This window comes from Somniosus microcephalus, chromosome 16 (genome assembly GCF_052327205.1).
Source record: "Somniosus microcephalus isolate GS21.2 chromosome 16, FLI_Smic_1.0, whole genome shotgun sequence".
NCBI lineage: Eukaryota > Metazoa > Chordata > Chondrichthyes > Squaliformes > Somniosidae > Somniosus > Somniosus microcephalus.
In genome coordinates, this window is record NC_141002.1 from 49,598,381 (window position 1) to 49,742,559 (window position 144,179).

At 47.0% G+C, this 144,179-nt stretch overlaps 2 protein-coding genes across 2 annotated transcripts; one reads left to right on the forward strand and one right to left on the reverse strand.

Moving 5' to 3' along the window:
• Window positions 1–6,004: 6,004 nt before the first annotated feature.
• On the reverse strand, window positions 6,005–81,587 carry nrip2 (nuclear receptor interacting protein 2). The gene is made up of 6 exons (XM_086008991.1): window positions 81,247–81,587; window positions 56,458–56,634; window positions 49,531–49,613; window positions 28,992–29,131; window positions 20,850–20,902; window positions 6,005–11,269 (listed from the first exon to the last, which is right to left on the reverse strand). Exons 1-6 carry the CDS (start codon window positions 81,400–81,402, stop codon window positions 11,150–11,152), a joined length of 729 nt encoding a protein of 242 aa, XP_085865117.1. The 5' UTR covers window positions 81,403–81,587; the 3' UTR covers window positions 6,005–11,149.
• Window positions 81,588–127,353: 45,766 nt separating this feature from the next.
• On the forward strand, window positions 127,354–135,309 carry LOC147106152 (uncharacterized). The gene is given in 3 exon segments (XM_086008992.1): window positions 127,354–127,467; window positions 132,094–134,026; window positions 134,029–135,309. Coding segments are annotated over 2 exon segments (1,812 nt in total). The 5' UTR covers window positions 127,354–127,467; window positions 132,094–132,300; the 3' UTR covers window positions 134,115–135,309.
• The last annotated feature ends 8,870 nt before the right edge of the window (window positions 135,310–144,179 follow it).

Below are 144,179 nucleotides of genomic sequence, written 5' to 3' on the forward strand. Positions count from 1 at the left end.
AGCATATGCCATAATTTTCAGATGTTTCACTGACCCATTTTAAAGCCAGTCTTCTAATATAGCCCTTACATGTATTAATATTGTGACTTTATTTTATAATGAATCAATGAATCCTCTGGCACACACTGATTTGGAATATAATTACTTCAAAGTATGACATTTAGCAACAGAACTGTGCAGAAGTTTATTGTGACAAATATTGATCAGCATAGAAATATTTGTATCTATTAGAGGGTGATCAAAAAACATCAACAACAATTTGTATTTATGTATCGGGACCCAAAGTGATTCTAGAGAATTGTACAAGGATTGAAACTGTGTGTTCGTGGACTCATGATGCCCTGGGGTGAAAGGGATGCTGTTTCTAGAAAACTCCATGACTGAGTAAACAGCTCCTTCCCTCAGGCTACACACAGCTCAATGCTTGTTCATCTGGCCATGAATGAACACAGATGATCAGAACAGAGACTGAGAATACAATGTGATCCCACCACCAAAGGCATCGTCCCCTCACCTCCCCTTTCAGCATTCCGTAGGGACCGCTCCCTCTGAGACACCCTAGTCCACTCCTCTATCACCCCCAGCACCCCTTCCCCTTCGCCTGGCACCTTCCCGTGCAAGTGCAGGAGATGCAACACCTGCCCTTATCCCTCCCCCCTTCCCACTGTCCAGGGCCCCAAACACCCCTTCCAGGTGAAACAGCGATTTACTTGTACTTCTTGCAATCTAGTATACTGTATTCGCTGCTCACGATGTGGTCTCCTCTGCATTGGGGAGACCAAATGCAGATTGGGTGACCGTTTTGCGGAACACCTCCGTTCAGTCCGTAAGGGTGATCCCGAGCTTCCGGTCGCCTGTCATTTAAATTCACCGCCCCATTCCCACTCAGACCTCACCGTCCTTGGGCTCTTGCATTGTTCCACGGAAACCCAGCGTAAGCTCGAGGAACAGCACCTCATCTTCCGATTAGGCACTTTACAGCCTTCCGGACTCGATATCAAGTTCTCAATTTCAGATCATAACCTCGGCTCCTATTACATTTTAATATATTTTTTATCCACACCTTTGTTTTGTGCCCTACCCCCTTTTTTTCTCTCCCACATGGCAGCTGTCTCCCATTCTGCCAGCGCATTTCACACCTAATCTAGAGCCGTTTTTTGTCTCCACTAGTCCTATCACCATCTCTTCTCATTTTGAATACCTCTTAATGTCTCTTCACTTCTCTTTTGTTCTTTCATCCCCATTTCCCAGCCCCCAAACTGGCCTTTTAATCTGTTTAATTTCCTGTTTTCTCAGTCCTGACGAAGGGTTTCAACCTGAAACGTTGACTCTATTTCTCTCTCCACGGATGTTGCCTGGCCTGCTGAGATTTTCCAGCATTTTCTGTTGTTATTTCGGATTTCCAGCATCCGCAGTATTTTGCTATCGTACTGAGAATACAATGTTTGCTTCCTCCTATCTTTTTCAGGAACCAAACAAAAACACTACTGTCTCTGAGGAGATCTCTTATCAACTTCTTTCCAAATTTTTTCAGACCCATCCCCCATTTCCACACCCTGACCTTGTGAATAATGTGCACACTTTGTATCAGTGTAGCCTCTTGTCATTAGCAATGCTACATTAGATACCACATTGGTATGTAAAAAACTACTTATAAGAAGTGACTGTTTTATCAGGATGAGTAAGATTATAGTTATTGCTGTAATCAGCAATTCCTTGTGGCAGTCAATTTAAACCTCTATAGTGAGGAATAGGCAGATCAAAAATATTTAGGCTATGATGTTTAGTTGTGCGTGTAGGACCCTCGGCCTCAGCCATTACAAATGCCACTGCACACAAGAAAATGAAAGCTGGGGTGGCAAACCTGTCTGAAAATATTTCTCATCATCTGTAAAAAAAAAAAAAAAAAATCTTGAGAGGTTCAGATGATTTTTTTTTTCTAAATTATACATTTTGACAATGGGAAACCAGGCTGGTTGCAGTAGAATCATGTGCTTACTGCATTTGAAACTATCATTCAGTGGACATATGAAGGAACTGTGGGGGATCCTTGTCTACAATGGAACAATTTCAGAAAGCGGTCAGTTTCACTAGAGCTGTCAATGCTGAAGGCTACGATGCTGACTTCATTCAGAGTTTGTAGATGTAGTTGAACAAAAAGACATAAGTCAGCTTCTATTAGTTTAATAGAGGTCGATCGGCATTATCTTCAGCAGGATCCTGCAAATCTACAGATCTCATTTAATATTCATTTATGAGTTTAAAGAACAGTAACTCAGCAAGACTCCTAATCTTCAGACAAGGTTAAGGAAAAAGAGAAACATTTTAAAATTATCTTTCATTTTCTTCCACAAGTACGTGATCCTTTTCCATCCAATTTTCTTCCTTCCCTCCTGAAAGCACTGACTCATACTAGGACCTAGTTCTGGGTACTCTCCAGTATTTTGCCAAAGTAGGTGTCTACATTTGTGAGTCTAGACAGTGAGTAGTGGCAGGCCATCAACTATGGGGAACATCACGGCTGAGTTCAATCCTGTCTTGACCTGACATCCAAATATGTATTTTACTTAGGGTGACCATGTTTTCTAAACCGAATCCGGGGACACACAGGGTGGGAGCACAGCAAAGTAACCAGGATGCATTTCAAAAAAACCGGCATGACGACTTTATTGCTTCTGCTAGTGGAATACGGGTAGAGACAACTCCATTTTCACTTTACACAAATCTCGAATCTTGCGTGATCTGGCAATAGTGTTGTACCATCTATACTTGTCCCCAAATATCCTAACTTTTAATTTCTCAATTTTAAATCTGTTCCAAACAGACTGAGATTTTCATATAAGGTGTGAAACACCCTCTGTCTCTGAAGGTTTCAGAAACCTCTTCCCTGTGGGAGAATTTAGAGCTTGCCTTATTCAATAAAAAAACACAATGCACCATACTAATCTGAGGTAAAGTAAATCCACTCACCCACCAACTCTCTCAGGCATTTTAAAGGTTCCGCTCTCCGGCCAGTCACTATTGGCAGAAACATGGGCTAAGGTGACTCAATCCCCCCAGAGTGCGGCCTGAGCTATTGATGGGGCCTTTTCTCCGCCGCGCTGCATTCTGGAAAGGTGGGGTCGCCTTCATTCAACCGGCTTCTGGAATCCGTTCCTGAGCTCAAAATGGGTGGGAACGGGCCAAGAATCTCCCCCCCCCCATTCGCGTTTAAAAAAACTTGGGTGAAGAGATGCATTATAGCCCCGCTTGGGGCACTGACTTTTAAAAGTTGAGAAAATTAGCGCCAGGCGCTAATGTTTCTAAACTTTTGAAAAATTCGCCTTTGCACTCCCAAGAAGGAAGTGGAGCACTAAATCAAGCGCTCCGCTTCCTTCTTGGAGCACAATCAGCAGCAGGTGGGGCAGAGACTTCAGCAGCGCTGTACACTGAGAGTGCAGTGCTGCCGAGTTCAAAAGCTCCTTCCCTTCCTTAAAGGGAAGGGCCATCACTGCAGGCCCTGTAATATAAAAAGTACCTACCTGGACCACCAAGGCAGCCGCGATCCTGCGCGATCAGCCTGGCACTCAAGCCCCCCAAAGCGGCTGGCCGCCCGATGCACGCCTCCTGCAGCTGTCGGTGTTTTCAACCGGCGCTGCTGCAGGGGGCAGAAGTCAATTTCGGGTCTGGGGCGCTACCAGGGTGATGAGCATGGTGATGACGTCACGCTCTCTGGGTAGAGATCGGGGTGCAACGCTGTAATGCCACTGCAAAACTCCCGCTGAATATGGCGGGAGTCGATGTCAGCACCATGTCCTGTCGCAAAGCTATTTGCGCCACATTAGCGGGGGCGCTAACGTGAGACGCAAAGGCACCCAATTTTGCCCCCAAAGACTATATGGGGATGAATTTTCTGAACCGGGGACTCTTCTGGGGACATTATTTGCCCAGGGACACAGTGCCTAATCCGGGGACTGTCCCCAGAAAACGGGGACGTATGGCCAGCCTAATTTTACTACAAAGGTGACTATAGTGATCAGGAGTGACAATGTTAGCTGATTTTCTCCACCCTAGCCCAGGGACATTGAGGCCAATTGTAGCGCTCATAGTCCTGCCTCAGCTGAAATCAACTAACTCAGCACAGACTGGAAATGGAACATGAGACATTAATGGTCAGTATGACTCAGTCCCACACTGGACAGTGCTTTTATCAATTGAGCCATTGCACAGTAGAACGATCCTTTTAACAGGTAATGTTATAGTGAAATGATTGCTTGTTCATACGGTGGCAGATTTGTCCATTGGACTGAAAATGTTACTGAAACATAAGGATCAATTAACTGATTCTGCACTTCCAGGAGCAAGCCACCATAGTGTAAATGCACTTTTTGAATTAGTATTGAATATGCAGTGGTTTTGCTGAAATTGAACTTGCAATTTTCTATGATTTATCAGGCAGCCAATTAACAATCATACAGCCAGCTCTTGGTGCAGAGCAGTTCCTGATTTGAGAATCCAATTGCCCTCAAAGCCCTGGGAATTCAGTGCTCTAATGCCAGAGTTAACAGGTTTCTTCCAGTTGATCTTTACTCTTTTCCCTGCTTACTTTCCTTTATTTGTTTTCCTCCATTTCATATTAATTTGATCACATCTATCCCTCCCTACAGCTGGCAGTCATTAATCCCTGTATATTACCCATGCTTATTGTCTCAATCTGTTCAAAAGTGTTATTGCTGCTGGTTCTGGCTCTGACATTCTTACAGTGCCTGATTGCACTCTGTGCTGTTAACATGTTGTATTTTCCAAACATAAACAAACAAGTGGAAGATTTTCCTGTTCCTGCGCCTGGGACTATTGGATCATCTGGGCGAATGCAGGAAAATCAGGAAGGGAGGAGCACCACCCCAATTGCGCCCACCATTCTTTAAATGAATGGATAAATCAAGCAGGTTCCCTTATGGACACGTGCTCCTCCCCACTCAATTTTCCTGTATTAACTGCCACAGATGATCCAATAGCCCCATGCACAAGAACAGGAAAATCTGCCCCCAATAAAGGAGGACTCAGTAGTATGACACAGGGTGATGAGACATGGGTCTGTGCCTGTGATTTGCTCCATACTGAGTTCTCAGTCTGAGCAAGTCACTTCCTCAGACAGGCAGAGAGAAAGTATGAGCGAGTCAATCTGTGCCACTCTCCTGAGCAGCTGGTTGCTGAGCAATATTGGCAGAGGTTCAGCAGCAGCTTGCTGGGAAGAAAAATAATTAAAAAACAAATTTAAGTTTAATGGAAATGAAAGTCGTAACTGGAAAATTAGCTATACTTTGTACTGTCATGTGCAGCATTTTCAGTAAACTGGACAAAACTTTCTCAAAAGATTAATTATAGACAATGAAAAACACAGTGCAATGTTCTCACTCGAATATGGCAGTAAAGGGACAACAGTTAGCTTATTGAAGCCTGAAAGGACTACCTAGTGAGTTAACGCTTCTGTTCATTTATTGCTGCATGCTTGTAGATGTTGCCAAGAATCACTGGACCCAGTCAGATCCCACACTTTTGCTATCTGCATTTGGATATTACATATTACTGTACATAGTTAGGGGTGTAGTTAGCAATTGAAGTTTCTACAGACGCTACCTGATCCGATCCCCTTTCCCATAGTTCTGGGACTCGAGCACAAACACCAACTTTGCAGATATCACCATACATGCTGCTTATTTTCGGGATCGATGTAAAAAAAAACTGATGTCACCAGTATGAGACTGAGCTATGCTGTGAATCCCTCCAATTGATTTGCCCATTGCTGTCAAGACAATGCTGAACAAATTTTAATGCAATTTTCTGCCTATCTGCCCAATATTGCTGGTACTGATTGGACCCTACCTTTCTGATTTTTGTGCGCCACCATACAGTCTGCCCAGTGTTATTGGATCCCAAAATAACAATATCTGGTGTAAATTAATTTCTATGTATACCGGTGGGTTTTTTTCAGTTGAAAAACAGAAGCCCAGTTACACTCTGCTGTTTGACAACGCCAGTTTATTCTGAATGATACAGTGAACACCAGAATAACAAGGTAACATACAATACTGTTGGGAAGACACTGGTCAACAAACATAATTAGCTGATGAGTGCATAATGCTGAAAAGTCTACCCTGGAAGAATGCAATGTGCAGTGAAGCATTCAGGAGCGAGTAACACTGATCCTGTATAGTATTGCAAAATAAAACAAACCACCGGAGCCAGAACCAAATACCATGCAGTGCCTCCAAAGTCAAGTGGCAAGAATGTTGACGTTACACAATCCGAATGGTTTTGATTTTTCCAATCTCAATACTTGCTATTATAGATCCAATCAATTTACTAAGTAGCAAATAGTTTGGACTTCATTTTCCCCCACAAGTCAAATCCATCAATATACTCTTTTGATTCTAGTTTTTTCCTTTGCTTTCCAATGTTTATTATACAAAAGAAACAGAGACTATGGCGGATGTGGGAAGTGCTTTTTTAAATATATTTTTGCAGCAAAATGGTTGGCTATTTAAATGTTTTAGACAGAGAAGCTCTGAGGGAGTTATTGATGGATTTTGATAATGTTTAGAGTGGCAGTTCACTGAGATTCAGCTGCATGTAATACATGAATTGGGGTGGCACTTTGAAAACACATGGAGACACTGCCCCATTTATAGGGAGCATGACAAACTTGAACATTTGCCCTCTTCTCCAGATTAATGGTTTATAAGTAATGTATATAAAATAATGTTCAGGCTAACAATGTACATAGCTATTAGTCTACATTACTAACATGTATATTTTCCTTTAAGTGTTTCAAGTTCCACATGCTGTTTGCGTCAATGCTAATAATAATCTTTAAAGTTCTGGTTCCCACGATGGGAACTCTAGTTGCCACCAAAGCACGATGCTACAAGATGATGGGACACAGGTCTGTGTCTGTAACATACCCACCTCTCCCACTTTAACTTCTTACACATGACATCAAAGGGTAGACCTCAAGTCAAGGCCAGACACTTTATCCAGAGGGAGGGAGGTAAATCACCCAGAAGTCAAGCAGTTGCACAGCTCCTAACAGCTGAATTAACCGTGCCAGGCTTGAACATCATGTTGTCCAGGGAGACTTAAGTAGCAGCGGCAAAACGAAATACAAGAACAAAAATATAGAATTTTTAAAAAACATTCTGTATTCTGTGGCCAGTAGCTCTAGCATGAGAAGGAATATCCCTGTCCTCATTTTTTAATGGTTGCCACCTTCTGAAATGGTGAAAAAATGGACAAAGATCAGCAGATTTTGCACTGTTTTTCTTTTGGATAAAGTGAGGCACATAGTAGGGTTTAACTTGGAGGCAGGTAGGGAGAGGGGGTGCTGGATTGCAGTTGGGAAACCCGGGAGAACGTGTTTCCCTAGCAAATGTAACGACAAGGCCAGATTAAACATTTTTTTTCTCTGTTTCCCCCCCACAGCCAGCCAGATTGAGAGGCTGGGTAGGCCATCACAGTCGGGGAGCAGAGAGGAGGGGGAGAGGGATCGGAGGCCGGGATCGGGGGCGGGGGGAGCGGTCAGAAGGCCAGGATCAGGGGGGTGGATCAGAAAGATGGTATCAAGTGAGGGTCAGAAGGCTGGGATCGGGAATCAGGGAGGTAGGTCGGGAAGCCAGGATCGGAGATGGTCGGAGATCGGTGGGGGGGGGGGGGGGTGGTTGGAAGGCTGGGATCTGGGGTTGGAGAACGTGGGGGAGATCGGGGTCCAGGGATAGGAGGCCGAAGGGGGTGAGGTTCAGGGTCTGGGGATCGGAGGCCGGAGGAGGATTCGGGAGCCAGTGATCGGGAGGCCGGAGGGGTGGGTCGGGGGCCGGAGATTGAAGGCCGGAGGGCAGGAGGGGAGGTCGGGGCCTGAGGATCAGTGGCTGGAGAGGGGGTCGGGGGCCAGGGATTGGAGGCCAGAGAGGGGTTCGGGAGCTCGGGGCTGGGAACGGGAGGCCGGGGGGGGGGGGGGTCGGAGATTGGAAGCCTCGTGGGGGCTGGCGGTTGGAGGCCTCATGGGGGAGGTCAGGGGAGATCAGAAGGATCGGAGGTGTCCAATCACGAGGCAGGAACGCTGGATCCAGTAGGTAAGTGGAAAGGCACTTACCTCCTGAATCCAGCAGTTCTCACCTTCCTTTAGTTGCCGGTATCCCCGAGGCCCAGGAAACCCGGCCTCCCAGATTTAAATTTAAAATGGAGATTCAAAATGAGGCACGCAGCCTCATTATAATATTTAATGTGCCAACCCGCCTCCTGGGAGCCGGTATCCCCCCATCCCCGTTAAAACCGGAAGTGGGCGGGTTGGGGTCGGGATTCAGATTTCTACCTATTTAACCTCCCACCCAACCTAAACCCACCCATTTTTGGGGGTTAAAATTCCCCCCACTATGTTGCACTGAAATGTTTGTTGAAATGTGGAAAAAGTTTCACCTCAGTGACATGGGAAAATGCCAAGTGCATTCGGTATATTTAGGGATGCTTTTTGTTGCCTTCTCTCTTCATCTGTGCAGATTAAAGACAGTAAAATTCTGCCTAAAACTTACTGGAACAATAATAACAAATTGATTTCATCCTTCAGCAGCACTGGGGAAATTCTGCTGCTTTCCAGGCTTTTTCTCTGCTCGGTAGAAGTGATTTTGAGAGGCAAGGCTGATTGTTAGGAGGAGTTTGAAAGAGAAAGTGCAAATATGATGAACTAGATATTAGCTAAGTGCTCGAAAAATTATGGCTTTCAACTTTAGTCATTATTTTTAATCAGCTAGTGCTCACATGTGCTGCTCTTGGGTATGCGCAGGTGTTAGGGCACTGTGTGCATTTCTCAGCAGGATATAGCAGTAGCACTCACACTGTTGCAGAGGGAGAAGAGGAGCTTGGTGTGGCACAGTGTGTTTATTTACACCTCCCCTCTAACTGGTTTAATTAATGAAAATTTGACTTAGATCAGTATTTTATTTGCCCATTAGATTGATTTTACAAAATGGCCAATTTATTTAAAACGTTCAACCGGTAACTAACCTAATTTTGAACTCCCCAACTCTGCTAATGAAAAAAAAGAGGCAGTGGGCAACCCTGCGCTTTTTCCACACTGGCATGGTACGGAAATATTGTGCGGCATTTGATAGGAGAAGCAGAGTAAGGTATAGCTTTAGTGTGCTACTGTTAGCCATAACACTGTGCCAGTATTACAGCTTAATGGTGACGTACCACTAATACAATGTTATCCTGCAGTTTAAAGCACTCCCAATTAGTTTGTGGGAAAGCCTAGTGTCTACAAAGGAGACATTTTACTGATACTCAGTTTAGGTGAGAACTCAATGCACATTGAGGACATTAGGTGAATCTTTTTGTTTTATACTGCCCCATCAAACACTTCTAGATCAGGTACAGCACACATTTAATGCAAGAAAAGTCTCAGGGCTAGAAATTTGTCTTGGGCAGTGGTGCAAACTGGGCGGTATCGGATCTGGCGCCCGTTATACGCAGTGGAGCTGAATATCAGGCACTGCGTATAATGGGCGGCCAATCCGCTACCGCCCATTTACCCCGAGACGAATTTCTAGACCTCACTATCCAATCAAACACTCCCAGGTCATGGTCAACAATGGTTAAATGCAGAGTAAAGTTCCTTCTGCACTGCTGATGTTGTGTGCCCAATGCTTACCTGAAGAATTCAGGACTTCTAAGGCTGCTTATCAACAATTGCTTCTTTGTAAAATATGAACCACTATCCATTGAACCATTTACAATGTTCTTGTATCTAAATTCAAATACTTCATTATAAAATCCATTAGCTTGCATGAAAGATTGTTCATGTGTGAGAGATGACTGATAAATGCTAAGCACAATGACTGCTGAACTTAGGAAAAGTGAATAAAAATTCCAATTAATTAAAATAGAAAACAATAGGGCTGAGAGTGCGCACTTTTGCAAGATGTGCTCATGGCTGGGATTCTTTTACCCCATGTTGTTCTGGAATCAGAATGATGGATGTAAGGGTGTGCACATGGATGATATTTTCTTTATAATGGGAGAAGATTGGCTCTGTTGGAATGCTATGCAATAGGGTTTATTGGCAAAGGATTTGGACACTGGAATTCTAAAAAGAGAATGAATGGGGCCAGGTTTGCTCCACCAGAATTCTAAACAATGTGAATGAATTGAAAAGGATTCAGTTCACTGGAATTCCATACAGTGGTAGTGAATGGGAAAGCCTTTATTTGTTGAAGCTCTATTTATGTCAAACTGACTGCAGTTTAAGGTGATAGAAACTGAAAATGTCCATCTGTCTGTCGATCATTGATCTGAGGCAAAAATGTCTTGACTATTGGCCTTATGTTGAACTGGATAATGCTGTGAGGCTGGTAACTAATACAGCATCTCTCAAGTTTTTGACAGGCCACAGCTGTTGCAATGCCTACTTAAGAAATGATGTTGCAGCTGAGCATTGGAAGTTTCTTTTGTTTTAAATAGAAAATTTTACAGGAATATTTTTCTGTATACATTTTTAATTAAAGCAAATCTGTGTAGGATAGAAATATCAGCTTCAGTTCAAAAATATATTCAGATTTTCCATTGACTATTTCTGTTACAGGAAGTGCTTCTGTCAGGAACTTTCGCTGTTACATCAACACCTTTCAACAAGATCAGATAGTAGTAATGGTTTATTCTTCAAAAACCCAGGTAGCCATTGTAATTTTTGGTACCAATAGCACCACTAGACTGGGCAACCTAAAACAGCCATAAGAGGACGTAATCTTTCAGATGACCTACTGTTGAGTTTAATTTTAGTTGCCCATTGCTGAAACTATTTTATAAAAAGCAAATGTGTTTTTTTCATGCCACAGTACACAAGACCAGGAGCTGCAATAAAGACAACAGAATGAAAAGGTCTAGTATTCTCAACACCAGTTAGAAACTTGGCGTGGAACAGTCTTTTGGCGATTTGGGAGAGTGGTGGTAGGAGAGGAGAGGCGGTTACATAACTGTCCTCCTCATTCTGCAGTAAGACAAGCCAAAGATTACAGCACAGTCACAAAGGGTCAGAAAAAGAAAGAGACCCAATAACCTTATGGTGTCAATCTGTCATGTGAGCTTTTTTGTTCAAAACACCAGATTCTAGAGCCCTTTTTCACTCTTTCTCTTCCTCGTTATCATTCTCTTTCTCCTCTTCTTCTGGCTCACTTAGGAATGGTAGTTGTGTTTCTGACTTTCCCAGCAGCAGTGCTCCCCTTTCCAAGTCAATCACACACTGTGGGTAACAAATAACAATATTTTTTTCCGTGGAAAGTGGTAAATATAGTGAAAATGTCTACAACTGAGCTATTGATTTTCCACTGGTAATGGTGAACATAAGAACATAAGAAATAAGAGCAGGAGTAGGCCATACGCCCCCTTGAGCCTGCTCCGCCATTCAATAAGATCATGGCTGATCATCGATCTCAACTCCACTTTCCCGCCCGATCTCCATACCCCTTGATTCCCCTAGAGTCCTAAAATCTATCTATCTCAGCCTTGAATATATTCAAAGACTCAACATGCACAGCCCTCTGGGGCAGAGAATTCCAAAGATTCACAACCCTCTGAGTGAAGAAATTCCTCCTCATCTGTCTTAAATGGCCTACTCCTTATCCTGAGACTATGCCCCCTAGTTTTAGACACACCAGCCAGGGGAAACAACCTCTCAGCATCTACCCTGTCAATCCACTTCAAAATCTTTTATGTTTCAATGAGATCACCTCTCATTCTTCTAAACTCCAGCGAGTATAGGCCCATTCTACACAATCTCTCCTCATAGGACAGCCCTTTCATCCCAGGAATCAATCTAGTGAACCTTCGTTGCACCGCCTCCAAGGCAAGTATATCCTTCCTTAGATAAGGAGACCAAAACTGTGCACAGTACTCCAGGTGTGGTCTCACCAAGGCCCTGTACAATTGTAGCAAGACTTCCTTACTCTTATACTCCAACCCCCTTGCAATAAAGGCCAACATGCCATTTGCCTTCCTTATTGCTTGCCGTACCTGCATGCTAGCTTTCTGTGTTTCTTGCATGGGGACACCTAAATCTCTCTGAACACCAACATTTGAAAGTTTTTCACCATTTAAAAAATATTTTGTTTTTCTATTCTTCCTACCAAAGTGAATAACCTCACATTTCCCTACATTATACTCCATCTGCCACGTTACTGCCCACTCACTTAGTCTATCTATATCCCTTTGCAGACTCTTTGGGGTGATTTTGCCAATGGGGAGCTTTTGGAGGCGGGACTCCCACTTGTCGGGTTTCAGTCCCGCCTCCATTAACTTCTGGCCAACCCACACTATTTTCCCTTGATTGACCTTGTTAAGCCCGCCCAGTGGGCTTAGCAGGCCAATTAAGGGAAAGCCGGTTGCAGAGAATGTCAACGTATGACGTTTCATCTGTCAAAAAATTTTGACAGATGAATTGTCATCGTTTGACAGCTCTGTGAAGCTGTCAAATGCTGACATTCTCTGTAGTTTGATGAGTTCTTAAATTCAAGGCCTCATCAAACCTCTTTCTTTTGCAGAAATGAGATGGTTGTTGCATTGGAGAATGCAACAGCCATCTGTCATCTCTGCCGCGGAGGTGCGAGACTCTCCGCATCCCCACCAATTAAAGCCTGCAGGAAGAAACAAAGTTAAGTACACTTTTTCTAACACTTTCCACTTACCTCAGATACTCACCTCTCCACACTTGCACCCATCACTTTTGGACCCTGCAGACCCACTACTCGCCTCGGTGACCCTGGCGGGTTTCAGAGCCTTCGGGAAGCCCACATTTCAGGGCTCAAAATGGGGATAATCCTCTTATCTGCCTGTTAACCACCTGTTAACAGGCTGTTAAGTGGCACGAATCCCCTTCCCGCCTCCAAGGAGATGGTACCCGACGTGGGATGGCTACCCTCTCCTGGCAAGATGGCACGGAGACGGGTTGGGGCCGGGTTGGGCACCCGCCCCCAAATTCTGCCATTTTTCCGGCAGCCCTGCCTCCATACCCGCCTCCACAGGGCTGGCAAGATCGTGCCCTTTGTGTTCTCCTCACAGCTTACTGTCCCACCTAGCTTTGTATCATCAGCAAACTTGGATACATTACACTCGGTCCCGTCATCTAGGTCATTAATATAGATTGTAAATAACTGAGGCCCCAACACTGAACGTTGCGGCACCCCACTAGTTACAGCCTGCCAAACTGAAAAAGATCCGTTTATCCCTACTCTCTGTTTTCTGTCTGTTAACTAATCCTCTATCCATGCTACTATATTACCCCAACCCAGCAAACCCTAATCTTGTGTAATAACCTTTTATGTGGCATCTTATCGAATGCCTTTTGGAAATCCAAATATACTATATCCACTGGTTCCCCTTTATCTACCCTGTTAGTTACATCCTCAAAAAACTCTAATAAATTTGTCAAATACAATTTCCCTTTCATAAAACCTTGTTGACTCTGCCTAATCATGTTATGATTTTCTAAGTGCCCTGATACCACTTCCTTAACAATGGTTTCCAGCATTTTCCCGACGACTGATGTCAGGCTAACTGGCCTGTAGTTCCCTGTTTTTTTTCTCCCTTCTTTCTTGAATAGTGGTGTTACATTTGCGACCTTCCAATCCGCTGGAACCACTCTAGAATCTAGGGATTTTGGAATATCAAAACCAATGCATCCACTATCTCTTCAGCCACCTCTTTTAGAACCCTAGGATGTAGGCCGTTAGGTCCAGGGGATTTGTCGGCTTTTAGTCCCATTCGTTTCTCTAGTACTTTTTCTCTGCTTCTATTAATTACATTTAAGTTCCTCACCCTCATTCGACCCTTGGTACCCCACCATTTTTGGTATGCTTTTTGTGTCTTCTACCGTGAAGACAGATACAAAATATTTGTTTGACGTTTCTGCCATTTCCTTATTAGAAACATAGAAACATAGAAGATAGGAGCAGGAGTAGGCTATTCGGCCCCTCGAGCCTGCTCCGCCATTCAATGCGATCATGGCTGATCATCCAAAATCAGTACCCGGTCCCTGCTTTCTCCCCATACCCCTTGATCCCTTTAGCCTTAAGAAATATATCCAACTCCTTCTTGAATATATTTAATGTATTGGCCTCTACTGCCTTCTGTGGTAGAGAATTCCACAGGTTCACCACTCTCTGGGTGAAGAAATTCCTCCTCATTTCTGTCGTAAATGGCCTACCCCTTATTCTTAGACTGTGACCCCTGGTTCTGGACTCCCCGACCGTCGGGAACATCCTTCCTGCATCTAGTCTGTCCAGTCCTGTCAGAATTTTATAAGTTTCAATGAGATCCCCTCTCATTCTTCTAAACTCCAGCGAGTACAAGCCCAATCGACCCAATCTCTCCTCATACGTCATTCCTGCCATCCCAGGTATCAGCCTGGTGAATCGTCGCTGAACTCCCTCCATGGCAAGAACATCTTTCCTCAGATAAGGCGACCAAAACTGCACACAATACTCAAGATGTGGTCTCACCAAGGCCCTGTATAACTGCAGCAAGACAACCTTGTTCCTGTACTCAAACCCTCTCGCTACGAAGGCCAACATGCCATTTGCCTTCTTAACCGCCTGCTGCACCTGCATGCTTACCTTCAGCAACTGGTGCACAAGGACACCCAGGTCTCGTTGCACTTCCCCTTCTCCCAATCTATTGCCATTCAGATAATAATCTGCCTTCCTGTTTTTGACACCAAAGTGGATAACCTCGCATTTATCCACGTTATATTGTATCTGCCATGCTTTTGCCCAATCACCCAACCTGTCCAAATCATCCTGGAGTTTCTCAGCATCCTCCTCACAGCACACACGCCCACCCAGCTTTGTGTCATCTGCAAATTTGGAGATATTACATCTAGTTCCCTTGTCTAGATCATTAATATATATTGTGAATAGCTGGGGCCCAAGGACCGATCCCTGCAGTACCCCACTAGTCACTGCCTGCCACTCGAAAAAAGACCTGTTTATTCCAACTCTTTGCTTTCTGTCTGCCAACCAGTTCTCTATCCAAGTCAATACCTTGCCCCCAATCCCATGTGCCTTAACTTTACACGCTAATCTCTTATGCGGGACCTTATCGAAAGCCTTCTGAAAGTCCAAATACACCACATCCACTGGTTCTCCCTTATCTATTTTACCAGTTACATCCTCAAAAAATTCTAGTAGATTAGTCAAGCACGATTTACCTTTTGTAAATCCATGTTGACTTTGTCCGATCCTGTCACTGTTTTCCAAGTGCTCTGCTATTACATCTTTTATAATGGACTCTAGCATTTTCCCCACTACCGATGTCAGGCTTACCGGTCTGTAATTCCCCGTTTCCTCTCTACCACCTTTTTTGAATAGTGGGGTAACATTAGCTACCCTCCAATCCATGGGTACTGTTCCAGATTCCATCGAATGCTGGAAGATGATCAGCAAAGCATCAACTATTTCCAGGGCCACTTCCTTAAGTACCCTAGGATGTAGATTATCAGGCCCTGGGGATTTATCGGCCTTCAATCCCATCAATTTCCCTAACACCATTTCCCTACAAATACTAATTTCTTTCAGTTCCTCCCTTTCATCAGACCCTATGTTCCCCGACATCTCTGGGAGGTTATTTGTGTCCTCCTTTGTGAAGACAGAACCAAAATATGTATTTAATTGGTCAACCATTTCTTTGTTCCCCATTATAAATTCCCCTGATTCTGACTGCAAGGGACCTACGCTTGACTTCACCAATCTTTTTCTCTTCACATATCTATAAAAGCTTTTACAGTCAGTTTTTATGTTCCCTGCAAGCTTACTCTCATATTCTATTTTCCCTTTCTTAATTAGTTCCCCATAATAATTTCTCCTGTCTCAGCCTCTGAGGGACCAATGTTTACTTTTGCTACTCTCTTCCTTTTTACATACTTGTAGAAGCTCTTACAATCTGCTTTTATATTTCTTGCTAGTTTTTTCTCATTCTATTTTTTCCCTTTTAATCAATTTTTTGGTCAACCTTTGCTGGTTTCTGAAACTCTCCCAATCCTCAGGCTTACTATTATTCTTGGCAACATTATAAGCTTCTTCTTTCAATCTAATGCTATCCTTAACTTCTTTAGTTAGCGCATGGTTGGATCACTTTTCCCATGGAATTTTTGTTTCTCAATAGAATGTATTTTTGTTGAGAATTATGAAATATTTCTTTAAATGCTAGCCGCTGCTTATCTACCGCCATACCTTTCAATCTATTTTTCCAATTTACCTTAGCCAACTCGCCCCCCCTATGCAACTGGCTTTATTTAAGTTTAAGACTCTAGTTTCAGACTTCGACAAGTCACTCTCAAAATTAATGTGAAATTCTATCATATTATGATCACTCTGCCCCAGAGGATCCTTTACTATGAGATTGCTAATTAACCCTGTCTCATTACACAGTACATGATTTAAAATAGCCTGTTCTCTGGTTGGTTCTATGACATATTGTTCTAGGAAACTGTCCCGAATGCATTCCATGAACTCGTCTTCCAGACTACCTTTGCCAATTTGATTTGTCCAGTCTATATGAAGATTATTGCATTACCTTTGTTGCAAGCTCCTACTATTTCTTGATTAATATTCTGTCCAACGGTACAGCTACTGTTAGGGGGCTTATATACTACTCCTACCAGTGTTTTCTGCCCCTTGTTATTCCTTATCTCCACCCATACTGATTCTACTTCCTGATCTTCCGAGCCGAGATCTTTTCTTGCTACTGTCCTTATGGCATCCTTTATTATCAGGGCTACTTCCCCCTCTTTTCCATTCTGCCTGTCTTTTCAAAACGTCAAGTGCCCTGGAACATTTAGTTCCTAACCTTGGCCACCTTGCAACCATGTCTCTGTAATGGCTATTAGATCAAACCCATTTATCTCTATTTGTGCCACGAGTTCATCTATCTTGTTACGAATGCTTTGTGCATTTAGATAAAGAGCCTTTAATTTACATTTTTTACCATTATTCCCTGCTTTGACCTTATTCTTTGTTGTACTGCTACCGTTAAACTCTCTGTCCCTTCCTGTCACACTCTGCTTATTTTTACCCAAATCGCTACACTGCTCTATTGCCTTGACCTTTCTCTTTAAATTTCTAAATTTACCCTCACCTTACCCCTCCCCCCCTTTTTCAGAGAGCAACTTGCATTAAGTACCAACTGTAACATAGTAAAATACCCTAAGGTACTTCACAGAGGTGAAAATGGACAATGAGCAATGGTAGGAGAACAATTAGAAAAGGCAACTGAAGGCTTGGTGAGAGATTAATTTTGAGGAGGATTTTGAAGAAGGGGAAAGATGGATGGATTTATGGAGACCATTCCAGAGCATGGGCTAAGATGGCTACAAGTTCACCCATCGAAGCTGGAGAAAGAAAAATCCTAAACTGGCTGAGTGGCAGGAGGCAGAGGGTGATGGTCGAAGGTTGCTTTTGTGACTGGAGGCCTGTGTCCAGTGGGGTACCTCAGGGATCGGTGCTGGGTCCCTTGCTGTTTGTGATCTACATAAATGATTTGGAGGAGAATGTAAAAGGTATGATCAGTAAGTTCGCAGATGACACGAATATTGGTGGGGTGGTAAATTGCGAGGAGGAAAGCCTCAGGCTACAGGACGATATAAATGGGTTGGTCAGATGGGCGGAAAAGTGGCAAATGGAATTTAACCCTGAAAAGTGCGAGGTGATGCATTTTGGACGGACAAATAAGGCAAGGGAATACACAATGAGTGGTAGGACCCTAGGAAGTACAGAGGGTCAGAGGGACCTTGGTGTATATGTACATAGATCCCTGAAGGCAGCGGAATAGGTAGATAAGGTGGTTAAAAAGGAATATGGGATACTTGCCTTCATTAGCCGAGGCATAGAGTATAAGAGCAGGGAGGTTATGATGGAGCTGTACAAAACGCTGGTGAGGCCACAGCTGGAGTACTGTGTGCAGTTCTGGTCGCCTCAATATAGGAAGGATGTGATTGCTTTGGAGGGGGTGCAGAGGAGATTCACCAGGATGTTACCTGGGATGGAGCGTCTCAGCTATGAAGAAAGACTAAACAGGCTGGGGTTGTTTTCCTTGGAGCAAAGAAGGCTGAGGGGGGACCTGATTGAGGTGTACAAAATGATGAGGGGCATAGATAGGGTAGATAAAGAGGAACTTTCCCCCTTAGTTGGGGGGTCAATAACAAGGGGGCATAGATTCAAGGTAAGGGGCAGGAGGTTTAGAGGGGATTTGAGGAGGAACTTTTTCACCCAGAGGGTGGTTGGAGTCTGTAACTCGCTGCCTGAAAGGGTGGTAGAGGAAGGAACCCTCACAACATTCAAGAAGCATTTGGATGAGCACTTGAAATGCCATTGCATACAAGGCTATGGACCAAATGCTGGAAAATGGGATTAGATTGGACAGGGTTGGTTGAAGGCGCAGACACGATGGGCCGAAGGGCCTCTTTCTGTGCTGTATAACTCTATGACTGTATGACTCTAAAGCTGAAGCAAAAAAGGCCGGAATTGCAAAAGTGAAGGGTACATGCTGGCTGGGTGAGGATGCTGTGGTAAGGAGGAACAGAAACATGGCAGAATCTGTAAACAAAGACAATTATTACAAATTTAATTTTGGGGGCGAACAAGAGATCATTGTAGGTTAGCGAGGATGGTGATAGGGGAGCAGAACTTAATGCAGGATAGGTTGCAGATGGCAGGGTTTTAAACATGGAGATTATGTTGTCAGCTTAGCTCAGTTGGTAGGATTTTTGCCTCAACTCCCACACTATTACTGAGACAGTGCTGCAATGTTGGAAGTGCTTTCTTTCACATGAAATGTCAAATCAAGGCCCCATCTGTCTGTCCAGGTGGACATAAAAGATCCCATGGCACTATGAAAAGTAGAGCAAGGAGTGTTCCCATGTCCTAGCCAACAGTTCTCCCTCAATTAACACCAGCAAAAACACATGAACTGGTCATTCATCTTATTTGCTAGTCACTGGATCTTGCTGTATGCAAATTGGCTGTTGTGTTTGTCCAAATAACAACAGTGATTCAGTAATTCATTGTGAAATGCTTTGGGATGTCCTGAGAATGTAAAGCATTATATAATTTTTCTTTCTATCTTAGGACAGCATTGGCGATGTTGATCCTTAAGGTGATGAAAGCATGGATGAGGCTTTTAGCCGTGTTTTAGGGATGAGGTAAGGGTAATGAAGGGGGGAATAGGTAGAAAAGAGAGGAAATTGATAGGATTGAAAGGAGGGTAATGGATGGTAATGAAGGGGAAAGGGAAGGGGCAAAATTTTAGTGTGCTTTGGGGAGAAGCTGGGAATGCGCTTTGGAGTGGTGACAGAAAAGAGAGTGCCAGCATTACCTGAGAGAGAGTGGGGAAGGAGAGTACCAGCATGAACTGGTGGCGGGGGGAGGGGAGAACAATGCCAGTGTGAACTGGGAAATTGGAAGAAAAGTACCAGCTTAATTGAGGAAAAACAAGTATCGGCGGGGGTAATTGTGAGCTTGGGTGACAGATATCGAATAAGCCGCCCATTATACACCGCCCACGATTTTCATTTCCATTGACTTCAATGTTAATGAAAATCAGGAGAAAAGTGTAACGGGCAGCAGATTCGATATCGCCCATTTTAAGGGCAGCTGATTCGATATCGCCCATCGCCCAAAATCAAAATTACTCACAGCATTTTTTGAAGCGGTTGGTCAGCTTTTGCCAATTTTCTAGGTTGGGATGTATGTGGGCGATTCTCCTCTTTGGAGTTGAGTTCTGGCGGGGCACAACTTCCACATCGTCCTCCCCACCTCCCATCTGCCCCAACCATGACCCATTTTTCTGGGTTGAGGCTCATTCCATATGCATGATGGGCTACTGGCAGGATACCCACCAGCAAGAGGAAGCTCACCAATACAACTGAGGAAAATTTGGCAGTGTTGCGGTCAGGGTGGTGTGTCGGTGGTCAGCTGCACAGTCTGAATATCTGTCATTCTCTGCAACCCTGCCCAATTTCGGCAGGATGGCAGGGGGGAATTTTCCTATGGTGTCATCAGCTTATGTATGGGAGCTCATGACATGCATACAGATGCTTTTATTGACAGTTATCATGTAGATAAGGAAAAGGAAGAGGCCAAAGATAAAACCATGAAACATTGCCAAAGTAACTGGAGTGGGAGGAGAAGCCATTGCAGAAGATGTGTTGACTACAGTGGGACAGGTAGTAATGAAACCAAATGAGGATGGTGCCACAGAGGAGGAGCACAGAATAGAGATGGTTTAGGAGGTTGAGGTGGTCGACTGTACTGAATACCATAGAGAAACTGAGAAGGCCAAGAAGGGACAATATGCTAAGGTTGCAGTCACAAATGACATTGATCAGAGCGATCTTGATGCTGTGGGCTGAAAACAGACTGAAGAGATTTGAACAGGGAATTATGTGAGGAGTGGGTGGTGATGACATGTTAGATGACATCAGAGAGCAAAGAGGTTTGAGATAGGGTAGTATCTCAGTAACAAAAATCATCAGACCCAATTTTAGACGTATTTCAGGCACAGGACATTGGTCCCAAAAATTGGCCCTTGTTGTGCCCCTTTTACACCCATAAAATTGGCACAATGGGGTTCAATGTCTACCCCAATAATTCTACACCAGCTGTGGGTCTGATAGCTGCAAAAGAAGACAGAAGGAGAGATGGAAACAAGAGTCAGACAGATAGATGACAGAAATGGAGAACAAGAGACATACAGAAAGACAGAAATTGAAAAAGATTGAAAGAAAGAGAGACTGTTGGAAACAAAAAAGAGATAGTCCGAGACATATTACTTACTTTGAGAGACAGCAGTGTTTGAAGACCAAGGGACAGCTCACATGTATCGTTATCTATAAAACAAAATGTACAACAGCGTTACATTTCCCAACAGCAGGACAGAACAACTTCAGATCATTTAACCAATGCTTTTCCAGGTTGTGATTGAGCAGAGAAGCACAAAAAAGTTGAGATGGAACATTCTTCCATCTTTTAACCTGTAACAATGGCCTTCAAATCCATCACTAATTGTCATGAATCTGAAACATGTGCTCTGGAAGACCAGAAATTGAGTAAAATGGGCCTATACTGTCCGGAGTTTAGAAAAATAAAAAGGTGATCTTATTGAAACATATAAGATTCTGAGAGGGCTTGACAGGGTAGATGCTGAGAGGCTGTTTCCCCTGGCTGGAGAGTCTAGAACTAGGGGGCATAGTCTCAGGATAAGGGGTGGCCCTTTTAGGACTGAGATGAGGAGAAATTTCTTCACTGAGGGTTGTGAATCTTTGGAACTCTCTGCCCCAGAGGGCTGTAGATCCTCAGTCATTGAGTATATTCAAGGCTGAGATAGATAGATTTTTGGACTCTAAGGGAATCAAGGGATATAGGGATCGGGCGGGAAAGTGGAGTTGAGGTCGAAGATCAGCCAGGATCTTATTGAATGGCGTAGCAGGTTCAAGGGACCATGTGGCCTACTCCTGCTCCTGTTTCTTATGTTCTTACCATGGGGATTGAAAGGTTGAGAATATATTTTTCTCATTACAGGACTGGATTTGTACAGAGCTATAGGGGAGCTCAGTGCTAATCAGGTCCTTGCCCCAGTGGTGATATGAGTTTGTGATGCTCTATTCTGGTACACTGAATGCCCATTCTCTCCCAACACCACAACTATGATGGAGAAAATCTGAACATAATCCACCCCTGAGGCTGCCCTTGTGTACTTCCTAGTGGCCAGTTACAGTTTGGCAGATGCGTAGGATTATCTCACCACCCATCTTCTTACCTAGCATGTCATAAGGAGACCTAAAAGACATGAAAGGGATAAAACTGAAAAAAAATCTTTCATCTCTGCCATAAGTGAAGTTGAAAATTATACACTTCAGAAGGACTTTCATCAACAGTGAAGAACAAACAGTCTTATAACACTTTGTCTGTCTACTTACTATTCAGTCATCTCAATTTAAATTACAGTCCATGGCTCCTTCCCATTAAATAAGGAGTGCTTTGTGCGTCAATGCTGACATGCAAGCAGTTGCTTTTGAAGATTTTCTGACCCGATTTTCTACCTATTCATGGAAGGTAGTGAGTCACCTTGTGTTATACTTCTATGGGCATCAGTAGCATTTTTATATCTGAGCCTAGAAAATATCATCCTCCAACCATTAAAATTGGGTGCATGATGAGTTCCGCAGAGGACATGGTTTGCTCAAGTAGGCTTCTTAAAAATGGTTTCTGTTGCAGGTTTTTTTTTCCATTTTCAATTACCTCTTTTTCTCCATGCATTACTTTGATTTGCTGCCGAGTTCTCCATGTTTGCATTTTTGCTTTTTTCCCCTCACAAGCTATTTCATGCAATGGGCCAGCACAACCCAGTTTTTGTCAGCCTTGCAAAAGCAGGGGTAGCAACAATGTCTTTTCCACAAAGTGTCAAACTTAGAACACTGTCTGAGAAATTAATCAGATCAATTTTGAGCTGATAAGGGACTGTTTACAGACAAAGACATGATTAACAGTGGGATGTCCCCTTTGAATATCCAAGTCCACGCCATACCATCAGACATGGATTACATTACACTCAGGTGCTCACATCAAGACAAAGGATTTCTTAATAGACATAGCTTCCATTTAAAAAATGACTTTAGGCCTAGCTACAAATTCATCTAAAAATATATAATGTAGAATGTCTTATAACTAGGAACTAGTTTGGATCTTAGGGCTAGAAATTTGTTATAGCCAAGAAATGGGCGGTGTTTAGACTAAAATGGTTAAGTAGAGCCAGTTGAAAATTGTCTAGGCTGCACGCAAAATTCATCCTCACTCCTCATTAAAATGATTGCAGTCATGATTCTCATCTAAAAACCAAAGCTCTTGGCATTACACTGAAAAGCTGGACCAATATTGGAGGCAGTCGAATTGCAAATCATGATTGCCACAGACATTTTTCACTACTTAAAGGGGAGGTTCATTGATGCTGCAGTGTCTCATTCTTAGCATTGTTGGGTGTGCAGCTGCCCCAACAATCATAAGAAGAAGGACAAGGAGAAGGATCAGCTACTAACAAATCCTGATGGCAAATCACCGCCCCAGGGAGAGAGCCCGAAGGTTTACCAATGAAGCTTTGGAGGCATTGCTTTTAGCAGTGGAGAGCAGGCAGGCGGTCCTATACCTGCCAACTGGCAGGAGGCCCTTGCCATAAGTCTGCCGGACTATGTGGAGGGAGGTGGCACACCATGTCACGGGCAGCACTGTGGTCCCCAGGACCCACACACAGTGCAGGAAGAAGTTTAATGAGCTCACACGGGTGGTCAGGGTGAGTGAAGGCTTCAATAAATGCTACATAGCACCACTGCTCAATGCACCACACCCCAGCACTCACCCACCAACAATCTCTACCTAGCAACACTCACACCCACATCTTGCACCTTGCACACAATGACAGCTCTTCAACTATGGCAGGCACAAGGGTCATTAGCTATTAGAATTCATGTGATATGTGTGATATGTTTATAAAGTTATTAATTGTGTTTGGAATATTTTGTGGTCTCTCTCATTTCACCTTTGCACCCAGGAGGACCCGGTGATATGGCGTGAGACAGGGATGGTATGATGGGGATATGGTGAGCTACGGGGATCTGGGGTTTCATTCATGTGAATCAGAGTCTGATGAGCCAGTCACAGACAGCCCGTCCGGAAGGCCGATTGTCTGCTGCCTCCGCCGTAGATCCTGGAGGGCGAGGTTCACTGCCAGTACTGCCCCCGTGACTTTTAGCAAGTGTTGTAGGTTGGAGCTTTTCAGAACTAATTATGGAGTTTTGTACTTGCCACAACACTCCCTGATACCAAAGAACCTTGAAATGAATAATGAAAACTCTTCCAGTAGTAGGAAGTAGCACACAGCCACTCAAACTTCAAAAACCTGTCAGGTCCGAGTGATTGGTGAGGATCCCTTTAAATAGCGTCGCTGGAGCCGACTTCCTGCTGCTGCATGCCACCTCAATCTGTCATTGCTTTCTCCAGCCGGTAAGTTCAATGACCAAAACGAAGTTGGGAGATCGGGCGTCAAGAGAGCGTTGCACACTCACTGACGTCATGATCTCTGTGACTGCGATGTCCCTGGCAATCAATTTTACTGGCAGCGCTACTGGCAAGACGGATATGTCGTGCGGTGCTGGAGCTGCCATCAGCTGGCAGTAGAGCTCTGAACGGCGTTTTAGTGCCATCTCACGGCGCTAACATGTGGCATTAAACACACAAACTTCTAGCCCATATTGTTTAACAACTGCAAATATAAATGTTGTTGGATGATGATAAAATTACAGGTGGTTGCTGCACCCAATATTCTCACATTTAATTTTTTAATTCCCAACTGTATTTACCTACAGATGTCACCAATTTCCTTGACCTCTTTGGGAATAAGATGATCCCTAAAATTTAAGCCCCAAATTTTCATACAGTGCATTGCGTTAGATTTGCCTGAATGTAAGGTGAGTTGTGCCCACCAATGCATGGCAGAGCTATTTCCACTAGAGTTTCTTGGGTCAGGCATTTGCATATCCATTGGAGGATTCATTGGCGTAAATCCTGTGCAAGTTGGGAGTAACGTGCTGGGGTGCTTTGAAATTAGAGTGTAGCCTTTAAAAAGCCAGCTCTAGCTGACAACTGCAAAAGCAGCCTGGGGGAGCAACAGGTAAGTAACACAGTGCTGTGGGGTAATGTAACTGGATGGCAAGCGTTTTTGTGCCTCTTTTCAAGAATGCTTATCATAGGAGTATTTGGCAAAGGGAGCCATAGAAGTGACAAGGGCATGGCATAGAGGCATAAAAGAAGAACCCACAATTTCAATGAGTCAAGCGGACTGGAAGTTGTGCTCTGCCAGAACTACAAAGCCTGCTCAGTGAAAGAGAGCCAGAGGAGAGACAGACTGCTGGGTCTCTGTGAGAAGAAAGTTCCGGAAACTATCACTTGAGCTGTGTGGAGGGAGGTGCCACTAGCACAGAGTGGCAACAATCTCACCCCCAGGACTGCAGTCCAAACTGTTACAGGCACCTTTTAAACTATTAGGTGCCCCCTCCCCTGTGTTCAGCATGTCAAGTACCACCACCATTTTCTTCATTGTCAGCTGGTTCCTATCTTTATGCTCTTGCCTTAAAATTTGTACAAAGTTTCTACTTGTTAAAATGAATGATTGGAAAATCATAGGTCTGGGGTGTGCAATTTCATGATGTGTACTCTTGGCATGTACCAGGAATGCACTATTAGTTGTTTGCTGATTTAGAACAGGTGATTTTAACTTTCAGTAGTTATATACCCTGACTTCAATGGGAAAGAAAATCATGTGAGGTGTGTAATCGGCGACAATCAGTTACTGGCCATTTTCTGCCACTGACAAAAGTTAAAATCAGCCCTATAATGTCGTTAATAAACATAAATCCAAAAGCAAACATTAAATTAGCCTATAAAATATTCAAAATTCATTATTAATGCAGTTTCAAAAATTTTATATGAAGAAATTTGTTGAAAAAAAATGTTCCGGAGAGATTTTTAAATTTTAAATTCTCCTGAACACATTTCAGAAATTCCTCCCCTTCTCTGCCCTTAACACAATCACTGCCCCATTCAATATTGGGTTAGTTAAAGTCTCCCATTATCACTACTCTATAGTTCTTGCACCTCTCAGTAATTTCTTTGCAAATCTGCTCCTCCCTCTCCTTCCCACTATTTGGTGACCGATAAAATAGACCAAGTAACACAATAGCTCCTCTATTATTTCTCAACTCCAACCAAATAGATTCTGTCCTTGACCCCTCAAGGACATTCTCTCTTTCTAGCACTGTAATATTTTCCTTAATCAAAACTGCTACCCACTTTTTTTCCTTCCCTATCTTTCCTGAATACCCTGTAGCCGGGGATATTAAGCATCATATTCCCATGTGGTGATTTGCACCTACATCTCACCAACCCTATTTGCTCTTACTTCATGTATTTACACACAGGTACTCCAAACCTAACTTAGACCTCTTTGTATTTTCTATAATCCCATCTAATTCTGTATTATTTTTAACTCTAACTGTCATTCCCACTCCTCTGTGCATCTTGTTTCTACTTTTTAATACTACATCTTGGTGCCCAACCCCTACCGAATTAGTTTAAACCCGCCCCCTTGAAATAAAAGCTTTGTAAATTCAATCTCAAATCTCAGTCTCATTTCTTTCAAAATATTTTGGAAGAAGCAAAGAAACTCTGAGATCCTCACAGTATGAGAGGACACATCCTTCTGCTCTTCAATGTCTCTTGATGCATAGATTGCATCCTGGGACATTTTGCAAACTACATATGCTCGGAATGTACTGATGTGATCAAAAGCTCTCTTAACTGTAATGGAGTAAAAATATCCAGTTAAAGCCCAGGCTTTTGGGAGAGGTGGATATTTTAAGTAAAAATATTGGCCCTGAATTTGCGGTCGGAGGCTTCCCGCGGGGAAATGCCTCCGATCCGCAAATAAAATGCCCGCGTACCTGGTGGTCCAGGAGGTACGGAGACTCGCAGTCCTGGGCCACTCCGGGTAGCTGCGGGAAGAGGCCCATGTATCCCGGGGGCGCAGGCAGTTTGCAAGCGCCCCTAGGATAATGTGGGCCGGCCCAACGAATGAAAAAAAAAGACTTTGCATTTATATAACGCCTTTCACGGCCACCGGACATCTCAAAGTGCTTTACAGCCAATGAAGTACTTTTGGAGTGTAGTCACTGTTGTAATGTGGGAAACAGCAAGCTCCCACAAACAGCAATGTGATAATGACCAGTTAAACTGTTTTTGTTATGTTGATTGAGGGATAAACATTGGCCAGGACACCAGGGATAACTCCCTTACTCTTCTTCGAAACAGTGCCATGGGATCCTTTACATCCACCTGAGAGAGCAGACGTCTCGGTTTAACGACTCATCTGAAAGACAGCACTGCACTCCCTCAGCGCTGTACTGGAGTGTCAGCCTAGATTTATGTGCTCAAGTTTAAATGGACTTGAACCCACAACCTTCTGATGCTGAGGCAAGTGTGCTACCAACTGAGCCACTAAAGGGAATCCCCATCAGCATGAATGGAAATATCCCCAAAAATACCTCCACACTTCAAATAATTTTTTTTAAATTACATATTTAAAATTAATTAAAATGCCATTTAATTAAATATTTAAAACAAAAATATAATTTTTTGAAAAATAAATTTAAATGTTTTAAAGGGGCTAAAAATAAACTTATCTTATTGTACAGGTTTTTTAATGTTTAAATGATTGAAAAAAAAAGTATTTTTATGTTCATTTAAACTCTTACGAATTTCACAGGCATTCGCTGGGCAGAAGTTCTCCACCTGCGGATGCCCTTTTCCTGGGGATGCATTGAATCTGTCAAGAAGATTCTTGACAGATCACAAGTTCCGGGTTTTCGCGCATGCACTTCGCACACAAAAACCCGGAACTTGCACGACCCTTACGGGCACGTATGCACCTCGCATGCACCCGTAGGGGCCGCAAAATACAGGCCAATAATTAAGGCATTAAAGACACACAAGACAATTCAAAGGTTAATTATTATTTCAAGCTGGAGATCAGAATCATGGCTTGGTGGGAAGGTCTGCAGACATTGGGGCTCTGGCATTTTGTGGAAAGGTCAACTAAGAGCTCATAGGCTATGTGGCTCTGGTATTATTTTATACATTGCAAATGACTGCCTTTGTTTCTTTTTAAATGTGACACAGAAATTATGAGCAAGTTTGTGATGTCAGAAGTGTGCTGGACAGGAAGTGTGTGCATATTGTAACAGAGTGAGAGAGGGACGATATATGAGCCATAGGCTTGTGAAAGCTCTCTATCCGCTATAGGGGTACAGCTTTAAGAAATTGTATAAATTGCCAGAATGACCAAGACAGGTCTTTAAGAAATCTTCAAAGGCAATTAATAGCTTTAAGAAATCTTTAAAGTCAATTAAGATCAATCAGGAACGACTCCCAGCCTAGAAGGATAAAGGGCAGGGAAATAGTTCAATTACGGAAGGTTGGAGCTGAAGGAGCTAAGAGAGAGAATCTGTATGATGTTACTGTTACTGTTTTGTTCATCTCTGCACTTTATTTGGCAGCACTTTGCAGGGTGTGGGGGTTGATGGCAAGTAGCACAATTTAATAGACACATTCCAATTAGCCATGGGAAGGTCGGGGGCGCTATGATAATGGCTGTGTCAGGCGACCAATGGCAGAAGAGTGGGGGCGGGGCGGTTGGAAGCAGGAGGTCATGTGATGATACCTCCAGGAATATGCCAAACCAGAGTTGGCAACCCTCGGTTCCTAGGCTGCTGGGATAATGGAAATGCTAAAGAAGCTAATTAGCTTAGGTTGTACATTGTAAGAGCAGAACAAAATCTTGGAATTTCACTTGATTTACCTTTGTTGGCAGGGAGAAACTTTCCTCAAGCTAGGAAATGGGCCAATGATAGAGCATAGTCTGTAAAAGGAGTAGGCTTGCTTGATTAAAGTGTCCATTTTGCATTCTATGCTTTCTTATGTACTTATATTAGTGTTTGATGGCCAGCTGAGATTCCTCACGATTTCTCTCTTTAAAATCTTTAGTAACTCTCCAAATTAACCCATCTGCCTGCACATAAATGTGCCTTAAATATTCTGAAGTTAAGGGCTTCACAATATTGATTCATATCTCTAAACACAAACAATTGCACTAAGGAAACCCTTATATGATCACCCTCCAATACAGTTACACTCAGGAATCTCTTAACTATTAACCTGGGTTATCAGTACTTAGGCAGAAGTTTACTCAAACATACGTTAACTGAAAAAACAGTCGCTTGTTACCAGAACAGGCTATGAGCATGTTCTCCCATAACACATAGTTCATTACAGAATCTTCTACAGTTCATGGAAAAGGTGCAGTGAGGTTCTTACCTACTACCAGAGCTGAGCACTCTACTTTCTCTTTCCCCAGCATGATTTCTAACTTCTCCACCTGCTCCGTTGTTTTTGTACTATGTGTGAATCTGTTATGTCCGCAGTCTTCACTCTCTGTTGCAGGCAATTCCTTTAAACTGGAAAAAATGGACAGCAGGTCAAATACATCAGATTATGAACGGCAAGAAATTATATCAAAAGAAATAACTAGGAGATATGCTTCATACTTTCCTGTAACCACATTTACTATACAGCCAATTTACATTTTACCATGACAATGATGCCTTTTAATGGACCGCTAACATCATAAACTATTTGAAGATTAGTCTCTGAACTGTACTAATGTCTCCAGATGAATTTTTCAGGCCTTTATTCTATTGAAATTCTATACATTGGGAGTTTATTGAGATACCTCAGTGAAGGGCCAATGGCCATACAACCATGCATAATGCAGAAACCATGAAGGTTCAAAAGAGTGAAAATCATGAAGTGATGATTAGGTGATGGCAACTTGGACATTAAAGGCTTTTAAATTGTGGGAGGAAGTTAACACTGATGGAGGTAAATAGTTCCACAAATTTTAGATCCTGAAAAAGGATGTGAAAAAAGGAAGCACAAAGGTGGAATCATCAAATGCAAGACAAAGTTACTGCCAGTTGGACTTGTGAGTGATGAAGAACTTGTGTCTTCAAAGAATTAATGCAGCATATCCAATCAGATTACTTTTAGAGTGAAGGCCTATCAGGAGGGAAAGGGCCACCTTTGCAATGACCCTTCAGCTGCAAGATGGGGCCTAGCTCCAATTTATATATTTTTCTGGCCATTAAAGAGCCTAACTGGTGCATAGGCTCCCAGGATCACAGGCACTTGCTGCTCAGATTATAGTGCACAATTAACAGGGACTACTGAACAGCACTTGGTTTTCAATGCTCTATAATGTAAGGAGCTATATGCACAGGAGCACAATGGCACCCAAGATCATATTTTTGGCTCCTACATTATTGACTTTGAAAGCCAATGAGGTAAGCAACAAAACTGATTCTAGGTATGAGGTATTTAACTTTTGAGGAGAGAAGCTTTATTTTGGATAAGAAATTTGAGGTAACCTCATTGCACTTTTCAAGATTATGAAAAGAATTAACAAAGTTCAGTCAGGCATTCGATAAGGTGCCACATAATAGGTTGTTACGCAAGATAAGGGCACATGGGGTTGGGGTAATGTATTAGCATGGATAAAGGATTGGTTAACCAACAGAAAACAGAGAGATGCGATGAACGGATCATTTCCCGGTTGACAGGCTGTAACTAGTGGGGTGCCGCAAGCATCAGTGCATGGCCCTTAGCTATTCACAATCTATATCAATGACTTAGATGAAGGGACCGAGTGCAAAGTATCCAAGTTTGCTGATGATACAAAGCTAGGTGGGAAAGTAAGCTGTGAGGAGGACACACAGAGCCTACAGAGGGATATAGACAAGTTAAGTGAGTGGGCTATAAGGTGGCAGATGGAGTATAATGTGGGGAAATGTGAGGCTATTCACTTTGGCAGGAAGAACAGGAAAACAGAATATGTTTTAAATGGTGAGAAACTTTTAAATATTGGCATTCAGAGAGATTGAGATGTCCTAGTACAAGAAACACAGAGAGTCCCCATGGCCCCCTAAAGCGCAGCAAGCTGCTCTCAAGCCACTTCCAAGCGCTGGCCCCTTCTGGCCTGTGCAGCTTCAGGTGAGTGAGCAGCAGCCTGGTGCTCCTGTTGCTGATCCTGCTGTTCCTGGTTCTGCTGCTGCTGCCTCTGCTGCTGGAGACCCTCTAATGGCAAGAAGGGAAGGAAAAAAAGGTGTCCCATGCTTCTCGTAGATGCCTCCGCTGAGGAAGCGCTGAGTGAGGGTGGCGAGAGGGGCATCCCAGGAGATCGCATTGGAGAAGTTTGTGAGGCTCCAACCTTCCACAGCTGTGCCTAAGCCTTGAAGAAGTAGCCCCAAACCTGCAACAACAAGGTCCTTCAACATACAAGTGCTGTCCCTTTAAATCGCAGCTTCTCCGATTGACCTGCAGCTGACAGCAAGCAAGCTGGCAAGCTTCATGCCAGGTCTCGTCAGCGGGGTTCCCCGCAGGTGTGTTTCACGTGGGGAAAGCCCCAAATTCGCAATGGCCCCGGAAAATCTACTTCAACAAGGTAATAATTGGTCATTAGTGTGCCGACGACCAGTCCCGCCAGCGGCGGCCGGGACTGAAGCGGGTTGCGGAGAAACGGCGGTCCGAAAGTCAGACGGGGCGGGGAATCAGGCTGGGGGGGGGTTGCGACCCGCATTTTCGGCCCCCGGCTGCCTGAAAAGTCACCCGACGGCTGGCAGAAAATCGACCGCATAGTATTCTGAGGGGCATTGACAGGATTGATGCTGAGAGATTGTTTCCCCTGGCTGGAGAGTCTAGAACTGGGGGGCATAGTCTCAGGATAAGGGGTCGGCCTTTTAAGACAGAGAGGAGGAGGAATTTTTTCACTCAGAGGGTTGTGAATCTTTGGAATTCTCTGCCCCAAAGGGCTGTGGATGCTCAGTCATTGAATATATTCAAGGCTGAGTTAGATAGATTTTTGGACTCTAGAGGAATCAAGGGATAAGGGATTAGGGCAGGAAAGTGGAGTTGAGGTCGAAGATCAACCATGATCTTATTTAATGGCGGAGCAGGCTCGAGGGGCCGTATGGCCTACTCCTGCTCCTAATTTTTATGTTCTTATGTTCATTATGGCGAAGAGTTCAATACCAGTGGGCACAAGTTAAAAATGAAGAATAATCTACCAGGGAAAGCCACTGAAGTTGATAGAATAAATACGTCAAGAGACAATTGACTGTTTCTGAAGAGAGAAGGATTGAGGGTTACATAGAAACATAGAAGATAGGTGCAGGAGTAGGCCATTCGGCACTTCGAGCCTGCTCTGCCATTCAATGAGATCATGGCTGATCATCCAAATTCAGTACCCTGTCCCTGCCTTCTCCCCATATCCCTTGATCCCTTTAGCCTTAAGAAATATATCCAACTCCTTCTTGAATATATTTAATGAATTGGCCTCAACTGCCCTGTGTGGCAGAGAATTCCACAGGTTCACCACTCTCTGGGTGAAGAAATTCCTCCTCATTTCAGTCCTAAATGGCTTACCCCTTATCCTTATACTATGCCCCTGGTTCTGGACTCCCCGGCCATCGGAAACATCCTTCCTGCATCTAGTCTGTCCAGGCCTGACAGAATTTTATAGGTTTCAATGAGATCTCCTCTCAATCTTCTAAACTCCAGTGAGTATAAGCCCAATCGACACAATCTCTCCTCATACGTCATCCCTGCCATCCCAGGTATCAGCCTGGTGAATCTTCGCTGCACTCCTTCCAATGCAAGAACGTCCTTCCTCAGATAAGGCGACCAAAACTGCACACAATACTCAAGGTGCGGTCTCACCAAGGCCCTGTACAACTGCAGCAAGACATCCTTGTTCCTGTACTTGAACCCTCTTGCTACAAAGGCCAACATACCATTTGCCTTCTTAACCGCCTGCTGCACCTGCATGCTTACCTTCAGCGACTAGTGCACAAGAACACCCAGGTCTCTCTGCACTTCCCCTTCTCCCAATCTATTGCCATTCAAATAATAATCTGCCTTCCTGTTTTTGCCACCAAAGTGGATAACCTCACATTTATCCACATTATAGTGCATTTGCCATGTTTCTGCCCAATCACCCAACCTGTCCAAATCGTACTGGAGTTTCACGACATCCTCCTCACAGCATACCCTCCCACCCAGCTTTGTGTCGTCTGCAAATTTGGAGATATTACATCCAAATCCCTCGTCCAGATCATTAACGTACAGGAAACTTCGCGATATCTGGCACCGACAGGACCGGCGTGATGCCGATCTATGAAAACTTCCGGACAGACCAGCGCTAATGTTGAAGGATACGGAGGTTTTCATCTCCGTATCTGACAACAAACACTGTTGCTTAGCAACAGCTTGTAAACAGTCGGCCCGTACCTTGGAAGCGTCTCTGTAGCTTAGCAACAGCTTCAGAGAGGCTTTCCAGAGACTGAGGCCTAGAAATTCAGTGCCCTTAGCGCCGATTTTGCGGCGCTAGAGGGCCTAGCGCTGCAATTGGCGCCGGCGCCTAAATTGCCTGGGGCCCTTCCGCCGCGGTAGACCGGTAGCGCTGCGCCGGCACCGATGACGTCATCGGTGTGCGCAGCGTCCCGGTTGCCATGGTAACCCGCCCGAACTGGGAAATTGACTTGCGGCCGCCTCGCCCGTGGCAGCCGCAAGCAATGTTCTGGCAGAGGTGCCTTGCACAAGTTTGCGCCGGCGCATTAAAGGCCCCGCGGCGGCCGGCCGCTTTCCTGCCGCCCGCCTGGCCGCAGCTCCCTCCCCGGACTTCCCCCCCCCCCCCCCCCCCGGAACAGAAGCAAGCCCGGCACTTGTCCGAGGTGCCGGGCTCATTTTTAATAAGATTATCGCGGGCCGCGGCCGGGTGCAGGCAGGTCCTCCTTAAGGGAAGGAGGAGGCCTGCACTTCCCGAACCTGCCGCACCGCAGCGGGCGCCGCAGCGCCTGAATAGCACCGAAATTCAGCGCATAGCGCCAGTTTTCAGGCGCTAACAGCTTTCAGCAGCGCCGGCAGCCGTTTGGGCGCAGAAGTAGTGAATTTTTGGCCTGACCAGCGCGACTTAGCTCCGGCACTAACTTCCGGCGCTAAAGCCGTTGCTGCGCCAAAACCCAATTTCTAGGCCTGAATGTTTAAAAAAAATGCTAGGAGAAGAAAAAAAAAGAAAAAAAACCTAACAAAACGGCTGCTGATTTCTGCCGTTAGATCAAGGTTTCCGGACATACAACCTCCGGATAAACCAAAGTTTCCTGTATATTGTGAACAGCTGGGGTCCTAGGACCGATCCTTGCGGTACCCCACTAGTCACTGCCTGCCACTCGGAAAATGACCCGTTTATTCCAACTCTCTGCTTTATATCCGCCAACCAGTTCTCTACCCAAGTCAATACCTTGCCCCCAATCCCATGTGCCTTAATTTTGCACGCTAATCTCTTATGCGGGACCTTATCGAAAGCCTTCTGAAAGTCCAAATACACCACATCCACTGGTTCTCCCTTATCTATTTTACCAGTTACATCCTCAAAAAATTCCAGTAGATTAGTCAAGCACGATTTACCTTTTGTAAATCCATGTTGACTTTGTCCGATCCTGTCGCTGCTTTCCAAGTGCTCTGCTATTACATTTTTTATAATGGACTCTAGCATTTTCCCCACTACTGATGTCAGGCTTACTGGCCTATAATTCCCCGCTTTTTCTCTACCACCTTTTTTGAATAGTGGGGTAACATTAGCTACCCTCCAATCCATGGGTACTGTTCCAGAGTCTATCGAGTTCTGGAAGATGACCAGCAACGCATCTACTATTTCTAGGGCCACTTCCTTAAGTACCCTGGGATGTAGATTATCAGGCCCTGAGGATTTATCGGCCTTCAGTCCCATCAATTTTCCTAACACCATTTCCCTGCAAATACTGATTTCTTTCAGTTCCACCCTTTCATCAGACCCTATGTTCCCCGGCATCTCTGGGAGGTTATTTGTGTCCTCCTTTGTGAAGACAGAACCAAAATATGTATTTAGTTGGTCTGCCATTTCTTTGTTCCCCATTATAAATTCCTCTGATTCTGACTGCAAAGGACCTACGCTTGACTTCACCAATCTTTTTCTCTTCACATATCTATAAAAGCTTTTACAGTCAGTTTTTATGTTCTCTGCAAGCTTACTCTCATATTCTATTTTCCCCTTCTTAATTAATCCCTTTGTCCTCCTTTGTTGAATCCTAAACTGCTCCCAATCCTTAGGATTATTGCTTTTTCTGGCCAATTTATATGTCCTCTCCTTGGATCTTATGCTGTCCCTAATTTCCCTTGTTAGCCACGGTTGAGTCACCTTTTTTGTTTTATTTTTATGCCAAACTGGGATGAACAAATTCTGTAGTTCATCCATTCGGTCTTTGAATGTTTGCCATTGCCTATCCACCGTCAACCCTTTGAGTGACATTCCCCAATCAATTCTACCCAACTCGCTCCTCAGATCATCGTAGTTTCCTTTATTTAAATTTAGGACCCTAGTCTCTGAGTCAACTACTTCATTCTCCATCTTAATGAAGAATTCGATCATATTATGATCGCTCCGACCCAAGGGGCCTCGTACAACAAGATTGCTAATTAATCCTTTCTCGTTACATAATACCCAGTCTAAGATGACCTGATCTCTGGTTGGTTCCTCGACATGTTGGTCCAGGAAACCATCCCGTAAACACTCCAGGAATTCCTCCTCCACAGTACTGTTACTAATTTGGTTAGCCCAATCTATATATAAATTAAAGTCACCCATGATGACTGCTGTGCCCTTATTGCACGCTTCTTTAATTTCCCTTTTAATGCCATCCCCAACCTCCGCCTTACTGTTTGGAGGTCTATATACCACTCCCACTAACGTTTTCTGCCCATTAGTATTTCTCAATTCTACCCATACAGATTCCAAATCATCAGAGCTAATATCCTTCCTTACAATTGTGTTAATCCCTTCTTTAACCAGTAATGCTACCCCACCTCCCTTTCCTTTTTGCCTATCTTTCCTGAATATCGAATACCCCTGGATGTTGAGTTTCCAGCCTTGGCCATCCTCGAGCCACGTTTCCGTAATCCCAACCAAATCATATTTGTTTACCTCTATTTGCGCAGCCAATTCATCCACCTTATTACGAATGCTCCTCGCATTAAGACACAAAGCCTTCAGGCTTGTTTTTTTAATGCTCTTAGACCTATTAGAATTATTATTTACTGTGGCCACATTTGATTTAAACCGTTGATTTCTCTGACTGCCACTTTTGTTTTTCTCCTTCCTATCTTTTGCTTTTATCCTTGTTTCCCTTTCCTCTGTCTCCCTGCTCAGGTTCCCAACCCCCTGCCATTTTAGTTTAAACCCTCCCCCACAGCACCAGCAAACACTCCCCCTAGGACATCGGTTCCAGCCCTGCCCAGGTGCAAACCGTCCGGTTTGAACTGGTCCCACCTCCCCCAGAACCGGTTCCAATGTCCCAGGAACTTGAATCCCTCCCCCTTGCACCATCCCTCTAGCCACGTATTCACCTGAAATATCCTTCTATTTCTACTCTGACTAGCACGTGGCACTGGTAGCAATCCTGAGATTACTACCTTTGAGGTCCTATTTTTTAATTTACCTCCTAACTCCCTATATTCCGCTTTTAGGACCTCATCCCGCTTTTTACCTATATCGTTGGTGCCTATATGCACCACGACAACTGGCTGTTCACCCTCCCCTTCCAAGATGTTCTGCAGCCGCTCTGAGACATCCTTGACCCTTGCACCAGGGAGGCAACACACCATCCTGGAGTCTCGTTTGCGGCAGCAGAAACGCCTATCTATTCCACTTACAATAGAATCCCCTATTATTATAGCTCTACCCCTCTTTTTCCTCCCATGCTGTGCAGCAGAGCCACCCCTGGTGCCAGGAAGTTGGCTGCTGCTGCTTTCCTCTAATAAGCCATCCCCCCCAACAGCACTCAAAGTGGTGTATCTGTTTGAGAGGGGGATGTCCACAGGGGACCCCTGCACTACCTGCCTGCACCTAGTACTCTGCCTGTTGGTCACCCATTCCCTTTCTTCCTGTCCAACCTCTACCTGCGGTGTGTCCAACTACGTAAACGTGCTATTCACGACGTCCCGAGCATCGCGAACGCTCCAGTTACGATGAGAAGGCAGGTAGATGGAATTGCTCTATCATAATGAAAAACACTTGTTGGGTCTAATGGCCTTATTCTGTTTTCAGAAATTCATATGCAAAGGCAAATTATGACCCCGAAATTTCCTTTTGATTTTGGCATAGTTTCAGTGTATAATCAGGGCAAGTAACATTGTATAGCAGCCAAATTGTGCCTAAGCTGTTTCCACTGGTGTTCTGCCTCAAAATTAATTGCCCTGAATTCTCTCGTGCTGTTTGGACTTCCCTTAGTTTGCCTGCCAAGTCCCAAGGGAGCTCAATATAGATATATTATAATGATGTAGGCCAGTGGCACTTCTTCAAGTTACCTGCTTTTACACTCGCAATGCACTAGGGTAAGTTAGATTGAGAATTATAAAGAGCATCTCTTGCCAGGATCACCTGAAATAGGCAGAAGTGCGAGGTTTGTGAATCTGAAGTGTATGCAACGTTTCAATAGCAATTTCTGCAGCTGGGAACAACTTTTGGCAGTGATCTTTTGGCATTCTGCTCACACTGACCTAGACATGTTGGGAAGGGCTATGCAATACTCTCCAGCTTGGAGGATTGGCAACCAGAAGACACAGATTTAAGATAATTGCCAAAAGATCCAGGGGGGGAGATGAGAATTTATTTTAGGCAGCGAGTTGTAATGATCTGGAATACACTGTCTGAAAGGGTGGTGGAAGCAGATTCAATAGTAATTTTTAAAAGGGAATTGGATGTATACTTTAAAATGAAAAATTTGCAGGGCTACGGGGAAAGAGCAGATGAGTGAGACTAATTGAATAGCTCTTTCAAAGAGCCAGCACAAGCATGATGGGCCAAATGGCTTCCTATTGTGCTGCATGATTCTATAATTGTATGTCACACATAGTTCCAGCCTGCTGTGCCCTGCACAACTTTGCCATACAAAAAGGTCTGGATTTGGACATTGCTGTATAGTCAGCTCTAGCTGCTTTAGAGGCAGAGGTACCTGCAGTAGAGCATCACGAAGACTGTCTCTCAGAGGACTCCTCAGTGACTGCTCTCCCCCACCTTCAATTAAGGATCAATCCTTCAGTCCAATACCCATCCTAGAACATTACAACACATCAACTATCTTTGGCTCTACATGACAGTGCCAATAATCATCACTTGACTGAATAAGTCAGCACTAATTAATTTCACCCTTTCCTGTATGACTGTAATGTGATGAATAATGAAGTATGAGATAAATACACAATCTATTTTAATACTACAAAGTCCAAGTGAACACAACCCAACATACTCTTTCCGAACACTGTGCTTCCTCTGGGTGGTTAAATGGGCTTTTCTTTCATTTATTCTAGTGCATTTCCTAGGGGCTACCCGAGGGCCAGAATCACTGCTCATATTCTACAGAAGGGTCATGGGACTGAGGTGACCCTCCTCTCATAGCAGCCTCCTCCTAGCAGGGAGCCCCTGCTGGCTGCATCTCTGGAGCTTGTTCTGAACAGCTTTGTGTCGTCTCCCATGATGTTCTGAGGGGGAAGGTTAGAGGACTGGCCTGTCTGCTGTCCTGAGACAGCGGTATCAGGCAGGTCAACATTAGCCGTTGCCGTTCCACTGGACTCTGGATCTGTGTCTCTAATGATCAGCTGAATGGCTGACCTAAGGTACCTATCTGAAAGCCCTGAGAAACAGCAGAATACATTAAGGCCACCATGGTCTAGAAGCCAGTATGCAGGTTGCTATGTATTCTCACAGAAATCACAGAAACCTCACAGTACAGATAGAGGCCATTTCGGCCCATCAAGCCTGCACCGACACATATCCCTCCCAATCCCCGTAACCCCTACACCAACACATATCCCACCCTATCCCCGTAACCCCACGTATTTAATCCCCCTAACACTAAGGGTCAATTTTTATCATAGCCAATCAACCTAACCTGCACATCTTTGGACTGTGGGAGGAAACCAGAGCACCCGGAGAAAACCCACGCAAACACGGGGAGAATGTGCAAACTCCACACAGACAGTCACCCGAGGCCGGATTCGAATCCGGGTCCCTGGCGCTGTGAGGCAACAGTGCTAACCACTATGCCACCGTGCTGCCCATTGCCACCCGAGTTGCAATCTGTGAAGGTGGAGGCACTGATTAGTCCCTGGATGCTTCTTAGGTGGGGGTTTGCTGCAGATTCCTATGAAGCTGTCACACGTTCCATCGATGTCTGGAACAAAGAAAAAGATTCCTGGAAATGAGAGTTGCAGGCTCAAGAGTCACACATGTCAGTTGCTGCACATCTTCAGAGACTAACCTCAGTGCCTCCAAATAGATATGATGTTCCTCAAACATCCTTCTTTTCAGGCAAGTTCTGGGTGCACACCTTTGAAGCCACGGGCAGCCTTCTCTTCAGCCTCTGCACACCATCACCCACTTTTCACTCCTCTGGCTCCTTCATGCTCTATGAATCACCCCACCACATCCTCGCAAACATTATTTAGTTCTTCACAGTGATGCCACAGCGATTGTGCAGATGTTCAATCACTATGCCCCGACCTTGCCATTGCACCTGGTAAGAGCAGAATGCCTTGCCATGTGATCCATTACCTGCTGCTCATAGGGCATTCTGCACCATTTTCTCCTGCAAGAAGATGCAGTAAGTTAGGTGAAAGCTAGCATTTGAAGAATGTGTGACACGGTTGAGTAGATTGGGCCTATACTCTCTGGAGTTTAGAAGAATGAGATGTGATCTCATTGAAGATAAGGGGTCGGCCTTTTAAGACAGAGAGGAGGAATTTCTTCACTCAGAGGGTTGTGAATCTTTGGAATTCTCTGCCCCAAAGGGCTGTGGATGCTCAGTCATTGAATATATTCAAGGCTGAGATACATAGATTTTTGGATTCTTGGACAATCAAGGGATATGGGGATCAGGTGGGAAAGTGGAGTTGAGGTCAAAGATCAGCCATGATCTTATTGAATGGTGGAGCAGGCTTGAGGGGCTGTATGGCCTACTCCTGCTCCTAATTCTTATGTTCTTATGTTCCAAGTGGCATTGGAGAGCTGAAGTAAGAGATTTGGGGGTATCACCCTGTTAAAGTGGTGGAAGTGGTTTTAGGGTTGTGCATGTAAGTAATTTATTTTATGGGAGATGGGTAGTCGTACTGTAAGATCCTAAGTTAGTGCCCCCCCTCTTTTAACCAGTGTGCATTGTGAGGGGTTGGTGATATAGCCTTTACAGTACTTTGAGAGGGTGAAGACTGCTGGTACTCAGGGTGCCCAAGCAAGAAAAGGAAGGGTAGCTGGTGTGTTACATTGCCTGAAATAACAACAGAAAATGCTGGAAAAACTCAGCAGGTCAGGCAACATCCGTGGAGAGAAATTTGAGTTGACGTTTCGGGTCGAAACCCTTCTTCAAAACTGGAAAGAAAAGAAAATAGATCGAAGGCAAAGCTGCGATCGAACAAAAGAAGAAAAAGAGACAATAAAAGGTATTCGAAGCCAGACGAGATGGTAATAGGCCCGTGGAGACAAAAGGCAGCTGAGATTAGGTGTGAAGTGTACTGGCAGGTAAGAGACAGCTGCCAGGTGAGAGAGAGAAACAAAAGGAAAGGAGGGGGGAGTGGAAGGAGGACCCATAACGAAGGGGTGGAAAAAATTATAAGTAAAGAAGTAATAGGGGCCGAGGTTATGATCTGAAATTGTTGAACTCGATATTGAGTCCGGAAGGCTGCAAAGTGCCTAATCGGAAGATGAGTTGCTGTTCCTCGAGTTTACGTTGAGCTTCCGTGGAACAATACAAGAGGCCAAGGACGGTGAGGTCTGAGTGGGAATGGAGCGGTGAATTAAAATGACAGGCGACCGGAAGCTCGGTCCTGGTTAGGTCATTGAACCTTTTGTGGCATTGGTCTGCAGTCCTGGGTAAAAGAGACCTTTTTGGCAGATTTCCTGAAAAGGACACCAGCACGTTGTCTTTTTCTATTCTATTTCATACAGCAGGGTTTGCAGGTCAGAAAGAGTTGCCGGATGTCACAGATGGTCCAGGGTATGGTAGCGTACTGGTTATGGTACTAAACTAGCAACCAAGAGATCATGGCCTAGAAATTCAGTATCGCCACGTTTGGGGCGCTACAGCCGGGCATTCGCTAAATTTAGCACACGGCACAACTTAGCGACACCTTCGCCGAAATTGAGTTGCATCGCCCCAAGAGCTTGCTGCTGCGCTAAAGCAGGCGATGCACGACTATCATAAGGCGCTAAGCTGGCAAGCCAAGACACTACCACCAAGGGCGGGCGCAGCGCAGGTGCGGCGAGTTATTGATTGCAGGCAGACACGCTGGCGCCGGTCTGCTCTTAAAGGGGGAGGGTCGATTTGGTTTGCAGCCACGCCCTGCACACTGGAGCCCTGATTCTAGGCCTGGACAGACCTGCTTCGACAACGCTACGCCCACGACCATGGAGAAGGCTAGGGAGCGAGTGCAGCGCTTCAGTGAGGGTGCCCTGAAGGTTCTGGTTGGCGCAGTGGAGCGCAGGCGGCCTATCCTCTTTCCTGACAGTGGCAGGAGGCCACTACCCAGCGAATATAGAAAAGCTTGGAGGGAGGTGGCACACAGAGTGACCTCCAGCAGCATGGTCCCCAGGACACCAACGCAATGTAGAAAGAAGTTCAACGACCTCACTCGGGTTGTCAGGGTGAGTACCCTTCCCAGTATCCTCTTCATCCCAGCATATGCACCTCACTTTATGGGACTCTCATGAGAATCACATGCACAATCACCACTTTACACACTGTCAGGGCTATTCGACCATGGGAGGCAGTGCAGGCAAGATCAGGGCTTGACACTGTCAGGGCTATTCGACCATGGGAGGCAGTGCAGGCAAGATCAGGGCTTGACACTGTCAGGGCTATTCAACCATGGGAGGCAGTGCACACTGTCAGGGCTATTCAACCATGGGAGGCAGTGCAGGCAAGATCAGAGCTTCACACTGTCAGGGCTATTCGACCATGGGAGGCAGTGCAGGCAAGATCAGGGCTTCACACTGTACTCAGAGCCCGTCCTTTCTCTTGCAGGGCAAGCTGGCCCACAATAGGAGGCAGCAGCAACGGACCAGGGGAGGCCGTGCTGAACTTAAAGACCTCAGCGACCTGGAGCAGCGAGTGGAGCGGATCATGGCAGGCCGGCTGATTGGCCCCGTCACCACTGGAGATGCCGACCCCGTTCTGGACAGCAATGGTAAGGTCATCACCTTTTTGATCTCTCTCTTTCCACTTGTGCCTCACACCAGCGTCCTTTGCCACTCTCGAACCAATGCAGTGCATAGCAGCACTCATGCCTCCCTCGCTGCCGCCCTGTCCTCACTCTAAAGCAACTCTTGTGCCTCCCTGCTTTCAGATGCCCTCAAGCTGGCACTGTGAGTGAATCGGAAGACGAGGAGGAGGAAGAGGAAGCCGGACCATCAGTGCCACCCTCAGCCGAGGCAACCCATGGCCATGATGGGGACACGTCTTCCCTGGAGGGGAGCAGGGGGGGAAGGGTCTGAGGAGGGTGAAGCTCTGGGGCCCAGCGGGCTGCAGCAACACGGGAGGGGTAGGGAAGCTCGGCGACCTTCTCCCCGGAGGGCGAGTGCGGCCTCCAGTCCTGCTACAGTGAGCACAGAGGAGGTGTGGTTCCTTGGTGAAATGGGCGCCCAGGCTGAGCGCAGGCACATTGAGCTCATGGCTGCAGTGGCAAGGATGCCTGACTGCATAGAGTCACTGGCAAGGAGTGTACAGGAATTCGGGGCAGCACAGTCCAGGAGTCAGCAGGACGTCGCTGCATCACATGCAGCTTCCAGCCAAGTGCTTAGTCGTGCCATGCAGTCACTGGCTGGTCTGATGCAGACACAGATCAGGGCCACACGAGCACTAACTGCTGCCACCCTCGCTGGATCGGCCAGGAATCGCCGGGGCCCTCGCCGCGCCGCAGCAGCCCAGCAGTCTGTGCTTCAGCAGATTGCTGCGCATGCTTCAGTGCTGGCCCATGCGAGTGCCAGTGTCTTGTCCGACCAGGGAGTGCCTGTGCTCTGTCAGGTTGGCGGCATTCCTGCTGCCAACACTGTCACTCCTCCATTGCAGCTGCCACCACCCATAGGACAGACTGCTGCCGCCCAAACAGAGTTGGAGCAGTCAGCAGCCGGGCCCTCCAGGCCCAGAGCTGGTCCAGGTCGTCCCCCAAGGGCATCTACCGACTCACTATCTGACCCTCAGCAGCCTTCCACCAGCCTTGCTGCAGCCACTGGGGTCCCATTGCGGAGGAGCTGCAGGGCGGGAAGGGGCCAATCTCGTTAGCGAGGCAGATCACCCTCGCAGGCCGAAAAGTAGGAGGTGTGGCAAAATGTTGTGTTTGTTTTTCTGAAGGTCGAGGATGTTGTGTTTGTTTTTCTGAAGGCCGAGGATGTTGTTTTAGTTTTTTATGAAGGCCGAGCATCATGGTAATTTTTGTTTTACTGTTTTGTTCATTGTCTCCAGGTTGTGAGAGCCAGTTATGTGTCTGACTGTTTTTTGGGGGGTTTCTCTGTATTTGTTTGTCATGCGGAAAGGGCCCAGAGTTTGTTAAATAAAAAATTGTCTTTATTCAGATTGTGCATGTTTGCACTTTGAACTATTTGTTGCCTTGACCGCCTCAGGGTTTGTGGAGCGGCTCCATTCATGTTCTTTCAATGGCACAAGCCATTCCCTGAGAGGGGGCCTAGAACCGACTTGCAATAAGCTGCCGACGGACGGCCCTTGCACTTTGTGCCTCCCTCCTGTCTTGGTGCTCCTCCTCCTCCTCCTCCTCTGGTGGTCCTCCAATGTCTGCTGGCAGTGGCTGAGTCCTGAGGATAGCCAAGTTGTGCAGCATGCAGCACACTACAACAAAATGGGAGACTCGGTCAGGCGAGTACTGTAGGGCTCCCCCGGAATGGTCCAGACAGCGAAACCATTGCTTCAGCACGCCGATCGTGTGCTCAATGATGTTCCTGGTTGCTTGATGGCTGTCATTGTATCGTTCTTCAGCAGGGGCGGTGGGCGCACGGAGCGGGGTCATCAGCCAGGTGCACAAAGGATAGCCCTTGTCCCTGAGAAGCCAGCCTCCTGGGTGAGCCGGGGCTTCGAAAATGTCTGCCACTGAAGTCTGGTGCAGGATGAAGGCGTCGTGGCTGCTGCCTGGAAAGCGGGCATTGACAGCTAGTATGAGCTGCCTGTGGTCACACACCAACTGCACGTTCAGCGAATGGTACCCCTTCCGGTTGCGGTAATCCTTGGCATTCTCTAGAGGCGCCCGCAAAGCCACATGCATGCAGTCAATGGCGCCCTGGACCATGGGGAAGCCCGCTATTCTTGCACATCCCATTGGCACGCTCTTGCTGCTTGTCCAGGGTCATGGGGAAGGAAATGTACTGACGTCTCCTTCTGAAGAGGTCATTCGTGACCTGGCGGATGCAGCAATGCACCGTGAACTGGGAGACATTGGCAATGTACCCAGTAGCGGATTGGAAGGAGCCAGTGGCATAGAAGTTGGGAGCCACTGTCACCTTCACTGCCACCGACAAAGACGTCCTGCTCCTCAGCTGAGGCTGCAGATCTCTCTGAAGCAGGTGGCAGATCTCAGTGACCACCTCCCTTCTGAATCGAAGCCTCCGAATGCACTGCTCCTCAGACATGTTGAGGTAGGAGAAGTGCTGGCAGTATACCCTGGGAGAGTAAGGCCTCCTGTGCCGACGCCTGTTGGCCCTTCTCCGTCTGGCCATGATTGGCACTCTCTCTCGGCGTCTCTGAGCCCTTTCAATGCAATGCAGAAACCCAACGTTTCCACCCATTGCAGCCCCCATTATATGTGGCCACTCAAGGCTGTGGCACTGAAAAATCAATCCAACTGCAAAGCTCTGACCTGAAGCCAGAAGTACCTGTGCGAGCGCTGAGTCAAAGCAGAAAGCTCTCTCCCTTTGTCTCTTTCCAAATCTCTCTCTCACACAGAAGGAGTGGTTCAAAATGGCTACCACAAACAATGCAGGAAGAGTTCCCTTTAAATAGTGCCCCCCCAGCCCCACAGCGACTGGGAACCGTTCCACTCAACCAGTCGCTGCAAGCGCCAGGCGGAAAGAAGGGGGGCGCCACTGGAGTTCCGGTTCGGGGCACACCAAGGGCGTTGCACCATGAAATGACGTCAGGATCTGCGCACGCAGCTGAGCAGGCATTGCGGTTTTGCGCCGCCGCTAAATCTTCACTCAAGTTCGCGAGAGACGCAGATCGCGCCGCGCCCGGGCGCTAGCCGCTTTGCGCCCCACTTATCGCCCTCTTAAGGCGCTGGCGGCTGGTGCTACCAACTGAATTTCTAGGCCCATGCGTTCGAATCCCACCATGGTAAGTTAAGAAGCTGAATTCAATAAATCTGATCATTTGTGGGCTGTTACCAGAAGAGTAACCGTAAATGCTACTGTAAAATCCCAACTGGTTCACTAATGTCTTTCAGGAAAAGGAACTTGCCATTCCTATACATGACTCTAATTCCACAGTAAGTGGTTGATTTTAATGCCCTCAGGGTAACACGGGATTGACCGTAAATGCCACCTTGCCAGCATCAGGAACAACTCAGAACAATTGTAGCATTTTCTTCTTTGTGTCATGCCCTGCTGCCTCTTCGCCTGTTTCGGATTCCTCTATGTTTAAACATTCTTGTAAAGGCTGTAAGATTTCACCGTTCACGGTAAACTTGACTGAAGCTAAAGTGACCAAATTTGATGTACCGACAAGCTTTGAGGGCAAGAGACTTCTTGGCTAAACATTTGTAAAATAAATGATGCGCTTGCAAGCTGTTTTTTTCCTCCAAAAGATAAGATATTGAAAAGTTCTGTGAGAATAAGGAGTCAACCCTCAGATGCAAAAACAAGGACTTTTTCCAACCCACGAACGTCTGGCCTTGGTTAACTAAGCGTCAAAACAGATAGCAAAGTGAGAGAGAGGAAACAACGCTATTCACACAGTTCGGGACATGAATGCTGTGGGCGAGTTGCCAAGTTTTGGGGTATTAAGATGCTGTAAATTGACCACTCGCTGCTGCAGTCGAGGACAACCTGGTCAGTTGCCAGTTAAAGTCATTTGTCTAGTCACTGCCGAGCTGACCTCTCACTGGTGTTAGAACATATGTGATTGCTTATGATCACTTGAGCTTAAAGTAAATAATTTAGATTCGTGCGTGCTTACTTGTGATAAGTAAATGATTTGAGTACAGGTTGTATTTTGTGTGCTTACTTGTAACCTCTTGCTGATTTTAAGTAAAGAAGAGTTTACCCTGAAATCTTTGTCTCGAGTTGTCTGGTCCACGGGTCTGAACTCTACAAACTCATACAGAAATTCAAACCAATCTGAACGTCTTACAGATTTTGGTGCCCGAACAGGGACCTGTTCGGAACAAACAATGGCAAAGATGATGGATGAGTTAGTCACGAAGTATGTGACAGAGAAGTTACCCCTCAAAGAGGAATGGGTACGGGTCATTATTGATGGTGATGATCCAGTATTGGAGGCTGAACAGTGGATCCAAGGGTCCACGTGTCGGCCAAGGGTAAGGAAATCCGTTTGTTTATTGGCCTATCAGAGGCAAGTTAAATCTGATGAAAGGGTAAAGATCAAGTTAAGGAAAGAAACAGAGGAAGAAAAGGAACGTAGAAACAGGCTTGAGGAAAAGTTGGAACAGGAGGAGAGGTGGTGTAATGAAAACAATACCTCGAGAGCCAGTGTATTAATAATCAGAATCAGTGCAATGCCTTGTCAAAAGAACTATCCATACAGAGACATCGGGCAGAGCAGGCAGAACAGGTCAATCATCATAGCCTCAGGACATGGTTGCAGGAGTTCCTCAGGGCAGTGTCCTAGGCCCAACCATCTTCAGCTGCTTCATCAATGACCTTCCCTCAACATAAAGTCAGAAGTGGGGATGTTCGCTGATGACTGCACAGTGTTCAGTGCCATTCACAACTCCTCAGATAATGAAGCAGTCCATGCCCGCATGCAACAAGACCTGGACGATGTTCAGGCTTGGGCTGATAAGTGGCAGGTAACATTCGTGCCACAGAAGTGCCAGGCAATGACTATCTCCAACAAGCGAGGGTCGAACCACCTCCCCTTGACATTCAATGGCATTACCATTGCCGAATCCCCCACCATCAACATCCTGGGGGTCACCATTGACCAGAAACTTAACTGGACCAGCCACATAAATACTGGTTGGAGGTTGGGTATTCTGTGACTCACCTCCTGACTCTCCAAAGCCTTTCCACCACCTACAAGTGCAGCTCCAACAACACTCAAGAAGCTCGACACCATCCAGGACAAAGGAGCCCGCTTGACTGGCACCCCATCTACCACCTTAAACATTCACTCCCTCCACCACCGGTGTACCGTGGCTGCAGTGTGTACCATCTACAAGGTGCATTGCAGCAACTTGCCAAGGCTTCTTCGGCAGCACCTCCCAAACCCGCGACCTCTTCCACCTAGAAGGACAAGGGCAGCAGGCGCATGGGAACACCACCACCTCCAAGTTCCCCTCCAAGTCACACACCATCCTGACTTAGAATTATATCGCTGTTCCTTCATCGTCGCTGAGTCAAAATCCTGGAACTCCCTCCCTAACAGCACTGTGGGAGTACCATCACCACAAGGACTGCAGCGGTTCAAGAAGGTGGCTCGTCACCACCTTTTGAAGGGCCATTAGGGATGGGCAATAAATGCTGGCCTTGCCAGCGACACCCACATCCCATAAACAAATTTTTAAAAAGGTCAATGAGGACCTGAAGGTTGCGTTTAGGGTCACCCAGAAACAGACTCTAGAGGAACGGAGTGCTTGTGGGGACCACACTGAATGTAATAAGCGGATTAAGAAACTGGAGGTGAAGCATAAAGATCAGGGGAGGGCGTGGGAGATAAAGAGAGAAAAAGATCTAAGTTGCAGGCTAACCAATCTGAAAACTCAGCAAAGGAAGGAAAAAAACATAGTTTTGGGGAGCCAGGAAAAGCTGCTGAGATGACGATTTAAAAGAAGGGGAAAAAAGGAAACTTAAAGTTTTACAGTGCCGAGATAAATAAAACTCAGGCCATTGGCAGGCGCAACTGATTTCCATGGCACAAATGCAGCACAACTCACCACATGGAATTTCAGGGTTCATATGTCACAGACAGCAGTGATCTGAACCCTTGCATCAATTGTTACAAGTTCTGCCTGCTGTAGGTGTCTCCTCAGGTCCTGTGGCGTCAGGTGCTCCCGTAGGCATTCTGAGTGTAATACTCTTCAGGAACTAACCTCGCATTGCCAGTTATCTTCTTGTATGATAGCATAACCCAGGATGTAACCATAGCATAAATAAATGTTTCTTCAATCTCTACAAAGATGGACTGAGCAAGCACTTGGTGAAACGAGGCCAAATACGAAGAGTTAAGCTGCTTTATTTCATAGGACATGAATATACAGAGAATCAGTTGTAATCAAAACTCACTTATTCCACTCAGCTTCACTTTGCATCCTGTACATAATGAAAATAATGACTTTGCTGTGCTATTCACAGCGGTGGACTACCTTACTCAGAATTACCTTTCTGTAGAACAGCTGCCTATAGGAAACTGAACCTCGGCATTTTGGCCTTTAGCCCAGGGCAGGACCTCCTCTCTCTGCAGTCTCCTATTTTTTTCTCAAATCAGTATCATTCTATTGTCAGCTTTTAGTCAAACTGACTGCCTCCCACCTCACCTCACCCAAAAGCAAAGCCACAAGCCTAACTTGCCAATAACACCTGCTGAGTTTGAATTAGTTCTCGCAGCAGCACTACATATAAACAATCACAGAATCACAGAAACCCCACAGTGCAGATAGAGGCCATTTCGGCCCATCGAGCCTGCACCGACACATATCCCACCCGATCCCCGTAACCCCTACACCAACACATATCCCACCCTATCCCTGTAACCCCACGTATTTAATCCCCCTAACACTAAGGGTTAATTTATCATAGCCAATCAACCTAACCCGCACATCTTTGGACTGTGGGAGGAAACCGGAGCACCCGGAGGAAACCCACGCAAACACGGGGAGAATGTGCAAACTCCACACAGACAGTCACCCGAGGCCGGATTTGAACCCGGGTCCCTGGCGCTGTGAGGCAACAGTGCTAACCACTATGCCACTAGAATGTTAAATTATGTTTCATTGTCAACAGCATATTGGTTCAAACACCCTGACTGAATGCTAATCTACATCTTCAAACCCTGTTGTCCTGTGTATTTAACAACATCAGCAACAACAACTTGTATTTATATAGTGCCTTTAACGTAATAAAACATCCCAAGGTGCTTCACAGGAGTATTATAAGACAAAAAAACCCATGAGAGATAGGTTTAGCTCAACAGTAGGATTTTTAACATATTATACTGTACCAAGGTTTCTCCCCTCCCTCATAAAAGCATAGTCAGAAATCTAAAAACATGACAGGGACAGACAAGTCACAAAAGTCTAGCAGGTTGTGCAATGCAGTCTATAGCATAATGATTAATAGATTAATCATTCATCGAGATTGCAATATATACATTTTAATTTAATCTGATGGCTATTGGCTAAAATGGCTTAATTGTCATCTACCACCTTGTGATTTAAACAGCACCAACTCACTCTATCGGGGTGCAGATCTTCAGGCTATTTGTCTCTGAAAATCCTTTTCTAATTTAAATTAGAGTGGTTCATCTGCTAAATGATTTCTTACCCTATTCTGTTTAAGCAACTGGTGGAGATTGTGTTCTGTTGGCAGCCTGTGTTGATGGTGACTTTGATTTCTTGGTCATGGCACTGAGGACACAAGGGACATGAGTTACTGAAAGAGTAAATGAACAAGGAACATAGTATATATAATAACAACAGAAAATGCTGGAAAAACTCAGCAAGTCAGGCAACATCCGTGGAGAGAAATTTGAGTTGACGTTTCGGGTTTGACCCTTCTTCAAAACTGGAGAGAAAAGGAACTAGATCGAAGGCAGGGCTGCGATCGGACAAAAGAATAAAAGAACCAAAAGAAGTAAAAGAGATTAGAAGCTAGACGAGATGGTAATAGGCTGTGATGAGGTGTAAAGTGTACTGGCAGGGCAAAAGATAGCTGCCAGGTGTGAGAGAGAAACAAAAGGAAAGCGGGGGGGGGGGAAAGGAAAGGAATGGAAAAATATAAGTGAAAATGAAATAGGGGCCGAGGTTATGATCTGAAATTGTTGAACTCGATATTGAGACCGGAAGGCTGCAGAGTGCCTAATCGGAAGATGAGGTGCTGTTCCTCGAGTTTACGTTGAGCTTCCGTGGAACAGTACAAGAGGCCAAGGACGGTGAGGTCCGAGTGGGAATGGAGCGGTGAATTGAAATGACAGGCGACCGGAAGCTCGGGGTCATATATAATATATATAGTATATATATATTATATATAGTATATATAATATCTATCTATATGTATTATTAAAACCTTGTGCATTTCAAGCGCTACCTGTGCTACAATTTTATACTGTAAAATTCTCTGTAAACATTTCTAATGGAAATTCCAGTAATAAAATGTCAATACTTATCTGTAACACCACTGGTGATGCCTGTAGGTGGTTGTTTAATATATCCCCTTTACTATATCTACTTACCCCATCTGATAGTGTATGCCAGTGCATTATTCTTAGGTCCTTCCTCACCCCTTTAAAGTCTGCCTTCCTGAAGTTAAAAATAATGGCCTGTAATTTCCAATGCCTACGGGTGTGTACGAGCTGTGCACACAGCCGTAGGGACCTCGCAAGTGCCGGTTTCAGGCATGTGAAGCGCATGCGCTGAAAACCGGCACTTCCGATGTGTCAAGCATCCTCTTGACAGATCGGACGCCTGCCCTAGAGAGGGGCCTCTGCGGGTGGAGAGTTCCGCTTTCTGCAGAACCTCTGCCCGCTGAAAACCCTTAGAAATCTTACGCCTGGTAAAAGTGTATAAACAGGCGTAAGGCCTGCTTTTACCAGCATAAGAGTTTAAAAAAATTAAAAAATAATTTTTTTCCACTCAATTATAATGTACAAATACTTTTAAAAAAGCTAAGTTTATTTTTAGCCCCGTAAAAAACTTTAATTATTTTTTTCAAAAAATTACATTTTTGTTTAAAATATTTAATTTGATGTAATTTTAACTCATTTAAAAAATGCGATTTTTAAAAATATAAACAGAAAATGCTGGAAATACTCAGCAGGTCAGGCAGCATCTGTGGAGAGAGAAACAGAGTTAACGTTTCAGGTCGATGACCCTTCGTCAGAACTGTTAAAACTATGTTTCATTGTCAAAAGTATGAAGGGGGATTCCCTTCTCCCATTTGCTCGCCTGGCCCATGTGATCCCAGGGACGCTTGTGAACTGCCTGCACCCCTGGAATATCTGGGCCTCTGCGTGCGCGCACTAGGAGAGGCCCAGGAGCGGAAGAGTCCGGACCTCGGGAGCCCTCAGGTAAGGGTGTAGATTTTTTCCCGATCGGAGGCATCCGCACGCAGGATGCCTCCTGTCAGAAATTACGGGCCCATAGGACTACTCACTTTTTTCCTTGCATGTCTAATTTGGAGTGCCATCATATTGAGGTTGTTGTCAACTGCTTTCTGACTTCGGCAGTAACCACCATTCCATGGCCATTACATAATAATAAGTCTAGTGTTACTCCCCCGTCCTGTAGCTTCCATGACCATTTGAGTCATGTAACAAGTCATAATCATATCTCAAAATAGTAATTCACTTTTCTTAATTTTATTTCATCTGCCATTTTTTCCTCAGTAACTGAAATTTCTAATGTTTAAAAAACAGTTTTAAAGAAAATAAAAAATAAAAAAAATGACACATTTCACAATGGCTGATTAAATTTAAGCCTGGCTCCAAACTCTGGAGCTTCCACTGGATATTTTCACTTCACAACAGTTGGACAAAGCTTCCAACCAAACTTAAAAAGTCATTTGGGATCTTTGGTTTTATTACTAGAGACATAAAGCAAGAAGTTATGCTAAACATTTATAAAACACTAGTTAAACCTCAGCTGGAGTATTTTGTTCAATTCTAGGCACCACACTTTAGGAAGGATGTCAAGGCCTTAGAGAGGGTGCAGAAGAGATTTACTAGAATGGTAACAGGGATGAGTTACATGGAGAGACTGGAGAAGCTGGGGCTGTTCCCCTTGGAGCAGAGAAGATTAAGAGGAAATTTGATAGAGGTGTTCAAAATCATGAACGGTTTTAATAGAGTAAATAAGGAGAAACTTCCAGGGGCAGAAGGGTCGGTAACCAGAGATTGGCAAATGAACCAGCGGCGATATGAGGAAACATATTAATTAAATATATTCAAGAAGGAGTTCGATATATTTCTTAAGGCTAAAGGGATCAAGGGATATGGGGAGAAGGCAGGGACAGGGTACTGAGTTTGGATGATCAGCCATGATCTCACTGAATGGCGGAGCAGGCTCGAGGGGCCAAATGGCTTACTCCTGCTCCTATCTTCTATGTTTCTATGTTTCTATATTTTTACGCAATGAGTTATTATGATCTGGAATGCACTGCCTGAAGGAGTGGTGGAAGCAGATTCAATAGTAACTTTCAAAGACAATTGGATAAATATTTGAATGGAAAAAATTTATAGGGCTATGGGGAAAGAGCAGGGGAGTGGGGCTAGTTTGATAGCTCTACCAAAGAGCCAGCACAGGCACGATGGGCCGAATGGCCTCCTTCTATGCTGTGTCATTCTATTATTCTATGAACTACCACTCTCCTGTTCTTACAGTCCTCCTGCCTCTCACCCCCTAGGTAGACCTTGGGTGTATGGTGCCAGTGTTTCCCAGGACTATCCTCCAACAGTCATTGGCCCCGATATTAACTCAGAGGCACGTTGGAGTGTGGGTGGTCCAATATTACGTGGGAAACCTGGAAGTAAGTTCAGCATGTCTGTTGGTGACATTTTAACGCAGCCAGCTCATTATCATTTTACTTCCAGGTTTGGCGTCAATTGCATGGCAGAGGGCATGATGAGGACCCACATGACGCGATCTTAATTCCAGCATTTAAAGGGCCAATCCACAGATGGAATTTGGAGTTGGAAGCTAGACAAGACAAGGTGTGACAATTGATTCAGGATGCTTCAAGGTGTGCTGCACTTCAATGATGCTGCCCTTGATGTACTGCTGGGAGCTGGAAGGAGCCGGAGAGAGATACTCTTCCCCAGTAATGCGGGGAAGAAACCTGCTGCTGCCACAAAGAAGGCTTGGCTGAAGTTGACCCAAGAGGTCAGCAGAAGGATAATTGTGCCACGCTCCTGGATTCAGTGTAGGAAGTGCTTTAATGATTTAACCAGGTCAGGAAAGGTGAGTACAGTTGCACATTCACCTACATTCTGCTGTGCGCATCACCCCAGCCCCTCACTCTGCCTTGTCAAGCCTACTCCATCACATCACTCCTCACACCCACTTACCTTGCAAGCGCGCCCATCCTTCTCTTTTCATGCTTTTCCTCACATCCCCATCTATCCATCCACCACTGGGACTCACCTTCATCCTTATGCAATTTCATGCCTCTCCCTGATAGTCACCCTCACCAAATGTACTGCATCCATCAGGTGAACACATGCCATTACACTCACTCCTAGGTCTGTTCTTTCCCCTATTGCAGGAGGAGAAAGCACAGAACATTAGGAAGAGGGAGAGAACTGGAGGTGGTCGTCCACAGATTTCCCAGCTAACAACTGCAGAGGAGGAAGCGCAAGAGATCAATGATGTTTCACTGTCCCTGGCCATCGGAGATGGGGGCCTCCCAGCTACCTGGTGACACAATTAAATATCAGCAACCCACATGTCATACCATAATCAGTCATGGTGACTTGATTTCAACAGCGAGTGAAATATGATCATCTTCATAATGATAACTTGCAACATTCTTACCTTGCCAGTACTAATTCATATCTCTTCTCTCCGCCAGGGCCTCCACACATGCAACAGGAGTCCATGGACCTCAGATGACGAATCCTCAGAGGAGCTGATTCCTTCTGAGGGTGGACCGTCACTCATGCATACCATACACCAGCTCAGATACTCGCACTTCAGTGGGACCAATTAGATAGATAGTTGGGTTTTCACCTGGTGACTCACTTCACAAGTAAGCAAGAACAGATGGGTGGTGACAGGGACTGCTGTGGAGATTCTGCGTCGGAGAGCACAGCCCTTTCCAAGCTCTGCTCAGCTGGATATAGTTGCTATACCCCAGGGGCAGTTAATGAAAAGGAGAATCATTGAGCAGCAGCAGAGAATGTGCAACGTACCTACAGGCCTACCAAGCACACTGACCACGACTGCAGAGAGAATGGAGCAGTCTGCCACAAGCATGAGTTGGGATGATGTCACAGGGCATTGCGACGATGTCTTCTTGCATGGATAGATGGGCAACCCCATGGAAATCAAATGCGGCAATCAAATGAGTCCATGTACGTGCACACTCTGGATGCCAACATGTCTGCTGCCTTAAATAGGATGGCAGATACCTTAGCCTTGGCCTTACAGCACTGCACTGATCTGCACCAAAGTGCTCTCCAGCTGAGTGGTAGCAGTGAAGTGCGTCTGGGCCATGAGAGGGGTGATGGCGAAAGAGGACATGGAAGTGGGGACTCCATTCAAAGCACTTCCGCTTCTCACCCGTTGATCCCCCCTCAGTCAGTACCCGACATGCTGCCTCGTGTCCCGATGGCCAAGTCTGGCCCTGCACAGGTGCAGGTGGAGCAGTTTTTGGCAGGGCCCTCATGGGCTCCAAGACCTAGAGGTCATCGGCCAAGAGCATCTCAGCAGTCAGGGCAAGGACCTGAGCAGCCTGCCTCTACCTCTGCTGAAGCCACAGGGGTTGCACCATGTAGGATTGGTAGGAAAAGGAAAAGTAAAGCTTTGTAGTTGCAGAAGAGTATGCACATGGGTGTATGAGAAAATGTTATGTTATCTTTAGCAGAATCACATAAATTTTATTAGTTTGCACCACTTTCCCATCTTGCCCATTCTTGGTTGCTGGGTGGCTTTAACTTGTTTGATGATGAATGGGAAGACATGAATTGACAAGGATCAATGGGGAGATGCGCAAGGGGTGGTTGGTTGTTTGCAGGACTGCTTTGTGTCACTGGCATGGGGGGGTGGGGGCGGGAAGAGTGGCCATTGCATGTTGTTCTGAAATCAGCCCACTGGTGCAACCTCAGTGAACCTTGCATTAATAAGGGCATCCCGGGCAGCAATGTGAGCAGCTGGTGCCCCATTGCCCTCATCCCTTCCTCCTCTTCAACTTCCTCGTTTTCCTCCTTCTCCTTGGAATCATCCGCAGACGATCTGTGCTCTGCACCTTGTTCCTCCTGCAGGTCCAAACCTCGCTGCTGCGCAATGTTGTGCAGAACGCAACACACCACAACCGTTCTGGAGACCCTGGCTGATGTGTACTGAAGGATCCCTCCAGACCTATCTAGGCACCTGAAGCACATCTTCAGCATGCTGACAGCTTGTTCGATCACACATCTGGTGGTCATGTGGTATTCATTGTAGCGCTCTTGGGCTTCATTGGTTGGGTTTCTGATGGGTGTCATCAGCCAAGTTTGAAGTGGGTATCCCTTGTCTCCTAGCAGCCACCTCTTAAGAGTGCTTGCGGGTCCAAAGAGGTCGGGAAGCTTGGACTGCCGCAAGATGAAAGCACCATGGCAGCTCCCTGGGAATTTAGTGCAGACCTGCAGAAATATTTTTTTTTGATTGCACACCAGCTGCAGTTGACGTACACTGCCTTATATCTACTTAAATGATAACAGTACCCAGGGGATGTAACACTGCATTCCCCTTGGCGTATGAATTGAATTCCGTGAATTTGTACATGCACTCATCCAATCTTTCGACAGACGAAACTGAAGAACACTGGTAAGACAAGGTCGATGACAAATCAAGAAGCTGGTTTATTTTGAAGAATACAAATGACTGAACAAGTTGTTTTTAAGCTTCTTCTACAATGCTTCCCATTACAACAGTAAAAACAAAAACATGCTATGCTATCCCAAACAGTGGATGTTCTATTTCCTGTTGGGTTAGCTTCTAGCAGGGAAAACCAACCTGCTATATCTTACTTCCCAGCTTAAGCCAAGACCTGCCTTTTTTTGCAGCCGTTGTTAGATCTGACTGACCCTAAATATGGAGTTTTCTCTCCTTTTTGCTAATTCAGACCCCAGGAAGCAGAATCTCACCAGACCTGCCTGGAAAGTACCCCTGCTGAGTTCAAATGAATTGAGTCATCTCAACCAGAATGAACAATCATTGAAATATCCAAACTAACTTTCATTTCCTGAAGAACATTGGTTCTTAATCTGCATTTGTTCAGCACAAAGTATATGTAGCATAGTTCAATCTGAGCTCCCAATAAAATACTTGCAATGAACTGCTTAAAGTTCTTGTTTTGTTTATGTGGAGCACGGTAATCAAGGTGCTGTAGACATTTTCAAGCTATCCTCCATGACCATCATTATCATTTTGTTTTCTTTGAGGTGCTCTAAACAGTGGACAGGAAATTCTGACGTATGCACTTCCTGTAGTGAAAGTGACTGCTGGGTTATTAAATGGGGAAAATTACTGCATCACACTGTAATACAACTGTACATACCTTGCAGAAGACAGTGAGTGTGTCCCATTGCTTTGAACATGCAGTATCCTTGTTCACAGTGGACTTCATCTCCTCAGCAAGTGGTGATCGAGTCATAGACCCTATGTCCCTTGGATCCCCATGTAATTTTGTGATGTTGCTCTCAAGTAACCGTCTTTGAACAATGTTGTGAGGTTGCTGTGTGGACAAACAGAAAGTAAAACAAAACAGCATGTGCATAAAAGAAGCCTGTTGCTGAACTCTCTCCATCATTGCAGTGCCAAACTGCCTCAAACTCAAGATCATTGATAGTTTCACTTATAAGGGACACGAGGAGAGGTTTAGATAGAGGACACATATTTTGGTTCCTTTCTTCACATCCATAACATAAAATATCATAAGATATCAATTGCCCACATGAAACTTTGAATATTGTCCACAAACCACAAGCCATCTGGAGCATGAGTTCATACTGTGACTTATTTGAGTATTTGATAAACACCTCAGTTAAAAAGTAGACAGAAAAATATCATATAAAGGCATTAAGCATCTGTCTGCTATTATCGTCAACAGTAATTTCTAGCCTTGGGTTTAAGATTTATTTTAAATTTAAATTTCTGGTACTGTTAGTAATTCCTCACTTTCTCACTCTGCCATGGCACAAAAACTGTGTGCTAAAGGACAAAGTTATAGAGCATGCAGCAGATGACAGTTATTATGGAAGCCAAGGTGTGGGAGGGGAATGGGGTGCGGTGGGTGGGGGGGGGGGGGTGGTGGGGAGGGGGTTGCACTGCAAAGCTGCTCCCAATTGGCCCAGCTATGTACAACACAGCTTCAAGATCCCAGTGAGCTTTGCTGTACCTGGGCTCTGCTTCTGCCTGTGGTTAGCACATTAAGTGCCATGAGCTATAACTGCACAGAATAGCTTTAGTCCCCTGGAGCCATCCTTTCACCCTTCATTTCTCTTCAGATAAGGATGGCTCAGAGGTTTGGCTTTGCCTTAGAACTTCATGAGAGCTTCCTGGAACTTGCATGATTCTGTGCTGGTGTTCAGACTGAGAGAACAAAATACCCTTGGGTCATATATAGCACAGCATTGTGCAGAGGGGCCCAAATGACAAAATGGGTTCAATTGATGACCCTCTGGACTTTCAAAAAGCCAGCAATACTATAGAGTTGTATTTTCTTTTCATTTTGCTTCTGTTAGTCAGTGGCAAAAATGATGAAGTTGCTGACCATGCTAACATCTTTGATACATCTGTGGAAAGCAAACAGGTTAACAGTGCAGATGTCCTCGGTGCTACCTTGAAGGAACCTGACACAATAAAATTGAAGGTCTTGCTTCCTTTGCCACTGACGGTGCCATACATGTGTAACATGTTATCTGAAGGTCTGCACAATTTTGTCACTGCCTCCTTTTTTCAATTTTAGCCTCCTTAAACACAGTCAATACCAGATAACTGGGTCTGCTATAGCAAGGAACTTGATGTCCTGTGCACCACCTCTCATGCTTTTGCTGGTCCTCCTCTGCCAATGCCAGTGCTAGTCAACCACTGAATGTAGGATGGAAAAAACCTAGAATTACCCTCAAATTGTAACTTCTCTGTTCCATTTGGGCAAGATGAATGCATCAAACAAGCAATGCGTTCGTATGGCAATAAGTCTCTAAGTGCCTAATCCGCCAGTTTAATAGAGCTTTTGCACAAATTGAGCACATTAGTCCTCAACCTAAAAATTCTTCACACAATAATTTAGAAATGGATGTAGGAAAGCACTATACTTAGCAAGCACTCTATCCCACTCCCGATATTAGGGACCATTATTTCACATTTACCGCTGGCATTACACTTAATGGTGACAGCAATCTTGAGGTTTTAGAATAATGTAGCAGATGAAAAGCTTTACTCTGTGTCCAACTTGTCCTGTACCTGATATGGGAGTACTTCATGGGACAGTGTAGAGGAGGTTTACCCTCATCAGATTAACACCCGTTCGCCCCAAATAGACTAGGAAGATAATTGGTCCACTGAATAACCAATTTGGCTTAAGAGTGAACTGTAATACTGTATGGGATATGAAGCTGGAGCACACTGGACAAAAAGCTTCTGCAGAAAAGTTTAAAAATCATCCCAGTTTCATTCCTCCTCTCTGGAAAGCTCTGACTCTTTGTTGGGATATGGTTCCACAGGCACAGGCAGCTTACAGGTACCTCACTCAAGTGGCCATTCTTAGATGTTAAGCCATGATACAAGGACCTCATAGTCTATATGGCATAGTGCTACACCTGTAGGGTCCTTTATCTAATTGGGTATTGAGAAAACAATGATTAAAGATGTCTAATCACAATGCCGTTCAATTAGGAGATTTGTTCAATATGCTGCCTAGAAATACATTATTGCACAAGATATCCAAAAAAGCAGAAGAAATATTTTGTAAAATGAAATCATCTCAAGATTACATTTTCTTTATTTAATGTAATCATGCATGACGCTTGCTGATTGAGTCAGATGGTAATCAATTTATAATATGATAAAGTCAATTTGCATTAATATTAGCCATAAAAACAAATTTTCAGGGAGGGCACCAAGGGCCTGGATTCTTTCTGCCGGCATTGTGTGCCATAATTGTTTCACAAATTTGGATGATTGTTTTCTTCAGAATCTAACATCCAGTTATTCATAATCATGCAGCTCTGAGGCTAATTACTGGCTGAATCCATCTCGTTTTAATCTGGTATCAGTGGGAGCTATTTTCATTAAACGTTTATGATTTCTTACACACTAAACAGGGAGGGTTGCTATCAGGACCCATCATTTAAAAAATCCATTGTAATGAACATCAGTGTCATTTTGTTTTATGTCTGTCTTTCTGTTGATTTTGGAGGGGTTTTTTTAAGACACCATTCTTCCCAGTCAGTTCCTCTGATAATGCTGATTCAACCTGTTGTTGAATGTTGAAGCTGGGATTGTTCTCCTTAGAACAGGGAAGGTTAAAGGGAGAGTTAATAGAGGTGTTCAAAATTTTGAGGGGTTTTGATAGAGTAGATAGGGAGAAACCATTTCCATTGGAGGAGGGTCGGTAACCAGAGGACACAAATTTAATGGCAAAAATTTGGCAAAACATCCAGGGAGGAGATGAGGAGAATTTTTTTTTATATAGCAAGTTGTTATGATCTGGAATGTACTCTCTGAAAGGGTGGTGGACACAGATTCTACAGTAACTTTCAAAAAGGAAATTGGATATATACTTGAAAAGGAGAAATTTGCAGGGCTGTGGGGAAAGAACAGTGGAGTGGAACTAATTGGCTAGCTTTTTCAAAGAGCCGGCACAGGCACAATGGGCCGATGGCCTCCTTTTGTGCTGTATGATTCTACGATTCGAACAACTTCCATTGTCAAACTCATAACTCCTTTGAACATTTTCCCCAATGATGATAATTTGCTTCCTCATGTTGGCCACAGTAAGAAAACGGAGAGTGTCCAGTGTGTTACCTTGGCCTGCTCTGGTCAGGTCACTGAGCTTCTTGATCCACTGGTCTACAATCCTGGGGTGAGAGGAAGGGGAAAATAGAGTATGAGAGTAAGCTTTCAGGGAACATAAAAACTGACTGTAAAAGCTTTTATAGATATGTGAAGAGAAAAAGATTGGTGAAGTCAAGCGTAGGTCCCTTGCAGTCAGAATCAGGTGAATTTATAATGGGGAACAAAGAAATGGCAGACCAATTAAATACATACTTTGGTTCTGTCTTCACAAAGGAGGACACAAATAACCTCCCAGAGATGTCGGGGAACATAGGATCTAACAAGAGGGAGCAACTGAAAGAAATCAGTATTTGTAGGGAAATGGTGTTGGGGAAATTGACGGGATTGAAGGCCGCTAAATCCCCAGAGCCTGATAATCTACATCCTAGGGTACTTAAGGAAGTGGCCCTAGAAATAGTAGATGGATTGCTGGTCATCTTCCAAAATTCAATAGACTCTGGAACAGTACCCATGGATTGGAGGGTAGCTAATGTTACCCCACTATTCAAAAAAGGTGGTAGAGAGAAAACAGGGAATTATAGACCGGTAAGCCTGACATCGGTAGTGGGGAAAATGCTAGAGTCCATTATAAAAGATGTAATAGTAGAGCACTTGGAAAATAGTGACAGGATCGGACAAAGTCAACATGGATTTACAAAAGGTAAATCGTGCTTGACTACTGGAATTTTTTGAGGATGTAACTGGTAAAATAGATAAGGGAGAACCAGTGGATGTTGTGTATTTGGACTTTCAGAAGGCTTTCGATAAGGTCCCGCATAAGAGATTAGCGTGTAAAGTTAAGGCACATGGGATTGGGGGCAAGGTATTGACTTGGATAAAGAACTGGTTGGCAGACAGAAAGCAAAGAGTTGGAATAAATGGGTCTTTTTCCGAGTGGTAGGCAGTGATTAGTGGGGTACCGCAGGGATCGGTCCTTGGACCCCAGCTATTCACAATATATATTAATGATCTAGACGAGGGAACTAGATGTAATATCTCCAAGTTTGCAGATGACACAAAGCTGGGTGGGCGTGTGTGCTGTGAGGAGGATGCCGAGAAACTCCAGTATGATTTGGACAGGTTGGGTGATTGGGCAGAAGCATGGCAGATGCAATATAACGTGGATAAATGCGAGGTTATCCACTTTGGTGTCAAAAACAGGAAGGCAGATTATTATCTGAATGGCAATAGATTGGGAGAAGGGGAATTGCAACGAGACCTGGGCGTCCTTGTGCACCAGTCGCTGAAGGTAATCAGGCAGGTGCAGCAGGCGGTTAAGAAGGCAAATGGTATGTTGGCCTTCGTAGCGAGAGGATTCGAGTACAGGAACAAGGATGTCTTGCTGCAGTTGTACAGGGCCTTGGTGAGACCACACCTTGAGTATTGCGTACAGTTTTGGTCGCCTTATCTGAGGAAGGATGTTCTTGTCATGGAGGGAGTGCAGCGAAGATTCACCAGGCTGATACCTGGGATGGCAGGAATGACGTATGAGGAGAGATTGGGTCGATTGGGCTTATACTCGCTGGAGTTTAGAAGAATGAGAGGGGATCTCATTGAAACTTATAAAATTCTGACAGGACTGTTCCCGATGGCCGGGGTGTCCAGAACCAGGGGTCACAGTCTAAAGATAAGGGGTAAGCCATTTAGGACAGAGATGAGGAGGAATTTCTTCACCCAGAGAGTGGTGAACCTGTGAAATTCTCTGCCACAGAAGGCAGTAGAGGCCAATTCATTAAATATATTCAAGACAGAGTTAGATATATTTCTTAAGGCTAAAGAGATCAAGGGATAGGGTGAGAAAGCAGGGACAGGGTACTGAATTTGGATGATCAGCCATGATCTCATTGAATGGCGGAGCAGGATCGAGGGGCTGAATGGCCTACTCCTGCTCCTATGTTCTATGTATCTAGGAGAGAGCTGGCATTCAGCACCAGTGCCACCTACTTCCACATAGCACAAGAGATATTTTGGAGACCCTGCAGTCAGTCGCTCCTCTGCTCTAATTCATCAAGGAGGGTTTGCAGGTCTAACTCATTAAAATTGTGAGCTCTTCTTTTATGCCTCTGTGCCACGCCCTTGTCCCTTCTTTGGTTGCCTCTGCCAGATGCACCTGTGGCAGACAATCTTGTAAAGTTGCTGAAAAACAATGCAATCTGCTGCTGCAGTCTTCAGCTAGAATATTAAATTGCAGGTGCCAAAAGCACCCGCACCAAGCTGGTGGGGTCCTCGTTAAATATGACATCATCGAGGCCTGATCTGCTATTTTTAAAAGAGGCCTGAGTGGGAGAGCAGTGATGGCTTCCTCGCCAGGTCATGCCTGCTGGGAGCTGGGTTGAGGGCCAGAAGTGGTCCAAAAAAGTTTTAATTTTTTTTTAGTTTCCTTGTGGGCCAGGAGGAACAGGAGTACTCCTCCGGATCCCACAAGGAGACCTTGTGGGGACCCTTTCCCCTAGCTTCCCCCACCCCCGATTGCAATCGCCTCCGGAGCCCTCCTCACCACCTACCTGACTGCCAGGGCCGTTCCCACGGGTCCCTGGCAGCGGCCTCCTGCCTTGCTCCCACCCACTGGCAAGGCAGGGATTTTTGCTGGGTTCAGGTGGAAGTCGGAAGCTGGATATTAAAATGAGGCCCAGGAGAAAAAACCTCTCCAGGCCTCAATGTGCTAAGGAGCATAGGAACAGGAGTAGGTCATTGAGCCCCTCGAGTCTGTTCTGCCATTCAATGAGATCATGGTTCATCTGTGACCTAACTCCATATACCCGCCTTTGCCCCATATCCCTTAATACCTTAGGTTAGCAAAAATCTATCAATCTCAGCTTTAAAATTAACAATTGATTTAGCATCAATTGCCATTTGCGAAACAGAGTTCCAAACTTCTACCACCCTTTATGTGTAGAAGTGTTTCCTAACTTCACTCCTGAAAGGTCTGGCTCTAATTTTTAGACAATGCCCCCTCGTTCTAGACTCTCCAACCAGCGGAAATAGTTTCTCTCTATCTACCCTATCAGTTCCTCATAATATCTTGAAAACTTCAATCAAATCACCCCTTAATCTTCTAAATTCCAGGGAATACAACCTGACGTAATAAAACTCACAACGCACTTGGTTTGAGTATAAAGCAAGGCTTTAATCAACATGGAGGTCTAGTTGTACTTCACTAGTTCCTGTCTTACAAAATGTCCCTGGGCAAGCTGGGCCCATGCCCGAGTATTTATACTCCTTGGACGGTGCCACCAGCTGGCCGTCCAGCGTTATTTCATGAGTAGTTCTTTGTGATGATGAGATTTATAACATTCTTCCTGCTTAAAAGATTTGGAAGTCCGACGACTTCCTCTTAACGGATTAGGCGGACCACGAATAGCCGCAGTCTTTTAGATCTTTGTTTATGGCTAGAAGGCACGTCTCCCCAGACTGTGTCTTGGTCCCTGGGCCGCTTGATCCGTACCGGTGGATCGACAGGGTCCGTGTTGCCCTGATCGACCCGAGGGAGGCTAGGGAGATCGTGACTCCGGGTGCGGGTCCCCACAGGTGCAGAGCTGGCTTCGTCCTGTTTGATAGCCGGGGATTGACCGGCGTCCTGGCCTCGGGTGGCCATCCCACGGGGAGCACTCGGCTCCCTGAGTGGATCCGGTGGGGCAGCCGGCAGATTTCTCGATGTCCCAGGTAGGGCGTCATCTTCGAGGGAGTGCAGAGTGTCGGCATCATCACCGTGGGTCCCTCTATCAGTTGGGTCCGTGGAACCGGCTGGACAGGGAACCAAGTACCGGAGCGAAACGGTGGACTCCCGGCCATCAGGGTACCGCACGTGCGCGTACGTGGGATTGACATCCGTGAGTTCTACCTCGTCGACGAGGGGATTGTTTTTAGAAGATCGGACGAATCTTCGGAGCAGCAGGGAGCCGGGAGCTGCCAACCATGATGGTAGGGACGTCCCATGAGTGGAGCGACGCTGGAAGCTGAAGAATCACTCGTGAGGTGTGACATTGGTGGACATAGAAAGAAGAGACCTGATGGAATGCAGCACGTCAGGGAGCACAGTTTCCCACTGCTGGTCTGGTAGGTTGCGTGACCTTAGTGCAAGACGAACAGCGTTCCAAATGATAGCTTTGTATCTCTCAACCTGTCCGTTACCGATGGGATGGTACGGTGTCGTTTTACTTGTGGCAATTCCCCGATGGGAAAGATAACTTTTGAGTTCGCTTGACATGAAGGAGGGACCCCGATCAGAGTGGATGAAATTGGCCGTACCGCAAAGGGAAAAGACTTGATCAAGGCATTTGATCACGGTGGAAGTAAGCATATTGGGACAGGGGAAAGCAAAGGGAAAGCGTGAATATTCGTCCACCATAGTAAGTAAGTAGGTGTTTCGCGTTGAGGAAGGCAATGGCCCTTTAAAGTCAATGCTGAGTCGCTGCATAGGCTGCATAGCGTGTATGAGCGAGCCATCCGATGGACGGAAGAATTGCGGTTTTAATTCCGCACAAATTCTACAGGAGGAGCATGTTCTTTTCACATCTTCCGTAGAAAATGGGAGATTTTTAGATTGCACAAACATACGGGTAACACCAGGATGGCATAAGTCAGTATGAAGATCCGCAAGAGTCGAAGTTGACATAGAACAGCAGAATGCCCGCGTGAGGGTATCCGGGCCACATTCTCTTTGCCGGGTCGATAGTGTATGGTGTATCCAAAGGCGGCCAATTCCATCCTCCAGAGTTGTATTTTGTTATTCTTGATCTTAGTGCGTTTCCGGTTATCCAGCATAAAGGCCACGGAGCGCTGATCAGTTATAAGTGTGAAATGGTGACAAGCGAGAAAATGACTCCATTTACGTACAGCTTCGATGATGGCCGTAGCCTCCTTCTCGACAGGAGGATAATGGAGCTCGCTACCCTGCAAAGTTCTGGACAGAAATGCAACGGGTCGACCACCTTGATTCAAGGTAGCAGAGATCACCACATCCGATGCATCGCACTCGACCACGAAAGGAAGATTTTCATCAATGGAACAAAGCGAGGCTTTTTCCAGTTGTCGCTTGAGGAGGTTGAAAGCTGAAATAGCCGTTGCCTTCAATGGAAATTACTTTGCGTGAAGCAGGGGCTGGATCTTGTCGGAAAAGTGAGGTATCCATTTCGCATAATAGGCGAACATGCCGAGTGCCCGACGAAGAGAGCCGACATTCGTAGGGGGGAGGGAGCTCCTGAAGCGGACAAAGTCGTTCTGAATCCGGATTGATGACACCGTTGCCCACCCAGTAGCCAAGGATGTTGACTGATGGTACTGATTTCACAGATTTGGACTCATTTAAGGTTAAGTTGCGACAACGGAGAACGTCAAAAAATTTCTGGAGATTGGCATCATGCTCCTGGTCATGACCAGCAATGATGATATTATCCAGATATGGAAAAGTGTCCGTTAAGTTCTCCTGTTTGACTAGGCTATCCATTGCCCATTGAAAGACGGCCACCCCATTGGTGACCCCAAATGGAAGGCGACGAAACTGGTAAAGCCAACCATTGGCCTCAAAGGCCGTATACTTTTTGTCAGAATCCTTTAACGGTACTTGATGATATGCGCTCTTTAAATCAAAAGTTGAAAATACCTTGTAGTTGGCAAGGTTATTGACCATGTCATTGATGCGTGGTAGTGGGTAGGCATCCAGGTCGGTATACTGGTTAATAGTTTGCGAGTAATCGATGCAAAGACGTTTCTTGTGTTGCTTCAGAGGATTTTTAACAACGACGACTTGAGCCCACCAGGAAGATGAACATGGCTCAATGATACCGTCAGCTAGAAGGCGAGAGATTTCTGCCTCGATAAAGGATCGATCATCTTGGCTGAAGCGTCGTGATTTAGTGACTATGGGCTTACATCGGGGAAAAGATTGGCAAACAAGGAGGGCTCGTCGAGTGAAGCCGCCGAAAGCGCACAAAATGGTACTTTGGAAATAGTAAGCTCCGGCTTTGACCCTCCAAACTTGAAAGTGAGTCTTTTGTGTTGTTTCTGGAAATCCTGTCCCAGGAGCAGATCACTGCATAGGTTTTTGAGCACCCTGAGCCGGGTGGAGAAATAAGTGCGGCCATTGAGAATAAGCTCAACAAGACTAAAGCTGGAAGAATTGGTGGTCAGTGTCGTCAGAGCCATTGCAATTTCCCTGTCCGAGGGGTAAATATGCAGTTTTAACTTACTGACAGCCTGCTCACTAATGAAGCTGTCAGAGCTGCATGAGTCGATTAGTGCACTCAAAATGTGTCCATTTACCGAAACCTTCGTGGCTGCATGGGACAGACTTTGGGGAAAAACAGCTGTGATGGGAGGAGGGGCAGTTTTACCCTTGACAGCTGTAACCTTAGTAGTGGTTCTTGGGGGAGGAGCAGTTTCATAGATAGCAGCTGTAACCTTAGTTTTGCAGCTACTATCTATAAAACTGCTCCTCCCCCAAGAGCCACTACTAACAGGAGCTCTCGACCGATTTACCTTAGAAAAGTGGCCTTTCTTACTAACAGCAGCTCTTGATTGGCATACCTTAGAAAAGTGACCTTTCTTGCTGCAATGATTGCAGGTTGCGTTACGAGCAGGACAAAATTTCCTATAATGGAACGTACCTCCACAGAAGAAACACTTCCTTCCAGATTGCCAAGATGCCGCTAGGGCAGGGTCATCATCAGTGAAGGTTTCTAGGTTGGAGTTGTCATTCGTGAGGGCTTCCGCCCGAGGCCTATCGAAGGAGTCACTAAAAGTGATAGCAGCAGCCCGTGCACGTGGTGAAAGATAGGTGTCTGCATTCCTCTTTGCTAAGTCCAGAGAACATGCCTGGTCATAGGCAGCCTGTAACTTGAGGGTTTTATTCTCCAACAGACGCTGACGTATGAAGGGAGACGAAATCCCATTAATAAAGGAATCACGAATTAACTCCTCCTGGTACTGCTCAGCTGTAACAGCTTTAAGATTACAATCCTTGCTGAGCCTGCGAAGTTTCTGAAGGAATTCCTCAAGTGATTCCCCGGGTTGTTGTTGAGTTGTGGCCAGTAGATGCCAAGCAAAAATTTTGTTTGGGGACTTGACATATAGCTGCTGTAGTATTTGGATAGCGGCATCATAGTCTATACAGTCTTCGATATAATCAAACACATGAGGGGATACATAATTAGCAAGCATTCATAACTTATTAGGAACATTCTCACCACACTCCTCAAGGAAGTTGCTAAAGGTACGATACCAGTGTTTCCATACCTTAGCAGCTGTAAGTGAATTCGGGTCCAGGTTGAGACAGGCAGGTCTGAGTAGTTTCTCCACGATGGATCGATTACTTGTCTGAGTTCCCTTCTACGGTTCGAGTCGTAGCTGGCTGTTCCCGAAATCACCCAAAGCGTGGAGTCGATATCAAGTTGATTAAATTGACGTAATAAAACTCACTATGCACTTGGTTTGAGTATAAAGCAAGGCTTTAATCAACTTGTTTCAAAACATGGAGGTCTAGTTGTACTTCACTAGTTCCTGTCTTACAAAATGTCCCTGGGCAAGCTGGACCCACACCCGAGTATTTATACTCCTTGGACGGCATCACCAGCTGGCCGTCCAGTGTTATTTCATGAGTAGTTCTTCGTGATGATGAGATTTATAACACAGCCCAAGTGTGTGTAAGCTTGTGTGAGATTGTTGCTCGCCTAAGCTCCTCACATGGACCAATCCTGCCCAGCGATTGCTTCTGTTTTGCATGAGATTTGCATCAATGAATCCTCCAATGGCTATGCAAATTATCTGATCCATGAAACTCTAGTGCAAACATCTCTACAGACCATTGACAGTCAAACCCATCTCACAATGGTGCAAATGTGGCGCAACTCTCCGGTGAAAATTCAGGGCCAATGTTTTTTAAGCAGGATCTGATGGCGACATTATCTATCTGTCTATTTATCAATCAATCAATCAATCTATCCACAATTGCTACTTTGGACACCAACAAATTCTCAGTTTATTATAACTCTAAAAAGAAAAATGTAACATATAAATGTAATTTTCTTGCTGTCTTTACTGTGCAGAGCTATCTTCTTGTGTCCGAATCGTCTATACTGATCACAAATTACTGAAATGTATTCACTAGAGAATGTTCACAAGGATAACTGCTAATTAGAAGGCTGGTTCCCTTGCATTAGAAGGGAAAGATATGATGGGCCTGTCTCTCTCTTTCTCTCTCTCTCTGATTTACTGAATCTGACTTTCTCTCCTGTCTGTGCCCGGCTATCTGTCTGCCTCACCTATATGTGTCCTTTTCTGACTATCACTCCCCCCACCCTTTCCCTCTAAGTTGTTGGTGGTATCTGGCTGTCTGTCTGTTTCTGTCTCTCTCTTTTTTCTTCCTTTTCTCACTTTTCTTCAGATTTTTGCCTACATATTCTTATTTTCAGAGTTTCTCTTATCATTTCTACTTTCTACAGTCAGCCTTTCTCCCACTAAATTGCCCTCCTGCCCGCCTCACATTTTCTCTGATCTATCAGCCTCCAGTTTCTATTTTCTAGTACTTGCTTGGAGCTTTTTTTCTGATATCACACGTTGACTGCAGCTGTCACACAGAGGAAAGTACAGTACCATCTGAACGTGCTGCGCTCCGGGTATTGTTCATGTGGAGTGAAAGTTCTCTGTTCTTAATGGCCTGAGCTAGCATGTGAGCTGACTTCAAACTCAGGCTCAGGAAGCTCAAGGATCTTAGTAGCAAAATACAGCATAAATTATCACGAAATCAAACCAAGAAGTTTGTGCCACAAGCTGTACTAAAGCTCCATATAGAGAGGCAGTTTAGAATGGTAGTCATAGAGAATAACAACCACCCAGGTGAGATATAATGTATATATGTATAATATATATATGTATAAATAAATAAAGGAGTTGCGGGGGATAACAGCCACCGAAGAGGGAGTTACATGGAGGATAATACACAGATTGCAATATTGAAGATCAAGTGGCTTATCAATTGTCATTTATACTTACTGCCAGATTTTATTTTGCTGAATATTGCAGGAAAATTGCAATCTCTGTATGTATAGAGAGACCAACAGTTATATCAGGGAGACTAACGAATACTCAGGAGACAGTCAGTTAAAGACTAACAAGGACTGATTTTCTTGGCCTTTCTTCCCCAGAACACTCAGTTCCCCCGGATGTAAAGATCAGAAAAAGAAGGGCCAGATTGTCGCATTTTTATCTCTTTAATGCTGCCATGGAATTTCCAGTACTTTCAGAAGAATTGGAGCTTTGGCCTCCTCCAGGACCTCTGTGTGCAGGAATCCTGGGAGCAGGCTGATGATGTCATGGTAGGCCAAGAATCGATTCAGGACCTATTTTCTGACAATCTTCATCAGCAGCCAGAAGGTCCCAATCACCCAGGCCTGCAGAGGCCTGCATCTGCCATTTGCTTTTCTGGTCCTAACACAGCCCCCACCCCTTCCCCAATCATTTAAATAGCTTCTAACAGGAAATCCCAGCCATCCTGAGCTGGACATGAGCAGAGCGCTTTTGGAATTATTAGAGATGTGCTATTTGATTATTTGGAAAGAGCAGCAGTTATTGGGGATTCTCAACATGGATTTTGGAAACAGAGGTCCTGTCTCAACAACTTGATCAAAGGCCACAAAGTTTGTCATTGATGGTAGCCTAGTAGGTATTATGAATATGGATTTCCAAAAAGCCTTTGATAAAGTGCCGCACAATTCTGTAAAGCACATAGAGAACTGAGGGTCTGGAAGTCAAATTTTAAGCTGGATTGTGAATTGGTTATATTTGTGTAGCCAGAAAGTGATTATTAATCCTTCATGCTAAATTTAGGGCATTAGGAAGCAAGCTTAAGGGAAGGACCTCAAGTGCAGTATTTTCTGAAATACTATCTGTGCCACATGCTTGTGAAGAGAGACAAAGGGTAATTAGACAGACCAACGTGTGGCTAGGACTTTGGTGTAGGGAATCAGGGTTTCAGTTCCTCAAGCAATGGGACACCTTTCAGAATAGGGAGAACCTATACAGGCTGGATGGACTCCATTTAAACAAAAGAGGGTAGTGGTGTTGGCAAGCAGGATAGAAAGAATGGTGGGCAGTGTTTAAACTAGATCTAGGGGTGGTTGCAGTAGGTGTAAGAGAGCACCCATACTAATTGGAGCAAACCTTAAGATGTACCAGTGAAAAGTAAGTCTAATTCCAATAGTATGGGAGATAAACAAAGTAAAAATGTTAATAAAGTAAATGGGAAAGGTAAAAAGCAATGGAGCTGTGCTTGCTTTAATGCAAGAAGTTGTCAGGGTTGCTGTCACGGGGCCGTGCAGACACGGGGCCGTGCTGTCAGGGCGAGGCTGGTTCTGGACCCAAGTGCAGACAGACGAGGCGAGAAGCAGATATGCAGTCTTAAATAACAGTACTTTATTAGAATCACACAGGTAAACAGTTACGAAATATAGGAGCTCAAGACAAACTACCACATAGGCAAACGGCTAGTCAAGATAGGAACTCAAGACAAGCTACCATGAGGCAACCGGCTTGTCAAGACTGAGCTCAAGACAAGCTACCACAGGGCAACCGGCTTGTCAAGATAGGAACTCAAGACAAGCTACCATGAGGCAACCAGCTTGTCAAAACTGAGCTCAAGACAAGCTACCACAGGGCAACTGGCTTGTCCAAACTGAGCACCTTGTCAAGACTAAGCAACTTGTCAGCACCTTGTCAAGACCGAGAACAAAGGGAAGAACCACAGAACTTAAATACAAGCAAAAACATAACACAGATAAACAGTTATAGACATAGGAGCACAAGACAAGCAACCACTAAGGCAAACGACTTATCAAGACTTAGCCCAAGACAAGCTACCCCTAGGCAACCGGCTTGTCAAGGTAAGCTACCGCAGGGCAACCGGCTTGTCAAGACTGAGCTCAAGACAAGCTACCACTGGCAACTGGCTTGTCAAAACTGAGCACCTTGTCAAGACTGACTCCCTTGTCAGGACTGAGCCCAGAGGGAAGAAACCACAAAACTTAAATACAAGCAAAAACAGGTGAAACCAATAAACAGGATAAAAGGCAGTTAAATAATAAACAGGAGAAACAAGTAACAATTAACAAAGGGAAACCCACCAGTGAAGGTGCCATCTAGGGGTTAGTGAAGCAACTGACCGGCACCCTCAGAGGAGCTCATTGTGTTGCAGCAGTGAGAGGAGAAGGCTGTGCTGTTCCTGAGCTCCTGCTGCTGTGGGGAGCACCACTACTACTAGCAGCCTACATCATTTACAGAGGTGCCTGGAGAGGACGGAGGAGAGGACAGAGGAGGAGGCCAGCATTCCAACAGGAGGGGCTTTTTTTTCATCACTGCCTCCCAAGTCGGCCTCCAGCCCAGGAGAGGGAGAGAGGAGACCAAACAGCTCCACGTGGAAGGAGGGGAGGAGCTGCAACTCGAAACATCTGCAGGTGGGTGTCTATGTGCATTCCCCCCTAAAGACTTTACATCCTAGGCGGGGGGAGGAAAGAAGACGGGCCGAAAGCCTGGCCTGGGTTGGCTGGAGCCTGCCCAGGTGAAGTTTTGTTTCCTCCATACCAAGAAGACCTGGTGTGGGCTGAGCCTGGGTTTTTTTCCAGCCTACCCAGGTGAAGACATCTTCTCCCCCTGCCCGAAGACCATCGGGAAAGACTTTTTTATTCCATCGGGGGAGTGCACCCAGCCGACGCCCACCCACCGACCAACACCTTAAGTGGGGACCCTGCCTTTGCGGCCCCCCCTCCTTCCCATCCCCCTCTTTCTCCTTGTCCTCTCTCTGCCTCTCCAAAAGGCACCTCTTTTATTTTTTCTAATTACCCATTGAGCAGAGGGAAGGAAGGGCCCCCCTCCCAATTAATACCATCAGGGGGAGAGGCGGGCCAGTTAGTTTACACTCCCTCTGCTCTGGGAAAGACACACTTACTGTGGCCATTAACATCTTGGGGCCTGTGACTTTTGGGGTGTGTGTAGCTCTTCTTTAAAAACCGCCCCATGATGGCGAGCACTTCTTCGGCGGTGACGGGGTCAGCAATGACCTATGCAGCGGCGGCGGCCAAGGCCAGGGCTGCTCCCGCTGCTGCTGCGGCCCCGTCGCCGTTCCGACTAATGACCATGAAGCTCGGGGTGAAGAGCTACACCCACCCCAACATGACTATTGAGGCGTGCGTGAAGGCTATGGCCGGGGTTGTCGGCCCTCCGGCCATAGTCGCCGCCTCAAAAATGTATGGGAAGGCTGTCTTCTTCCTGGAGTCCGAGCGGGCGGTGGCCCTGGCCATCGCCCAGGGGCTCACCGTGGGCGGGACTTTCCTGCCGGTGGACCCGCTGGAGGCCACCGTGCAGAGGGTTGTCCTGTCGAATGTCCCGCCCTATATCGCCGGTGAGCTCCTCCTCCCCCACCTTCGTCAACTTGGGGAGGTGAGGTCGGGGATTTCCCCGATCCCGCTCGGGCTCCGGGAAAGCAGCCTTCGCCATGTCTTCTCCTTCCGGTGCCAGGCCTTTGTCCAGCTGGTGCGGGAGGGGGAGACGGACGGGGCTTTCACGGTCCTCCACGGGGGGACCCCGTACCGCGTCTTTTGGACCACAGACGGCGTGCGGTGCCACGCCTGTAGGGAGGTGGGGCACGTTCGGAAAAACTGCCCCACCTCCAAAGCCGCCAGGGTGACTGGCGCGACCAAGGCTGGCGCCGCCGCCGCTCCTCCCTCCGGGTCTAGCCGCGCCCCCTCCCGAACAAAAGCTAACGGGGCGCGGTCGTCGTCGGAGGCCAACGTCATCCAGGCCTCCGGCAGGGGGGAGGAGGGAGGTCCGGTCGGAAGGAAGGCGCTGGGCAAGAACAAACACCGTAGGGTGGGTCCCCCCGCGGCGGGCGAACCCTTTGATATGGACCCCATGACGCCCGAGAGCATCGCGGCATTGTTCGTGGAGTGCGGAGCTGGGGGGGACCCCGTGCCTGAGCCCGTGGCCGTGACCGCTGAGGCGGGACCACCGGAACCTGCGGCCGGGCTTGGGTCCGGGGGACCCAAAGAACTCGCTCCTCTGGAGGGAGCAGGGGAGGCCCCTGAAGACATGGAGGCCTCCCTCTACCCCTCCGCACTCAAGCGAAGGCGCGACTCCCGGGACGAGGGGGGGGACCGGGAGGTGGAAGGTCCCTCCGGTCAGGGGGAGTCGTCGCCCGCCGCGGGCGCTGCGCCCCACCCCACCGCTATCACCATCGCGAGCGAATGGCAGGGGTCGCCTGTCCCCGGGGAGGCTGAGGCAGAAGCGTCTGCCCAGCTCATGCCTCCCGGGGACGGGGACGAGACCCTGCCCATGGGGGGGGTCGCGGAACAACCCGCGGCGGGGATTGACCCTCTAATGGTGGCATTACCCCTCGATGGGTCGGGCGGCCAGGGGACCGGGCCGGGCGAGTCATCCGATGATGAGCTTGCCCAGAGCGGCCCGGACCTTTCCCAGGTGCTGCTCGACTTCGTCGAGGTCTGCGGGAAGATCACCCCATCTGCTGGGTCGGAGGCCGGTGGCGTAGCAGAGGAGGGCCCTCTGTCTGTGTCTCCGGCGCCGGGCGACTTGGAGGAGATCGGTTGCACGTATTCTCCCGTCTCTCCGGTCTCTCCGGTCGTTCCGGCGCTTGGGGCGGACGGGGTCTCCGAACCGCCGCCGCCTTCTGGCCCGGCCCCCATAGAGGAACCCGGGGGGGAATCCTCCGCTACCGATCCTGGGGGTGGGATCCGGGCGGAGGCGGGGCCGGCTGTCGCGGCCGAGCCGCCCGATGCGCACTGCGTGGCGGACGGTTCGGCCGCCGGTGGTGACCCCCCAGAGGAGGACGGGGACTCGGTGGTGGGGGCGGAGGAAGACTTAGAATCCATCGCCGATGAGGCGATGGATGACCTCGCGCCCCTCGCCGGGACCCCCCTCATTCTTATTCCCATCAGGGAGCTCCGGGAATTTGTGGCCACGAGCCAGGGTCGCCGCAGGACCCGGCAGGCCCTCGACAGATGGTCGGGGCTGGCGCTGCTCATCGGGTCGGCCCGCGTCGCCTATAAGATCATGGGTGCGGACGCGGGCGTGAGCCCGTCCGAGCTGCGTCGGTTCCGGACCTTCTTCACCGGGCTGCTAAGGGAGTGGCGGTTGACTAGCGGCCGCCCTCCCTTCCCCCGTTAGGTTTAAGTAGGGGTTGGTTGTGCTTCTGAAATGAAGATAACCATAGCCAGCCTCAACGTCAACGGCAGCAGGGAAGCTAGCCGCAGATTTAATAACTTTTCAGTCCTTCGGGACGGGAAGTATGCGGTGTGCTTCCTGCAAGAAACCCACACCGTTCCGGGAGACGAGGCCACGTGGCTCCTGGAGTGGCAAGGAGGGGTCAACATGAGTCACCTCTCCAGTGTTTCCATTGGGGTGGCTATCTTGTTGGCCCCGCATTTTCAGCCGGAGATCTTGGGGGTCAAGGAGCTCGTGCCGGGCCGCTTGCTCCAGGTCACTGTTCGCCTGGGGGGCGTGCCGTTCCATCTGGTGAACGTGTACGCCCCCGGGGCCGGTGCGCAGCAAACGCGCTTCTTTGAAGAAGTGTCCACTCTTTTGGGCTCCATCGACGCGGGCGAGTGCGTCATCCTCGGGGGGGATTTTAATTGTACCCTCGAGGCGAGGGACCGCACGGGTACCCAGCCGTGCCCGGCAGTGATGGGGAAGTTGAGGGACCTGGTCGGGTCCCTCGACTTGGTGGACGTCTGGCGTAATCTCCATCCCGACTCCAGCGCCTTCACTTACGTGAGGTCTGGGGGAGGAGCGTCCAGGATCGACCGCCTCTACATTTCGCGGGCATACGTCTCCTGCATTCCGGCGGCTTCCATGCGGCCGGTGCCGTGCACGGACCACCACCTGGTGTGGGCGGAGCTCGTTCCGCTGCGCGCACGGGGGGGTCCGCGTATTGGCATTTTAACAACCGGCTGCTGGAGGACGCGCGGTTCCGGGATTCGTTCGGTCGGTTCTGGGCCGGTTGGAGAAGGAAGCAGGGGGGCTTCCCCTCCTTGAGGCTATGGTGGGATGTGGGCAAGGCTCACATCCGTCTCTTCTGCCAGGAGTACGCAAAGGGGTCGACCAAGAGGCGGGAGGCACGGGTCGGGCAGTTGGAGAAGGAGGTGCTCGACCTGGAGTCCCGTCTCGGTCAAGTCGTCGAGGACCCGGCCCTGCGGCTGGCGTACGAAGAGAAGAAGGGCGCGCTGAAGGACCTGCAGCTCGTCGGGTCCCGAGGCGCGTACGTGAGGTCGCGGATCCAGTTCCTGCGGGACCTGGACCGCAGCTCCCCCTTCTTCTACTCGCTGGAAAAAAGACGGGGGGTCCGTAAGCAGCTTTTGGAGCTGCTGGCCGACGACGGATCTCTGGTCTCGGATCCGGAGGGAATCCGCGCGGAGACCCGCGCCTATTACGGGGCTCTGTTCTCTCCGGATCCGTCCAGCGAGGACGCGCGCAGAGTTTTGTGGGAGGACCTGCCGAAGGTCGGCCTGGAGGGCGCCGATAAATTGGACGCCCCCCTGAGTTTGGAGGAGCTGTCCGGCGCCCTCCACCAGCTCTCTAGGGGGAAGTCCCCGGGGCTGGACGGGCTGACCGTGGAGTTCCACAGGGCGTTCTGGGGCGTCCTGGGGGGCGACTACGTGCGGGTCCTGGGGGAATGTTTGGCGACCGGGGAGATGCCCCTCTCTTGGCGCAGGGCGGTGATCGTCCTGCTGCCTAAGAGGGGTGATCTCCGCCTTCTTAAGAACTGGCGCCCGGTCTCCCTCCTCAGCACGGATTACAAAATCTTTGCCAGGGCCATGTCCGTTCGCCTTGGCGCCGTGCTGGCCCACATGATCCACCCCGACCAGTCCTACACGGTCCCGGGCCGGACCATTCATGATAACATCCATCTGGTCCGGGACCTGGTCCACCATTCCCAGAGGGCTGGTCTGTCGGTCGCCTTCCTTTCCTTGGATCAGGAGAAGGCGTTCGACAGGGTGGATCACGAGTATCTTTTCGGGACTCTGCGCGCATTCGGGTTCGGGACGCATTTTGTCGCCCGGATCCGACTTCTGTACGCTGCCGCGGAGTGTCTGATTAAAGTTAACGGGTCCTTGATGGCGCCCCTTCGCTTCGGGAGGGGGGTGCGTCAGGGATGCCCCATGTCCGGCCAGTTATATGCCATTTGCGTGGAGCCTTTCCTGCGCCTCTTGCGGAAGAGGTTGGCGGGACTGGCTCTGCAAGGGCCGGGCGTGGAGGTGGTCCTCTCGGCTTACGCCGATGACGTGCTCCTCATGGTCACGGATCCCGTTGACCTGCGGAGGATGCGGGAATGCCAGCAGATTTACTCGGACGCATCCTCCGCCAGGATCAACTGGGGGAAATGTTCTGGACTCCTGGTGGGTCAGTGGCAGGTGGACTCCCTGCCGGAGGAGTTCAGGCCCTTCGCCTGGAGCACAACGCACCTCCTCTACTTGGGAGTCTACCTCAGCCCGGCCGAGGACGCCTGGCCGGCGAACTGGCACGAGTTGGAGGCCAAAGTCACCGCTCGCTTAGGACGCTGGACAGGATTGCTCCGAGTGTTGTCCTACAGGGGTCGGGCGTTGGTCATAAACCAACTGGTGGCCGCCATGTTGTGGTACCGGTTGGTTACTCTGATCCCCCCCCCTGCGTTTGTTGCCAAGGTACAGAAGAAGCTCGTCGACTTCTTCTGGAACAACAGGATACACTGGGTCTCTGCCGCGGTTCTGAGTCTCCCGCTTAGGGAGGGCGGTCAGGCGTTGGTGTGCCTTCGCACCCAGGCTGCGACTTTCCGTCTTCAGACGCTGCAGAGATACCTGTACGTTGAGAATCCTCCCAGATGGTGTGCGCTGGCGACGTATTTCTTCCGCCAGCTGCACGGCCTCAATTACGACATGCAGCTCCTGTTTCTGGAAGTGGGCAGCAGGCGTGCCAGCCTGCAGGAGCTGCCTGTCTTTTACCAGGAACTGCTTTGGGTTTGGAACTCCGTCGCCTCCCGGCGGAGCTCTCCCCCGTCAGGAATGGCGGCTGTCCTTCGAGAGCCGCTGTTCAGGAATCCGCACCTCCGCGTCCGTGAGTTCGGGTGGCTGGCGGAGCGGAGGGCTGTGCCTGGCAGGGTGACTAGAGTCGGGGACCTACTCGATGGCGGAGGAGTGGGCTGGATGGCGCCGGAGGAGTTGGTGCGGCGTATGTCGTGGGACAACGTCCGGCTCGCGGTCGATGCCATCGAGGCGGTGAAGGCGAGGTTGCGCCCCGGCGCCACGAGGTGTATCGAGGCGGCTCAGGCGCGTGGGGCGATCCCGCCCGAGCTTACTCCCGTTCGGACGGAATTCCTTATCGGGGTTTGGCGCCTCACAACTTGAGCCGTCTTGAGGAGATGCCCTCCGCGCCTTTTCATTCTGCACGGAGGGGTTTCCTGTATGGACTGCTCTTGCACACCTTCCACTTTGCCATCTTCGCCTGCCGTCCGGACACGCCGTGGCGTGCCGTTTTACCTTCCGGCGGAGGCGGAGGTCCCCAATGGGGGGCTCTCTATGCGGGAGTCTTCCCTTGTTCTATTGGGGACTTGGCCTGGAGGGTGTTGCACAGAGCAGTCCCGTGCAATAGGTTTTTAGGTAGGTTCACGGACTCCCAGGCCGCCTGTTTGTTCTGTGGTCTGGAGGAGTCCGTGTTCCATATTTATGTTGGGTGTGGGAGGTTGCAGCCCCTCTTCCACTATTTGAAGGGGCTGCTCCTCAAATTTTGGTTGCACTTCAGTCCCACGCTCTTGATCTACGGTCACCCGGTGCGGAGGGGAGCGGGCAGGTCGGAGGACCTCCTCGTGGGCCTGCTCCTGGGTCTGGCCAAGAAAGCCATTAATTGGTCCAGGCAGCGGGCGGTCGAGGGGGTCGTCCGGCCGGATTGCCTCCCTCTCTTCCGCGGCCATGTTCGCGGCCGGGTGGCCCTGGAGTTGGAGCACGCGGTGTCCGCCGGCGAGCTCGAGCTCTTTCGTGACCGGTGGGCGCCGCGGGGACTGGAGTGCGTAATTGATTTAAGGGGCCAAATTTTAATTTGATTAATCCGGTTTATTTAAAGGGTTGTCAGACCCTTAGTTATAGTTTATTTGTTTAATGTTTTTTATTTTGGTTTATATAAAAAAGAGGAGAAACTAGTAACAATTAACAAAGGGAAACCAACCAGTGAAGGTGCCATCTAGGGGTTACTGAAGGAACTGACCAGCACCCTCACAGAAGTTTGACAAATAAGATGTGTGATCTGGAAGGTCTTGCAGGAAGTGATAGATTGGAACTCATTAGCATTAACGAGACATGGTGGAATGATTCTAATCAATGGGATACATATCTGGAAGGATATAAATTGTTTAGAAGAGACCATATCTTGGAGAAAAGGATGTGGTGTGGCAGTATATATAAACTCCAGAATTGAAGCACAAGTGAAAGAGGATATAAAAAAGGAAAGGACAGACACAGAATCACATTGGGTAGAATTAGTAGATGCTAACAGAGGTAAACTATTACTGGGGGTATGCTATAGACGCCCTGGTCAGGATGAAAGCCTTCCCTAACAGCACTGTGGGAGTACCTTCACCACACGGACTGCAGCGGTTCAAGGAGGCGGCTCACCACCACCTTCTCAAGGGCAATTAGGGATGGGCAATAAATGCTGGCCTTGGCAGTGATGCCCTATGTCTGAAGAACTAAAAGAAATAAGATTTTCATTACCTCATCAAAGGGCAGCATGAAAACAAGGATGCTGCGATAACACCAATGCACTGTGAGAGGAATGGAGGTTGTGTGCTCGAAAGCCATGCGATCTGAAGGAAGTTGATGAATGCAGAGTGAAATCTTCAGCAAAAGAGGGGATAGGGTTGGACAATGAGTCGAGAAAGTGATTAATATGAAGTTGTAACAGAGTGGATAGAGCCCCGGGAATCTCTGAGTAAATGGAAAATGAATCAGAGCATGAGCCATCAACCACAGCACAAGTTTCTCAATTTTCCATTGTTTTCTATCTGCCCCAATTTATCTCCATTTTTTGTCAATCACCCTCTCTCTCTATTTCAGCTTCCATCCCTTTGTCTCTCCCCCATCTCTGTCTCTAGCCACGATTCTAATAGCCAGAAAAGAGGGGCCGGAAAGCTTGGGAAGAGGAAGCCCAAGGTTTCCTTGTTGGGCCAGGAGGAGCAATCCTGATCCTCCAGACCCAACAAGGAACCGTAATAAAATGTAACACAAAACTTACCTGGGCCTCTTCTGACCTGATGCTGATTGCTGCCAGCCTTTACTGGCAGGTTTGGCGCCATGTGGGCCTTCCGATCCCGAATGTTAAAATTGAGTCACCGATGACATCATCAGGTTGCGATTTTCCCATTTTAATTATGCAATGGCCTGCCTGGGTCAGGCTGCCTCCACACTGCCGGAATCCCACCAGTTAAAATGGTGTGGATGGGAACATGTTGGAAATGTCTTGCGAACTACCCCCTGCCCTGTTCGCGCTGGGGGAGCTGAGTTAAAATCGAGGCTTCTGTTTCTGTCTCCTCTGTCTCCCTCTCCTGTAGGCGTCACTTAACATTTTCCCTTTTTTGTCTATTTGTTTTTCTCTGTTTCTTTCTCCTAGTTCTTGTCTATTCCTCTCTCTTATTTACTCCTATCTCCAAATTCTATCCTTTGCTTCTGAATGTTTTTCTACAACGAAACAGAGGGGAGATGAGGAGAATTATTTTTACGCAGCGAGTTGTTATGATCTGGAATTCACTGCCTGAAAGGATGGTGGCAGCAGATTCAATAGTAACTTTCAAAAGGGAAATGGATATATACTTGAAAAGGAAAAATTTGCACAGCTATGGGGAAAGAGCAGGGGAGTAAGACTAATTGGATAGTTCTTTCAAAGATCTAGCACAGCCATGGTGGACTGAATGGTCTCCTTCTGTGCTGTATGATTCTATCTGACTCTCCAATCTGTTTCATTCACTTTTATTCTCTTTAATATCTTTCTTTCTCCCTCTGAGTTTCTTCCAGCAGTTTTTATCTCTCTGCTTCCAATCTGTGCTCTTTTTCTCTTCTATTTTTGTCTTTTTCCATTCTACTTCTTACTTCCTACCTATATTTTTCTCTTGTTCCTCCTTATATTTCTCCTTCACTCTCTTTGATTTGCTGTATTTGCCTACTTATCGCCACATCTAGTCAGCTGTGGCTCTGTGGGTAGCACTCTCACCTGTGAGTCAAAAGGTTGTGGGTTCAAGTCCCACTTCAGGGACTTGAGCACATAAAGCTAGGCTGACGCTCCAGTGCAGTGCTGAGGGAGTGCTGCACTGTCGGAGGTGCTGTCTTTCGGATGAGATGTTAAACCGAGGCCCCGTCTGCTCTCAGGTGGATGTAAAAGATCCCATGGCACTATTTCAAAGATGAGTAGGGGACTTATCCCCGGTGTCCTGGCCAATATTTCTCCCTCAACCAACATAACAAAACTGCTGTGTGCAAATTGGCTGCTGTGTTTCCCACATTACAACAGTGACTCCATTTCAAAAGTACTTAATTGACTGTAAAGCACTTTGGGATGTCTGGTGGTTGTGAAAGGCGCTATATAAATGCAAGTCTTCCTTTCCTTACCCGTCCATCTGTTGATATATATATATTTTCAGCTATACTAATTAGAATAGATTTGGTTTCATTACTTTTTTCCCACTCTGATAATACTGATTCAGTTTGGTATCATCTTATTTTTATCTGTGAAACCTGAGACTGTAACAGGCTCCAGCATTCTCGGGTTATGTATATTTCCCAGTCACCACATGAACCCTCAATCTTTTATTGCAGCAAGTCAGAATTTTATTTAAATTTTAACTGGACCCTTTTCCTAATGACACATAAAGTCAGTGCTCCTGCCTATGGGTAAATAGCCGGAAAGACATCAACTATTCGTAAGTGGAATCTTATACTAGTACTGATCACGTATTAATCATATATGACGCGCATCACACATATATAATGTGCAGTGGATTTAAGCATATATGCATATAAAATGTGATATGTACAATAATAATATGAGCATACACATATACAAACTCGTATATGGATATGCACGAGCATACATCCACGAACATATATATTCATCCACACATTCCCACGTACAAACACATCTGTACTATGTATTTAACACCAAGAGTTCACATCACACATTATAAGTGTAAACGTCCCTCCGTCTATTCTCACACCGCTACTCACTGCAGACTCCGCTGTCCACGTACATGCTGCCAGCGGAAAGGGCGACTCACCAGATCTTTCGATGTTCCCATCCTCTTCAGCCCATCCAAAGGGAGCAAATCTGCAGAATCTTTATGGATAAACTGTGTGGCTTGCTTTAGACGCCTCTGCTGATGCTGGAGAGCTTTATCCCTGATTTCCATTTCTTTTTTCTTGAGATCGGACATTGCTGCTGCATTTGTTTCCCCCTCGCTTGCTGCTGCCCTGTCCTAATCCTCTCCTCCGGCACTTCGCTCCTCTGCAGCTCGCTGGCTCGAGGGTTTTTTCTAGGGTGCCTGCCTGCAACATACGTCACGACCAACACACCTCCATAAATAACAAGAGAGAAAAAAACTCCAGAAGAAATCTGCAGGAAAATGGAAAGGGGAAAGTGAAAATACTGCGAGAGGGGAAAGGGGGGAGAAGGCTGCCAGCACGTATCGATTAATATGGGGTTTTGACAGGTGTCAGGATTGTTTTCTACACTGAATGAGCAGAATAATTAACTATTGCCGGCAGATCCGTGTCCTTTAAGACCAGGCAGAATGAGTGTTTACAAACCTTAGCGAAAAGACCAGACATGGATAGTAAATCATAATAAATAAACTAGGAGAGAAGTACTTCTCTCTTACTTTACATTCAAATTGTTGTTTATTTGTTTTTAATTGATTTTGACTTTAGTCTGGTTGAATATTTTCCCTTCGCAATTTTACTTGAGAAAAAAAGTCGCAAATAGTAAATTTGATTTTCAGAAAATAACAACTGGTATTATTAAAACATATATTTCACATCATTACTATTAATGTATTAATAGTAAAATATCTAGTATTTAGAGTTGTTCTCTTGTAGGATCAATTTTGGCAAATCTGCTCGCAGTTCCGGTGCTCGTCTGACATGATTTGTTAAAATGTGATTTTGTAACCGAGTCCAAGCCAACGCAAATCCTGAAAATCTATTACATTTTATTCATGAATTTAAATAGTTAAGTTCCATTATGAGAAGACGTTGTTCAGATCCTGCCCTCCCCTTCCAGTCTAATACTTTTCCTTTAATGGACAGTATATATAAATCCAGCTGCCTTTTGCAGTCAGTCTCGGTGCTATTGTTATGCAAATTAAGTCCAATATGTTTCGTTTTATAGAGAGAAAGAGCTGCACCCAGCTCGCTGCTGACTATTAGCAGCACTTTCAGTAAGTAGACTACGTGACACCATCGTGCATCCTACCGATTGCAATGAGATATGATTCCCATAAGGATGGCCTCTCCTAAAGGGAGCTTCACATCAACTACAAGAAATACTTTACATTATGAATTGCCTTCCTTTGAACATATAATCAAGAGGTAAATGAATTTACCTCTTGTAAAACCTTTGCAAAACACTGGTTAGGTCTCAGCTACAGTATTGTGTTCAATTCTGGGCACCACACTTTAGGGAGGATGTCAAGGCCTTAGGGTGCAGAAGAGATTTACTAGCATGGTACCAGGGATGAGGAACTGCAAAAGCTGGGGTTGTTCTCCTTGGAGCAGAGAAGGTTAAGACGAGATTTGATTGAGATGTTCAAAATTGTGAAGGGTTTTGATAGAGTAAATAAGGAGAAACTGTTTCCAGTGGCAGGAGGGTCGGTAACCAGAGGACACAGATTTAAGGAGATTGGCAAAAGAACCAGAGGCGACACGAGGAAACATTTTTTACACAGCAAGTTGTTGTGATCTGGAATGCACTGCCTGAAAGGTGGTGGAAGCAGATTCAATAGTAACATTCACAAGGGAATTGGATAAATACTTGAAGGGAAAACATTTACAGGGCTATGGGGAAAGAGCAGGGGATTGAGACTAATTGGATAGCTCTACCAAAGAGCCAGCACAGGCACAATGGGCCAAATGGCCTCCTTCTGTGCTGTGATTCTATGATAACATAGAATAAGTAGCAATCATATAACAAACTAATACATAAATCAACCATAGAAGTTCACAGCACAGAAAGAGGTCATAGGGTTAGAGCAGTCCAAGACTAATCCCACTCACTCTCCATAGCCCTGTATCTTCCCCTACTGCAAGTACTTACCAACACTCCCTGAAAAGATGTAACTGTCTCTGCCTCAAATACACCCAGTGGCAGAGCTCCAACAACCCTCTGCTTAAATAAATTATTCCTAATCTCTCTCCTCCCTGTTTTAGTGACAATGTTAAATTGATGAGTAACTGACTCCCCAACCAGAAGAAACAGCCTTTCCTTATTCACTGTATCAAAACCCTTCAGAATTTTTAAAACCTTTATTACATTTCCTCTTAGACTTCTCTGCTCCAGTAGAAACAATCTTCTCACATTTATTCCCATTATTATAGTTTCCCATCTCTAGCATCATCCTGGTGAATTTTTGTTGTACACTATGGTTTTAAGTCTTTCTATGATTGGGGTACCCCAAACCACACATAGTACTCAAACTGTGGCTTAACTAATCTGTCATGCAAGTGTATCAGTAATTCTTTGCTCTTGTGTCCTATTTGTAAAACTTAAACTGCCATTAACCTTTTTTATGGCTTTATTGATCTGCACTCACATTTTCAGGGAATTATAAAGGCTTCTTCGACAGCACCTCCCAAACCCACGACCTCTACCACCTAGAAGCACAAAGGCAGCAGGTGCATGGGAAGACCATTACCACCAAGTTCCCTTCTAAGTCACACACCATCCTGACTTGGACATATATCGCTGTTCCTTCATCGTCACTGGGTCAAAATCCTGGAACTCCCTCCCTAACAGCATTATGGGAGTACTTTCACCGCATGGATTACAGCGATTCAAGAAGGCGGCTCACCACCACCTTCTCAAGGGCAATTAGGGATGGGCAAGAAATGCTACCTTGCCAGCGATGCCCACAGCCCATGAACGAATAAAATATATATATATATTTGATCCCTTGGGTCTCTTGGTTCATCCACACCCTGATACTGAGTGTATTCCTCCCAAATACTACCTCACACTTTTCCACATTAAATTGAATCTGCCACCTGTATATATCCTGACATCTTTTACAGTCCTCCTCACTGTGTGCCAAACTTTTGAGTTGTCAGCAAATTTTGAGATTGTGGTCCCTATATCCAAGTTCAAATCATTAATATATGCTGAGAACAAAAGTGGACCCAACACGGACCCCTGGGGTACATCGCTTCCAACTCTCCTTCATTCCATGCAATCTAATACAGACATATGCAATCTATCCAGTCAGTCTCTTCTTCAAAAAAGCTTTGTTAAATTTTTCAAACACAACTTGCCTTTAACAAATCCATGCTGGCTGCCCTTGATTAACCCATGCATCTCTAAATCCTCACTAACTTTATCTCAACTATGGATTCTAAAAGTTTGTCCACAACTGACATTAAATTAACTGGTCTATTGTTACCCAGCTTACCCATCTCTCTTTTCTTGAACAAAGACATTACTACTCACCAGTCCCACGGCACAATTTGCATATTTAAGGAGGATTGAAAAATTGTGATCAGAAACATTGCTAATTCCTCTCTGACTACTTCCAATAGACTAGGGTGCATGCCATAAGGGCCCAGTGATGTATCCATCTTCCATCTTAAGTTTCGCAAATTTGTTTGGAACCATTTTCTTTGCTACAGTTATCTCTAACAATTGTTCCGTATTCTCCACTAGTACACCTACAATCTCACATCGTTTGTAAAAATCAATATATTTATCTAATATCTCTGCCATACCTTTATCCTCCATAATTAGACTCCCCCTTCATCCCTAGTAGTTATACCCTTTTCTTTAACTTTTTATATGCTTATAAAGACTTTACTATTTCCTTTTATATTATCTGCTGGCCTTTTTACATGTTCTCTTTAAGCCCTTCTAATCTCCCTTTTCAACTCACACTACACTTTCTATATTCCTCATGATTTTCTTTAGTATTGTCAGCCCTAACTTTATCATATGCCTCCCTTTTAAGATTCTAATATATATAGTACGTTGGTAATTAATAAGTTGGTACATAATAAACTGGAAATATCATTTGTAATATGTTACATAGGGCCAGTTTTCTATTAGTTACACATTATAAATAGGTTATATAACTAGGTGCTATATAATTTGGTAATATATAATCTTGTAAAATTTGGTAATCCAAACTGGCAATCAAGTAATATATAAAGCATTTAGTAAATGTAATTATTTGGTAATATATAATACATTGATTATATATGTTTAATATATGTACTTGTGAGGAGTATAATAATGGTATTTAATGGAGCAGGTAACAGCAGTGCTGTCATTTGACTTGTCTAGTATACTGGCACCAATATGCAAAATAAGACTAGAAAAAAATGCACTTAGCCTATACACATTTACATTGTGCGAGAGCTTACTTGATGACACAAAGTCCTGGGCTTTCTGATTAGGTTCCATGAGGCCGACTAAAAGTAGGATAAAGCTTGATTCATGCCTACTGGCATGATAAGCACTGACCTTTAAAGTCTTGCAGCAGCTTAAAGGGGCAGGCATCATGATTACCATTTGTGCTTGGGATAGAAGGTCTGAAATTGGAGAATGGCTGGCACATCTGCAGGAAGGCAAAGGGCCCCCAGTTTCCTGATAGGGCAATGAAAATACTGATGCAAGAAGTAAGGCAAAAGAGGGCAATACTCTTTGGCATGGAGGAGTGCAGGGCCCCAAGGAGAGCTGCTTGGGGCAATGGCAGGAGATTGCCATCACCCCACTTGATCAAGCAATGTCAGAAGAAGGTTAATGACCCTACCAGGTCAGCCAGATAAAGAGAAGCGAACTACACCTTCCAAGAGTCCATTGTACTAAGCATGTCTGCCACTTACAATTAATTTCCCTCACATTGTGTTAAAGTGATTCAGTAGATCACCATAAATGTTCCCAAGGCTCCAACATGCCCTTAACAACCCTCCACCCACCCCCTGCCTTCACCTGGAAGTATCCTCTATTCACATCCTTACTTACATTCACCCCACAGAAACCTCACATGGTGCACCTGTCATCAAATCCATTATGGGTTATGCGCTGACACCTGCATGTCATGATAACAAAATCTAATTCTCACTTTTTGCATTCTTTTTCAAGGAAAAGATAGACCATAAAAAGAGGGAGAAGTGGAACAGGTGGTGGTCCCGCAAACCGATGACTTCTCACCTATTTGAGGAACAGGTGCAGCAAATCTTGGAGAAGGAGGCCATAATGGGTGCAGAGATGGTGAAGCAGGAAAACACGTCAGCAACAGTTTCATCGTGAACATGTGCTTCTCTTCTTTCTCATTCTTTTGTGCCTACATTAGTTGTCAACAAACCATATCATGAAAACCTCATACCATTCCTTCCACTGTAAGTTATAACGCAAACTCTTCTTATTCGAAAACCATTGCAACCAGTGACCAAGTCTTTTCCTCCTTTCTCCCTCTAGCAAGAAGACACAATCCTCAGGACATCCAGTCCTGTCAGCACTTCATAGTGTAAGAATTCGCAATAATTTACAGTTCTGAAGATTCATGTTTTTTGATTAAAGTATCCCTGGGCAATGTGCTTTTTAAATTTCCAGGGATAAAATGGCTGTCACACCACATGGCCGAATGACAAAAGAGGTTTGGAATGCAGCTTTCTGTGTCTGGAAGTAAGGTTCAATGAAGACAAAGGACATTGCTTTGTTTATAAAGCAATTGAATGCTATTAGCATTTGTTTGTATATTGAGTGGATACACCTAAACTGCAGAAGAGACTCTTTGTATCTTGAATGGGTTTCCAATCACCCAGTACTGGACTATAGAGCAGATGTATCTCCCTTTTGTTTCAGCAAAGGGAGCTCTGAAAATCACATTAACTCAATCTAACCACTTTGAGTTAGCCTATCACAGCTTTGGGGTTAATTTTGCACACAGCCCTTGCAAGGCAGGATGTGAGGGGCTCACCAGGTATAAAAAAAAGGGCTGAGCAGCCAGCTCGCCCTCTTGACTCTTGACTCTCTTGACTTCCTGGTACCATAGGTGAGCTCTCTCTCTCTCTCTCGCTCTCTCTCTCTCTCTTCGCTGGACCACATGTCGGCAGAGTTTCTGACTCCACACAAGGCAACCTAGCAGGAGTTAAGGGGGGATGGTGATTTAAGGGAATCTAAGATTGTTTAAATACATTGTAGCCATTGTATCCCTCGTTTTTGCCGTGTGTACCCCCTTGATATATAGTTTTACAATTTTACTGTGTTCGTGTGGGATAGTTTGATATTGTGATTGTAGTTTCTTTTAGTTAATAAAGCTTGATTTTTTTCTCTCATCCAAACCACGTGTTCCGTTTTAATATCATTAATTATAAGTTCCTCCACTCAGAACTAAAGGAGGGGTAGCGATTCGAAACCGCTGTTTGTAAATTGGTTTAGAGTGCAGCAGCAAAAAGACTGCTGGCCAGGTAGATTACCTTAAACCAGTTTAAAAGAAACCCCCGTAATCCTTACAATGGCGAGCCAGCCAGGAGTGGAGGCAGTTTTTGATTTAATAAGTGGTCTGGATCTGGTGAAAGCATCAGCTCTTGTTTCTCTCGTTTTCAGTATGTGGGTAGCCCTGCGAATGTTAGCAGCAGCGTGTAGGCTCACCTATCGGGGTATAGGTGGCTGGGTTAGGAAGGGTGTGATGGGAGAGCAGGAGGAGTTTAAAGAGGCCAAGAATCGGGAGTCCCAGCTTGGAAAATGCCAGGCGGAGGTAGAACGCCTCAGAGAGGTGTATGAGGCCAGAGCTAGTGGTATGAGGGTGCGGGAAGAGAATGCACGCCTCACTCTAGAGGTCACGAAATGCCAGGCATTTATAGAGCGCCTTGTGCAGGAAGTCACAGAGGCGAGGGACAGTGAGATGAGACTGCGGGAAGAGAATGCCAGGTTTGGTGAAGCAGATCATGGCCCCTGTAGGGCAGAGATAGAAAGTCTTAACGTGGCTTTAAAGGCAGCAAGGGGAATGATTTGCGTGATCAGCCCGAAGGCAGGTCAGCTGGATTTTACTGGCAGCCCAAATCAAACCGCCCCAGAGGCAACACCCAGGGAAAGGCTGGCTAGGGAATTAGAGATCCCAAGTCAGCAGCCCACAGCTCTGGGTTTTGAGGAGCTCTGGCAGCAAGGAGGGGTGGACAATGGGGTGGTAGGAGAACGCCAGCAGGTCCCGCTAGGCAGGCGGGGACCAGGACCAGTGTACCCCCTCTGACAACGGAGGTACGGTCAGCCCGTGAATAATAATGACCCAGGGGCTGTTCAGAATACCTATCTGGTCCCTTATGATACCCCACAGCTCAGGGGTATGGTGAAACATATTCCCATGCTCTCTGAAAAGGGAGACCCCTCACTGCACTTCCAACAAGTAGACCAGGCAGCCGGTGTTAACGGCTGTGATGATGAAGAGAAAGCCAGAATGTTGCTTTTCTCTGTGGATAGTAAGCTCTATCAGACCCTTTCGGCTGAGGCCAAGAGAGGAGAGAAGGGTTTTGAGGACCTGAAGGAGGAAATACTGGAAGCCATGGGTGCGAACGACGGCAATCCGTTCGATCGCGTAGGGAGAACCCTGCAGCAGGAAGGGGAGACTCCACAGGCATTTGCAGACAGGCTGTGGCCAGTCTACAACCGTGCATGTACAGGGGGACAAGATAGGGCACAGCTGAACCAGCAGCAGCAGACCCAATGGCTTCGTTGCCTGGTGTACAATTGCCTGCCCCAGATAAGAGCAAAGGCCAACGCATGGTTTGACCCCCGAGACCCCCTAGTAACCGAAGAGACTGTAATCCGGCAGCTCATGGTGACATTGAGGAATGGTGAGAGCCCTCAGCAGAAGGGTAAAGTCCACGAGGTTGAACCTGGGGCTCAGTATAAGAAAGAGTGACACCAGGAGGGGAACAGTCCCTCCCAGGCTCGGTTAAATTGCTATGGGTGTGGGAAAGACGGTCACTGGAGAAAAGACTGTAAGAATTCCTGGAAGAATAGCAAGGGAAAGAATCCCCCAGCCCCAGCCCAAAGAGTAGAGACAGGAATCTCCCCCGCCTCAGTCGAGTCGCTACTGGAAGCAATGCGGTCTCTCCTGACCAACCAGGGAAAGGTAGCAGCCATCAATGGTGCTGCAACCCCCTCGCCCACCTCTGCCTCCCCACAATGACTGGCCGGTATGCTGGTCAAAGAGAGTGCACGTGCAGGCACTTTCTGGGACCCATATGGGTCCGGGCCAGTGGCAGTGATTACAGGCAGGGATGGGGCACAGAGAAATTCAGACAAATTGTACAAGGCAAGTTCAAGTTCACTGCCTGTAAAGACAGGCACTGTGGCCTATTTAAAGGAGCCAGCTTCCCAGCCCGCTTCTAGAGGGGTCCCCCCCATGATGTGGGACCCTGCAGGGGCAGGGATAGCAATCCCTCTTGCAGGAGACATAGGGAGGGAGCTGACACCAGGTTTTAAACATGGGGAGGAAAATTTCCAGCCACCAGCCGCGGGTGGTGAGAGTATACCTGCCCCCAGCACAGGAGTGGGCAGGGAAGAGCAGACAAACCCAGAGAGAGATTTGAACCGGCAGGCTGCCAGGTACATTATACAGTGCGGGCTATTTGGACATGGGGGAGAAGGTTCCCAGCCAGCTGGGGCTGTGACCCAAGCTCAGGGTCCGCCAGCCAAAGTTTCCCCCATAGAGACACCCCTCAGAAGGTCTCAGCGGGTGCCCCAGCCTAAGAAAGCATGGTCACCCACTTTACAGTGGAGTGGGGCGGTTTCCCGAGCCAGGGAGAAGCCAGAGAACAGAGGCCCCCACTCAACAGCCATAAGCTGCGAGGGACCAGAGACAGGAGGCAGTCCAGCTTCGCTGCAGTCAGCAGCAATTTGCTACAGTGCCAGAGATTAGACTGGCCGTCCGGAGACGGGCGGCATTTGTATTATAGCTATGTGTGTGTATATAGCGTGCTTTTAAGGTATTTTAAGTTTTGTTGATTTAACTAGTTTTAAGTTTAAGCAAAGAGTTTAAGTTCACATGTGTGCCAAATGTTTGTATTTTGGTCCGAGGTCGAGGGACCCGACCATGTCTCCACCTAAGGCAGCAGGTCAGTGAGACCTGGCTGCATGTCCCTTTTAAGTTTTGCAGGAGATGGGAAAATGAAGCAGCCATGTTCGCCCAGCCCGAGCTGGACATCGAATGAAGATACGGAATGTTGGGGATCACCTCGCCACTGGACGAATCCAGGAGACCCCGCAGCGATCTTCGGGAAAAACCGGACAGAGTCTGGAGGAACTTGCCTACTCCTCCTACAGGGAGGAGATGGCCCCAGCTGGGTGGGGCATGGCCCCCAACCCAGCACTATTCTGACCGAAGTTCACGTGCGGGAGACCTCGCTGTTGAGGAGTCACGATGGGGAAGCGCGGGTGCCTGGTCATAGGGACGCGTTCCCCGGGGGTGGGTGGTGATGGCCCGGGAATGATTGTATAGAGGAGGGGGAGACCCAAGAGTCGCGTGGGTGTGGTCGGGGGAGGGAGGAACTCACCCGGGGGCCCACGGGCAAAGAAGATAAGTTGTGGCTGGGAAGGATGAGTGGGTGGCCGGATCGGTGTGGGGCCAGGGAGTGCCGCCACACAGGCACCCATCATTTTCTGCAGCCAGTCGAGGGAAGACGGGAGGGGGAGGGACTGGGAGTTATGAGATCCCATACTCCCCGGTCTCGGTCTGTGGAAGGTATTTTAAACGTGAGGGGTACCCCGCCTCCACAAAAGGACAAGGGAACAGCTCGGGGCTGTCGGAGCAGGCTGGTCGCTAAATCCATTCTGCCTGTTTTAAAGTTTAAGCCAGTCAAAGGGGGGTGGAAGGTACTTTTACTGCCCGAGTGGGAGGAGCAATACCCACTCGAATTTCGCGACCCATCATCGGCCCGTGATGATCGGGGTTCATAAGCATGTTGTTTAATGATTTTTTGTATTTTGTGTTGCAGCCCCAAGTTGAGCAGAGGCGTGAGGTCCTCTCCGTGCTTGGGACCAGTTTGTGACAACTCCAAGTTGAGCAGAGGCGTAGGACCCTCTCTGTGCTTGCGATAATTTTTGAGTACATTGTGTAACTAAGATTGCAACATTTTGTAATAACTTATGATGTAAAAAAAAAGGTGATTGTAAATTTGGTTTACACTGTATAATTTTACAAGCGTGTAGGGGTATGAGACCCCTTAGTGAAAACTGAAGTATCTGTAAGATGCCTACCGTACCATGGTTTTTTTCTTGAATTTAAGGGGAATAGACGGGACGGGGATCAGTGGCAGATAGCTATTAGGTAAATACAGGGGATGGTTGTTTGTGGGGGATCAGAAATTATTGCTCATTTCTTCAAGAGGATACTACAAGCAAGCTGGAAGTATCCAAGGGCGGACTGTAAGAATTCGCAATAATTTACAGTTCTGAAGATTCATGTTTTTTGATTAAAGTATCCCTGGGCAATGTGCTTTTTAAATTTCCAGGGATAAAATGGCTGTCACACCACATGGCCGAATGACAAAAGAGGTTTGGAATGCAGCTTTCTGTGTCTGGAAGTAAGGTTCAATGAAGACAAAGGACATTGCTTTGTTTATAAAGCAATTGAATGCTATTAGCATTTGTTTGTATATCGAGTGGATACACCTAAACTGCAGAAGAGACTCTTTGTATCTTGAATGGGTTTCCAATCACCCAGTACTGGACTATAGAGCAGATGTATCTCCCTTTTGTTTCAGCAAAGGGAGCTCTGAAAATCACATTAGCTCAATCTAACCACTTTGAGTTAGCCTATCACAGCTTTGGGGTTAATTTTGCACACAGCCCTTGCAAGGCAGGATGTGAGGGGCTCACCAGGTATAAAAAAAAGGGCTGAGCAGCCAGCTCGCTCTCTTGACTCTTGGCTCTTGGCTCTTGACTTCCTGGGACGATAGGTGAGCTCTCTCTCTCTCTCTCTCTCTCTTCGCTGGACCACATGTCAGCAGAGTTTCTGACTCCACACAAGGCAACCTAGCAGGAGTTAAGGGGGGATGGTGATTTAAGGGAATTGCTAAGATTGTTTAAATACATTGTAGCCATTGTATCCCTCGTTTTTGCCGTGTGTACCCCCTTGATATATAGTTTTACAATTTTACTGTGTTCGTGTGGGATAGTTTGATATTGTGATTGTAGTTTCTTTTAGTTAATAAGGCTTGATTTTTTTCTCTCATCCAAACCACGTGTTCTGTTTTAATATCATTAATTATAAGTTCCTCCACTCAGAACTAAAGGAGGGGTAGCGATTCGAAACCGCTGTTTGTAAATTGGTTTAGAGTGCAGCAGCAAAAAGACTGCTGGCCAGGTAGATTACCTTAAACCAGTTTAAAAGAAACCCCCGTAATCCTTACAATAGCATGTGTCTTTATTCACACTATCCATTCCAAGCACCAGCTTAGAGACATGCATAACAGGAAGTTACAGATTGAGCCAGAAGGGAGTACACTAAGGCCACGATTTTGCCAGCGCTCAGAGGGCGGGTTCGGAGGCGGGTCAGGTGTTAAATTCAAAATGATTAATGGCGGGTTTGGAACCCGCCGTTAACCCGCCTCCACGCCAGTTTCCAAAGTGTTGGGTCTGCGCCTTCACAGCAGACCCGACACCAAGCGGTGGGAGAGACATTTAAGGTTGTTAACAGATTGTTAACTCCTTGTTAAATGCTATTTTGCCAGGGTTATTCCATTCTCACACATTTTCAACATGTTTCATGTCGTTCGGCAAACACACCAGCTGAGTGTGTCGGGTCTTCCAGCGTGCTGAGTAGTTCACAGCTGCAAATGCTGCATATAAACTTACCTAGCACATCAGTTCATTTTCAAATGGCCGAAGTTGCTGAATTCATGATTTGGAGGACACCTTTGAGCTGTATTGAGGTTGTGAGTGTGTGCTGTGAACTCGATATGCACTGTCACCTCCTCGGAATAAGCTCTCTCCCCATTGACTTACTCCTGATAACATCTCATCCTCAACTGCCAGATATAACAGTAGAATGGGAACCATTTATACTCTCTTATCCTGGTCCTCAGATTCGAAGAGGATCATCCGCGGCAGCAGCAGAACCGGGCACAGCAGTAGCACCACCAACAGCAAGAGCGCCAACCTTCTCCTCAGCCGCCGGATGCTGCACAGGGCAGAGGCCGTCAGGGCTTGGCTAGCCCGTGCCACAGGGTTTACAGGCAGCGGATGAGCTTCCTCAACATGAGTGAGCAGCAGTGCCAAAGGAGGCTGAGACTTTCATGAGAGGTAGTCGCAGACATCTGCACAATGCTGGACCAAGATTTGCAGCCCAGAGGAGCGGGTGGACACGCCTTACCAGTGGTTGTCAAAGTCACCACTGCCCTCAACCTCTTTGCGTCAGGGTCCTACCAGGGATCAGCAGAAGACAATAGCGGCATCTTCCAGTCGGCCACCCACAGATGCATCACGCAGGTTACCGATGCCCTCTTTGCAAAGTCCATCAATTACATCCACTTTTCAACTGATGAAGCAAGTGCTACCACGTGGGCGCTAGGCTTTGTCAATCTGGTTGGCTTTCCACGGGTGCAGGGCGTCATCGACTGCACCCCATAACAACCCAGCAGTATTTGTGAACTGCAAGGGCTTCCACTCCCTTAGCGTGCAGCCGGTGTGTAACCACAGGAAGAACATTATGCATGTGTGTGCAAAGTACCCTGGCAGCTGCCATGACTCGTACATCCTGCGCCAGTCCACTGTGCCTCAGCTCTTCTCTCCGCCAAACGACCTTTCCGGGTGGCTACTTGGGGACAAGGGCTATCCCCTGAAGAAATGGCTAATGACACCAATGAGGAGGCCATCAAACATGTCTGAGGAGTGCTGCAATCAGAACCACATTTTCACCAGAAGTGTCACTGAGCAAACAATAGGGTTGCTCAAAATGCACTTCAGATGCCTGGACAGATGTGGTGGAGCCCTACAGTATGCTCCAGCCAGGGTTTCAAGAATCATCGTGGTCTGCTGTGCCCTGCACAACATCACACTGCAACGGGGATTAGCGCTGCCTGAGGAATAGGTTGCACAGCCTCTTCAGATGAGGAGGACGACGCCGAAGAGCCGAATGAGGTTGCAGATGAGGAACATCTGGAGGAGGCGGCTGACCCAGTGCGACCAGCACGCGAGCACATTGCTGCCTGTCAGGCAAGGGATGGCCTAATCCATGCCAGATTCAACTAACTTTAGGCAGCAGTGACATGTGGCTGCCACATGCACATGAAGGTTCGCATGATCCCACTTCCATAGAAACATAGAAGATAGGAGCAGGAGTAGGCCATTCGGCCCCTCGAGCCTGCTCCGCCATTCAATGCGATCATGGCTGATCATCCAAATTCAGTACCCGGTCTCTGCTTTCTCCCCATACCCCTTGATCCCTTTAGCCTTAAGAAATATATCCAACTCCTTCTTGAATATATTTAATGAACTGGCCTCCACCGACTTCTGTGGTAGAGAGTTCCACAGGTTCACCACTCTCTGGATGAAGAAATTCCTCTTCATTTCTGTCCTAAATGGCCTACCCCTTATCCTTAGACTGTGTCCCCTGGTTCTGGACTCCCCGACCATCGGGAACATCCTTCCTGCATCTAGTCTGTTCAGTCCTGTCAGAATTTTTTAAGTTTCAATGAGATCACCTCTCATTCTTCTAAACTCCAGCGAGTACAAGCCCAATCGACCCAATCTCTCCTCATATGTCATTCCTGCCATCCCAGGTATCAGCCTGGTGAATCTTCGCTGAACTCCTTCCATGGCAAGAACATCCTTCCTCAGATAGGGCGACCAAAACTGCACACAATACTCAAGATGTGGTCTCACCAAGGCCCTGTACAACAGCAGCAAGACATCCTTGTTCCTGTACTCAAACCCTCTTGCTACGAAGACCAACATACCATTTGCCTTCTTAACTGCCTGCTGCACCTGCATGCTTACCTTCAGCAACTGGTGCACAAGGACACCCAGGTCTCGTTGCACTTCCCCTTCTCCCAATCTATTGCCATTTAGATAATAATCTGCCTTCCTGTTTTTGCCACCAAAGTGGACAACCTCACATTTATCCACGTTATATTGCATCTGCCATGTTTCTGCCCAATGACCCAACATGTCCAAATCATACTGGAGTTTCTTGACATCCTCCTCACAGCACACACGCCCACCCAGCTTTGTGTCGTCTGCAAATTTGGAGATATTACTTCTAGTTCCCTTGCCTAGATCATTAATATATATTGTGAATAGCTGGGGTCCAAGAACCGATCCCTGCGGTACCCCACCAGTCACTGCCTGCCACTCGGAAAAGGACCCGTTTATTCCAACTCTTTTGCTTTCTGTCCGCCAACCAGTTCTCTATCCAAGTCAATACCTTGCCCCCAATCCCATGTGCCTTACCTTTACACGCTAATCTCTTATGCGGGACCTTATCGAAGGCCTTCTGAAAGTCCAGATACACCACATCCACTGGTTCTCCCTTATCTATTTTACCAGTTACATCCTCAAAAAATTCCAGTAGATTAGTCAAGCAAGATTTACCTTTTGTGAATCCATGTTGACTTTGTCCGATCCTGTCACTGTTTTCCAAGTGCTTTGCTATTACATCTTTGATAATGGACTCTAGCATTTTCCCCACTACCGATGTCAGGCTTACCGGTCTGTAATTCCCCATTTTCTCTCTATCACCTTTTTTGAATAGTGGGGTAACATTAGCTACCCTCCAATCCATGGGTACTGTTCCAGATTCCATCGAATGTTGGAAGATGATCAGCAATGCATCTACTATTTCTAGGGCCACTTCCTTAAGTACCCTAGGTTGTAAGTTATCAGGCCCTGGGGATTTATCGGCCTTCAATCCCATCAATTTCCCTAACACCATTTCCCTACAAATACCGATATCTTTCAGTTCCTCCCTTTCATCAGGCCCTATGTTCCCCGGCATCTCTGGGAGGTTATTTGTGTCCTCCTTTGTGAAGACAGAACCAAAATATATATTTAGTTGGTCTGCCATTTCTTTGTTCCCCATTACAAATTCCCCTGATTCTGACTGCAAGGGACCTACGCTTGACTTCACCAATCTTTTTCTCTTCACATATCTATAAAAGCTTTTACAGTCAGTTTTTATGTTCCCTGCAAGCCTACTCTCATATTCTATTTTCCCCTTCTTAATTAATCCCTTTGTCCTCCTTTGTTGAATCCTAAATTGCTCCCAATCCTCAGGATAATTGCTTTTTCTGGCCAATTTATATGTCCTCTCCTTGGATCTTATGCTATCCCTAATTTCCCTTGTTAGCCACGGTTGAGTCACCTTTTTTGTTTTATTTTTGTGCCAAACTGGGATGAACATTTTCTGTAGTTCATCCATGCGGTCTTTGAATGTTTGCCATTGCCTATCCACCGTCAACCCTTTGAGTGACATTCCCCAATCAATCCTACCCAACTCGCGCCTCAGACCATCGTAGTTTCCTTTATTTAAATTTAGGACCCTAGTCTCTGAGTCAACTACTTCATTCTCCATCTTAATGAAGAATTCGATCATATTATGATCGCTCCGACCCGAGGGGCCTCGTACAAGATTGCTAATTAATCCTTTCTCGTTACATAATATCCAGTCTAAGATGGCCTGATCTCTGGTTGGTTCCTCGACATATTGGTCCAGGAAACCATCCCGTAAACACTCCAGGAATTCCTCCTCCACAGTATTGTTACTCATTTGGTTAGCCCAATCTATATGTAGATTAAAGTCACCCATGATGATTGCTGTGCCCTTATTGCACGCTTCTTTAATTTCCCTTTTAATGCCATCCCCAACCTCCGCCTTACTGTTTGGAGGTCTATATACCACTCCCACTAACGTTTTCTGCCCCTTGGTATTTCTCAATTCTACCCATACAGATTCCACATCATCAGAGCTAATACCCTTCCTTACAATTGTGTTAATCCCTTCTTTAACCAGTAATGCTACCCCACCTCCCTTTCCTTTTTGCCTATCTTTCCTGAATATCAAATACCCCTGGATGTTGAGTTCCCAGCCTTGGCCATCCTTGAGCCACGTTTCCGTAATCCCAATCAAATCATATTTGTTTACCTCTATTTGCGCAGCCAATTCATCCACCTTATTACGAATGCTCCTCGCATTAAGACACAAAGCCTTCAGGCTTATTTTTTTAATGCTCTTAGACCTATTAGAATTATTATTTACTGTGGCCATGTTTGATTTAAACCATTGATTACTCTGACTGCCACTTTTGTTTTTCCCCTTCCTTTCTTTTGCTTTTATCCTTGTTTCCCTTTCCTCTGTCCCCCTGCTCAGGTTCCCAAACCCCTGCCGTCTTAGTTTAAATCTTCCCCCAGAGCACTAGCAAACACACCCCCTCGGACATCGGTTCCAACCCTGCCCAGGTGCAAACCGTTCGGTTTGAACTGGTCCCACCTCCCCCAGAACCGGTTCCAATGTCCCAGGAACTTGAATCCCTCCCCTTGGCACCATTCCTCTAACCACGTATTCACCTGAAATATCCTTCTATTTCTACTCTGACTAGCACGTGGCACTGGTAGCAATCCTGAGATTACTACCTTTGAGGTCCACACCATAGAGCAGCCGTACAGTGAACAGTGCATTCCTAGCTCTTTCACCACCATTGCTTCAGATGAAAGGCGCTCTCACCCCTCGCTGTGCCACCTCCAACTGTGAGCACACACAGGGCAACGCTTTGAAACATTCACATGACATCACTTTAATACAATAAAAGAACACAAACGTAACACTGATTTATATGAAAGCACCCAAGTGACTATTTGTATGTTAGTTTTCTCTTACGTGTGCTTCTTCGTGGTACTTCCCGTGTGGCTTCAGCAGATGTAAAGACAGTCTGCTCACTTCCCTGCTGCGCCTGCTTAGATGCCTTTGGTGGTCGTCCTCTGGGTCGTGGAGCCTGTGAGGGCCCCACCAACGGCTGTGCAGGGGCAGATGCGGCCATCTCTGTTGGGGGAGGCATCTGGGGCTCTGACCGAGGGCTCCGCAATGGGATGGCAGTGTGAGCGCTTGGAGAGGAGCCCCCACTTCCATTTCCCCTTCCACCACCATCCCTCTCATGGGCCACCTGCACTTCTCTGCCAGCAAGTTGCTGGAGAGCACCTTGCTGCACATCAGTGGAGCCATGAGGACCCGTGTCTGTGCTGACATTCCTCATAACAAGGACGTCCATGAACCTCTGGTTTCTTTCCTCGATAGATGCCCATCTATCCTCCATAGCTGACCATCTATTTAGAAGTGTTACCATGTTCTCCTGTGTCTGGCAATTTATATCCTCCATGGAGGTTGCCATCCTTTCCATGGCAGGACCTACATTTGCCAGTGCCTGCACCATGGCGCTGCTCATATTTGAGATGGACTCCTCCATTCTCTGCATACTCAGTGACTGTGGTTGCAAACCCTGTCAGAGCCTTCTGCACTTGTCCCTGAAGCTCCAGCACCACTCTCTTTCTGGATGGTGCCCGAGGCTCAGTGTCTGCATGTAGCTCAGCAAAGCTAGGAGCATCCTGTGGCCTCCGACGAGGACTCTCCACTGCTGTCCCTGTCTACACCATCTGCTCTTGCTCACTTGTGAGTTGTGAGACACCAGGTGACAACACTACTTTATCTCGCGTTGGACCCACTGAGGTGTGTGTCTCTGCGCTGGTACAAGGAGCGCTCATTTTTGCTGACGCTGCTCCCTCAGAGGCTGAAGGTTCCTCTGAGGAGTCCTCCTGATCATCCTCCTGGACAGTAGGGAGGGGGGCTCTTGATGGTCCTGTGGGAGAGAAAAGACATGATTTAGACATGTGATATGTAGGTTGCACACACATTCCTTTGTGCAAGTTACTAGCACTCAATTTTTCGGAACATCAGATCCCATATGAGTCACTCCTGAATGCCAAATCAGATGTTTGGAAAATAATTCTGTCACCAGGTTGTTTGGCTGAGCCCATCTCTCCATCCCCCACTTCAAGCTCCTCAGCACCTCCAACAACGTCCAGAGCTGACTCCTCAGCATGGGTGAGCTGCACCACGGATGGTGGTCCTCCTCCTGTTCCCTTGTGGGATCTCTTTTCCCGCAATGAGGGACAGAAGTGCAGTTTTAGTGAGAGTGATGGAATGAGTGTAAAGAATGGATAGGATAGATGTTTGGAGGAAGACTAGGATGAAGTGAGGTGCCAATACCAATTTCCCTCCTTGTGAGTTGTTAGTTGTTGTCATGGCATAGCATTGAGAGTGAGTGTAAGGGGTGCATAGAAAGATGGGGATGTGATTCTGTACATAGGAGAGAGGGATGGGTGATGGTGCAAGGGATGTTGGGGTGAGTTAGGATGTGCAGGAGTAGGGCTGGCAATGTGGATTGATGGGAATGTGAAGACAGGCACAGCAGAATGAAGTTAAGTGTGCTGTTATACTCACTTTTGAGATCATTGAACCTCTTCCTACACTGGACCCAGGTACGTGTACAGGTAGACCTCGCAATGACCTCCTCAGCTATTTGCAGCCAGGCAGCCTTGGTGTGCTGAGGAGGTTTCCTCCTTCCATCAGAAGGGGACAGTACCTCCTTGCGCCCTCTTACTCCCTCCATAAGAACATGGAGGGAGTCATCGTCGAAACGGGGAGCAGCCTTTGTTCTAGGAGCAATCATCTCGGCAAACACCAGCACTCAGCAGCATCAAAATGTAAATGAAAGCCATAGGGTGCATGACCCCCTTAAATGCAACTCCTTCAAATACATCACCAAAGGCAAGCAGCAGACCGTCACCCGCTGATTGAGCTGGGCAATGCGCACAGCGGGCTTAATAAGCCCAATCTACTCAAAATCATTATCTCAGAGTGAATGGAACTGGCAGCAGGTCTGGGACCCGGTGTGATGAAATATGCCATTCATCAGGCACTCTGTATTCGCTGTGTTTGATTGTGCCTGTGACTGTGACAAGCAGGGGAGTTTAGTTTCAGTTTCATTTCCTTACCTGTATTGTATTGTGTGTAGGGCTTCGCCCATACCTGGCCCCTACTTAAGCAGGCCCCAGCGTGTCTCACAGGCAGTACAGCAGATCTCTGGATGAGAGACACTTCTCCACTGTGTATTACTTTCTGAGTTAATAAAAGCCTTGCTTTGCTCTGTTAACGTTGAGTCTCGGATTCATTGAGGCACATCAATTTTATTAACTCAATTTTCAACGCAATGGATCAACTCTTGAAACCCGAATGTTTGGATTTGGACCCGCATGCTTCGGATGCATCGGCACGATTCGGACACTGGTTTAAGTGTATGGAATTCTTCCTGGACAATTCCGCAGCCATCACAGACGCTACGGACGCTGAAAGTATGAAACTCGGAATCCTGCGGAATTGGGTAAGCCACCGGGTTTACCCCCTCATCCAAGACGCCGACACGTACCCGGCCGCCTGCGACATCCTAAAGGCGCATTACCAGCAGCCTACGAACGAGGTGTACGCTAGGCATCTGCTCGCTACTCGCACACAGCGACCTGGGGAATCGCTGGATGAGTTCCTAGTCACCCTGAAAACGCTTGGCAAAGACAGCAAGTGCCAAGATGTAAAAGCCGCAGTGTACACTGACGAGCTTGTTCGTGATGCCTTTATCACAGGCCTCAGCTCCACTTACATCCGGCAGAGACTACTGGAAAAAAACGGGATTGGACCTGAAACAGGCTGTGGACACAGCGCGATCCCTGGATGTGGCCCAGAGAAACTCGGACGCCTACTCTTTAGCCCGCGCCGCCCACGCCGCCACGTGTGCACCAAGGACGCCGCCATCTTAGAAGGCATCTTCCCCGCCCGGCAGCCCGACACCGTCGGGGCCCCGCTCTCCCCCCCAGAAGCCCTACGACAGCCGCGACGCGTCGGGGACCCAACTGCTACTTCTGCGGGCAGCTGAAGCACACCAGAAACCTGTGCCCGGCGAAAGGCACCACCTGCTTTAAGTGCGGTAAGAAGGGGCACTTCGGGAAGGTGTGCAGAGGGAACTCCGCTGGAAAACCCGCCACCGCCGCGTGTGCGCCGTGGGAGCGGCCATCTTGGATGCCATCTTGCCCGACCTCGTGGGGTCCGCCATCTTGTGAGCAGATAGCGTGGACGCCATCTTGTCTCGATCAGGGCCCTACAGTGGCATCAGTCACAGTGGACCAGACCAGACCGCACCCGTTATCCAAATCAATGGTGGACATCGAGGTAAACGGGTGCGGGGTTAAATGTTTAATTGACAGTGGAAGCACGGAGAGTTTTATCCACCCTGAACTAGCACAACAACTCTCTCTAACGGTGGTCCCTGCTCGGGGCACCATCTCTATGGCTGATAAAACCCAGACATCGACCATTATGGGTTACTGCGCGGTACAATTGTCCGTTAACGGAACTGTATACGATAATTTTAAATTACTAATCATGAAGAGTCTATGTGCGAGCGTGATCTTGGGCCTGGATTTCCAGTGCCACCACCAAAGCATCATGCTCAATTACGGTGGGTCCCAGCCACCCCTCACAGTGTGTGGTCTGGCTACCCTGAAGGTAAAGCTGCCTTCGCTATTCGCGAACCTTACTCCCAACTGCCGGCCAATAGCGACCAAAAGCAGGAGGTACAGCTGGGAGGACAGGCAGTTTATCGCGACCGAGGTGGACAGGCTGCTGAGGGAGAGCGTTATTGAACGCAGCAACAGCCCGTGGCGCGCCCAAGTGGTGGTGGTGAGGGGTAGCGAGAAGAAACGGATGGTGATCGACTATAGCCAAACGATCAACATGTACACCCAACTAGACGCCTACCTGCTACCCCGCATATCAGAAATGGTGAACCAAATTGCCCAATACCGGGTGTTCTCCACCATCGACCTCAAGTCAGCGTACCACCAGCTCCCTATCAGACCAGAGGACCGCCCGTACACTGCCTTCGAGGCAAACGGACGCCTCTACCAATTCCTCAGAGTCCCCTTTGGGGTGACGAATGGGGTCTCGGTCTTCCAGAGGGAGATGGACCGCATGGTCGATGACCACCACTTGCAGGCAACCTTCCCCTACCTCGACAACGTCACCATCTGCGGTCACAACCAGCAGGATCACGACTCGAACCTCGACAGGTTCCTGAAAACCGCACAAAAACTCAACCTCACTTACAACGAGGACAAGTGCGTTTTCAACACCACGCGCCTCTGCATACTAGGCAGCGTGGTGGAGAATGGGGAAATCGGACCAGACCCCGACCGATTGCGCCCCCTACGGGAGCTGCCCCTGCCCAGCACTCCCAAAGCCCTGAAAAGGTGCCTGGGGTTATTTTCTTATTATGCCCAATGGGTCCCCAACTACTCCGACAAAGCCCGCCCCCTCTTGAAAGCATCCTCTTTTCCGCTCTCTGCTGAGGCCCACGCCGCCTTCAAAAGCATTAAGCGGGATATTGAACGGGCCACGCTACAGGCAGTGGACGAGAACACTCCCTTTCAAGTGGAAAGTGATGCGTCTGACTTTGCCTTGGCGGCCACCCTCAACCAGGCGGGGCGGCCCGTAGCTTTCTTCTCGAGGACCCTCCAAGGGCCCGAGATCAGACACTCCTCCGTGGAAAAGGAGGCCCAAGCCATCGTGGAGGCAGTGCGCCACTGGCGCCACTACCTAGCCGGCAAACGCTTCACCCTACTTACCAACCAGCGGTTGGTAGCGTTTATGTTTAATAATAAACAGAAGGGGAAGATTAAAAATGATAAGATTCTCAGGTGGCGGATCGAGCTCTCCACCTTCGAGTATGACATCATTTACCGGCCAGGGACCCTTAACGAATCCCCCGACGCCCTCTCATGAGGGATGTGTGCCAGCGCCACCGGGGATCGGCTACAGACCCTCCACAACGACCTCTGCCACCCAGGGGTCACACGGCTGTTCCACTTCATAAAGTCCCGCAACTTACCCTACTCGATTGAGGAAGTTCGGTCTCTGACCAGGAACTACCGCACTTGCGCTGAGTGCAAGCCTCGGTTCTACCGCCCAGATAGAGCCCACTTAAGCAAAGCTACACGGCCCTTTGAGCGGCTCAGCTTAGATTTCAAGGGCCCCCTCCCGTCAGTCGACCGCAATGTTTACTTCCTGAACATTGTGGACGAATACTCCCGTTTCCCATTCGCCTTCCCCTGCCCAGACATGACCAGCGCCATGGTCATTAAATGCCTCAACAGCCTGTTCTGCCTGTTCAGTATGCCGAGCTACATCCATACGGATAGGGGGGCGTCCTTCATGAGTGAAGAGCTACGCCAGTACATGCTGTCCAGGGGGATCGCCACGAGCCGTACCACCAGCTACAACCCCCAGGGTAACGGCCAGGTGGAGCGAGAGAACGGGACAGTATGGAAAGCAGTCACTCTAGCTCTAAGGACCAAGGGCCTCCCTATCTCCCGCTGGCAGGAAGTCCTCCCAGATGTGCTCCATTTGATACGGTCGCTATTGTGTACTGCCACTAATGCCACGCCTCATGAACGAATGTTTGTCTTTCCCCGGAAATCCACCTCAGGCGTATCCATGCCGTCATGGCTCTCCACCCCAGGTCCGGTATTTGTACGAAGGCATGTGAGGGGCCACAAGACGGACCCTCTCGTGGAGTCAGTGCACCTACTCCATGCCAACCCCCAATACGCGTATGTCCGGCACGCCGACGGAAGGGAGGACACCGTGTCCATAAAAGACGTCGCCCCAGCCGGTAACGACAACAACCACGACAACAACAGCAACAACGATCACAGCAACTCTTACCCACCCACTATCCTTTCATCACCCCCAGAAGAACATCGACCAACGGTGCCCCCACCAACTACCCCTTCAACAACCCTGGCGGTGCCCCCGGCAGAGACCCAGGAGGCCACCGGGGACACCCAGCCGACACCCGCGGCACCACAACAGCTACGTCGGTCACAGAGGACTACCAAACCCCCGAACAGACTAAATCTGTAGAAGGGGTGAATGTGATGAAATATGCCATTCATCAGGCACTCTGTATTCTCTGTGTTTGATTGTGCCTGTGACTGTGACAATCAGGGGAGTTTAGTTTCAGTTTCATTTCCTTACTTGTATTGTATTGTGTAGGGCTCCGCCCATACCTGGCCCCTACTTAAGCAGGCCCCAGCGTGTCTCACAGGCAGTACAGCAGATCTCTGGATGAGAGACACTTCTCCACTGTGTATTACTTTCTGAGTTAATAAAAGCCTTGCTTTGCTCCGTTAACGTTGAGTCTCGGATTCATTGAGGCACATCACCCGGCAAACACCAAACCCGACGCGAACCCGCCTCCGGCCGGAAAATCCAGCCCCTAGGTGTCAAACTGAGCATGAGCGAAGAGGAGGAGCTGCTAGTAGCACAAAAAAAGGAAGGCTTTGGTGACTGGAGGGTCAGGTTACAAAGCTTCTAGCTGAAGCGCTCGGGGTCGGGATTTCACTGGTCCTGCTTTTAAACGGACAATGCTTGCATGTCCTGCGCATGCTTCTAGTGGGCTCCTCCACCCGATTCATTATCAGCAGCATCACACTATCTGGCATGGCCACCAACGCTCGCTCTGCAAGCATTGTCCGTTTAAAAGCACAAAGTTACAAAGTTGGTGGATGAGGGAAGCCAAGTAGACATTATCTAATTAGACTTCAAAAAAGCTTTCGATAAGGTACCCCACAAGAGGTTTCTCTATAAGATCGAAGCCTGGGGTATTAGTGTTAATATATTGAGCTGGATTGAGAACTGGCTGGCAGGACATAGGCAAAAAGCAGTTATAGATGGATTTGGATCTGTTTGAAGACCGGTCACCAGTGGTGTCCCACAGGGATTAGTGTTGGGACCTTTGCTCTTTACTATTTTTATTAATGATCTGGATGTAGGTGTTGGGGGCTGATCTGCAAATTTGCAGATGATACCAAGATCTGTGTGAATATTAGGACTGTAGACAGCACTTGCCTGCTTCAGGTAGATCTTGATGTGTTGGGAGATTGGGCTCATGACTGGCAAATGATGTATAACTTGGATAAGTGCAGTGTTCTGCATGTGGGCAGGGCAAATGCTCAACATTCATATACCCTTCAGGGAAAAGCATTAAAGAAGGTGGAGAAAGAAAGGGATTTGGGCATTCTAGTGCATACATCTCTAAAGGTACATGAGCAATGCCGTGAAGCAATAGCTAGAGCAAATAGGGTGTTGGGGCGTATCCATAGGACAATTGAGTACAAGACAAGGTATGCTATCTTATCCTTATACAAGATCTTAGTCAGGTCACACTTGGAATATTGTGTCCAGTTTTGGTCTCCACCCATGTTGGGTGATATTGAGGCTTTGGAAAGGGTGCAGAGGAGCGCCACTCGACTAATTCCCAGTTTAAAGCATCTTAGTTATAAGCTAAATAGGCTAAAAGAGTTGGGACTCTACACTTTAGAAAAGCGTAGACTTAGAAGTGATCTGATTAAGGTTTGTAAGATAATGAAGGGAATCAATTGTGTTCCAGTTAACAGTTTGTTCCAATTAAATACGTTAGGGAGGACCAGGTGTCACAATTTTAAGTTGTCTAAGACTAGATCTAGGTTAGATGTTAAGAGGAGGTTCTTTTTCCAGAGAATAGTGGCCCTCTGGAATAGGCTGCCGTCTCGTTTGGTGGACGCGGACTCGCTGAATTCCTTCAAGCGAGAGCTGAACCTGTTTCTGGCTGGGGCGGAGATGACCTCTTACAGAAGGTAAGTACTGCAGGGAATTCAGGGCCAGAGTGATCTCCTGGATTAGTTTCGATCGCCTAGATGGGTCGGAGAGCAATTTCCCAGACTTTTTCCCCCCAAATTGGCCTGGGTTTTTATCTGTTTTTTTGCCTCTCCCAGGAGATCACATGGTTTCAGGTGGGATGGGGAGTATATATTGTGATACACAGGGTATTGCAATTGTGTGGGACAGACTCGATGGACCAGAGGGTCCTTACCTGTCCGTCATTGTTTGTATGTTCGTATGTAAGATAGCTTCACTACTCTGCAGTCCATTTTCCAGTGTGTGATAGCTCCAAGCATATCTGCAGCAGTGGCTCCTATAATAGAGGCCCTAAGGGCAGTCTGTGCTTCTTCCTAGATACTCAAACTGCTTCCATAGAGGCCTAGGGTGCCAGATTAGCAAGAGATTTTTCTTCCAAAGGATTGGGGATGGACTGCAGACAAAGAATTTAGCTGATCTCATTGCCACCATTATATTTACATTCCTGCAGATCATTGGCTATGCTGAGCAATTGCCCAGTGCTAGCAGAATGGCAGGAATGGGCATAGATGACAGCGTAGTCTCTAAGGATGACAACACATGTGGGCCATCCCACCAGCCCCTACCATTGCCTGCACATCAGGTAGAAAAAACACAGGGTCAGGCTCCACACGCAGTGACAAGGAGATGAAACCTGCAGCAGGTCTATCTCAGAAGTTAGTTGGTTTGAGCATGAGCTGCCTCAGTACCAGGATGCTGTTATTGCAACGCAGCAGCCAGTCATTTCACAGACTCCTGCCACTAGAAGAAGCGCCAAGCAGAAGCATGGGCAAGGAAATCTCCTGTTGACTACCATTTACACACCAATCTATCTGTCGCAGATGCATCTGTCCATGACAGTATCGGTAGCAGTGACCACTGTACAGTCCTTGTGGAGACTAAGTCCCGTCTTTAACTGAGGACACTCCATCATGTTGTTTGGCATTACCACCGTGCTAAATGGGATAGATTCAGAACAGATCTAGCAGCTCAAAACTGGGCATCCATGAGGCGCTGTGGGCCATCAGCAGCAGCAGAATTGAATTCCACCACAATCTAACCTCATGGCCCGGCATATCCCTTACTCTACCATTACCACCAAGCCAGGCAACCAATCCTGGTCCAATGAGGAGTGTAGAAGAGCATGCCAGGAGCAGCACCAGGTGTACATAAAAATGAGGTGCCAACCTGGGGAAGCTGCAACACAGAAGCAGCATGCTATAGACAGGACTAAGCGATTCCACAACCAACGGATCAGATCAAAGCTCTGCAGTTCTGCCATATCCAGTCATGAATGGTGGTGGACAATTAAACAACTAATGGGAGGAGGAGGCTCCATGAACATCCCCATCCTCAATGAGGTCGAGTGCATAAATAAATAGTTAAATTAGTGTCATAGTATCCTTCTTGTGTGATATTCTGAATTCACTTCAAATTGCTTCTACCACTGATACCATCATTGACTTGTAGTCATCAATATTTCACCTTACTATTGTATTGGTCAAAATCTCTGTCTAGGTACAAAAGGACAAAAGCTATCACTGATCTATAATCAATTCAAATGGACATCCACATTTGATTTATTGAAATCTCAGTGACAACACAAGTTTTAAAATAAATCAATGGGGGTAAAATTGGGTATCGCCCATTTTGGGGCGCTAATATCGGCCGGATGCAAAGTTTAGCACCCAGTGCTAATTATCGCCGCCGACCACAAAATTCGCCTCCATCGCTCCTGGCGGTAATTTGAGTGCTAAATCAAGCACTACACACCCCTCTTAAGGCACTAACGTCAGGGAGCGAGGTGCTACCTCAAAACGCTGTCCGAAGCTCAGGCGATGTCAATTACCATGGAACTCAGACAGACTGGCGCCGTCCAGTTCTTAAAGGGGAGGGGCCATTTTGCTGCCCAGCCACACCCTGCTCATTGCAGCGTTGAATCTCGGCCTGCAAACACCTAACCACCATTGTGCTTAAAGTAGTGATGGACAGGCCCAGGGAGAGAGCTCGGCGCTTTAACAGCCAGGCATTGATGGCTCTGGTTGGTGCTGTTGAACGGCAATGGGCAGTGCTCTTCCCAGAGAGTGGCAGGAGGCCATTGCCCCGGGAGTTTCGAAGAGTGTGGAGGGAGGTGGCCCAGCACGTGTCATCAAGGAGCCTGGTGCCGAGGACACATACTTAGTGTCGGAAGAAGTTTAACGACCTCACTCTGGTGGTCAGGGTGAATAACCTGCTTTTCAATACCTCTACATCCCACCATCTCAACTTCACTCTGTGCCCAGACGGTGTAAATACCCAAATGCCCAACACTCATCCAACAACTATGGCCATCTCATAAAACTTGCACATTCCGCACCTTGCAGACATTAACAGCTATTTAACTATGGTAGGCACATCTGCCAAACATATGGCTGCACACTCACTCACATGCTGTCCTTTTTCTTGCAGGCCAAGCTTTCACATAATCGACGAGAGACCCAGCGGATGGGAGGACAACAGGTGGACCTACAACCCCTCACTGAATTGGAGGAGAAAGTCCACAGACTCATTGTGAGCCAGGTCGTAGGCGCCGTGGTCGTTGGAGTGGTCGACCCCCCTTGGGGACAGCAATGGTATGTTCATCCGCTTTCTCTCCTCTCTCATAACACTTCCCCCTCACAACACCAGCCTTTTACACTTTCAATTTAACTGTCTCCAGTCATTGCTCCCTTCCTGCCTCCCTACCCTCGCGCTAAAGCCACTCTTGTGCCTTCCTGCTTTCAGATAGTGAACCACCGGCTGACCAGCCGGTCCCTCAGCCAGCCAGTGGCAGCGACACACCAGAGGAGGAGGAAGAGGAAGCTGGAGCCTCACCACCTGCATCTCCCGAGGGTGACACTTCCGACACTGGGGTCACGCGTTCCCTGAAGGGGAGCATGGGTTAGGATCTGATGTGGGTGAAGCTCTTGGACCCAGCGGGCTGCAGCAACGCCATGGGGGAAGGGAAGCTTGGGGCCATCTCCTCGGAGGGTGAGTGCACGCACAAGTTCTGCTGCACAGGACTCGGATGAGGACCTCGACATCGCAGCCAAAAATATGCAGGCCTTGAGCATGCACACTGAGCTCATGGGTGCAATGGCAAGGGTGCCCGACAGCATGGATGCACTGGCTAGGAGCGTGGAGGAGTCTGCCACCAGCACAGCTGTCGTCTGTGCGCAAACCTTGAACCCATCCTTGCCTCGTTGCAGAGGATGGTGGAATTGCAGGGAGACCGTGGGGAACCAGAGCCCATGCTGCGTGTAATGGGTGAGGTGGCAGAATCTATTGCAGCACAGGCCGATGCAACGCAACGGCTTAGTACTGCAATCGAGTCATTGGCTGGTGCCATCCAGTCTCAGACTGTTCTCATGCAGTCTCAGATTGATGTCATCCTCGCTGGGTTGCCCACAGTCCCTCTTGTGATCTGACGGTACCGCAGCAGGCCAGCAATCTGTGTTTGAGCAGATTGCTCCGGATGCTGAGGTACTACTCCGGGGGAGAGGCAGTATGTCGGTCGAGCAGGAAGATGCTGTCCTCTCTCAGGATGACAGCATTCCTGCTCCCACCACTGCCACTTCCCCACTGCACTTGCCACGGCCTGCAACCCAGCCAGCCCAGACTGCTGCCGCCCGTACAGGGTTGGTGCAGTCTGTAGCCGGGCCCTCCAGGCCCAGAGCTGGTCGAGGGCGTCCTTCAAGGCCATCTGCAGTCTCGGGACCCAGCATTCAGCAGCCTTCCACCAGCCTTGCTGCAGCCACTGGGGTCACATTACGGAGGAACAGTAGGGTGGGAAGGGGGGAAATGCGCAGGGGTTGGAGGTCACCCTTGAAGGCCGAAAAGTAGAAATTATTAATAAATGGGGGAAATGTTTGTGGGAATGTTTGATGTTCATCTTAATATATTTGTTTACTGTGTTGACGCTTATCTCAATGTGTTAAGAACGAGTTTTGTTAGTTTATGAATTGTTGGGTTTGTTTCTAATTGTTTGTCCTGAATAAATAAGACAGAGTTTGTAATATAAATAAACATTTTTATTGTTGCTTTATAACTTTGCTGATTTGACTCATTGGAGCTTTGTCTGGCAATAGGGGGTGCGGGATGCCTGCGATGTGGCAGGAGGTGGCAGAGCTCAGTGACCACCACCTTGCTGAAGCGAAAGCCTTCTGAAACACTGCTCCTCAGACAAATGAATATTGGAGAATTGCTCCCGGAATAATCTGGGAGAGTAAGGTTTGTAGTGTATGTACCTTTTAAGAGAGAACTACTTTTACAGCTCCTGTATACTGCAGTACCGGCAGTGACCACACCTGTATATAAGCCTTGAGCAGGCATCTGTACTGTTAGTCTTTAGACTACCCTCATCCAGTAAACACCTGTTGATTGTTAATCTGCAGTCTCCATCTATTTATTGAAGAACACCATACTTTAAGATTCACGGATTTAACAGTGGCGACGAGGTCGATTCGAATCTACCTGCAACTCTGCATTTCCTCCCAGGGATTCACTCCTGGAGGACAGTGGAAGAAAGTCGAGGCCAGAAGCACGGGCGTCGACCACGAGCAACCGCCCAGTCATCCGGCAGACAGTGAACATCGCAGGGGAGGCTGTTGAGAGCTGGGCTTGGTTCTCCAGCCACGACGATCCAGCAACAGGCTGGCAACAGGTACAGCGCAGACCCTTCCCGGACAGCGGCGGCTGCAGCCAACCGACGGCACATAAAAGGCCGAGCAGCGTTGACGGGGTAAGAGAGAGGGTAAAGCGCACAGGGCGCAGCCAGGGGTTGAAGACCGAGCGGCGTCGACGGAAAACAAAAAGAGAGAGTGGGTAAAGCACAGCCGGGGTTCAGGACCGAGCGGTGGCAACGAGAGAAGCGCACAGGAGAACGCACAGAGCGCAGCCAGGGCTCAATGGCTGAGCAGCGTCCGGGGGGAAAGAAAGGAACCGAGGGAGACGCCATTTGAGCCGCGGAGAAGAAGGGAGAGCGCGGGAGACGCCATTTTTGAAGCCGCAGTGGAGAAGAAGGGCGAGCACGGGAAGAAAGGAAAGCGCGGGAGACGCCATTTTGAGCCAGCGGAGAAGAAGGGAGAGCGCGGGAGATGCCATTTTAGCCAGTCTAACCACACCCAGGGATGCCGAAGAGTGGCAGTGTCACAGCGTTCGACAATGAAGTCGAAGATTGGGCGACATATGTGGAACGCATTGAGGTGTACTGCAAGGCGAATGAAGTGCCAGATGCCAGGAAAGCACTGGTGTTGTTGAATTCCATGGGTGCAAAAACGTATGGCTTACTGCGAAACCTAGTAACCCCAGAGAAGCCAGTGGATAAGGATTTCGAAAGCATAGTGGAAATCCTACAGGACCACTTAAACCCCACACCGCTGCTGATAGCAGAAAGATTTAAGTTCCACAAAAGGAACCAGCATAAAGATGAAAGTAATGCTGAGTATTTAATGTGTAGTGTATGTGCCTTTAAGTCAGAACTACTTTTTACAGCTCCTGTATACAGTAGTACCGGCAGTGACCACACCAGTATATAAGCTTTGTGCATGCCTCTGTACCCAAGTCTAGAGATTACCCTCTTCCAGTAAAGACCTGTTATTTGTTAATGTACAGCATCCGTGTGATTATTTATCCACTGAACCACGGATCTAACAGTGGCGACGAGTGTCGATTCGAATCTACCTGCAACATAAAAAAAAAGTCGAGTCCAGGAACACGGGCGTCGACCACAAGCAACCGCCCAGCAGTCAGGCAGAGATCCAACTTCGCTGGGGAGGCTGTGGAGAGCCGGGCTTGGTTCCCCAGCCACAACGAGCAGTAAGAGACCAACGACAGGTCCAGAGCAGACCCTTCCCGAGCAGCGGCGGCTGGAGCCGACCGACGGCAGATAGAGAGCCGAGCAGCGTCGACGGGGTAAGAAAGAGGGTGAAGAGCGCAGGGCGCAGCTGGGGGTTGAACACCGAGCGGCGTCGAGGAAAAATACTGCAAACCGGAGAGAGGGTAAGAAACAGCCGGGTTCTAGACTGAGCGGCGTCGACAAATATCAAGAGAAGAACGCGCAGTGCACAGCCAGGGATCACGGGCTGATCAGGGTCTGTGGGGCGAAGCAAGGGGAGACGCCATTGAGCCGCGGAGAAGCAGGGAGAGCGCGGGAGACGCCATTGAGCCGCGGAGAAGCAGGGAGAGCGCGGGAGGCGCTATTGAGCCGCGGAGAAGAAGGAAGAGCGCGGGAGACGCCATTTTGCGAAGCCGCAGCGGAGAAGAAGGCCGAGCGCGGGAAGGAAGGAAAGCGCGGGAGACGCCATTTTGTGCCAGCGGAGAAGAAGGGGAAGCGCGGGAGGCGCCATTGGTGATAGTTAACGCACAACCAAGGATGCCGAAGAGTGGCAGTATCTCTACGTTCGACAATGAAGTCGAAGATTGGGCGACATATGTGGAACATATTGAGGTGTACTGCAGGGCGAATGAAGTGCCAGATGCTAATAAAGCACTGGTTCTGTTAAATTCCATGGGTGCAAAAACTTATGGGTTACTGCGAAATCTAATAACCCCAGAGAAGCCGGTAAACAAGAATTTTGAAAGCATAGTAGAAATCCTACAGGAGCACTTAAACCTCACACCGCTGCTGATAGCAGAACGATTTGAGTTCCATAAAAGGAACCAACACAAAGACGAAAGCAAAGCTGAGTACCTAACGGAACTACGCAAGCTATCGAAATACTGCCAGTTTGGAGCGGGACTAGCAGACACGTTAAGGGACAAGTTTGTGTGTGGGCTACAAAGTGAAGGAACCCAGAAATGGCTTATCAGAAAAGGACCTTACACTGGACAAAGCTTTCAGTATGGCAGTATCACACGAAGCAGCCGCAAGGGGCGCTGCAGAGATACAACGGAGATCGCAAGAATATGGCACCAACGAAATGACCTATGGAACAGGGAGGTGCTATCGCTGCGGCAGAACAACACATGACCAGAAAGATTGTTGGTTCAAGGACCAAGTGTGCAGACAGTGTGGGAAAGCAGGACACATAGCAAGAGTCTGCAGGTCTGGGAAGAAAACCAACAGTAAGAAATCGTCACAGGAGAAGTACAAAAAGGCACACCAGGTGATGGACAGTGGTTCAGACGAACAGAAAAGTGACACAGACTCCGGAAGCAAGGAGCTGGGTTGTCTGAAACTACATAATGTAACCGAAATGGAGGATCACCAGACTATCTGGGTTACACTCAAGATAGACGGAGTCCAAGTGGAAATGGAATTGGACACAGGGTCAGCTCTAACGGTCATAAATCAAAGAGACTACAAGCGGATATTTTCACACATACCCTTGAAAGCTACAGAGATTGTCTTGAAGACGTATACGGGGCAAAAAGTCTACCCCAAAGGAAAAATAAGGGTGAAAGTGACATATAAAGGCCAGGAAATACCTAAAATGGATATATATGTATTGCCAAATGGAGGACCACCACTGCTAGGACGTGAATGGATCCGGAAGATACAATTAGATTGGCATTCCATACAGGCACTGAAGGTTGAGGCCAAAAAGGATGACGACATCACACCTGGACGACTGTCAAAAATGCTAACTGACGCAAAAGAAGTGTTCCAGGAGGGACTAGGAACACTAAAAGGAATAACAGCAACAATTAAAATAGAGGAAAATGCAAGCCCAAAGTTTCTGAAGGCCAGACCAGTGCCTTATGCGATCAGACCATCGGTTGAAGCAGAGCTGGAAGGGTTGGAACGTTCAGGAGTACTGTCCAAAGTGGACTGGAGCGAGTGGGCTACACCCATCGTTCCTGTAATGAAGAGGTCGTTGAGTAATACGCCTGGGGAACCAAAGAAGGTCCGCATCTGTGGGGATTTTAAAGTGATAGTGAACCCAGTCCTTCACACGGTGCAATATCCGCTTCCACGAATTGAGGATATTTTCGCCTCGCTATCGGGTGGTAAACGCTTCACCAAAACTGATCTAGCCCAGGCGTACTTGCAAATGGAGGTAGAAGAAGCTTCGAAACATTACCTTACGATCAACACTCATAAAGGTCTCTATCAATACAACCGGCTGGTGTTTGGAGTAGCCTCGGCTCCGGCTATCTGGCAAAGGGCGATGGATCAGGTCCTGCAAGGGATTCCAGGGACCCAGTGTTATTTGGACGACATCTTGGTCACGGGCGAAAATGACGGTGATCACCTCGCTAACTTGGAGAAGGTGCTCACCAGATTAAAGGAATATGGGCTACGAGCTAATCGCCACAAGTGCGAGTTTCTCCAGAAACAGATCTCGTATTGCGGCCACGTCATCGATGAAGAGGAGTTACATAAGTCCCCTGACAAGATTGAGGCAGTAGTCAAGGCTCCAGCACCGGAAAATGTGTCACAACTGAGGTCGTTCCTCGGGCTGGTAAACTATTACCACAAGTTCTTACCAAATTTGTCTACGGTACTACACCCGCTGAACACCCTACTGCAAACAGGGGTACCATGGAAGTGGGATGACGAACGTAGACAAGCTTTCCAGAAGTGTAAAGAATTGATCACATCAAAAGGGGTGTTGGCCCATTTCAACCCAGCACTACCAATTCGTTTGGCATGTGATGCATCACCCTATGGCATTGGAGCGGTGCTGTCGCACAAATTCCCAGATGGGTTGGAGAGGCCAGTAGCCTTTGCGTCTCGGTCACTAACCTCAGCCGAGCGCAACTACGCCCAGATTGACAGGGAGGCCCTCAGCCTAGTATGGGGAGTAAAAAAGTTCAACCACTATCTGCATGGGCAGAAGTTCACCTTGCTGACTGACCACCAACCACTTGTCTCCATCTTTAATCCTAAGAAGGGCGTGCCAGTAACGACTGCACAGCGGTTACAAAGATGGTCCCTGTTTCTAGGGGTGAATCAATATGAAATAGAATATAAAGGCACGAAACAGCATGGGAACGCTGATGGGCTATCGCGCCTGCCACTGCCTACGGTGGAGGAAGCACCCGCAGTGGACCCTATCGAGATATTTTATTCGGCGATAATTGAACGATTGCCAGTAACAAACGCGGATATAGAGAAGGAGACCCGCAATGATCCGACGCTGTCACGGGTATATGAATTGACGGTGAGGGGATGGCCAACACATGGCGACTCACTGTTGCCAGCATTCTCATCCAGAAGAGAACAGCTGTCAGTATGCCAGGGGACAGTGACGTGTGGATCCAGAGTGGTGATTCCACCCAAGTTAAGGGAGAGAGTGCTAAAGGAGCTACATGAAGGTCATCTGGGGGGAGTGAAAATGAAAAGCCTTGCTAGGACTTATGTGTGGTGGCCGGGAATCGATCAACAAATCGAAGACCTAACTAAGAGCTGCTTAGGATGCCAGAAGGTCCAAAATGCACCACCACATGCCCCTCTACACCCATGGGAGTGGCCCTCCTCTCCATGGCAACGGGTGCACATTGATTTCACTGGTCCATTCATGGACTCAATGTTCTTAATAGCAGTGGATGCTCATTCAAAGTGGCCTGAGGTGATAAAGATGTCTTCAACCACTACAGAGAAAACGATTGCAGTCCTATGGACCATATTTGCCAGAAACGGTTTGCCAGAGCAGATCTGCTCTGATAATGGACCACAGTTTGTGTCCGACGAGTTCCAAAAATTCATGAAAAGGAATGGGGTAAGGCATTACACATCCGCCCCGTATCATCCAGCCACCAATGGATTGGCTGAGAGGTTCGTACAAACCTTTAAGAAGGCGATAAAGGCCATGTGCGACGAGGAAATTCCACTACAGCATAAGATGGACAATTTCTTATTAGCCTACCGAAACGCGACACATGCAGTTACCAACCAGACCCCGGCCATGATGTTCTTTAACCGAAGGTTGAGATCTCGTCTGGACTTGCTCAGACCAAATGTGCGAAGAAATGTTGAGGACAAACAATTCCAGCACATCAACGAGAAGCCGACAAGGAGCTTCAATGTAGGGCAACCAGTCTTGGCCCATGACTATCGAACAGAGAAGTGGCAACCCGGAACGATATGTACAAGGCAGGGGCCATTAATGTACACAGTGGATGTCAGGGAGAACATTGTGAGACGCCACATCGATCAGATCTTAGCGTCACAGGAAGGCGTCAACCCCATGTCTCGAGTACCTGCGGATGAACCCGACATACCGGTAGCATCTACTTCAGACCCAGTAGCAGTGGAACCCGATGAAAAGGGGTCAGAATCGCCTCTGCACCAAGAACAAGAACCTCTGGAAAGGCGCTATCCCGAAAGGGTCAGGAAGCCGCCCCAAAGACTGAATCTATAAATGGACTTTTGTTATTGAATGTACATGTAAAAATGTAATTGTTATTTGAATATTATGCGGGTATTATTAATCTAAAAAGGGAGGAATTGTACTGTATGTGCCTTTAAGTCAGAACTACTTTTTACAGCTCCTGTATACTGTAGTACCGGCAGTGACCACACCGGTATATAAGCTTTGCGCATGTCTCTGTACCCCAGTCTAGAGATTACCCTCCTCCAGTAAAGACCTGTTATTTGTTAATGTACAGCATCCGTGTGATTATTTATCCACCGAACCACGGATCTAACATAACGGAACTGCGCAAGCTGTCGAAACACTGCCAGTTTGGAATGGGACTAGCAGATACGTTAAGGGACAAGTTTGTGTGTGGGCTGCAAAGTGAAGGAACCCAGAAACGGCTTCTATCAGAAAAGGATCTTACGCTGGACAAGGCTTTCAGCATGGCAGTATCACACGAAGCAGCCGCACGGGGCGCTGCAGAGATACAACGGACACCGCAAGAATATGGCACCAATGAAATATCATATGGAGCAGGGAAGTGTTATCGCTGCGGCAGAACAACACACGACCAGAAGGATTGTTGGTTCAAGGACCAAGTGTGCAGACAGTGTTGAAAAGCAGGACACATAGCAAGAGTCTGCAGGTCAGGGAAGAAAACCAGTAGCAAGAAAACTCCAGAGGAGACATACAAAAAGGTACATAAGGTGACAGAGAGTAGTTCAGACGAACAGAAAAGTGATACAGACTCCAGAAGCAAGAAGCTGGGTTGTCTGAAACTACATAATGTAATCAAAATGGAGGATCACCAGACTATCTGGGTCACGCTCAAGATAGACGGAGTCCAAGTGAAAATGGAATTGGACACAGGATCAGCCTTAACAGTCATAAACCAAAGGGACTACAAGCGGCTATTCTCACATATACCCTTGAAAGCTACAGAGATTATCTTGAAAACGTACACGGGGCAAAAAGTCTACCCCAAAGGAAAAATAAGGGTGAACGTGATATACAACGGCCAGGAAATACCAAAAATGGACCTATATGTATTGCCAGATGGAGGACCACCACTACTAGGACGTGAATGGATCCGGAAGATACAATTAGATTGGCATTCCATACAGGCACTGATGGTAGAGGCCAAAAAGGATGACGACGTCACACCTGGACGACTGTCAAAAATGCTAACTGATGCACAAGAAGTGTTCCAGGAGGGACTCGGAACACTAAAAGGCATAACAGCAACGATTAAAATAGAGGAAAATGCAAGCCCAAAGTCTTTTAAGGCCAGACCGGTGCCTTATGCGATCCGCCCAGCCGTCAAAGCAGAGCTGGAAGATTTGGAACGTTCAGGATGTGATGAAATATTCCATTCATCACTGCCTGTGACTGTGGTTGGTTTCAGGTTTCCCCTCACCATTGTATTGCCTGTGACTGTGGTTGGTTTCAGGTTTCTCCTCACCATTGTATTGTATATTGGAATGTATGGAATGTGTTGTGTGTAGGGCTCCGCCCATACCTGGCCTCTATGTAAGCCAGCTCAGTCTGGCCTCATATCCAGTACTGCAGAGCTCCAGATGGAAGATACCTCTCTCCACTGCGTGTTATCTTCTAAGTTAATAAAAGCCTTGTTTTGTTTCGCTAACATCGAGTCTCGGGATTATTGAGGCACATCAATTTTATTAACTTATTTTTCAACACAATGGATCAACTCCTGAAACCCGAACGTTTGGATTTGGATCAGCATGCTCCGGACGCATCAGCACGCTTCGGACACTGGTTTATGTGTATGGAATTCTTCCTGGACAATTCCGCAGCCGTCAAAGACGCTACGGACGCTGCGAGTATGAAACTCGGAATTCTGCGGAATTGGGTAAGCCACCGGGTTTACCCCCTCATCCAAGATGCCGACACGTACCTGGCCGCCTGCGACATCTTAAAGGCGCATTACCAGCAGCCTACGAATGAGGTGTATGCTAGGCATCTGCTCGCCACTCGCGCACAGCGACCTGGGGAATCGGTGGAGGAGTTCCTAGGCACCCTGAAAATGCTTGGCAAAGACTGCAAGTGCCGAGATGTAAAAGCCGCAGTGTACACCGACGAGCTTGTTCGCGATGCCTTTATCACAGGCCTCAGCTCCACTTACATCCGGCAAAGACTGCTGGAAAAAAACGGGATTGGACCTGAAACAGGCTGCGGACACCGCGCGATCCCTGGATGTGGCCCAGAGAAACTCGGACGCCTACTCTTCAGCCCGCGCCGTCCACGCCGCCACGTGTGCACCAAGGGCGCCGCCATCTTGGAAGGCATCTTCCCCGCCCGGCAGCCCGACACCGTCGGGGCCCCGCTCTCCCCCCAGAAGCCCTACGACAGCCGCGACGCGTCGGGGACCCAACTGCTACTTCTGCGGGCAGCCAAAGCACACCAGAAACCTGTGCCCGGCGAAAGGCACCACCTGCTTTATGTGCGGTAAGAAGGGGCACTTCGGGAAGGTGTGCAGAGGGAACGCTGCCGGAAAACCAAAACCCGCCACCGCCGCGTGTACGCCGTGGGAGCGGCCATCTTGGACGCCATCTTGCCCGACCTCGTGGGGTCCGCCATCTTGTGAGCAGACAGCGTGGACGCCATCTTGTCTCGATCAGGGCCCTACAGTGGCATCGGTCACAGTGGACCAGACCAGGCCCCACCCGCTATCCAAATCAATGGTGGACATCGAGGTAAATGGGTGCGGGGTTAAATGTTTAATTGACAGTGGAAGCACGGAGAGTTTTATCCACCCTGAACTGGCACAACAACTCTCCCTAAAGGTGGTCCCTACTCGGGGTACCATCTCTATGGCTGATAAAACCCAGACATCGACCATTCTGGGTTACTGCACGGTACAATTGTCCGTTAACGGGACTGTATACGATAACTTTAAAGTATTAATCATGAAGAATCTATGCGCGAGCGTGATCTTGGGCCTGGATTTCCAGTGCAACCACCAAAGCATCACGCTCAAGTACGGTGGGTCCCAGCCGCCCCTCACAGTGTGCGGCCTGGCTACCCTGAAGGTAAAGCCGCCTTCGCTATTCGCGAACCTTACCCCTAACTGCCGGCCAATAGCGACCAAAAGCAGGAGGTACAGCTGGGAGGACAGGCGGTTTATCGCGACCGAGGTAGACAGGCTCCTGAAAGAGCGCATTATTGAATGCAGCAATAGCCCGTGGCGCGCCCAAGTGGTGGTGGTAAGGGGTAGCGAGAAGAAACGGATGGTGATCGACTATAGCCAAACGATCAACAGGTACACCCAACTAGACGCCTACCCGCTACCCCGCATATCAGAAATGGTGAACCAAATCGCCCAATACCGGGTGTTCTCCACCATCGACCTCAAGTCAGCGTACCACCAGCTCCCTATCAGACCAGAGGACCGCCCGTACACCGCCTTCGAGGCGAACGGACGCCTCTACCAATTCCTCAGAGTCCCCTTTGGGGTGACAAATGGGGTCTCGGTCTTCCAGAGGGAGATGGATCGCATGGTCGATGACCACCACTTGCAGGCAACCTTCCCCTACCTCGACAACGTCACCATCTGCGGTCACAACCAGCAGGATCACGACTCGAACCTCGAGAGGTTCCTGAAAACCGCACAAAAACTCAACCTCACCTACAACGAGGACAAGTGCGTTTTCAACACCACGCGCCTCTGCATACTAGGCAGCGTGGTGGAGAATGGGGAAATCGGACCAGACCCCGACCGATTGCGCCCCCTACGGGAGCTGCCCCTGCCCAACACTCCCAAAGCCCTGAAAAGGTGCCTGGGGTTATTTTCTTATTATTCCCAATGGGTCCCCAACTACTCCGACAAAGCCCGCCCCCTCTTGAAAGCATCCTCTTTTCCGCTCTCTGCTGAGGCCCACGCCGCCTTCAAAAGCATTAAGCAGGATATTGAGCGGGCCACGCTACAGGCAGTGGACGAGAACACTCCATTTCAAGTGGAAAGTGATGCGTCTGACTTTGCCTTGGCGGCCACCCTCAACCAGGCGGGGCGGCCCGTAGCTTTCTTCTCGAGGACCCTCCAAGGGCCCGAGATCAGACACTCCTCCGTGGAAAAGGAGGCCCAAGCCATCGTGGAGGCAGTGCGCCACTGGCGCCACTACCTAGCCGGCAAACGCTTCACCCTACTTACCGACCAGCGGCCGGTAGCGTTTATGTTCAATAATAAACAGAGGGGGAAGATCAAAATTGATAAGATTCTTAGGTGGCGGATCGAGCTCTCCACCTTCGAGTATGACATCATTTACCGGCCAGGGGCCCTTAACGAATCCCCAGATGCCCTCTCACGAGGGATGTGTGCCAGTGCCACCGGGGATCGGCTACAGACCCTCCACAACGACCTCTGCCACCCAGGGGTCACGCGGCTGTTCCACTTCATAAAGTCCCGCAACTTACCCTACTCGATTGAGGAAGTTCGGTCTCTGACCAGGAACTGCCGCACTTGCGCTGAGTGCAAGCCTCGGTTCTACCACCCTGATAGAGCCCACTTAATCAAAGCTACACGGCCCTTTGAGCGGCTCAGCTTAGATTTCAAGGGCCCCCTCCCGTCCGTCGACCGCAATGTTTACTTCCTGAACATTGTGGACGAATACTCCCGGTTCCCATTCGCCTTCCCCTGCCCAGACATGACCAGCGCCACGGTCATTAAATGCCTCAACAGCCTGTTCTGCCTGTTCGGTATGCCGAGCTACATCCACACGGATAGGGGGGCGTCCTTCATGAGTGAAGAGCTACGCCAGTACATGCTGTCCAGGGGTATCGCCACGAGCCGTACCACCAGCTACAACCCCCGGGGTAACGGTCAAGTGGAGCGAGAGAACGGGACAGTATGGAAAGCAGTCACTCTAGCTCTAAGGACCAAGGGCCTCCCTATCTCCCGCTGGCAGGAAGTCCTCTCAGATGTGCTCCATTCGATACGGTCGCTATTGTGTACTGCCACTAATGCCACGCCTCATGAACGAATGTTTAGCTTTCCCCGGAAATCCACCTCAGGCGTATCCATGCCATCATGGCTCTCCACCCCAGGTCCGGTATTCGTGCGAAGGCATGTGAGGGGCCATAAGACGGACCCTCTCGTGGAGCCAGTGCACCTACTCCACGCCAACCCCCAATACGCGTATGTCCGGCACGCCGACGGAAGGGAGGACACCGTGTCAATAAAAGACGTCGCCCCAGCCGGTAACGACAACAACCACGGCAATAGCAGCAACAACGACCACAGCAACTCTTACCCACCCACTACTCTTTCATCACCCCCGGAAGAACATCGACCAACGGCACCCCCACCAACTACCCCTTCAACAACCCTGGCGGCACCCCCGGCAGAGACCCAGGAGGCCACCGGGGACACCCAGCCGACACCCGCGACACCACAACAGCCACGTCGGTCGCAGAGGACTACCAAACCCCCGAACAGACTAAATCTATAGAAGGGGTGAATGTGATGAAATATTCCATTCATCACTGCCTGTGACTGTGGTTGGTTTCAGGTTTCCCCTCACCATTGTATTGCCTGTGACTGTGGTTGGTTTCAGGTTTCTCCTCACCATTGTATTGTATATTGGAATGTATGGAATGTGTTGTGTGTAGGGCTCCGCCCATACCTGGCCTCTATGTAAGCCAGCTCAGTCTGGCCTCATATCCAGTACTGCAGAGCTCCAGATGGAAGATACCTCTCTCCACTGCGTGTTATCTTCTAAGTTAATAAAAGCCTTGTTTTGTTTCGCTAACATCGAGTCTCGGGATTATTGAGGCACATCACAGGAGTACTGTCCAAAGTGGACTGGAGCGAGTGGGCTACACCCATCGTTCCTGTAATGAAGAGGTCGTTGAGTAATACGCCTGGGGAACCAAAGAAGGTTCGCATCTGTGGGGACTTTAAGGTGAGAGTGAACCCAGTCCTTCACACGGTACAATATCTGCTTCCGTGGATTGAAGATATTTTCGCCTCGCTATCTGGAGGAAAACGCTTCACTAAGATTGATCTGGCCCAGGCGTACCTGCAAATGGAGGTAGAAGAAGCCGCGAAACAATACCTCACGATCAACACTCACAAAGGTCTCTACCAATACAACCGGCTGGTGTTCAGGGTAGCATCGGCTCCGGCTATTTGGCAAAGGGCAATGGATCAAGTCCTGCAAGGGATTCCAGGGACCCAGTGTTATTTGGACAACATCCTGGTCACGGGCGAAAATGACAGTGATCACCTCGCCAACCTGGAGAAGGTGCTCACTAGATTGAAGGAATATGGGCTACGAGCTAATCGCCACAAGTGCGAGTTTTTCCAGAAGCAGATCTCCTATTGTGGCCACATTATTGATGAAGAGGGGTTACATAAGTCCCCTGAAAAGATTGAGGCAGTAGTCAAGGCTCCAGCACCGGAAAATGTGTCACAACTGAGGTCGTTCCTCGGGCTGGTGAACTACTACCATAAGTTCTTACCAAAATTGTCTACAGTATTACACCCACTGAACACCCTACTGCAAACGGGGGTACCATGGAAGTGGAATGACGAATGTAAACGAGCTTTCCAGAAGTGTAAAGAATTGATCACATCAAAAGAGGTGTTGGCCCATTTCAACCCAGCACTACCAATTCGGTTGGCGTGTGATGCATCACCCTATGGTATTGGAGCGGTGCTGTCGCACAAATTCCCAGACGGGTTGGAGAGGCCAGTAGCCTTTTCGTCTCGGTCACTAACCTCAGCCGAGCGCAACTACGCCCAGATTGACAGGGAGGCCCTCAGCCTAGTATGGGGAGTAAAAAGGTTCAACCACTATCTGCATGGGCAGAAGTTCACCTTGCTGACTGACCACCAACCACTTGTCTCCATCTTTAATCCAAAGAAGGGCGTTCCGGTGATGACTGCGCAATGGCTACAAAGATGGTCCCTTTTTCTAGGGGCGAACTAATATGAAATAGAGTATAAGGGCACGAAACAGCATGGAAACGCTGATGGGCTATCACGCCTGCCACTGCCTACTGCGGAGGAAGCACCAGCAGTGGACCCTGTCGAAATATTTTATTCGTCGATAATTGAACGCTTGCCAGTAACTAACGCGGATGTAGAGAAGGAGACCCGAAATGATCCGACACTGTCTCGGGTATATGATTTGATGGTGAAGGGATGGCCAACACATGGCGACTCACTGTTGCCAGCATTCTCATTCAGAAGAGAACAGCTGTCAGTATGCCAGGGGACAGTGATGTGTGGATCCCGAGTGGTAATTCCACCCAAGTTAAGGGAGAGAGTGCTCAATGAGCTTCACGAAGGCCATCTGGGAGGGGTGAAAATGAAAAGCCTTGCTAGGGCTTATGTGTGGTGGCCGGGGATCGATCAACAAATCGAGGACCTAACAAAGAGCTGCTCAGGATGCCAGAAGGTCCAAAATGCACCACCACATGCCCCTCTACACCCATGGGAGTGGCCCTCCTCTCCATGGCAATGGGTGCATATTGATTTTGCTGGTCCATTCATGGACTCAATGTTCTTAATAGCAGTGGATGCGCACTCGAAATGGCCTGAGGTGATCAAAATGTCCTCCACCACTACGGAGAAAACGATTGCAGTCCTACGGACCATATTTGCCAGGAACGGCTTGCCAGAGCAGATTTGCTCTGATAACGGACCACAGTTTGTGTCCGAAGAGTTTCGGAAATTTATGAGAAGGAATGGGGTAAGGCATTACACATCCGCCCCGTATCATCCAGCCACAAATGGATTGGCTGAGAGGTTCGTACAAACCTTTAAAAAGGCAGTAAGGGCCATGTGCGATTATGACATTCCACTACAGCATAAGTTGGACAATTTCCTGTTAGCCTACAGAAATGCGACACACGCAGTTACCAACCAGACCCCAGCCATGATGTTCTTTAACCGAAGGTTGAGATCTCGTCTGGATTTGCTCAGACCAAATGTGCGAAGAAATGTTGAGCATAAGCAATTCCAGCACATCAATGAGAAGCCAACAAGGAGCTTCAATGTAGGACAACCAGTCTTGGCCCGCGACTACCGAACAGAGAAATGGCAACCCGGAACGATATGCACATGGCAGGGGCCACTAATGTACACAATGGATGTCGGGGAGAACATTGTGAGACGCCATGTCGACCAGATCCTAGCGTCACAGGAACGAGTCAACCCCATGTCTCGCGTACCTGGGGATGAACCCGACATACCGGTAGCATCTACCCCAGAAACAGTAGCAGCAGACACTGATGAACTAACCAACGACAGGGGGCCAGAATCACCTCCGCACCAAGAACAAGACACTCAGGAAAGGCGCTATCCAGAAAGGATCAGGAAGCCGCCCCAAAGACTGAATCTATAAATGGACTATTTCAGTTAATGTGCATGTTAAAGTGTTAACTGTTATTTGAATGTTATGGTACTGTTAATCTAAAAGGGGAGGAATTGTAGTGTATGTACCTTTAAGAGAGAACTACTTTTACAGCTCCTGTATACTGTAGTACCGGCAGTGACCACACCTGTATATAAGCCTTGAGCAGGCATCTGTACTGTTAGTCTTTAGACTACCCTCATCCAGTAAACACCTGTTGATTGTTAATCTGCAGTCTCCGTCTATTTATTGAAGAACACCATACTTTAAGATTCACGGATTTAACAAGGTTTACTGTGCAGAGGCCTGTTGGCCCTCCTCCCTCTGGCCATGTTTTCCACTCTATCTCTGCGCATCTGCTGCCTCTGAAGGTGAAGTTGGAGGCCAATGCCCCAAGTTACTACAGCCGCTATAAAATCTTCTAAATGTGCTAAATATGAAGCTCAGATAAATAGGAACCTCAAAAGTGGTGCTGAGGACCAAAACTCCTTAGGACAACGTTAACTCTCCAGACGTCTCTCTCCCTCTCAACCTGTGTATACCAAAACTTTTGCCGACAAGAAAAAGCAGGAAGCGCCCACCTTTAAATAGTGCTCCCCCAGCCCTTTCCCAACTTCAAAACGTTCCCCTCTACCTGTCATTCCTAGCGGCAGGCACTAAGGCAGGGACCGCAAATCAATTTCTGGTCCGGGGCGCTACCGGAGTGTTGCAGGCTTGCATGACGTCATGATCTGCAGGTGCAGGATATCATGGCGGTAGTGATTAGTGCCATCACAAAACGACAGGTCAATTTCACGAGCGGCGCTAGAATCACCGTGCTCAGGCGATAAGTTGTTAGCGCACTGTTAGCGCCCTCGGAGGTGCTAATGGGAGGCGTTAACCAACTGAACTTTTCCCCCAATGTGTTTTAATCAGCATATTCCACAGCTGCCCCTCCCCAAAGGCTGTTAAATTTATAGGAATTCTCCTATCAAATAAAGGTTATTAACGAGCATTGCCATATTAAGGCAAAGCTGATTGCTCATTTAGTGCTTGTTCTAATGATGTAAGGCTGATTGCTGGATATTTTAGCTTGGGCTGGTACGCTATAGGCTAATAGAAGGAAAAGCAAGTTATTGCTATAACAGAAAATGCTGCACAAACTCAGCAGGCCAGGCAACATCCGTGGAGAGAGAAACAGAATCAACGTTTCAGGTCGAAACCCTTCGTCAGGACTGAGAGAAAACACAGGAAATGAAACAGATTAAAAGGCCAGTTTGGGGGCTGGGAAATGGGGATGAAAGAACAAAAGAGAAGTGAAGAGACATTAAGAGGTATTCAAAACGAGACGAGATGGTGATAGGACTAGTAAAGAGACAAAAGACGGCTCTAGATTAGGTGTGAAATGTGTTGGCAGAATGAGAGACAGCTGCCATGTGGGAGAGAAAAAAAAGGGGAAAGGGCACAAAACAAAGGTGTGGATAAAAAATATATGTAAAAGTGTAATAGGGGCCGAGGTTATGATCTGAAATTGTTGAACTCGATATTGAGTCCGGGAAGGCTATAAAGTGCCTAATCGGAAGATGAGGTGCTGTTCCTCGAGCTTACGCTGGGTTTCCGTGGAACAATGCAAGAGCCCGAGTACGGTGAGGTCCGAGTGGGAATGGGGCGGTGAATTAAAATGACAGGCGACCGGAAGCTCGGGGTCACCCTTACGGATTGCTACGTTTGATTACATTCAGGACTGTTTAGAGTTGTTCAGACAAGCTGGGATTTCACAGCACAACTCATTCCATTAACACAAATAGACAGACAGTGATGGTGACCTGGATAGATGTGTCTTTTATTTTATAAGCCAGTTTTGTCTTAAATCTGGATCTCTCCTCCATTCCTCACATGTGCACTGAATATTTGGAAATTAGAATTTCTGGCTTGTAACCTGGCCTGAGGCCTTTAAATTTACCACGGCAATGTTTTGTTTTAAAGGAACACTGTCTTTATCAAAAAAGTATCTGGCAAAACAAAAATATTAACTTGGTTGAGCTGATTGCATTTTTGCCTCTAGGTCAGAAGATTATGCAATGAAGGCCCACACCAGGAGATATATGCGGAATCTAGGCTGATGCTCCAGTGCAGTACTGAAGGAGTGCTGCATTGTGTTTGTTGGATGTGTCATCTTTTGAATGAGGCATTAATGCAAGATCCTAACTACTTGTTACAGTGGTTCAGGAGGATGTTAAAGACTCCTAAAAGCTCATGCACCAGTTGAAAAAGCTCAGAGAGCTATCCTAGTCAACATTCTTCTCTCAACCAGTATTACTTAAAAACAGATTGATTGGTCATTCGATCTCGACTGCCATCTTTGCCTACATAACTGCAGTCACTCTCACTGTGTTCCAAAAGGATTCTTGTATGGCGTGCTTTGAGACAACATGATATATAAGTGCAAGTATTAGTTATTTTAAAGCTTTTTGCGAGGAGAATTTAACATTTTGTCATAATGATAGTATGCACAAGTAGCACAACGAAACATTTTGCTAAATACTATATTTCATGGAGACTGTAGTCTTTTTCAGAAACTTGGTAAACAACTCTTGCCTCCATGGCAACCTGTTAAATTGTTTGCTCATAACCTAGCAACAGCTGGAAGCGACCATGATCAGCAATGCTTAATCTTTATAGTCAAATTGGATTGGTGAAAGACATAGGGCGGAAATTAAACTTCTAAACCTCTGGTTGCACGACAGTTGCTTGGGAAGCACTGCAATAAACAGAAGAAGAAGGGTCTCTGGAATAATTCAGTAAGTTACTTCCAAACTTATCAAACCTTAACAACCGTTCAAGTACATTGTGGTATCAAGTAGCTTATAGAATTTGAATGGACAGTCCAAAATGAAAATAATTACTGCTTTAAAAAAACAACGCCCCGAGCTGCCACTTCCTTTTGCGGTTCTAGATTCCACTGCAATGACAAACACTCAATCAATTATATTTTACAAGATTAACTTTCTTTTAATATAAATGATTTTTGTGGGCTTCTCTGTTTGTTTGTAATCAATGATGCATTTTGTGTATGAAAGAAGAGGTCAACTAGGCTGTGATTTACACACAGCTCTGTAATTACAATGAAATTAATCATATACCAGGAAGCTCTTAATTTAGTTTTTTGATATTTACCATTTTCTCCAAATCAATTCACAGGGAGTGATTTTTTGTTGTTATTGGGTGTTAGTGCTTCTCATTTAAACGTTCCCCCAATACCCTACTTCTTGGTCATTTGCGCACCATGCGCCATCTGACCCTGACTTGCTCCAGGGCCTCTGCTGACCTGCTTCCAGCCTTCCACCAATCTGCTCTCAGACCAACATCAATGTCAATTATCTGACGGGAGGTACACAGTATAGGTAGACTATCCTTTATCCGCACTTCCGAAAACCAAAAACCTCTAAAAACTTAAAGTTTTTTCGTGGCGCGTAAGTCGTGCGCACGACATGACCCGAGTGGCGCCAAACATGACGGGAGTGGTCCGGGAGCTCTGCCTTTCCCTGTGAACAGGGCAGAGGGTCACAGAGTTCCCTCCTGGGTAGGAGATTGCAGGCCGAGCCGGGCAGTGTGAAGGAGGTACCGGGAGAGTGAACCCAACAATACAGCGGCCCGTCCGATAGCTGCAGCGGCCCGTCCGATAGCTGCAGCGGCCCGTCCGATAGTCTTTTCTTCCCCCCCCCCGCCAACCTGATTTGCGGGCCAGCTTAGTGTAGGAGTCAGCCGATATCCGGCTTTCCCACAACTGGCGGCAGCAGTCGAGCCCCAGACCCCCGCTAAGTCAAGGAATTCAGATACGGAGCAGGGGGAGCCGGAAACCTCGCTCTAACAGCAGAAATCAGCAGCTGTTTTGTTAGGTTTTTTTCTTCCCCTAGCATTTTTTTAAACAGTCAGGCTGTGGAAAGAGTCTCTGTAGCTTAGCAACAGCTTCAGAGACGCTTCCAAGGCAGGGCCCGAGTGTTTACAAGCTGTTGCTAAGCAACAGTGTTTATTGTCAGATACGGAGATGAAAACCTTCTGAAATCCGAAAAATTCCGAAAACCGAAACACAGCTGGTCCCAAGGTTTTCGGATAAAGGATAGTCTACCTGTATTGGTTCCATGGTCATTGGCCCTCTGATTTTAACTCCCTCTCAGGAAGCTCCTGGCCAAGCCTCCACATTACCCAACAAGCTGAGATGGTGAGTCAGTGTGGGAAGAACCAATGCAAATCCCTATCCCTGCAACTCCTTCCTCCCAACCAAGTACATTATACATTCATAAATTTAATTAATTTTAATTGAACTCAAATTAATCTGGTTTGTTTCACTTGGAGGATGTGTGATTTCCATTCTTACCAGGCTCAATAAAACTCAGTGTAAAATTTTACCAGGCTTTTTATGACATCTTCTGAAAGTGTGCATGTGGACCTAAGACTGGGGTCACAGCCTTATTTCAATATTTGAGTCAGGGTCCCTTGCTAATTGTGGGACCCTGACACCATTTTGAGGTACCAATGGGTGAAGTGTTGAATGGCCTAAGTGGATGGCCCTTAAAGGGACCGCCACAGGCCACTCACAAAACAGCACAAGGGAAGTTTTTAAAAGGATTTTTGTGGGGCCAGAAGAAGCATGTATAATTCTAATATATATTAGGAATTATCGCCCCTCCCCAACCAGCGACCTGCCTGTGAGTGCTGCTTCAGCACTTGCAGCTCGCTGGTATAATGGAACTGAGGCCTGACCATGAGAACTGACAAGGCCTAAGACAGATCCCATTGGACAGGTGGTGGGCTTGCACCACCCGCCTCCTGCCCAGTGGAATTGGTGCCTGAAAATCGCCCGCATTAGGTTTTGCAGTTGTGAGGGAACAGGAAAACTGATGGCCATTTTGTGACATCTTCTTCAACAGTGTGAGTAATCAGGAACATATGTTAACCATCAAGCCAAGATTCTTTAGTTTTACATTCATTTTTAAAAATTAGGAGCAGGTTGGCTCTGCATCAATAACAAAAATAATTGAAGTACACAGGATCTGTGGATCAGCAGTCTCCTTCATAGTGGGCCTGCTTAATATTTTAATGTTTAGGCTGGAGTTTTTATTTTAACATATTTTTCAGTGAATGCTTGTGTTCCTCACGGTAAAGAATGCCAGTGCTAGAGACAGAATGTTTTTCTGATTTGACAGTATTAATATCCAGCCCTCCCAGCTAAGATGTAACATGGATTAAATGCAGAGTATGGCTTCAATTCGACAACACTCAAGCACTCCTAGGTCAGATCTACTTTGGGTTAGATGCAAAGTATATCTCCTTGCCCTCTGTCCAGCAATGTGCCTTGGCTCCAATGTCCCTATAATTAAAAATGCCAATGAACAGTAATGCTGGCATTTATATAGCACCTTTTCACATTGGAACATCTCTAACTGCTTCATGCAATGAATTACTTTTGGTGTACAGTGAGCTTTGCTCTGTAGTTTAGTATTAACGTGATCAGTTTTTGTGAAATGAAATTTCATCTACGTATTAGGAGCTGGGCTGTGATTGTCCCAAACTCATTTTCCTTGCAGCCAATCCTACCAACTCTCCCTTATTAGGTTTCTTTGGTTTTATGCTTATTTTACCATTTTGGGAGCAGGATGGTTCTGCTTCGCTGTGCTGGTAAAGCCAACCTTCACATAAGTTCTAACAAAATCAGAAATGTTAACTAGTTTTTCTTTTCGAGATGCTCATTAACCTGCTGTGTATTTCCAGTATTTTCTGTTTTAATTTCAGATTTCCATCATTTGTGGTTTTAATTTTTATCTCTGTTGTTTATGAAGTACATTCTGTAGCTGATAAGGCAATGTTAATACTTTAGTTTCTCTTTCTATTGAGCCAGAATACGCAATTGTAGTTGACGTATTATATTTTCACTGAAGTCTTAAAGATTGTGATGTAATCATTGCAAATAATTGAGTATATTTTACATAAGAACTTAAGACGTAGGAGCAGGAGTAGGACATTTGGCCCGTCGAGCCTGCTCCGCCATTCAATAAGATCATTCATGGCTGATCTGATCTTGGCCTCAACTCCACTTCCCTGCCTGCTCCCCATAACTCTCGACTCCCTTACCTTTCAAAAATCTGTCTCTCTCCACCTTAACTATATTCAATGACCCAGCCTCCACAGCTCTCTGGGGAAGAGAATGCCAAAGATTCACAACCCTCTGAGAGAAGAAATTCCTCCTCATTTCCAATTTAAAAGGATGCCCCCTTATTCTGAAATTATGCCCCCTAGTTCTAGATTCCCCCACGAGGGGAAACATCCTCTCTACATCTACCCTGTCAAGCCCCTTCAGAATCTTATATGTTTCAATAAGATCCTCTCTCATTCTTCTAAACTCCAATAAGTATAGGCCCAACCTGCTCAACCTTTCTTCATAAGACAACCCCTTCATCTCTGGAATCAACCTCGTGAACCTTCTCTGAACTGCCTCCAATCCAAGTATATCCTTCCTTAAATAAGGAGACCAAAACTGTACGCAGTACTCCAGGTGTGGTCTCACCAATGTCCTGTACAGTTGTAACAGGACTTCCCTACTTTTATACTCCATTCCCTTTGCAATAAAGGCCAACACTCCATTTGCCTTCCTAATTACTTGCTGTACCTGCATGCTAACTTTTTGTGATTCATGTACAAGGACCCCCAGATCCCTCTGTAACTCAGCATTTTGTAATCTCTCCCATTTAAATAATAATTTGCTTTTTTATTTTTCCTACCAAAGTGGATAACCTTGCATTTTCCCACATTAAACTCCATCTGCCAGATTTTTGCCCACTCACTTAGCCTATCTATATCCCTTTGGAGATCCTTTGCGTCCGCCACACAATTTGCTTTCCCACCTATCTTTGTATCATCAGCAAATTTGGCTACATTACACTCAGTCCCTTCATCCAAGTTATTAATATAGATTGTAAATAGTTGAGGCCCCAGCACTGATCCCTGCCACACCCCACTAATTACAGTTTGCCAACCTGAAAATGACCCATTTATCCTGACTCACTGTTTCCTGTTAGTTAGCCAATCCGCTATCTATGCTAATATATTACCCCCAACCCCGTGAGCTCTTATCTTGTGTAGTAACCTTTTATGTGGAACCTTATCGAAGGCCTTCTGGAAATCACCAGTAAATTAACACAGTCAGTATATTATAATATACAAGCTTTAACTCATACAAAGTGCTTTAAACAGATTTTACATTTATGAGGATATTAAGTTATTCCAGAAACATTCCAAAATGTTTGATCTTGTGCTGCATTAAAACTGTAAACTACAACATTATCAGATTATATAACACTGTAATTGCCAATTGGAGCAATTATGTGAATTACCCAATGGCTTAATCCTGTGTTGTGGTTCATTTGTAGGTTTCATCACACTGATTTTCTCTAGGAGCATTGAACATTAAGGAATGAATTTATGGTTGAATCCAATGAACATGCTATTAGCAAGAAGCTGTTATTCTCCTGTGAGTCCGATTACTGCTGAGCCAAAATATGAACTCAACCAGGAGTGCTTGAACATAACCTAAAGAGGTGATGCTTCTAGAGAAGAAGGTTTAACTATACAAGCAAATGGCCAAGATAAAGAATGGGAATGAAACTGGAGTGAAAGTAAATGACAAAAGCGTGGAGAACACCAAAGGGAGAAGGATGCAAAAGTTACTCATCAATACGGAAGAAATGTGGTCCGATGAAGAGCTCATAGACCCAAGGCAACTGCCTAAAAGAACATCTTATAAGAAGCCTGGTAGGTTTGAGGCAAATAATTTGATTTCCTTAAAGCCTAAAGGTCTCCCCAGAGCAATCACCATTAATAATGTTGAAGTATTTCAATGTGGGAAGAGTGAAGACTATGAAGAAGCTGAAAGCACATGCTCCCAAAATCCACCGTGTCCAATAAAAGTTAGTATAGTTAAAAAAGGAAGAAAACACATAGCAAACAAAAGTGAAACATTACAAGTGAATGAAAAGAACTTTGAAAAGCCCAGATTAATCATTGCTGTGCTGAAGCCATTCGGTCTACGAATTCTCCGTTCCAATCCAGCCCCAACTCCGAATGCGTCTATTCGGCACATTCAAAAATGGAAAATGAAAATGAGAACCCGGAGTAAACAGCAGAGTGGAGACATTCAGAGGAAGAGAAGTTTGGTGCCAACTGACAGTCATCTGGAAAACTCAAACAATAATGTTGTAAAGGAGTGGATTCGTCAAAAGAATGTGTTACTAAGGAAAGAGAGAGAAACAAAGAGGAAGCAGAGATGCCTGGAAAGAGCAGAACGTAAAAGGCAAGAAATTGATCAGCAAAAGAGGCAAAAGGAATCTGAAGAAAAGGTAAAAATGTGGCTGGAGAAAAAGAGCAAAAACAGAACACAGAAGAATATGAAAGTTAACGGCTGTTCAATTTCACCCAGTGCAGATGAAAATGGTCAGAATGCAAAGACATCATCTCCTGTAATAAATGGAGTCAGAAAATCTGTTAGCCAAAGCCCAGCTAAAACCTTAAAGACCGAAAAACAAATAACTGAAGAAAAGTTGGAGATGAACAAGAAAAGAGCTCTTATTCTAGGTACAGGGAAATCCAAAACTGGGACCATGTCTTCTAAACTATCTTTTGTTTTATCTAAAGATCAAGTGGTGAGTTCATGCAAGATGACAGCAACACTGGTTCAAGATTCAGAGCATGGCAGCCAAGTGTCCCAGAATTCAAACAGCAAGAAAGTGCAGAAGATTAAATTAGTGCATCAAGAAATTAAAGAAAAAGCACTTTCAAAATCAACATCTTTTAAAGTGCCAGAAAGTAATTCACCAAGTTCAGGCAAAGCATCTCAGATCAAAGAACTGGACGATGGCAACTGCAGAAGAGGGACACATCTCATACACAGATTGCCGTTCAATGAATGGCTTTCAAGAAAGTCAAAGGAATCCAAAGAGGTCCAAGCAAAGATGCAGGAACAGGAGACGGAACTGGACAAAGATCTTCAAAACATTGTCCCAAAATTGGCGAGTAAACGAATGCAAAATATAATGGACAGCAAAAAGAGAGTCAATACAGGGAAAGAGTTTGATAGGTTAGCTAACATTACGGTGGTATCGGAGTTCACTGAGGTAATTCAGAATCCAAAATGGCTCCAGGAAACCAGAGTTACTCCAGCCATAAAGAATTGGTTTGTGCACAGATTGGAAGAGAATACCATGAACAGTGTAAATAGTAATTCATCAACACAAGATGACCAGCTTTGCAAGAAAGTCCAACATAAAACACCTCCTTCTTTGTATGGAAAGCCATACAAAGCAGTTGAAGAAGATCTAAAGCCCTGAAACAAGGTCACACCCTCAGAGATAAGGAAGTTGGTGAAAATTTAGAGGGAAACTTTATCCAACCTTAATGCAAAGCTCTGTCGAAGATCAGATCCACAGGGCAGTGAGGAGCCAAAACAAAAAAGCACATGTCTAACTTCAAAGTAGAGGGCTGGCAGCACAGTCACTCTTCAGATTGTATTTTGTTACTAAGCTGAGCTCACACTAGGCTCATGCTGCAATCAAACTGTTTTTTACATTCATTTTTTTTTAACTGTTCCAAATAGTTGTACATCTAACCAGTGAATTAAGATTACACACAGAAGTAAAACTATCCCTCATACTTCCTAATGCTCATTGTACTCTTCATGAACTGCACTGCAGTTTAAGTGGCTACGAAAGACCAAAAACATTAACATTGCACAAATGTTATGCTGGTGAACTACAGTTCTTTTGGAGTTATCAACTAAACCTAGTCGAGTACCAATTTGCAAACTAATGGGATGACAGAACAATATTCAAATACCTGTAAGCTACTTGGGTTTGTAATGGGCTGATTCTATGTTAGTGGGATACGGAGTGGTGAAAATCATACCACTATTACAAGATTTGTACTGCTTCAATCAGGCCCCACTGATGTTGGTCAGAATGTCCTCAGGTTTGATTCTTTAATGTATCCTTTAGTAGAAAAGACTATTTGGAAAAACTTACCTCTGCACTGTAACATTACAAAAAATATGCTCACCAGTGTTGTTGGACATGTTGGAGAGTTAATAATCAAACTGAACTGTATATAACTATAACTTGTCATGGAGCAATAGGGTTCCTAGAGATAACAGGAGAGATGGAACAGGAGCCTGCCTATGAGCGAGAGGGAGTGAATTATGATCCGCTCCAGATGTCTTATCATCTGCAAGGAATTACCTGACTGGAACAACATCGACCATGAGTGATTAATGTATAACTTTAGTGATTAGTTTAACAAATATAAGGAGGGATCAATTAACCATAGTATAGAATGGATGCCTGTTACAATTTGAGTAAAATAAGCTGTCCTTTGGAAGGGCCAGAGACAGCTAAATCATGAGGTAGTTAATCATGAGGAAGTTAGATGGGTGAGACGTGCAAAGGTCTACTTATCTGAGAAATATACTTTTGAAGTAAGCTACCAGGATATATAAGGAGAGTTTTTCAGGACTAGTTAGGTAGCTGGAGAGAGAGAGAAACCTAATGCTACACTCGTACTGATCACCTATGATGTATGAATAAAGTCTGTTCCGTATACTCAACTGTGTTGTGAACATTTATTCGAAGTGTGTTGCTGTGAACCATAGAAGGAAGGCAGTTGACTCAACAAGTTCCACCAAGGTTAAGGGGTATATTTTCATGTGACTGTTTCCATTGAGTGGAAGGTGGGTTGATTGAGCCCACCGGCAACCCAATGAAAGTGGTCAGAGGCCTGAACCATTTTCATGGTCAGGCCTCATTAGCATTCCATCAGCAAGCTCCTTGGAGCAGCTTGCCATTAGGACAGGCAGAAAATCTGGCATCTCTCCGGCGGAGCCCAGATGGTGCAGGCAAGTTAAGAGGAGGTGGGGAGGCAATCCTGGGGGAGGGATCTGGTTGAGCGGGGGGGGGGGGGGGTGGCGGGGATGGTATGACATTGCGGCGTGTCAAAAGTTTTCTAGCTAGTGGAGAATTCATGCTTCTCCTGGCTCCACAAAAGTAATTTATAAACCTCTTTTTGAACAGCCTGCAGTGAGCCTTTGAGTACAACTGTTTAGGCTGCTCTACGCCAAGCATCAATGGGTACAGTGTGCGTGGCACACACTCCGCCCATTGGGCCCATACTGGTGTCATAGGACCCCAATTTGCACGGGTTAATAAGATTAACGGGAACTGTAGCATAGTGGTAATGTTACTGGGCTAGTAATCCAGAAGCCTCGACTAATGATCTAGAGATATGAGTTCAAATCCCACCACGGCAGCTGGGGAATTGAAATTCAGTTAATTAAATAAATCTGGAATTTAAAAAAACTAGTATCAGTAATGGTTGTCGTAATAACCCATCTGGTTCACTAATGTCCTTTAGGGAAGAAAACCTGTCGTCCTTATGTGTGACTCCAGACCCCACAGCAATGTGGTTGACTCTTAACTGCCCTCTGAAATGGCCTGTCAAGCCACTCAGTTGTACCAAACCGTCTACGAAACACAATAATAAGAATGAAACTGGATGGACCACCCGGCATCGACCTCGGCACCGACTACGGACACGGCAACAGCACACCCAGCCCAGTCGACCCTGCAAAGTCCTCCTCATCAACATCTGGGGACTTGTGCCAAAATTGGGAGAGCTGTCCCACAGCCTAGTCAAGCAACAGCCTGACCTAGTCATACTCACAGAATCATACTTTTCAGCCAATGTCCCAAACTCCTCCATCACCATCCCTGGGTAAGTCCTGTCCCCACTGGCAGGACAGACCCACCAGGGGTGGCAGAACAGTGGTATACAGTTGGGAAGGAGTGGCCCTGGGAGTCCTCAACATTGACTCCGGACCCCACGAAGTCTCATGGCTTCAGGTCAAGCATGGGCAAAGAAACCTCCTGCTGATTACCACCTACCGCCCTCCCTCAGCTGATGAATCAGTACTCCTCTATGTTGAACACCACTTGGAAGAAGCACTGAGAGTAGCAAGGGCACAGAATGTAATCTGGGTGGGGGGCTTCAATGTCCATCACCAAGAGTGGCTTGATAGCACAACTACTGACCAAGCTGGCCGAGTCCTGAAGGACATAGCTGCCAGTCTGGGCCTGCGGCAGGTGGTGAGGGAAAAACCTACTTGACCTCATCCTCACCAATCTACCTGTCGCAGATGCATCTGTCCATGACAGTATTGGTAGCAGTGACCAACGCACAGTCATTGCGGAGACAAAGTCCCATCTTCACACTGAGGACACCCTCCATCGTGTTGTGTGGCACTACCACTGTGCTAAATGGGATAGAATCAGAACAGATCTAGCAGCTCAAAACTGGGCATCCATGAGGCGCTGTGGGCCATCAGCAGCAGCAGAATTGTATTCCACCACAATCTGTAACCTCATGGCCCGGCATATCCCTCACTCTACCATTACCACCAAGCCAGGGGACCAACCCTGCTTCAACAAGGAGTGTAGAAGAGCATGCCAGGAGCAGTACCAGGTATACCTAAAAATGAGGTGCCGGCCTGGGGAAGCTGCAACACAGGACTACATGCATGCAAAAAAGCGGAAGCAGCATGCTATAGACAGGGCTAAGCGACCCCACAATCAAAGGATCAGATCAAAGCTCTGCAGTCCTGCCACATCCAGTCGTGAATGGTGGTGGACTATTAAACAACTAACGGGAGGAGGAGGCTCCATGAATATCCCCATCCTCAATGATGGTGGAGCGCAGCACATAAGTGCAAAAGACAAGGCTGAAGCGTTTGCAACCATCTTCAGCCAGAAGTGCCAAGTGAATGATCCATATTGGCCTCCTCCTGAGGTCCCCACCATCACAGAAGCCAGTCTTCAGCCAATCCGATTCACTCCACGTGATATAAAGAAACGGCTGAGCACACTGGATACAGCAAAGGCTATGGGCCCCGACAACATCCCGGCTGTCGTGCTGAAGATTTGCGCTCCAGAACTAGCCGCGCCTCTAGCCAAGCTGTTCCAGTATACCTACAACACTGGCATCTATCCGACAATGTGGAAAACTGCCCAGGTATGTCCTGTCCACAAAAAGCAGGACAAATCCAATCTGGCCAATTACCACCCCATCAGTCAACTCTCAATCATCGGCAAAGTGATGGAAGGTGTCATCGAAAGTGCTATCAAGCGGCACTTACTCACCAATAACCCGCTCACTGATGCCCAGTTTGGGTTCCGCCAAGACCACTCGGCTCCCGACCTCATTACAGCCTTGGTCTAAACATGGACAAAGGAGCTGAATTCCAGAGGTGAGGTGAGAGTGACTGCCCTTAACATCAAGGCAGCATTTGACCGAGTGCGGCATCAAGGAGCCCTAGTAAAACTGAAGTCAATGGGAATCGGGGGAAAAACTCTCCACTGGCTGGAGTCATACCTAGCACAAAGGAAGATGATTGTGGTGGTTGAAGGTCAATCATCACAGCCCCAGCACATCGCTGCAGGAGTTCCTCAGGGCAGTGTCCTAGGCCCAACCATCTTCAGCTGCTTCATCAATGACCTTCCCTCCAACATAAGGTCAGAAATGGGGATGTTCGCTGATGACTGCACAATGTTCAGTGCCATTCACAACTCTTCAGATAATGAAGCAGTCCATGCCCGCATGCAACAAGACCTGGATGACGTTCAGGCTTGGGCTGATAAGTGGCAGGTATCATTCGCGCCACACAAGTGCCAGGCAATGACTATCTCCAACAAGAGAGAGTCTAACCACCACCCCATGACATTCAACGGCATTACAATTGCCGAATCCCCCACCATCAACATCCTGGGGGGTCACCATTGACCAGAAACTTAACTGGACCAGCCACATAAATACTGTGGCAACAAGAGCAGGTCAGAGGCTAGGTATTCTGCGGCGAGTGTCTCACCTCCTGACTCCCCAAAGCCGTTCCACCATCTACAAGGCACAAGTCAGGAGTGTGATGGAATACTCTTCAATTGCCTGGATGAGTGCAGCTCCAACAACACTCAAGAAGCTAGACACCATCCAGGACAAAGCAGCCCACTTGATTAGCACCCCGTCCACCACCTTAAACATTCACTCCCTCCACCACCGGCGTACTGTGGCTGTAGTGTGTACCATCTACAAGGTGCACTGCAGCAACTCGCCAAGGCTTCTTCGGCAGCACCTCCCAAACCCGCAACCTCTTTCACCTAGAAGGACAAGGGCAGCAGGCGCATGGGAACACCACCACCTCCAAGTTCCCCTCCAAGTTACACACCATCCTGACTTAGAAGTATATCGCCGATCTTTCATCGTCGCTGGGACAACATCCTGGAACTCCTTCCCTAACAGCACTGTGGGAGTATCTTCACCACACGGACTGCAGCGGTTCAAGAAGGCGGCTCACCACTAGCTTCTCAAGGGCAATTAGGGATGGGCAATAAATGCTGGCCTTGTCCGCGATGCCCACGTCCCATAAACAAATGTTTAAAAAGGCTCCCACCTGTTTCAAGGGTCCCAGCATAATGGCGGAGATCCAGGTGTTGATAGAATGGGGGTGCTGTGTGCTATTTCAATCATGCTACCGGTTCCTGGGGATAAATAGCAGCCTCTCAGTATATAGCATTTTCAGATCAGATCTAGATAGATGGTGCCTAATTCCTACCTGCTCGTGCACCATTTCCCATTTCTTAGTGCTGCCATTCTTCTGGCCTCCCTGTGTAAGAGTGGCCAGGTAAAGGTAGTTTTGTGCTCATAGCCCCGTCACTAGAGACTGAGTTGAAAATGTATAAGCTCATTTCATATTGGGAAGCTTATAGTCAACAGGTGGTGGAGATTTTATAGAGCCAACATTACAAGGCTTCGCTGTTGCAAACACAGCCTCATAAATTTGACCTTTGCGTCTCATCAGTCTAGGCCAGGCCTGAGACCAGGTCACAGAGGCCAGTAACATACTAAACCACCCATTCTCACTATTATAATCTATAAATAAGAGTCTTGGGGAAACTGTCTATACAGTAAAACCAACTCCTTCGAAGTTAGGCAGGGTTTGTAACTTTGCTTACAGTGGATATGTATCCTTCCCAAATATTAATAAATTATAATCAATGGATGCCTGATTCACCTTTATTTTGTTCAGGGTAGGTCTGCTCTTTTCAATTTTTTTTATTGTTTTGTGCAAAATCTACACGTGCTCTAGGGTCATAGTATGTTACAGATTACATGTTATGTTAGAGGTTGAATGATACGTGCAGATAGATGTATTGAAGGTCTTATAAAATGTTGCCTACTTGGCTGCCATTACTTGTTGACAGGGCTAAGTTTACTCCTTGGCAGGAGGCTGAGGCCAAGCAGGAGGGACAGTCAAAGGGTTTGTTCGGCACTGAATCTGGCTATGTGGTCTTTGTGAGTGTTTAAGAGGGCAGTTCAGTGCTAGGGCAGCTCCGTTTTCCAATTGCTACATGGCTCCCTTGGATATGATAGATTGGAGGAGGTCTATGGAGAGAGGTTGGGGGCAATGTGCCTACAGGGAGGGAGCTCACCCTTGCTGGGTCATCCTCTGATAAAGGATATTTTTCCCATTCCCTTCCTTGGGCTCTCTGGCACAACACACAATCCCTGACCAAGACGCTTGCAGTGCAAGTTGCTCACATGCCATTGCCATCTGCAACATATTAGGGCTCCAACACAACAGTTGCAGCTTTAAAGTACTTGCAAGGGGGAAATGCCACAACGTCAAATCAACTGAATAGGGATCGCATCTTTAAACTGACCAAAAAATGATTATTAAGTGCTAATGACCAGGTTCCTCTTCTGCCACTGGTTGAGGCAGATTCTCTTCCCCATTTGTATTGCTAACAGCCTTGGGGGGATTTAAAATTTAAAAGGCTGGTTAAAATTTAAAAGTGAGTCCGTTTTTTTTTTTAAAAGGGTAGTTTTGTTACTACAATCAATCACAGTAAAGGGGACAACTGCTCAAAACATTTAACAGGCACAAGGGACCGGGTCAGAGGTACAACTAATGGGTAAACAGAAGCAGAAGTTCTGCCCTACGGGGCAGGACCAGAGGAAATCTGGAGCCTTTACATTGCCTCACTGGTGATCTTTTACAACAGTTTGCAGGTATTTCAACCCATTAAAACTTCTGACGAAGGGTCATCGACCTGAAATGTTAACTCTGTTTCTCTCTCTACAGATGCTGCCTGACCTGCTGAGCATTTCCAGCATTTTCTGTTTTCATTTAACTCTTTATTCCAACTGTACTATATGCTTCTTATCTTTTAGTTTTCAGTTTTGATTAATGGTTTATAGCCGAAACATTAACTTGTTTTTTCTGTTCACAGATGCTGACTGACCTCCTGTGTATTTACATCTTTTTTTGTTTTTAATTTCAGACTTCCCCTATTTGCAGTTTAATTTTTTTTTATGGCATCAGTCGCTTGTTTAATGCGGGTATAACTGCGGGCGGACTGGTCTGGCAGATGTTGCTTGCCGTGGCCTGGAATGATCCTGTTGCATAGAAGATAAGTGTTGTTGTGATCTTCACAGATACAGGAATAGTCATCCCATTCCTTGAGGTTGTAAGTCAGCCCGCAGCAGATGGTAGTGAAGAGGAGCCAAATACCCAGGTGGGCATGGTATGCCCTGTAATGATGGGTCCTTAGGTATTGACAGGAGCAAATGTACCATCTGAGTTATGGTTGGCCTGTAGATACTTAGATCCATAGATTTGTCCGCCTCATCTAATTCATGCAGCACTAGGGGAACAACTAAAGGGATCTCCATCCTCCCAACTTGGTTAGCTGTAACTTAGAATGCTGCAGCAATTGCCAAAACTCCTGAAAAGTGTTGCTTTGGAAAAATGCATAAATACACAGGTGGGAAAAAGTATGCAAGATGTTCAATGTAGAAGTAGATAAATGCTCATTGCAAATAAACTACACTCCAATACTAACGTAAACACAACCAAGCTTTCTTTAAGAATAAGTCTAAAGCAGGCCAGGCCATTTAGCAGTCACATACCTATTTTCTATCAGCAAGGTGTATGGTGAAGGTTAGGTGTAAGTTGTGATTTAGCGTGAGATCTCACTTCAATAATTTAAGTATGCAAATACGGTTTGCTTTGGCAGTAGCGCTGCCTCCTTTCTCCCTCCACAATTGTGCCTTACAAAATTGGACAAATTACAAACTGGCTATGTGAGATCAACGGCCAAATTTGGTGACTCACGCCCACCATCAGCAAGACTTGCACCACAGGCAGAGCCTTGTAACACTGGGGCCAGTATTTGGTATTTAGATGCCTGCAGAAGTTTAACAAGTCAGGCATCAGCAAAAGTCATTTTTTTCTGTAAAGAGAATTAGAACTTCCAGTAATGCCAACCCCACCAAAAATCATGAGACAAACTCTTAAAAATCATGAGATTTGGTAAGAAATCATGAGTTGGTATTTTTTGGTTTATAAACCTCATTATTAGCTTTATTTAATCACTAACAGGTCACAGCTCTTTATAAAAACGATATTACTACATCTGAAAATGCTTTACAAATTTTTTTTTAAAATCCTACCCGTTATCACCACCCTTCGTGAGTTGGGGTAAATTTTCATTAAAAAATTGCGTGTCTCGTGATTAATTCGTGAGAATTGGCATTACTGAATGCACTGCCTAAAACGGATTCATAGCAGATTTAATAGTAACATTCAAAAGAGAATTGGATAAATACTTGAAGGAAGAAAAATTGCAGGACTATGGGGAAAGAGCATGGGAATGGGATTAATTGGGTAACTCTACCAAAGAGCTGGCACAGGCACAATGGGCCAAATGGCCTCCTTCTGTGCTGTACAATTCTATGATTCTAACTACAAGGACAGAATGCATAACCTTAAAGTGGCAACTGAATTACTTGTCATCCTGGTTCAGTTATTCCCTGTCCTCTAACCTCCTTTCATCTGAAGACCCGGTTTAGTCTTGATTCCCTGTGCGCAACACCACAGGAAAAAAAAGAAAGGTTTGCATTTATATAGCACCTTTCACAACCTCAGGATGTCCCAAAGTGCTTTACAGCCAATTAAGTATTTTTGAAGTGTTGTAGGAAATGCGGTAGCCAACTTGTGCACAGCAAGCTCCCACAAATAGCAATATGATAATGGCCAGATAATCTGCTTTTAGTTATGTTGATTGAGGGATAAATATTGGCCAGGACACTGGGGATAACTCTTCTTAGAAAAATGCCATGGGATCCAAAAGATGGCACCTCCGACAGTGCAGCACTCCCTCAGTGCAGCACTCCCTCAGTACTGCACTGGGGTGTCAGCCTAGATTTTTGACTCGGAGGCGAGGGTGCTACCAACTGAGCCAAGGTTGACAGGAGATTGACTAGTTATATATTACTAACACAATACTTAGAAATAATGCTTTGACTTAACTGCCATGGGTTTTACAATCCAAATATACACCTCATGTTAATGGGAACTGCGATAACTTATAATAAAGGTGTGAGTCTAAGAGAAGTCCAGCTGATTATTATGAGGATGTGGTTGGTGCCAGGCCCTTCACTCCAGTAGCTATCTGGCTGTCGGCGGGAGTCTGGAGTACAGAGGGTAAAACTCTGGGAAAGTGCTTAGTCGGCCAGCCGGCCGATGGCGAGTCACTCAGTGGCCATGAAGAGGAAGCGATGAGAAACGAAAAGAAGACGGACAGGAGGGGCGGGGCCGGGGGCGGTGAGCCGGCGGCGGCTTGCTTCACGTCACGTCATTCAACTGTAACTGCGCATGCGCAAGAAATTCGAAAGGAAAATCATGACTTTTTACAGTTGACTCGCGCGAGATCGCGAGTTGAGAAGTTTAAAAAAAACTTAAAACTCGCGTGTCTTGCGATTAATTCGTGAGAGTGGGCATTAACTGCAGTTCTGAAATGGCTGAGAGTTTAGGTGTAGGGTACAAACAGAGCTGCTTCCTGATGGGGAGCACGCAGGGCTACATGCCTGCACCAAGGAAATCTAGCAATGCGGGCAAAGCCCAGTGTTGGTTCTTGCTGCATGTCAGCTTCCATGAGCGCATATGACAGATGTCAGGTCGAGAATACAACTGAAAATCAGACTAAATATAGAAAGTTCAGAGGAGAAGTGAAAAAGAAAATAAGAGGGACAAAGAGAGGGTATGAGAATAGAATGGCAGCTAACATAAAAGGTCATCCAAACGTCTTCTATAGGCATATGGGTAGTAAGAGGAGGGGTGGGGCTGATTGGGGACCAAAAAGGAGACCTACACGTGAAGGCAGAGGGTATGGCTGAGGTACTAAATGAGTACTTTGCATCTGTCTTCACCAAGGAAGAAGATGCTGCCATAGAAACATAGAAGATAGGAGCAGGAGTAGGCCATTCAGCCCTTCGAGCCTGCTCCGCCATTCAATGAGATCATGGCTGATCATCCAAATTCAGTACCCTGTCCCTGCCTTCTCCCCATATCCCTTGTTCCCTTTAG

What these genes read in the sequence shown, in the direction of transcription:
- nrip2 (XM_086008991.1), bottom strand. Translation starts at nt 81,402, where the DNA reads ATGTCCGATCTCAAGAAAAAAGAAATGGAAATCAGGGATAAAGCTCTC. An exon ending in AGTTGCTTAAACAGAATAGG is followed by an intron (nt 29,132 to 49,530) that starts GTAAGAAATCAT and finishes CATTTTTTCCAG; the next exon opens with TTTAAAGGAATTGCCTGCAA. An exon ending in GTGCTCAGCTCTGGTAGTAG is followed by an intron (nt 20,903 to 28,991) that starts GTAAGAACCTCA and finishes TTTGTTTTATAG; the next exon opens with ATAACGATACATGTGAGCTG.